At 51.5% G+C, this 117,197-nt stretch overlaps 6 protein-coding genes and 1 long non-coding RNA gene across 18 annotated transcripts in view; 5 read left to right on the top strand and 2 right to left on the bottom strand.

Moving 5' to 3' along the window:
• The first annotated feature begins 2,601 nt into the window (after window positions 1-2,601).
• On the top strand, window positions 2,602-10,576 carry POLD2 (DNA polymerase delta 2, accessory subunit). Of its 4 annotated transcripts, none has more exons than XM_049641161.1 (11): window positions 2,602-2,943; window positions 4,462-4,734; window positions 7,322-7,443; window positions 7,620-7,743; window positions 8,024-8,138; window positions 8,296-8,494; window positions 8,700-8,780; window positions 8,943-9,100; window positions 9,320-9,447; window positions 9,874-9,975; window positions 10,336-10,576. In XM_049641161.1, the coding sequence occupies exons 2-11, from the start codon at window positions 4,515-4,517 to the stop codon at window positions 10,494-10,496; spliced, it is 1,410 nt and encodes a 469-aa protein (XP_049497118.1). In that variant the 5' UTR covers window positions 2,602-2,943; window positions 4,462-4,514; the 3' UTR covers window positions 10,497-10,576. The 4 variants fall into 4 exon arrangements, with proteins under 4 accessions (XP_049497118.1, XP_049497120.1, XP_049497117.1 ...); XM_049641160.1 differs by lacking the exon at window positions 2,602-2,943 and adding an exon at window positions 3,291-3,486; XM_049641162.1 differs by lacking the exon at window positions 2,602-2,943 and adding an exon at window positions 3,318-3,360.
• Window positions 10,577-10,649: 73 nt separating this feature from the next.
• On the bottom strand, window positions 10,650-20,358 carry AEBP1 (AE binding protein 1). The gene is made up of 21 exons (XM_049641159.1): window positions 19,946-20,358; window positions 18,015-18,359; window positions 17,446-17,505; window positions 17,248-17,319; window positions 16,949-17,083; window positions 16,783-16,860; window positions 16,086-16,163; window positions 15,750-15,833; window positions 15,587-15,640; window positions 14,824-14,933; window positions 14,605-14,744; window positions 14,289-14,373; window positions 14,047-14,191; window positions 13,858-13,943; window positions 13,453-13,576; window positions 13,014-13,210; window positions 12,713-12,892; window positions 12,192-12,543; window positions 11,969-12,108; window positions 11,735-11,834; window positions 10,650-11,516 (listed from the first exon to the last, which is right to left on the bottom strand). Exons 1-21 carry the CDS (start codon window positions 20,196-20,198, stop codon window positions 10,876-10,878), a joined length of 3,459 nt encoding a protein of 1,152 aa, XP_049497116.1. The 5' UTR covers window positions 20,199-20,358; the 3' UTR covers window positions 10,650-10,875.
• Window positions 20,359-38,059: 17,701 nt separating this feature from the next.
• On the top strand, window positions 38,060-54,106 carry POLM (DNA polymerase mu). The gene is made up of 11 exons (XM_049641158.1): window positions 38,060-38,517; window positions 39,856-40,042; window positions 40,651-40,749; window positions 40,899-41,069; window positions 42,119-42,190; window positions 43,843-43,963; window positions 47,128-47,260; window positions 47,409-47,511; window positions 47,623-47,850; window positions 47,922-48,005; window positions 48,098-54,106. Exons 1-11 carry the CDS (start codon window positions 38,342-38,344, stop codon window positions 48,182-48,184), a joined length of 1,461 nt encoding a protein of 486 aa, XP_049497115.1. The 5' UTR covers window positions 38,060-38,341; the 3' UTR covers window positions 48,185-54,106.
• A 5,639-nt stretch (window positions 54,107-59,745) lies between these two features.
• On the top strand, window positions 59,746-62,259 carry PGAM2 (phosphoglycerate mutase 2). The gene is made up of 3 exons (XM_049641156.1): window positions 59,746-60,247; window positions 60,360-60,540; window positions 62,057-62,259. Exons 1-3 carry the CDS (start codon window positions 59,834-59,836, stop codon window positions 62,221-62,223), a joined length of 762 nt encoding a protein of 253 aa, XP_049497113.1. The 5' UTR covers window positions 59,746-59,833; the 3' UTR covers window positions 62,224-62,259.
• A 776-nt stretch (window positions 62,260-63,035) lies between these two features.
• DBNL (drebrin like) lies at window positions 63,036-75,171 on the bottom strand. Of its 6 annotated transcripts, XM_049641152.1 has the most exons (14): window positions 74,974-75,057; window positions 74,409-74,558; window positions 70,430-70,485; window positions 69,075-69,187; window positions 68,451-68,525; window positions 67,325-67,471; window positions 66,509-66,586; window positions 66,062-66,216; window positions 65,935-65,983; window positions 65,615-65,708; window positions 64,984-65,079; window positions 64,761-64,876; window positions 64,369-64,465; window positions 63,036-64,017 (listed from the first exon to the last, which is right to left on the bottom strand). In XM_049641152.1, the coding sequence occupies exons 2-14, from the start codon at window positions 74,525-74,527 to the stop codon at window positions 63,878-63,880; spliced, it is 1,335 nt and encodes a 444-aa protein (XP_049497109.1). In that variant the 5' UTR covers window positions 74,528-74,558; window positions 74,974-75,057; the 3' UTR covers window positions 63,036-63,877. The 6 variants fall into 6 exon arrangements, with proteins under 6 accessions (XP_049497109.1, XP_049497107.1, XP_049497108.1 ...); XM_049641150.1 differs by lacking the exon at window positions 74,409-74,558 and having other exon boundaries at window positions 74,974-75,171; XM_049641151.1 differs by lacking the exon at window positions 74,409-74,558 and having other exon boundaries at window positions 65,935-65,980; window positions 74,974-75,171.
• Window positions 75,172-85,435: 10,264 nt separating this feature from the next.
• LOC125929725 (uncharacterized) lies at window positions 85,436-99,314 on the top strand. Of its 2 annotated transcripts, none has more exons than XR_007459946.1 (3): window positions 85,436-85,651; window positions 91,445-91,828; window positions 98,632-99,314. It is a non-coding gene; the product is annotated as an uncharacterized LOC125929725 (long non-coding RNA). The 2 variants fall into 2 exon arrangements; XR_007459947.1 differs by having other exon boundaries at window positions 85,439-85,651; window positions 91,445-91,671; window positions 98,636-99,312.
• Window positions 99,315-116,792: 17,478 nt separating this feature from the next.
• URGCP (upregulator of cell proliferation) overlaps window positions 116,793-117,197 on the top strand; it is a 27,301-nt gene continuing 26,896 nt past the window's right edge. For 2 of the 3 annotated variants that reach the window (XM_049641147.1, XM_049641146.1), the window contains exon 1: window positions 116,793-117,063. In XM_049641147.1, coding sequence (XP_049497104.1) covers window positions 117,050-117,063 — 14 coding nt within the window. In that variant the 5' untranslated portion in view covers window positions 116,793-117,049. The remainder of the gene's footprint in view (window positions 117,064-117,197) is intronic. The other variant, XM_049641148.1, reaches the window with a different exon arrangement.

Raw genomic sequence — 117,197 nt, 5'->3', positions numbered from 1 at the left:
AAAGAAAGAAAGAAAGAAAGAAAGAAAGAAAGAAAGAAAGAAAGAAACATGAGGCAGAGGTCCAAGTAAACCACTAGTTTGTGCACCCACAGAAGCCGCAGGAGCAGAAACAAGGAAAGCCAGAGGCCAGGGATGCTGGTACGATTGGACTGCATGCCTACTTTCTAGAAATTGATTCAATGGCTCTAGAACATCCATCATCATCTGATTGCAATGACACAGCACAAGCCTTGCTCATACCAAAACAGTCCCTTTTAGTCCTTTGCCCTGGACCTGTGACTTTCAGGACTAACTCTGTTTCCACTTGTGGCTGAATGTAACATGTGTACAACAAATCATCTCTTCTGCTGTCTTAGCTGAAGAAAAACAAGACAAACTAAAGACATAACTGGAAAGACATTCCATGTTCATGTATTAGAAGATTTCGTATTGTTAAGGTGTATTACTCAAAGTGATCTACAGATTAAATGCAATCTCTATCAAAACCCCAATGATATTTTTTGCAGAAATGGAAAAACCCTTTCTGAGATCCATATGGAATCTCAAGGGACCCCAAATAGCCAAACAATCCTGAAAAAGAACACAGTGGGAGGACTCACACTCTGATTTCAAAGCCTACAACAAAGCTACAATAATCAAAACAGTGTGGTACTGGCATAAAGACAGACGGATAGACCAGTGAAACAGCCCAGAAATAAACCTTTGCATGCGTGGTCAAATGATTTCTGACAAGGATGCCAAGGCCATTCAATGAGAAAAGGACAGTGTTTTCAACACATGGCATTGGGGAAACTGGATATGTACATGCAAAAAGTGAAGTTGAACCCTTACCTAAAATCATATATAAAAATTAATCCTACACAGATCAAATACATAAGCCTAAGAGCTACAACTATAAAACTCTTAGAAGAAACCATAGGGGGAAAGCTTCATGACACTGGATTTGGCAATGACTTCTTGGCTATGACACCAAAGGCACAGGTGATGAAAAAAATAACAGAGTGCATACACTCAGTGTCACTAATCATTAGGGAAATGCAAATAAAAACTACACTGAGATGCAACCTCACACCGATTAGGATGGCTACCATCAAAAAACCAGAGGGGCATCTGTGTGGCTCAGCTGGTTAGGCGTCCAACTTCAGCTCAGGTCATGAATTCGCAGTTCATGGCTTCAAGCCCCGCATTGGGCTCTGTGCTGACAGCTCAGAGCCTGGAGCCTGCTTCCAATTCTGTGTCTCCCTCTCTCTCTGCCTCTAAAAAAGGCTCGTGCTCTGTCTCTGTCTCTAAAAAAAGATAAACATTTAAAAATTTTTAAAAAAAAGGAGTTCGCGTTAAAAAACCAGAAAAGAACAAGTGTTGGCCAGGATGTGGAGAAACTGAAAAACCTTGTGTACTGTAGGTGGGAATGCACAGTGGTGCAACAGCTGTGGAAAACTGTGTGTGTGTGTAGGGGGAGGTCCTCAAAAAACTAAACATGGAAGGGGCGCCTGGGTGGTTCAGTTGGTTAAGCGACCGACTTCAGCTCAGGTCATGATCTCACAGCTTGTGAGTTTGGGCCCCGTGTCGGGCTCTGTGCTGACAGCTTGGAGCCTGAAACCTGCTTTAAGATTCTTTGTCTCCCTCTCTCTCTGCCCCTCCCTCACTGATGCTTTGTTTCTCTCTTAAAAAAAAAGAAAATTAAACATGGAATTACCATTTGATCCAGCAATTGCACTTGTAGATAAGCAGCATTATTCATGGTAGTCACAATATGAAAACGAGCCAAATGTCAATTGACGAACTGAATGGATGCACAAAAGGTGGTTTGTACCCACAAAGTATTATTGGCCCATAAAAAAGAAAGAAATTCTGACACGTTACAATACGGAGGTATCTTAAAGATGTACCCCTTAAATACATGATAAGCCAGATACAAAGAGACAAATACTTATGATTCCACTTGTATGAGGTACCCTAGAAGAGGCTCATTCATAGAGACAGACAGCAAATTGGAATTAATGGAGATGGGGGGGGGGAGGGAGTGGGGGATTACTGTGTTAAGGGGACAGAGATTCAGTTTGGGATAATGAAACGGATCCAGAGATGGGTGGTGGTGATGGCTGCACAACACTGTGAATATATTTAATGCCCCTGAACTAGACACTTCACAGCGGGTGAAACGGTATTTTTCCAGAATAAAAAACTGCACATAAAAACACGCGAGTGCACATCACAGAAGACCCCTTCCCTGCACCGCAGGCGCAACCACCCAGCCCCGGCTTTCCGGGGACACTCTATCAGGCTCTGAGGGGCCCACTCCCAAAGGCGCAGCTTCTGTCGAGCCTTCCGCTCCCTGAGCCCTTTTATGTATCTACACATTTAAGAACATCTTTGGTTTCACGTCCAAAGAGCCCTAAGTGGAGAGAACAAACCGGGGTTCGCTTTCTGTTGCAAAGTAAGAACTTAGCAATTGCCAGCCGTGGTCCAGCTGCTACGTGGCATCGGTGGGCCGCAGGTCTGCGCCCGAGCTCGGGGCAGCAAGGAGCACAATTCTCTAAACGTTTCACGGATGCTGCACAAACACGTCCCCACCGTCGGGAGCCCGCCCCACCCCCCACGACCGACGGCACCGGCCCTGGGCCCCCGCCGCCTTCCCCGGGCTGTGACAGCATGCGATGCAGCAGCAAGTGTGAGGGACCTCCTGCAGCCGGAGCTCTGGGGTGTCACCCGCCCTCACGACCCCCGTTGTCCTGGAGACCGGACCGGCACCGGAAGCGGCGCGCAGGGAATGACGCTCAGTGCGTGCGACCGGCCCCGTGGCTGCGCGTGCGAAGGAGGGAGCGAGCTCCGCGGCCAGGGCGCCCTGGCTCCGGGCATCGGTGCCGTGTAGGGGAGAGCACCCCGCAGCGTGCGCGGCGCCGGGACAGCCGAGGGCGGGTGCAGGATGAAGGAGAGTTCAGTGTACGCTGGGCCACGGCCTGTCCGCTTCCCTAACACTAACCCTAGCCCGAAGCGCTCCTCCTCTGTTCCGGACCGCAATCCCCAGCTCTGCTCTCCGCCCGCGGACCTCAGGCACAGGCCTCGAGACACGCGAACACTCGGGTCTGACAGCACCCATGGCCCGCGTAGTCCGGGAAACGCGGGGCGCGACCAGAGGCGGGGCGCTCGCGGATTGGCGGGCCCCACGGTGATGGACGGAACGGGCGGGTTGGTGATTGGTAGAGGCGTCAGGGGCGGGGCGCGCGAGCCCAGGGAGGTGGGCGGGCCCCGAGGTGATAGACGGAGCGGGCAGCTTGGTGATTGGCTGGAGGCAGCACGTGGAGAGGGGCGGGGTGGTGCGCGCGGATTGGCGGGAGGTGGCCGGCAGCGCGCCGCTTGGTGAGTGAGGTCCCGCGTCCCCCGGCCCGCGTGGCGGCGGCGGCGGCGGGGCCGGGGTTCCGAGTCCGCGCGTGGCGGAGGCTGGGCGGCTTCTCTCAGGGTCCCTGCTGCATTCGACAAGCTGAGGTTAGAGCGCAGGCCAGGACTCCTTCCAGGGCTGCGGCCCCGCTCAGCTCGTTTGGGCCGGAAGTCAGTCCGATTCCGCCCCGGCCCACATCCGTGCGGTACAAGCAGGGTACGGGCACCTAGCGGCTGCCCTGAAACCATGCACGAAAAAGGAGGGACCGAAGGCCGTCCCATGTGCACTGTCCGACGGTTTGCACCGGGCTCGTGGTTCAGAGCGCGGCTCGGTGCAGCCCGGGCTGCTGCCGGGAGGCGGGGTCGGGGCTCCGTGCGGTTTGGGCGTCCACGGGAGGCGGGGTCGGGGCTCCGTTCGGTTTGGGCGGCCGCCGGGAGGCGGGGTCGGGGCTCAGTAAACAGTAAAATGGGAGAAATAGAAGTGCCAAGGGACGGTTGCAGTTGGAGAGGGTGAGCGTTAGCAAAGACAGGGAGAGCAGGGTATGGGGAGCCAGCGAGTCTGCACCTGTAGGCAGTGGAGGGAGAAGAGCTGGGGCAGATGTCAGTAGAGACTTGGGGTTTTAGTCACTGAAACGGAGGGCCTTTTGAGCAAAGGAATGACCGATTAATATTTTGTTTTGTTTAAAATAGGCTTATTATTTTATGGTAGACTTATATGATAATGAGACTGCCCTCATGCCCTGAGATGGGGCAGGTGCGGGGGAGCAAGATGGGGGCGGATGGCAGGTAGAATTGGGACGCCGCTAGTTGTCTAGGTGGAGGTGCGAGGCCAGCAGTGGATACCTGGGGCAGGTTTGGAGAGCTCTGGGTGGGAGAAGCATTTCCGAGCTCTCCTTTCTGGATGAGGATTCCAAGGCACACTTTGGTATCCAGCACAGCTGACTTCCAGGTGCCATCCTGAACCATGTGTGGGGAGAGCCGCAGCTCTCCCCTCCTCTCCTAGTGCCCATGGGTGCAATGGAGACACACCAGGAAAGCCATGGAGTGGGCAGGGGTTGCAGGGACACGTCTGTGTGTTCACAGTGACTGCCTCCTCCTTGGCGTGAGCACCAGGTCTGGACGCATCCAGCGCGGCCATGTTCTCTGAGCAGGCTGCCCAGAGGGCCCATACTCTGCTCTCCCCACCGTCAGCCAGCAATGCCACCTTCGCCCGCGTGCCTGTGTCCACATACACCAACTCCTCGCAGCCCTTCCGGCTGGGGGAGCGCAGCTTCAGCCGGCAGTATGCCCACATTTATGCCACCCGCCTCATCCAAATGAGGCCCTTCCTGGTGAGCCGGGCCAAACAGCACTGGGGTAAGTGATGAATTCAGGGAAGTGCTTCCTCCCCACCAGCCCAGAGGGTCCCTGGAGTTTTCAGAAATGTCTTATGAGGGACCTGGTAGAGCTGGAACCTTCTTCAGTTTATCCCACTTCTCAGTTATCTTGGGAGTGTAAACCTCTTTGTGCCTCAGTTTCTTCTTCAGGTAGTCATGAGGATTAGCTTAGGAATTGCTAGGTTTAGAGTGAGGTTTAGTTCCAAGGCTGGGTGAGATGGGGCTGAGCTCTGGTGTAGCTGTGATGATTTCACTGGTGTAAGCGTACGTTTTTCCTTTTCTTGAGCTCAGATTGTGTGTCCATGCTGTGGCTAGCAAGGGGCTCAGTGTGGCAGGCCAGCCACCAGGCACTGGGAGCCAGGGTGTCCGTGAAGACACCCACCGCCTCTCTAGGGGGCTTCCTGTGTGCTCGCTGATGTCTGTCTGTCTGTTTCTCCTCTGCACCTTCCGTGTTGGTTGGGCATGAGTCTCCTGGCCCTGGGGCTCTCCTGTCTTTCCTAATCAAAGGGCCTGGGCAAGGCACATCTTTTCTTTTTTCCCCACTTCTTCTGTGTTCTCTCCTGCAGGACCCCCACCTTTGACTTTTGCTGCCTCACTCCATTCTTCTGTTTATAAGAGTGGCTTTCCATATAGTTTTCAACTCCTCTGTTACGTTTTTAAACTGGAATGTTCATAGGTGGGACTGTGTCTTACTCATTTTCCTTGCCCCCAGCACTGGACTCGGTGGTCCCAGCTCTGGCTGCACACTGGAAGCAGCAGGAAGGCTGTGGGGGACAGAGGCACCTGTCCCGTCCCACCCCACTGAGCCGACGGCATCGCCTCTGGTTTCATTATAGGCACGAGAACTAGACCATCACACCTGCCAAGGATGTTTTCTGTTGTCTCTGTTGCAGGCACGAGTGCTGTCACCTTTCCTCTCTTCACATGATGAGGGGCTCCTTCCTCTGGCTCCCAGTGGCCTTTTCCTCGCTTCCCTTGCAGCTTCCTCCATTCTCCTCGGTTTCTGTGTCACTGCTATCATTCTGGTACCACACCTGTCTTGCAGTCACCATTCCTGCTAACAAAGCTGCCCAGTGACAGAAAACAGCTGTCTTACTCTGCCCACAGATGGGTCAGTAGTTCAGACAGCGGCCATGGTGAATGGGGCCTTGGCTGGGGTTGAAGCTGGCTTCTCCCAGAATGTGTCCCTGCGCGTGGATTCCGCGTGTTGCCAGGCTTTCCGACCAGACTTCAGCCTGTCCCGGGACTTGTCTGTCTCTCTTGAGTTTCCTGACCACGCTGAACCCCTTCTCAGTGTTGGCATCGCCTCTGCCTGGCACGCTCTTTCCCCATCTTTCCTCGTGACCTCAGCTTACTGTCCTGTGCTTTGAGAGGCCACAGCAGCCCTCAGGGCTTTCTTGTTCCCTTTGCCTTGGCTCCCGCTGGTTTGGAAGCTTGCGGAGGGTGAGGACAGGCCTTGGTGTTCACTCTTGGTGCTGGTGCCTGGCCCAATGCCCACATGCTGTCCAGCTGGACAGCTGTCCTGCCCTCGACACAGGGCTGTGTGGCTCTACCAGGTGCTCAGCTGCGCACGTTGGACCCCAGCTGTGTACCCTTGGACGTGTCACTCAATCTCCCTGTGCCTCCGTTTCCTCAGCTATGTGTTGGGGCAGTAACATCTACTCCGGCGTGTTGTCAGCGTGGAGAAGTTCCACTCGCTGCTCGGCACGGCCCCCCCCAGGGCTGAGTGAGGGCCCCGCAGACAGGCTTTGGGGGTACGTTTCCATGCCATTTCTGTCTGGTGCTGGTGCTCTCCTCTTGTTTTGAACTACCCACCTCCACTCCCTGGGATGTAGATCTGTGGAATGTTCTTGGTTACTCCAGGGCAGAAGGGGCTCAGGAAGAGGTTGGTCCAGCATACACAGGACCCCATCTGGTCCGGACACCACTTCCCCAGGCTCAGGGTCTCTCCTGACAAACCCACAGGCCTCCTGGAACTTGCATTCCCTCTCTCCTGCCCGCGAGTCTGGCCGACTGTGCCTCTCTGATGTTTTTAGGGCAGGGCTGCGCAGAGAGTTGGCATGCTTCCTCCTCAGAGCCAGTGTCACAGTTAGGTATAAATGATGTAAGACTGTTGGTTCCCTATTGCATTTTGCTGCAGCAGATGACAAAGCCACAAACTGAGCAGCTTAGGACAACAGAAATGTGATCTCAGTTCTGGAGGCCAGGAGTGTGACATCAGGTGTTGGCAGGGTCACGCCCTCCAGAGGCTCTTAGGGAGGACCCTTCCTTGCCTCTTCCAGTCCCTCGTGGCTGCCTGGGCCTCCCAGTCTCTGCCTCCGTCTTCATGGTGCCTCCTTGGCACGTCTGCCTTTCTTATAAGGACACGGGATCCAGGGACCTAACCATATCCCGGATCCTTCTGTCCCGGGACCGAGTCTACTAGTTTTGGGGGTCCTTGCCCTCGAAGGTCTCTTTCTTCTCCAGAGCCCAGGCCCGTGGGCTGCACGGCTCCGTGAGGCCTGTTGCAGTGCCCCAGGGTGGGCTGGGAGGGCTGCGTGGTCTGAGCTCATGCCCGTCACACTCAGGTGCTGGAGTCCAAATAAAGAAGCTGTGTGAGCTACAGCCCGGGGAGAAGTGCTGTGTGGTGGGGACCCTGTTCAAGGCCATGCCGCTCCAGCCATCCATCCTGCGGGAGATCAGCGAAGAGGTGAGCCAGCTGGCTGATGCATGCCTCCCCTGGGACACGTCCTGTGGGCGCCCGGGGGACCTCCTGCCATGGTCCCAGGGAATCGGGGGTCGGGGTCTCCGTGCCATCTCACTTGTGGGGCGCAGGAGCCTTGGTGGCCTCCAGCCCCAAAACTACTTCCCGTCTCCGAATTCCAGCACAACCTGCTCCCCCAGCCCCCACGGAGCAAATACATCCATCCGGACGACGAGCTGGTCTTGGAAGATGAACTGCAGCGCATCAAACTGGAAGGCACCATTGATGTGTGCAAGCTGGTCACAGGTAGGGGCGGGAGGGGTGGCCTGTGCACACAGGTGCTGGCGCGTTCCTGCCTCCCTGGAGCGCTGGGTTCAGGGTCAGACAGTGGGTGAGGCCTGAGGGGGGCGCCAGTGTTCCTGCCTCCACCCAGAGGCTGTGACCCTGGGAAGCACACTCGGTCCCAAGTCCTAGGTGATCATTTGCCAGCGCGGCACAGGAGAACTGGCCAGTTTTGCATTGTGAGTGACTGGAAGGAAGCGGTTCTTGGGCTTCCCTCCTGGAGGCTGACAGCACTGCTCTGCAGGGACGGTCCTGGCCGTGCTCGGCTCTGTGAGAGACACTGGGAAGTTTCTGGTGGAGGACCACTGCTTTGCAGAGCTTGCTCCTCAGGAGCCCGCACCCTGCCTTGACACAGACAGGTGAGGAGCAGGTGCACAGGGGCCCGGCCGGTGGTCCCGGGAAATCACAGGTGCCGGGCTGCATGTCCCCCGCTCACCGGTGATGGCGGCCAGGGTGGGTGCAGAGTGGGGACACCTGCCATCTGGGCACCCACGAGGACCCCAACTTCTCCCGCAGGTTTGTGCTGCTGGTGTCTGGCCTGGGCCTGGGTGGAGGTGGGGGTGAGAGCCTGCTGGGCACCCAGCTGCTGGTGGATGTGGTGACCGGGCAGCTGGGGGACGAGGGGGAGCAGTGCAGTGCCGCGCACGTGTCCCGGGTCATCCTGGCTGGGAACCTCCTGAGCCACAACACCCAGAGCAGAGACTCCATCAACAAGGTACAGTGCCTGCCTGCCTGCATTCAAGCTCCTCCTTCCCCCGGGAGAGTTGGGGTCCAGGGCCTCACATGTCTGGTGGGACGTGCCCTGCGGTGATGCCAGGACCTCTGCTCAGGCCCCACTCTGAGGCCATGGGAGCCCGTGGTGCAGACCCTAACCACACCCGGCAGCAGGGGCCTCACAGCCTATTGACTCGTATCCCCAGGCCAAGTACTTAACCAAGAAAACCCAGGCAGCCAGCGTGGAGGCCGTCAAGATGCTGGATGAGATCCTCCTGCAACTGAGTGTGAGTGAGCTGGGGGCCAGCTGGGTGATGACATTGGGGTCTCTGAGGCTGCAGCTGGGCACCGGAAGGCGGGCCGGGGGAGGGGTGGGTGAGATCTGGAGGGGCCACATATGGAGGGCGCCAGGCCTTACAAAGCTCCTCTGACCCTCCCTATGCCTTCAGGCCTCGGTACCCGTGGATGTGATGCCGGGAGAATTTGACCCAACCAACTACACACTCCCCCAGCAGCCCCTGCACCCCTGCATGTTCCCGCTGGCCACTGCCTACTCCACCCTCCAGCTGGTCACCAACCCCTACCAGGCCACCATTGATGGAGTCAGGTAGCCACTTGCGGCCACACCCCGGCTGAGCACTGGCCTCTTGCCTCGGTGGCACTGGGAGGGGAGGGTTGGGTCCAGGGCTGCAGTGGGCCGGGACCTAGTGTCTTTGTCAAAGTTGGCCTGGGACAGCAGCCATGAGAATGCAGGGGGAGCTCTGGGCCCTGTGGGGGTATAGCTGCTGGCCCCCAGGGTGGGGATCAGCTGAGCCTTGCCTTGCAGATTCCTAGGGACATCGGGACAGAATGTGAGCGACATTTTCCGGTACAGCAGCATGGAGGACCACCTGGAGATACTGGAGTGGACACTGCGTATCCGTCACATCAGCCCCACGGCCCCTGACACGCTAGGTAATGGGGTCAAGGGCCAAGAGGGTCCCAATGGGGGGGCCTGTGTGCTTGGAGGGTGGGCATCATTTGTACCCAGCAATCCTGCCTTGACCTATCTAAGGAAAAGTCCAGATGCTTGGCCCTCGTTCCGGAAGGTACTCTGGAGCTTTCCCTCAGGGCTGAAGGCCACTGGGAGCATATCAGGAGTTTGGGCTGGTCAGAGCCTCGCACGCTGCCACAGGGCCGCCCAGGAGGGCAAAGGTGGCAGGCACGTTCACCTGTCCCCAGGCTCATGTGGCAATGTCTGGACCCTAGCAGGCAGGGCTGCTACTAGCATAGCCTGAGTGTGTGTGAGCGGGTGGGCTGTGGTGCTCGGTGAGGAGGACCCCACCCTGGCCGTGTGTGGTGCCGAGCCCAGAAGCCGCAACCACTGTGGGCCTTCCCCAGGTTGCTACCCCTTCTACAAGACAGACCCATTCATCTTTCCCGAGTGTCCTCATGTCTACTTTTGTGGGAACACCCCCAGCTTTGGCTCTAAAATCTTCCGAGGTAAGTCCTTTCTTCTGGGGGCCTCAGGCCTGGGCTGTCATGAGAGGGCAGGGCTCGCAGAAAAGGCCGCACTGGAGTCCCCAGGCCCCGTGGGGTTAGGCAGCCTGCCCGGTGGCCCGCTGGCTGAGTGGGGGCTGAAACGGCCCACACGTGTGCAGTGGTGTTCACGCTCACCCCGGTCAGCATGGCTTTAGCCTCTGACCGTCCTGCTGTCTTGGGCCCTTGCATCTGGCCAGAAGGAGCTTCTGTGGCCAGCACTCCCATGGTGCTGATGGGGAATTCCTATTTGCTTCTGGTGACTTCCCTTGGAGGCCAGGCCCACCCAGAACCTGAGGGGGCGCCTGTGTGGCTTCTCTGCAGGCCCAGAGGACCAGAGGGTGCTGCTGGTGGCTGTCCCTGACTTCAGCAGCACGCAGACCGCCTGTCTCGTGAATCTGCGCAGCCTGGCCTGCCAGCCCATCAGCTTCTCAGGCTTCGGAGCTGAGGAGGAGGACCTGGGGGGCCTGGGTCTGGACCCCTGACTCACAGAGACCCTGGCCACCCTTTCCCCACAGTGTTGGCACCACAGCAGGGGGTGCTTTGTAATAAAAGCCTGACCTTGTGCTGGCGTTGAGCTCCTGCAGACCTGGCCCCTGGCCAACATACCCCCCTCCTCCCCTCCCCAGCAACACGTGTGCTGTGAGCTTGCTTTATTGGTGTGGTCGGGCAGGTGGCTGACAAGTGTGCCCCACCCCCCGCCCCGCCGTGCCTGTTGTGTCTGAGGCTGGCAGGCCGGGCAGGAGCACCTCCCAGACCCGGGCTCTGAGATCTCGCGCCCGACTGGGCCCCCTCCTGGCCAAGCCCACGCCGATGGCTGGGGCTCCTGTGGTGGCGAGGGCTTGGATGTGGGCCGACCTGTGCTCAGAAGTCCCCAAAGTTCACTGTGTAGGTCTCGGCTGTGGTGAATGGGAAATCTGGACCCATGACTGTCTCCTCCTCCTCCTCCAACTCGTCCACTTCCATCTCCTCCTCCTCCTGGGGCCCCAGCTCTGTCCCAAACTCCGTCACCACCTCCGTGTAGGTCTCCGTCTCCGTTTCCGACTCCTCCCAGCCCGCTGTGGTGGTCTCGGGTGGAAAGTGCCAGGGCCCCGGGCTGGAGCTGGGGGCAGGTGAAGGGCTGAAGGTGGGGGAGGGGGTGGGGGGCAGCGTGGTGACTGGTGTCGGCGCCGCGAGGGTGGTGGGGCCCGCGGTGGCGTTGAGGCGCCGGAGCCGCATCTGTTCGCGCATGCGCAGCCGGTACTGCAAGCGGCGGCGCTGCAGACGCCGCTGCTGGGGTGTCATGGGGCGCGACGGATCAATGTGCGGGATGGGCCGGTTCCCGTTCATGGCCATGATCTCCCGGATGCGCTTCCAGTTGGAGCGGGCCAGGATGAAGTTGCACTGGGTGGCCCCAATATCATAGTCCACGTTGCAGGTCTTGGCGCTCGGGGTGTAGCCCTCCGCGTGAGCCGTCACACGGTACTCACCCGGATTCAGGATGCGCCAGTAATCGCCACCGCCCGCTGCACAGGGAGGACGGGTTCTGCTGCCCTGGACTCTCCCGTACCCCCAGCCTCCAGCCCTCCTCTCTGAGATGCCCCCCCCCCCCCCAAACTCCTGGCCCTCCCTGTGCCCAGGGTAGACCCTCCGGTGGGGACGCGGGGGATCAGGGCTCTGCCGGGCGTTGCCTCGCCACTACCACGTGGATCTGCTTGCCCGTACCCACATGCAGACAAGGTACCTGTCTTCACACCGTGGTTGATGCCACTCACGGAGATGGTGGCATTGGCGATGGGGATGCCCTGCTCGTCCGTCACAACCCCCTTAATGCCACGGTGAACCTGCAGGAGGAGGCAAGCGTGGACATGCATGCCAAGGCCCCACACATTCCAGCGGCTCCCCTGTCCGGTCCCTGCCCCTCTGGACAGGGCTCCCCCGCGACCCCCACCCAGCCCACATGCTGCCGCGCCCCCACCTGCTCCATGAAGGTGAGCAGGGCCTCTTTGTTGTTCTCCCACTCCCGGGGCAGCTCACTCTCGTGAGGGAACTTGTCACAGCCCAGGTAGATGGAGAGCTCCAGGCAGTTGGTGTGCAGGTAGCTGAAGTCATTGATAGCTGCGCCAGGGGCAGACATGGAACCGCAGTCAGCCCCGCGCCCTGCCACGTCCCCCGCCTCTGCCCCTCCCAGGCTAACTTACTCCCAGACCGGGGGTTCCACTTGGCCCCGTTGACGATGCCCATGCCACTGGTGTAGTCCTGTGCCTGACAGCCTCCCCGGTAGGGCTCGGTCATGGTGAGGTGGGCAGAGGCATAGGAGATGGCCAGCCAGCGGAAGATGGCGTGGTCTGGGGTCTCCTGGGCCTCCGACACCTCATCCTCATCTTCTCCCCGGGCGGCTGCCATGGCCGCGGCCAGCAGCTGCTCTTGAGTGGGTGTTCGGGCCATGTCGTAGGGGTAGGACACAAGCCGCTCCCCGCCGTTCAAGTTCGCCCCCAGCACGAAGGGGTTCTTCTCCATCCACGCAATGATGGCCCGGACCTCTGTGGACACCTGGGGGTGGCCAGGGCGTGCATCTGAGCTGTAGCCTCTATTACCCTCCCTGCCAGTACTCATGCCCCCTCTGTCCCCCCAGGCTTGTGCTGGCTCGGTCACCCACCAGCCCACCCCTCAAGTCCACAGCTCAGGACCCCAGGGTCCGGGCTGCTCCCCCAGGCCTTACCGTGGCGTCTGGGGAGAGGTAGCGTTCAGGAATGGGCAGGTTATTGTTGGGGACCCGGTAGGGGACCCATTTCCTCTCCTCTGCTCCCCAGAGCACAGAGTTGAGATCTGGGAAGTCTTCGTAGATGTCAAAGCCCTCCTCAGTCCACAGCCCCATCGCCCAGTTCCCAAACTCAGAGCCCTGGAGGAACCGGTGGGTGTGGTGTCATCCGGCCCCGCCCAGCTCTCCCACCCCGCCCCGCCCCGCTGCCCCACCCGCCCACACAGCTTCTGGCCCCCACCGCCCCGCCCCACCCACCTACCATCTGTGCTGCCACCTCGTAGCCATCAGGGTTCAGTGAGGGCACCAGGTGGATGCGTGTGTCCTGCACCAGACTGCGCACGCGGGGATTCCCGTCTCGGTACTCGCGGCAGAGGTACTGCATGAGGAGCAGCAGCAGCTCACGGCCCAGCACCTCGTTGCCATGGATCCCGGCCGTGTATCGGAACTCGGGCTCCCCTGCAAGGGCAGGAGCCTCAGCAACCACCGGGCCTCCTGACGCCCCGGGGAATCTGAGGAAGGACCCAGACTGGCTCACTCCCAGTAGGATGGGGGCAGATGATGCTTGTTGGCCCTGGCAAGGCACACTGGGACCCCAGAGAGGCTCCAAAGACAGGCAGAGGCCCAGCTGCAGTGCCAGAGCCTCGCCTCGAATCCCTGCCAGGGAGGGCCAGGCCTCCAGGGGTCCACAGGGCCCTCACCCAGCTCGTGATCCCCAGGGTTGTCCGAGATCTCCATGGCATAGATCTTGAGCCCGCGTGAGCTCTTCCCCAAGCTGTATGTGCGGGTGATAGTGGGGCACTCCTCGTTCACCACCTTCATCAGCTGGGCTCGGGAGAGAACACGGAGTTACGAAGCCCCTCACCCACCTCCCGTGGAAGCGGTCCAGGCTGTGGGAGGGCCAGGCCTCTCCACCATCCTGGTCTGCACGGTGGGGAAAGCCTCTGTGGTAGGAGTGGCCCCTGAAGGCAACCCCAGCCCCTCTCTGGTCCTAGTGCCAGAGGGAGGGGCCCCCAGCTGAGCACCGGCTGGCGGCCCTCTCAGGGGGGCGTGTCTGGGATGGGAGCACTGGACACAAGCTCTGAGCCAGGGAACAAGCACCCCACCTGCCGCATGTCCTTGTAGCTGTGGTGCCGGAAGTCCAGGTTGTCAGTGGTCACGACCTCATTCTGTGTATAGTAGCTGTGGACAGCTGTGGGGGAGGTGGGGGGGACAGGCAGGGTCCTGAGCTGTGCCAGCCAGCCCCCAGGTGGCCCCAGCCGCCCCTCTGAGCCCTGCCGGCCCCCTGCACTCACGGGACATAGGACACCCCAGCACCTCCAGGCGCATGCACAGGCTGCCATTCCAGGTGAGTGGGTAGACGCGGATGAAGCGGGCCACCACCGGCTCTGGGAGCTCGCTCAGCACAGGTGTGTCCTTGTCCACGTTCCCATGGAAGGTCTGGGGAGAGGCTGACCTCAGAGTAGCCCCCCACCCCTGCCAAGAGCCCACCCTCAGCCCAGATGGTGGGCGCAGAGCTGACAGCTTGGGTGCGCACCATTTCTTCATAGCCGTTGGTGTACATCGTCCACGTCTGGCTGTCGTTGCTGAAGCCCACGAAGAAGGACGTCACAAAGTCGTCACTGGGGAGCAGATGGCGGTCAGAGCAAGGCTGCCTTCCCTGCCCCAGGTCCCGGGCACTCAGGAGCCGAAGCCCCTTCTTCCGGACCTGAGAACTTAAGAGCTAGCAGGACTGTATGGTGCTGGAGCTGGCCCTGGGAGTGGCTCCCCTGCCCACTACGTGCCACGGAGGGGTGATTGGGGACAGGGCCCCTAAATGGCCCCCTGGAATGTCCCATCCACCCCTCACGTACTGGATGCTGGAGTCACGGCCCTGGGTGATGACACCTGTGAACTTGGTGGTCCTTCTGGTGTCCACCTCGATCCACTGGGTCTGAGCGTCATCCTCAGCACACCACGCCCCGTCATAGTAATCGTCCTCGGTGGCACCGGCCTGTTGGGGGCAGTGGGGAGAATGAGCGGTTGCAAGAGCCCCGCGCCCAGCCGCAAGATGGGCCCATCCCAACACCCACCTGAATGTTGAGCCGGCCGCGCTGGGCCCCCAGGCCGTGGCGCAGCATGGAGGAGGCCCGGATCTGGTTGTCCTCAATGCGGTGGGACTCCATCCCGATGGGGGGACACTCTGGGGACATAGCACCCGAAGAATGGTGGCCCACTGGCTTGGTCACTCCCTCCACCAAACCCAGAACAAGGAGCCCAGAGCCCACCCCCCCTTACATCAGGAGACGCCAGTCAGGGCGGCTCCACCTCAACATGTGCTTCCCCTGCTGGGACTCGGCTTCCTCATCTGGAGCGTGGGCAGATGATGCCAGCTCCAAAGGGCCATGGGCTCACATGAAACCACAGGCAACAGCCACCCCAGAGCTCAGCCACTCACAGGCATCATCCATATCAGGACCTTGTGGTGTGAGTTCTGTCCCCTAGGCTTCATCCCAGGGCAGAGACACTCCAGCACCTCTCCCTCCCTTCTGGGTCCCAAGAATTTAAGAGCAAGAAAGAGTTCTGGAGACCTGAAGCACCATCAGGAAATCCAGGTTTGCGACCCACATGTGGCTTTGGGTCTTTTGCCCCCACCTCCTTTACCCTGCTGCCGCTGTGGGGACCCCAGCCCCCATACCCACCTCTCAGCACCCTCACACAGCCCCAGCCACCCCACATACCCTCCAGTTCACACACCCATCTGCAGCCCCCTCCACACCCCAGCCCCCAACCCCCAACCCCCACTCATTCCCCAGCCCCCCACATCCATCTGCAGCCTCCGGGCCCCTCACTCACTGACTCTTTCTGTTGGAGCCCACTCTTCCTCCAGCTCCTCACCCTTCCGGGGTCCTGGAGGCAACAAAGGGAGGAAGTGGGGCAGAGGATCCTGGAGCCTCAGGAATCCACTTGCTCTCCCACAGGGATCCCAGCTGTATGGGTCCAGCCCCCGGGCACACACCTTTGTGGTCCTTGCCCTTCTCCATGGCCCATTTGTCATCTGTCTCCTCCTCCTTGGGGCCACCTCCCTCCTTTTTGGGTTTCTCTGAATGGTGGAAGGTGGAAGAAGCCTGTCATCTTAGCCCCGGGCTTCAGGGAGCATGGATGTGGGGGTGAGGGCAGGGGGCTGGGGTCAGACCTGCACTGGGGGCAGGGAGCTGGGGTGGGGGGCAGGCCTGCACCGGGGGCAGGGGGCTGGGGTGGGGGGCAGGCCTGCACCGGGGGCAGGGGGCAGGCGTGGGGGGCAGGCCTGCACTGGGCGTTGGGCTGGCGGTGGGAACAGCTTGTTTCCACTCACTCAGCTTCTCTTTCTCTTCATCTGTGTCCAGCTCAGTGTCGGGTTTCCTGGGTCTGGGAGGCCCGAAGTAATAGTCCACTGTGGGGAGGGAGAGCCTTGCTGAGGTGGCCCAGATGCTGCCCCAGGGCCCCCACTGTGAGCCAGAGACTGGACAGGATGGAGGGCGAGGAAGTGGGATCGGGGTGGGCCTTTAGACAGAGATGAGGAGGGAGGGGCTCCTGAGGGGAGGCCAGCTAGTCACAGACAGAATGGGCAAGACCCTGGGAAGTCACCAGCCTGGCCTGGGAGGGCCTGGCCTGGGGAAAGGCAGGCCAGGCTGGGCAGGGGGTGGGACACACGCAGGACGGGCCTCAAGTAACACCTGACACCTGTGGCCAGGAGGGGGCAGACTTGAGTGAGAGCTGAGCTGGGGCCAAGAGATTGTTGGGGACCCTGGGGGCAGGTCAAGGGTGGGGACAGACTCAGGCCCCCATAGAAGGGGATGCAGGAGGGAGAGAAAGGTGCTGGCCTCAGCCCACAGGATAGGAGCACAGGACAGAGAGGGAAACCCCGGGGGGCCTGGAGGCACCAGCCCAAGGGAGGAGAGCAGACTGGGCTGCGAGCCCAAGTGGGCATGGAGGGGAGGGGTGGCAGGGCATTGGGGATGCATCTCCCACTGAGCTACTGGAACCAGGGGTGTGGCAGGCAGGGCACTCACTGTCGTCATAGTGGGGGATCACGTAACCATCCCCATAGTCAGGAGGCAGCGGGGGCGGCAGAGGCTTCAGAGGAGGCTCTGTGGAGGTGGGAGGCAGGGGTGGGTCCGGAGCCCTCTCCCTCTGTGCCTGGCACCCTTCCCTCCCCCCCAGCTGCCCCCATCCTACCGATCCTCTCCGTGGGGGCCTCGAGCCCCAGCCCAGCTGGCTCAGCCTTCTCCTCAGGGCGCTCAGGCCAGAGCCGCTCGGGCCTCCTCCTGCTTGGGGGTGGCCGGGGCTGCTTCTGGCGCCGGATGTACTCAACTGAGGGGGAGGGTGGGCTCTGAGCCAGTCCAACTCCTCCCCCCCCCACCGCCCCAGACAGCAGTGGGGCCGGGAGGGCAGGGCCCCAGGTGAACCGACCACCGGTGGTGGGTCCCCAGGCCAGGGGTCACAGTCCAGATGGGGGCAGAGGGGGGCCTACTCACAATCCTCATAGTCCTCCCTCTCTATCTGGTCATTGTAGTCCAATGTGGGCGGCTCGGTCTCCTCCTCCAGCTCTGTGGGAAATGCTCATGGGTGCCTTGTTGAAGACACTCACAGATGCCCCTGCCCGGGCCCATCCTGGAAACCCAGCCGGCCAAGGCAATTGGTTCCCCAGAGCCAAGTGAGTATCTCCCACTCACCAGACTGGCGATCCAAATCCGTTTCTCCCGGACCTGGCCAAGGACTTGGGAGGGCCCCTTCTGCAACAGAAACCCCAGAGGCAGGTGGATGGGAAGCCTGCCCTGAGCCCTCGCTGTGCATGGAGCCAGACCTGGGTCCTGCCGACAGTGCCCGACGCCTGACATGGCTCCCAGGAGGCCTGGGCCGCTCTGGATTTGGCCACCCTGATGGCGCCCCCACAGTCAGAGAGCTGGAGGGCTTTCCAGGAAGCCCAGGCCCTGCTGTCTGGTCTAACAACATGCAGGAGGATGGCTCCGGTGGGGCTCAGGGGACATATACCAGGACAGTAGATGGCAAAGCCCGGCCATGAGGCTGCCAAGCACCCCCTACTGGGCCGGGGTGAGGGGTGACCGCTGCACCGAGGGGGCTCCCACCCAATTGCTACGTTCATGACAATGACGAGGCTCCAGAGCCCACCCTGTCCAAGCGGCCCTTGGGATCTGCAGGAAGCCGAGCCCAGGGAACCCCCCCACCTCCCAGTAGCCTGGGAGGTCAAAGCCCCACAACCCCAGGAGGGGCCCGCACACACCTCCCTCCTGGGGCAGCATCTCAGGGCTGGAGCTGGGAGGCAGGGGCAATGGCCACCATGGGGTTTCTTCTGAGGGGATCGGGGTGGGGGGCCTCTTCCCGGCCAAGGGCTTCTTGGTGGCCTTGGGTGGCTTCTCCTTGGGCTTTTTGGTGGCCTTGGGTGGCTTCTCCTTGGGCTTCTTGGTGGCCTTGGGTGGCTTCTCCTTGGGCTTCTTGGTGGCCTTGGGTGGCTTCTCCTTGGGCTTCTTGGGTGGCCTGAGGGGCCCCTCCAGGGGCTGCTTGGCCGACTTGGGGCCTTTGGCTTTTTTCCCTTTCTTCCCTTTGTCTTTGGCCTTTTCCAGAGGTGCTGTCGTAAATGCAGATTGAGGTCAAATCAACGGAGTCCTCACTCTATGCCCCACATGGCTGCCCCAAGGTGCCCACAACCTACGCACATGGCCTCCTTTGGTCCTGGTTCTTGGACTGGGAAACTGAGAGATTAAGTCACTTGGCCTCATGGAGGAGCTGGGATTGGAACCCATGCCTAACGTCTGCAAGTCTCTGCTGCCAACACCGTATCTTGGCCCAGGACACAGGCCCTCACCCTCCCACCTGCCAAACTCAACAGAGGACCCTCATCATCCTCTTCTCCCCCACATGTCCAGTCAGCTGGCCAGGGAGCGTTACACTGTGCCGGGCACGGAAGGGGCAGAGACATGACTCAGCCACCCAGGCCTGGGGGGTGGCCCGGCCTAAAGGGGGAGGAGGTCTTATCCCCGCCAGCTGTCACATGCACTGGAAGACATGGGTCTGGAGCCTCCCTGAAGCTCCCTGCAGGGGCAAGAAAAGCTTCAGAGAAAAGGGCCACTCATGTCCCTTCAAGAAGTAAGGGGTCTGGGGTAGGTAGGGGGTCCTGGGGCCACACAGAGGACGGACGGACTGGCAGGCACTGTAGCTGCTCACCCATCTCAGAGTCTGTGGAGGAAGTGAGAGCAGGGCAGGGGGCTGTCTGTGGGAATCCCCCAGCCCCCCAGTAAATGCTGTGCAGGACTTAATGGGGGACAGTGGCCACAAGGCCTAAACACAGAAACATTTACAAAATGCACACAGTCAGGAGAAACGGGGCCGCCACAGTGGCATCCCAGAGGCCAGGACAGCGAGTCTGGAATGTGAAGTAGAGGTGGGGGGAGGCCATGTCCTAGGACCCGCCCCCCAAGGGGAGGGGAAGGAGCCAGGAAAGATCTAGAAGGAGACCCAGGGGAGGGGCAGCTGACCTCGGGAATGATGGACGGTACCCTCGAGTCTTCTGGGAGAGGGAGATCAACAGGACCCTTGCCCCCCCAAGAAAGCCACCATAAACAGCTGAGATTTATTGACAGTGGATTATGTAAGAGGCCCCTGGGCTGGCCGCCCCGGTAATACACCACCTCGTCTAAGTCACACGGCCACGGAAACCACTCTGCCCGCTGCTCCCGGCTGCCTTGTGCGGAGGGGTCTTCACAGCCCCTCACCTGCCTCTGTGTTCCCGGAAGGGGAGGCCTCCCAAGGAAAGTCTGAGGCTGGGACTCTGGTGGAGGCGTGGGCATGGCCAGGGTGTGCCACAAACAGGCCTGCCTAGGGCATTAGGGCAGTTCACAGGACAGGTCTGGGGAGGGGGCAGCAATGTCCCCAGGGGGCTCAATCCTCGCCCCTCTGGGGGCTGGCGGTGTGAGACCCTGACGACCCAAACCACTGGGCAGCAGAGCTGCGGGAGGTGCCTCCATGCGCAAAGGGCCACAAGCCAGCACTGACCTCTGCCTGGCACCGGGTCCCGCCAGACATCTGGGCTCTCTCCTGCCTTCCAGAGCCCTTGCTCACGCCGGGCAGGCTGGACAGCTGCCAAAGCCCTGCCATTCTCACCTGAGGTGCAGGGCGCCCCAAGGCCTCCCCCAGGCGCGCCCCCGGGGGTCTTACCCTCTTTGGCCGCCCCCGGGGGCTCCCCCGGCTTGCCCCCCGACTGGGCTTTGCGGACGCGCGGGGTGGGCTCCGGGGGCGGTGGGGCCTCCATGTCGTCCTCCCGGGTCTCGGCCTCCAGCTCCGACAGGAAGCCCTCGAGGAACTCCTCGATCTCGTCGTCGGTCAGCACCGTCTGCGGGCGCCCCCCGGGGCACAGCGCCAGCAGCGCCAGGAGGCAGCCGAGCAGGGGCGCCCCGCGCACGGCCGCCATGGCCGGGGCTCGCGTGGGGGCCGGGGGCGCGGGGGACTCCGGGGTGGTCGGGGGCCTCCAAGGAACTGCCGGCGGCTGGGAGCTCCGGCCCCGCGTGGCGCGCTCCCGCGCGGACCGCCTCTCCAAAGCTCCAGTGGCGGCCGGGGCGGGGGCGCCGGGGCTTCCGGAGCCGGCTCCCCCCACCCCTGGGGAAGGAGGAGGAGGAGGAGGAGGAGGAGCCGGGCGTGGACTGAGGGGCTGCGGAGGAGGGCGGGGGGGGGGGGGGGGGGGGGGTTGGCGGCGAGCTGTCCCGGCGCCGCGCGCCTGGCACTTTCCGAAGCGGTAACTGGGGCCGCCTCCGTCAGGGGCCTGAGGCCTGCGCCTAGGAAGGAGGGCCTGGGGTGGGGGTGGGGGGCGGTGGAGGGAGGTCCCGAGGGCGCAGGTCCGAGGGGTCCGATGCCCGCCCCTCACCCCCGCCCTCGCCAGAACCGGCTGGGACCTGGAGGCGAGAAACCGGCACCCGGCCTGCCTGCCCGGAGGGGTCCGGAGCCCTGACGGCAGAGCCCAGCCGCGGCGTCTGGCCTCCGAGATCGTCCCCTCCCCCGTCCCCCGCCCCAATCTCAGGGCGAGCCCACCCTTCCCTCTCTCTGGAGGCTTGGCCCGCAGCTCTGCCAACTGTCACAGCTTTCTTTCAGACGGCTAACTTCCCGGGTGCATGGGCCCTGTGCTGGTTCGCGGGGAGGGATGGCGCTTCAGGGCCTCACTCTGGTGGGAGGCAGGTGCAGAAGTGCCCTGGGTGCCCTCCAACTGCTTTGCTGGAGTAGGGGGTCTCCAGGCAACGCCCCTCCCCCAGCTCCTGGCCCAGGAGGGGAAGTTTGAGAGGGGGCAGTCCTTTCCATTTTATTAAAGTGTGTGTATAATTCCCAGGAATGGGGCTCAGAAGTCCCACAGTGATTTCCGTACAAGGTCAAGGGTTTCTTGCCCACGCCTACCTCCTGGTGGCCTGGGGATCACTTAGGTCCCAGCAGTCCACTTATCTGGCCTCTCCTGAAAATGGTGCAGCTGCAGGTTAAGCCAGATCAGATTGAGGGATGATTTTAGGGGCAGTGCCTGTGAACCCAGCTCCATGTGGAAGATGTGGGGGCCACGAAGGCAAAGTGAACCAGATTCCACCCCTGAAGAGCCAGCTGGGGGAGAGGACGTGTGCCTTCAACCCAATCCAACCCAACCAAGCTGTGTGCTGGGATATGCCGTGGGAACAGTCCCTCGGCACTGATGGGGGGGCACTAATGGCCCTGGTTGGGTCCCCCCCCCACCAACCACTTTTACTGTTTCTTGCAGTGAGCACTGCCTCACCTCTGGACACACACTGCTTCCCCAGCAGCTCAGATCCCAGCGAGGACAAACAGCCTTTCCCTCGCTCCTCCTACCAGAACTGCTTTTTAAACTCTATCCAGTGGCTCCAGCCACCGCATGGACCTGGGGGCACATATACTGGGCAGAGAATGTCAGGACCAGCCCAGGTCATCTGCATGGTTGCCAGCAAAGTTCAGAGAATCCCACAGTAGATCGTGTCTGTCATGGGTGCAGGCACAGGAAATCATCACATGGCAGGCCCGGTGTTTCCATAGGCTTCTAGAAGGGCAGATGTTGGCTGGCGCCAAACGGGCATCGCACCTGCGGCCAGAGCTCCCAGGGCAGAAGACATGCAGAAGCCAGAAGATGCACGCCTGGACTCCACGGTCAAGCCTAGCAGCAGAGCCCTGAGCCACGGTGGTCTGTGAGGGTTTGACCTGGTGAGGTCGTTGGGAAAACCCAGCGCCCCCCCCCCCCCCCCACCAGGTGGTCGACGGGCAGAGTGCAGAGCTTGGACCAAAGGGAAAGAGGACGAGCCCGTCAGGAAGCCCTGGGTCGGCACGCAGCTGTGGCCAGCCTGAGGGACACTGCAGGGGCTTCTGGCTCAGCCTGGGGACCAGGCAGGACTCAGGGAGGGGCTGCGTGTCTCCTGCTCAAGGCCCTTCCTTCACTTCTCACCGGCTCATCCTCGTTCATGCTTAAAAGGGCAGTGGGACCATGTCAAGAACTGGTCGCTCAGGTGGGGTCCCAGCTCTGCCCTCCCGGCCATCTGATGGCACCAAGTGACCTCACAACTCCACAGCCCCAAGGTGCAGACAGAGCAGGACTGTGCCCGTGCCGCACCTGGCACCACATCAGCACCGACGACACGCCAGCTCCCAGCTCCTGCCATGTCCCTTCAGAGAGCAAGCCCGCCCACCTGAGCCCCCAGCCTGGCCCCCTGTGCCTCCTGTCCCTGCACAGACTTGCCGTGTCACGTGTCCCCAGGCTGGTCCTGGTGGCAGAAGGGATGAAGCAAGCAAGCTCTTACCCGCAAATGTCCTCTGTGAGCCTCTGAATCATCATTCTTGAAACTTTGTCTTGGAATTTGCTCTGTTGGCCCCCAGTTGAGTGTGTCCAGCAGGGAGGCTCAGGCCGGGATTGGGGGGGGCGGGTGGTCTGAGGAACGTCACTTCCCTGGGAATGTTCCTGAGTTCAGCTGGCTCACACATGGATCAGATTTGGGCCCAACATCCTCTGCCAGGGAAAATAGAAACCATGAAAAAAATGAGAAAGGAATAGAGAGAAGCTTTTCCTCAGCCACAGTGAGTCACCAACAGGAACATGAGCAAAAAGCCTCGTGGGGAGCTGGGCAGGGTGGGGCAGGGAGTTGGGGGCCCTCGGCCCCCAAGTGTCTGGCCAGGTGGAGAGGAGGGGGTGAGTGCCTCCCATGCCAGGCCAGTACCCTCCAACCCTGCTCAGTGGGCAGGGCTGGGACCCCACTTAACTCTAAGACTCACACCCAGGAAGTCCCTAAACCCGGTCCCAGGTTCCACCTGGAGGGCAGGGAGGCAGCACAAGGCCTGCAGTGGCTGCCACTCACCCTTCCAGGGTCCAGCGCCCCTGCTCCTGGGCAGGGCATTCATATCTGTGTCCGGGGGCTCTCGTGAGCTAGTCTGGGGGTCTGCTGGGCACCCTGGCTTCTGAACCTCCATGTCCAGCTTCCTACGAGAGGCCCTGGCCTTCCCCCTCACTCCCAGGGAGGGTCTGCCCAAGGGGCCACAGCAGGACTGGGCTCGACAGGGAAGAGGGTGACATCTCCCTGGAGGGGGCCTACCCTCGCTGCCTCCGGAGAGAGAAAGGAGAGCTCTTAGGGATCCTGTGGGCTGGAGGGGGGGGGGGGTCCATGGAGCTCCCCTGCAGCCACGTGAGGGTGAGGCTGGGCATGGCCAGGCTGGGGTCGGTCCTGTGTGGCCCTGGGAGCCGAAGTGTACTGCTGAAGGCTACTGAGAACCATGCCTCAAGGGCTGCCAGCCAGGGTAGGTTCTCTGGAGAGACAGCCCGAGGGGTGCCCCAGCCAGGGTCAGGAACAGGGGCCCTCAGGGCAGCAGTGAGGCCCACCTGGGAGGAGTGGGTGGGTGGGGCAGACACCCTGCAGGCTGCAGTGGAGGGGGGGGAGACGTGTGGGCAGAGCTGTCCCCTATGGGGGATGCCACGGCCACTTTGCCCCATTCAGTAGTGCCCTGTCCCCCCAGCAGCGTGCGGTGTGAGCCACAAGCTCCCACATTGGAGGAGGCGAGGAGGTGGAGAAGAACAGGAAAGAAAGAATGGAACCCTCTTTCCCATCTGGTGAGGTCAGCCCCACAGGGGTGGGGAGGGAAATGGAAGCTTTGATCTGGGTCCGAAGGGATTGGCCTGGGACAGGAGGGAGAGGAGATTTCCTAGGAGTCAGTCTTAGGCCTGTGACCTTGAACACTTGGGTTGACTAGTCTGCACGAGGAGGGTGGCTCCAGGACCACCAGGGCCCCTTCCCCCAACAGGAAGGGAGTCCCATTGGGTACGGTCCCCAAGTAGCAGGGTTAGCATCTGTGTTTGCAGCTCGGACAGCTAGGGCCTTGAGGCAGGGCTGGCCTGGGCCTTGAGAAGCATGAGGGTCAGTCCCATCCTGGGGTGCCCCGGGTGACCTTGGCTCGGTCCCCCCCCACACATACCTCAGGGTTCCTTCTTTTCAAATGTGGGTCATCCACATAAGCACTAATTTTGCACATCTAGGTAATGGGGGGGGCATGGTGTGGGGGTCAGGGGACCTGGGGGGACAGGAAGGAGGCCCTCTACTGGCCCTTCTGGGGAAGAGCCAACCTCTGGGCCAAAAGACAACCTCAGGCCAGGCAGCCACCTCAGCAGGGGACTGCCTCCCCCATTTTGCTGCGGCTGGAAAGTGCACCATCTCATTGCCCTCCAACCCCCAGTCTCCAGACCACAGCTGCCACCCCCCTGGTTCCAGCACCCTCACTTTTGGGTCCCCAGGCCTCTGTGGCATGGGTCCCTGACTGTGGCTCACTGGTTCCCTAAACAGGCCCTTATGGAGCACTCAGCCTCAGTGTGGCCCAGAGAGCCATGGGGTAGCCTTTCTCTGAGACAGTCTGGAGGGAAGGGCAAGTCAGTGACCGAACCCCCAGAGGACAGAGGGCAGAGGAGGGCAGTGACCTGCCGGGAAGTAGCGTCCTGCTCTGTGGAAGAAAAGGCGGGTCGGGGGGAAGACTCTAACCCCACCCTGGGACTCCCCCACCAGTCACCCACGACTCAGGTGCTGGCGTGTGGACAGCAGATGGGGCAGCGGTTTATGCTCTCTCTATGTGGGCTCTGGGGCCTCTGGCACGAGGCTATGGGGCCAGGGCGGCCCTGGCTCCTCTGCTGAGGCCCAAGTGTCACCAATAGACACCTAGTGACCCAGCCTGGGCAGAGGTGGGAAATTCACCACCAGCAGCACCAGCGTGCCCAGGGTGTAGATGGGGCAGCACAGAACACAGGGGCCAGGGCAAGCAGGAGGGCTGAGCCTGGGAGGCTCCTGGGTCCTCTGAGGAAGCAGCTCAGATATGGAAGGCTGGGCCTCGGGGGGAACAGAGCCAGAGTTCAGATATGGCTGAGTGGGGCCTTCTGAGGGGCCTTCCTCCATGGCCCCGTTGGCCAGCCTACCTCAGATGGCAGGAAGGCTGGGCTCTGGACGGCAGGCCGGGGCATCAGTCTCCAGCTCCTCTCTGTCTCCTAGAGCCCTGGGTCTGTCTCCAGGGACTGAAGGAGGAGGACCCAGGCCCACCAGGTCCTTCCGCTCCTCTCTCTCTGGAGAGGCCCCCAGAAGTGCCCCCTTGTCTGCAGTCTGGATGTCACCAGGGGGGCTAGGCTGGTTGGACCCGCAAGAAGGGTGGTTTCCAGAGCCATGGGGCCTGGGGTCTCGCAGACGGAGCCTAGCCATCCACACAACTGGAAGAACAATCTCCTGGGTTTCTGACAACTTGAAAACCACATGTGATTTTCCACCGTCCGGTGTCCCTGCCCAGTTTGCTGGGCCAGCACTGCTGAGTGAGCAGAGTTCACCCGGATTCCTTCCACTCACCGCAGGGCCCAGCCCCTGGGGAAACGGGGGTCACCACAGCCGCGGGGGCGCTGCTGGCCAGCTGGGGGCAGGCTTCCAGTGCCCTGAGTCTCTTCCACACTGGGAGGACAGGGTGTAGCCAAACAGGGTCACAACTGGCCAGTGTCGTTCCCAGGGGAACAGGGGTTGTTCAGTTCCAAACTCCTTTTTTAAAATATTTATTTATGTTTGAGACAGAGAGTGTGAGCGGGGGAGGGGTATAGAGAGGGTGGGGGACAGAGGATCCGAAGCAGGCTCCAGGCTTTGTGCTGAGAGCGGACAGCCCGACACAAGACTCGAACTCACGAGCCACAAGATTATGACCTGAGCTGAAGTCTGACACTTAACCGACTGAGCCACCCAGGAGCCTCCAAATGAACTCCTAATGGACTGAAGATATAGATGTCACAGTATTCAAGGAAAACACAGGAATCTGTGTTTATATCCCTCTTGGGAGAAACCTCTCAGGAAAAACAGTAGAAGGAAATCTCAAGAATGTCGGCTGGATAGAAGTTTTAGCTTTCTGTTCGAAACATACTGAAAATTAAATCAAAAGACAGAACGCTGGGGAAGGACCTACATCCCCAGACAGCATTTTAGGGGCCCATTGTGACCCCAGAGGTGCTCTCTGAGCCTCAGTTTCTCTGTTCTGGACAATGGGGTGATGACGGTATGGCTGCCTCATGACAAGGGCACACGGACTCCCGCAGGTGACTCTAGAAAGCTCTGCCCGAAAAACAGTGTCTTTGATAAAACAAAGCTGTTAAAGAAAATTATTTACATTTTAAACCAGTTTGACTTTGTCTCCACTTTTTAAAGTCAGCGATGAGACACAATCAGGCACTTCACTAAAGTAGAAACGTAAGTGGCCAGTGAATAGACACAAAAATGTTGACCTCATGAAAAATCATGAAAATGCCGACTAAAATGTGCTCACTGCTGTCTTTCCCATTATAAAATTCTCATTGACTTAACACCTCCTAGGAAGACTCGGGGCGCTGTCACTCAGAATCCTGTGGCTGCAAAGAGCAGAAAGCCATGGTGACTGCTAGCCATGTGTCACTGGTGGGGCCGGGGGTGCCCAGGGAGCTGGTCAGATGTCCTCTGGTCAGACGTGCCTGCATCTGGATCAGTGTGCCGAGAAAAGCAGACGGTGCTCCCCCAAGCAGGTGGACCCCTGTGTCTGCTTGAGCCGAGATGGAATCTTCTCCTGCCTGTCCTGGTACATCATCTCCCCAGCTTCTCAGGCCTTCGGGTGTGGACCGAACTGCAGTCCCCACTTCCTGGGCCTCCAGCTGTCAGACGGCAATATTCTCAGCCTCCATAACTCCATGTGCCAAACCTGAGTGATAGATCCGTCTCGCTATGTATATTATATGTCTACACAGGTATATTTTACCTATCTATCTACCCATATATTTATACATACACACAAATGTATCCTATGGGTTCTGTTTCCCTGGAGAACCCTGGCTGATGCACCCTCTACAGCAGCTGAGCCCTGACAGGCCACCCCAGAGACACCTGTGTCATCAGCTTTCACTGTCCCCCCAGGCCCCTCCACACCCCAGAACTTGAGCTCACTAGGTGTCCCAGAAAGGGCTGGGACCCCGTGACCGGACTCTAACATACCCCTTGTTCCAATGAGACACAACCAGAGGGTCAGCCGTGTGCACACCACACATGACTGCACCTGTCCACCTGTGCAAGGGCAGGGTTGGGCAGGCCCCCAGATTGTCTTCTCAGGAAATTGGATGCCGGCCTCACAAATGAGCGTGTGCCCCTGCATCCTGCCCAGAACGTTTCCTGCCCTGACATGCGCTGTGGCTGTGAAAGAAGTGTCCTGTGGCCCTGAAGTTGACAGGCCTGACAGGCCCAGCCTGTCCACAGGGACTTCAGGGAGCAAGGTATTGCATTAGCCCCTGAGACACCCTCCCCTGACCCCACAGTCTAATTCAACATGTCCCTGATTTTAGTAGGAGAAAATGCTACCAGCATGGGGCCTGTTCTATCCTGGGGATGTATTTGCTGTTCCTTCTATTTGCACACCTTTTCCTCAAACATCACTACTTTTACAAAGACCCCTGCTCACTGCGGCTTCCCCCACTGCCCTGCGTAGAGCTTCAGCCCCCTACATCTGCCGAAACAACCCACCTGACGACCCCCCCCCCCACTTCATGTCTGACGTATGGACCCATTGGGCTATCCCGACAGCATTGATGGCTCTGACTGAGTGGTCTTCCTGTGCTGATGCCCTTTGCCCTGTAACTTTGTAGGACACTCACAGGCTTGGCCACATGGCTATTCTGCCCAGTGGCACAGGGACAGACCCGGTTCAAGGAGAGGCTTGAAGAAGTACTTGCAATGTCCCCCGCCCCCTCCCCCCAACCTCCCAGAACTGTGGGGGCCCACCTGGGCCAGCTGGCTGGAGGACAGGCCACTGGACCAAGCTGAGCCCCTATGAGGCCAACACCCTGCCAGGGGTACCATGAGGGCAACCAGGGGACCACCAAGCCGGGCTCAGACAGGAGTGTGAGCTAATACATGTGATTGTTTCTATCTGCTGAGCTGGGTGGTTGGTCGCTGGGCGAGAGCTGACACTTACCTTGTGTGTTTATTTTCTGTCCCCGACTATCTGTCCCCGACCAGCAATGCTGGCTTCACAAGGCCAGGGTTTGGAGCTGTGACACTTATTTCTGCATCTTCCTGTTTAGAGGAACGCCTGGCACATGAGGCCATGAGTGAATATCTGCTAAAGGTCTGAATACACCACAAACACCTTCACAGGATCCTGTGGGCCGGGCAGCAGAGTGCGCGGGAACCGTGTGAGAACGGCCGTGTGGCTGTGGCTGGTGCCCCCCACGAGCACTGGGGTCCAGAGAACCACCGTAGGTCCTGTCTGTGAGCGTCACGATGAAGAATAGCCAAGAGTCCCCTTCGTCTTCTGGAAGGGTAACAAACTCCGACTAATCATAACTGAGCACTCTAATTAAAGTGACACCCACGTGCTGGAGCACTCTGATGGCTTAGGCCAACGTCCCGGAGAAGACAGTGCATCAGGCACTGACTGCATCATTTCTGGAAAAGATACAAAGTCTCCAAAATGTAAAATCTGCTTGAACAATAGGATTTAAGAGCTCCATAACATACCAAGTAAAACTTTAATAAAAACAAAACAAAACAAAACAAAACCACTCAGTCTAATACTTAGGTTTGAATATTCTCAGGAAGCACAGAGGGCCCTTGTGTCCCAGTGGAGTGACACAGGGACGATTGATCGACCCTTTGTAACCTGCAACTTCCACTTATCCAAAACGGGCTTTTCCATCAAGACAGGGTCATATACGAGTGATGGAAAACCCAATGATGGCTAACATAAGATGAAGTTATTTTCCCACATACACAAATCAGAGGTAAGCAGTCCAGAGCTGGCATAGCAGCCTGACAACAATCAGAGATTCCAGCTCCTCTCCTCTCATTATTCCCCCATTCTCAACTTATGGCTTCCATATCTTGGTGCAAAATAGCTGCTTGAGATCCAACCATCATTACATCATCCCAGGCAGTAGAAAGGAAGAAAGAAATAGTAGAGCGCCACTTTTTCCTTTAAGAACATTTTCTACAAGCTCACACAAAGCTCCAAGTTGATTCCATTGACCTTGGCCTGAACTCAGTCACAGGCCGTAGCTACAAGGGAAGCTGAGAAGTGTAGTCTTTTTCCGATGGCCTTGTACCAGCGAAATTTCAGGAGTCCTATTACTGAACAAGAAGGAGATAATAGATGTTGAGGAATTAGTAACAGTCTTTGCTGCAGATGATATTCTGAGTCTGGAGAGATTACCAAACTCTTACGAAGGTATGAAAACACTCAGTCTGGTGGAGGAAGATGTCAAAGCTGAAATCTGTGGGGCACCTGGGTGGCTCAGTCGGTTGAGTGTCCAACTTCGGCTCAGGTCATGCACGGTTCATGGGTTCAACCCCGCGTTGGGCTCTGTGCTGACAGCTCAGAGCCTGGAGCCTGCTTTGGATTCTGTGTCTCCCTCTCTCTCTGCCCCTCACCTGCTTGTGCTCTGTCTCTCTCTCTCAAAAATAAGTAAATGCTTAAAAAAAAAAAGTTGAAATCCCAGGACAATATAAGAAACACACTATGGCATTAGCAATTTTGTAATCAGCTTGTGGTTAAGGTATTCATATTCTTGCCTGTGTGTCTACAGATCTGTGCCAAAGCCCAGCCAATGAAAACCAGAAGTGCAAACCAGCTCTGATGGAGGAGGGGGGCCCTCAGCAGGCGTGCACCCCAGTTCCACAGCTCCAGCTGTCTGAGGGGTTCCGGAATGCTCCCAGGGCCTCTGTGGCACCCTGAGTCCTGAGGGCTAACACCAGCACCTGCTCTGTCTCTAGCCCCTCCTGCAGCCAAGCTTCTCAGCCTCTTTTTCCTCCTTCCTCGGTCCCAGGCTGCTGCACCTAGGCCTGGCACTCTTACCAAACCCCAGGGACTGCCCAGGGCCATCACACTCCTTTTGGGAACTTCTTCTCCTGGACAGGATTGCCCTGTCCAGTCTGTTAGGGTCACCCAGACTTCTGGGCTGGCTCCTTCTGCCCCTCCCCCACTTCTGCACTGGGGCCTTTACAAAAATGTCCCCCACCCAGTCCACACCACGTAGGCCCAGGACTTCCTCCTCTCAAATCACCTACCCCCAGTCCTGTGCTGGAGTTCAGCTCCAGCAGGGTCAGGGGTTCCAGAAGGATGAACAGCATTGGGGAAAATAACAAATGGACACAGACAACAACAGTGTGTTAGACTGGCCGCTTTATTGTGGCAAATGTGGCATTATATTTGTTAGCAGTTTCCTTGTAGCATGCGTCATCTACATCTATGCTTCTCGGCATTACCTAATCTAAAAACGTTCCTTTGTGTAATCACCCATTAAGAAACAATATAGTTATTTTCTTGTAAACGTTCCCTCCTACCCTTTTGCTTATTGATTAATTTCTTCATATTATTTTCATTATGTATCTACGTTTGTAACTGGTAGGTGGAGGTCTGAGAGAGGCCCACAGGAAGAGTCTGTAGAGGGGAGTGGAGGGGTAGGCCAGGGTTGGGGCCACGCCCTGTGGACAGCTGGTCACACAGGCCTGAGCACAGGGGCATGAATGAGGCTCTGTGGATTTGGGGGTGACTAATGGGGGAGGAGAAGGTCAGACGCACCCAGTGAGGGTGTGGAGAGAAGTAACCCTACCCCATCCAGGTTGATGTGGGGGTCAGATGTGATGCGGAGGTGGTCACTTGACCCTGTTCCCCCTTGAGATGTCACTTCCCGGAACGAGTGCTCTTGAGGGGGCAGGACTCCCAGTGCTAGTGCTGAGCTGGACATCAGGAGGTCCCGTCAACCTTGCTGCTGGGTCTGCAATTCTGCCAGCTTGGAGTCATCAGAAACGGGGGTGGGGATGGTGGTGTCTCAGAGTGTCTGGTGCCCCTGCCCACCCGACCCCTGCCCCACCCCTGCACCCCAGCGGGCTCGGCATCCCCACTTGGCAAAGTTGCAACTCCTCACGGCCGCTGGCTGCGGATGTACTGAACTCCCTTCTTATTTCCAAGTTCCTTATCATGCAAGTGGTGGGTGCTCATTGTAGAAAAATCAGAAAATACAAATAGGCAGATAGAGCAAAGTGAGTATGGTAGGTCTTACTGAATGTAACCCACTTCCCAGAGAGAACCAGTAACAGTTTGTTACATAACCATCCGGGCTTCTAGGAAGCACACAGCCTGGAGGTGTCCGTGATGGAGACAGGCTTCTTGGGTCACATCTGTGAAATAATGGAAAATACGCATATGGGTGTCTGCCCCCACTTCCTGATACAGAGCTCCCAAAGCCGTTGTAATTTCCTAAGTGACGAGAGCACTGGGCACATGTTTTGTCCCAATATTCGGTCTCTGATCCCATCCCAGACACAGAGTTCCTAAATCTCTTGGAATTTCCTGGGTGAAGGGAATGTCTTTTGTTCTAAGAGGAGAGTGTGGTTGGCTTCAGGGGGGTGGTCACCAGAAAGATTCAGCCATGATTAGGAGCCTAGAGCATTCCGCCTCACTCCCATCCTCCAGGGAAGGGAGAGGGGCTGGTGGTTTGGTCAATGATGGACCCTGCCCCCGAGAGGAGACCCCCATAAAATCCCTGAAGTACAGGGTTCAGAGACCTTGCCATGGCACACTCCATCTCCCTGGGGCAGGAATCACCTGTGCCCCGCACCCTTCTGGATCTTGTCCTGTGTGACTCTTCATCTAGCCGCTCATTCCTATCCCTTAATATCCTCTGTAAAAAGCACTCTAGGAGGCAAACTGTTTTCCTGAGTCCTGTGAGCCGCTCTAACACATGATTGAATCAAGGAGGGCTTCCAGGGAACCCCGATTTGCAGCCAGTCAGTCAAAGGCACAGAAGCACCGGGACTGCAGGTTGGCAGAAGTGGAGCAGTGGCCGAGCCCTTGACCCACAGGATCTGCGCCAACTGCAGTCGGTGTCAGAACCGAACTGGACCTCAGGACAGCAGCTGGTGTCAGAGAACTGCTCAGTGTGGGTTCAGAAGTTGTGCGACAGTAAAGGAGACACAGGAGTGTTTTTCCAACACAACATCTCAACACTGCCATTCACTAGCTGTGCAAATGCAGGCAAGTTACTTGGCCTCTCTGTGTCTCTATTTCCTCCATAGCAAGATGGGAACATGAAGGTCATCCACTCGCAGGAATGTCCTGGGCGTCGACGAGCTGACATGTGTAAAGAGCTTAGGATGTGGGCGCCTCCGTGTCTCAGTCGTTTGGACGTCTGATTCTTCATCTCAGCTCAGGTCATGATCTCATGATTTGTGAGATCAAGCCCCATGTTGGGCTCTGTGCAGACAGTGTGGATTGGGATTCTCTCTCTCTCTCTCTCTCTCCCCCTGTCTCTCTGCCCTTCCCCTGCTCATGTGCTCTCTCTCAAAATAAACTTAAAAAAAAAAAAGAGCTTAAGACAGTGCCTGGAAGAGACTGTATGTGCATATGCTTAAAAAACATTTTATTATTAAAATTTCAAACATATGCACCAGTGGAGAGTCGATGAGCTGAACTTCCTTCCATCACTGGCATCTAAGTTATCAGTTCATGGCGCCGTCTTGTTTCACAGTGTCCCACGCTTTCCTCTACCCCAGCATCATTTGAAGCAAATCCCAGACATCACGTGATTTCAGCAGGAAACATTTTATTGTGCATTTCTAAATGAAAGGGCTCCCTCTGCCTCTCTCTGTTCAATATCACCGGGGTCACTGTTGACCACAATTCTGTTAGCACTCAGAGCTAGGATCAGTCAGCGCGCACTTCCCCAGCTGCTTCCCGCATTCTGCTGTCTATGCTGGTTTATTTGAACTGGGATCCCGATAAGGCCCACATGCTGTGATTGATTGAACACGTCAGCTCTCACTGAGTCTGCACATCACCTGATGCAGAAGGGCGCTTCATCGCTGATGTGTACAAACCAGGAAACAGGCTGGTAAAGCCGCCCAAATACCTGGCAACAAAGCCAAGCACGAGCTTGAAGTGGGTGGAAGACAGAGGACAGCTGGGGGAGGTGAGGGTAGGCCTAGCCCCACTCCCCACGGGAGCTGCTGGGTCAGGCCTGCAGCAAACTGTGACACCCCCGATTCTCGCCTCAGGTGAACTTGCTCAACACCTGGCCTTCTCTCCGTGCCCTGGGGACAGGCTCCCCCCTCCACTGTGGAGGCCCCTCCCCGCCGCCGCACCCCCTAGCCGCTAGACAATCCGGCCAGACTGGCCAGCCCAGGGCTCTCCTTGAAGCCAGTACTCTGGAAACCCCCATCTTCATATCTTTGTTTTACTGCAATGATAACAATAGTAAATGGGAAAATATCTAAATAAAGGACATTGGTTCTGTTAACCTCAGTGATACACACTGACAGTTATTGGGGCGCCTGGGTGGCTCAGTCGGTTGGGAATCCGACTTCGGCTCAGGTCATGATCTTGAGGTGGGTGGGTTTGAGCCCCATGTCAGGCTCTGTGCTGACAGCTCAGAGCCTGGAGCCTGCTCCGGATTCTGTGTCTGCCTTTCTCCCTGCCCCTCTCCAGCTCACGGTCTGTTATCTCTGTCTCTCAAAAATAAATAAATGTTAAAAACAACAACAACAACAACAAAAACCCCACTGATAGTTATTTCTTTTACCAGGAACAGAGGGGTTTACTCAGGAGTAAAGGAGGATTACAACCCGGGACAAACAGGTTGTGGCTAAACCGGGGCAAGTGGGGGGAACAGGGGAGAAAAGGAGAAAGTTGGGAGGGGCTGTTCCAAGGAACAGTGTGTGGAGGAGACTTCCAGTGGCCAGTGTGGTGGCTTCTTGCTGACGGAGCTGCTGGCAGGAGGTGGGGGCAGTGTCCACTGCAGGGGTAGTGGGAGCACGACCACGTGCAAGGTCACATCCAGGTAAGGTCAAGGTCAGCTCTTCCTGGCGGTCTGCAGTCGACCTCAGGCCGCGAGCTCCCCCTGCCTGAACCTCCCCCCACCCCGCACCCCAGCGAGGTTTCCCGTTACTGACTTTCAGTCACATCCATTCAAGAATGTAATAACGTCATATTCTGTCCTAATATAAATGGAATAGTCTGTAGTGGGAAGAGATGATTTGTTAACTTATGATGGAGTTTGGGTCAGCAAACACCCCTCTTCTCATAAGCCTTGGGACCCCCTAGCTCCCCACTGTTGGCAACCAAGTGGAGCCAGGACTGGTTGGCCAGCTGAACCCAAAGAACTTCACTTAAGGACATGCCTCTTCTCTGTCATTCTTAGGCCACGTTCCCGTGGTGAGGGGAGTCAGGGGCTGTCCTCCTCCCTCTGGCCGTGTCTTTCTGCTCCAGATCCTGACCTTCCAGTCTCCCCACCTCTTTCTTATACCAAGCGTGTCTAGGTCCCCCCCACCCCCAAATTCACATGTTGGAACCCTGGTTTTAGGAGGTGGGCCTTGAGAGGTAATTAGGTCATGAGGGTACAGCCTCCTGGATGGGATCAGGGCCCTTGTGAAAGAGCTGCCGTGTGTGACCCCTTCCACCCTGTGAGACCACAGCAAGAAGTCCGCAACCCTCCGCAGCCTCCCGAACCGTGAGAAGTAAGTATCTGTTGTTTATAAGCCTCCAGTGCGTGGATTCACTATAGTTGTCCAAACGGGCTAAGATGCCATCTAATCAGCAACCCACCTCCTCCTGAAAAGGCAGTATGGTTCCTCAAAAATAAAGTGTCTTTATTATACAAACTTCCAGGCCCTTGGGAAGCCACAGCACCTAACACTAGCACATCTATTCCTATCAGAAACCAAATCCCGTAGCTCTGATAGATCTCTGCAGCTCAGCAAGGTTGATCACGGAGCCCCAGCAGCAGAGTCCAGAGCTGACCTAGGTCAGAGCTGTGGACTCAGGCAGCAGGGTAAATGGTGGCCATCCCCCCTCCACCACCCCCCCCATTCACATCCACCTGGAACCTCAGAATGTGACCTTATTTGGAATAAGGGTCTTTGCAGATGTAATTAAGATAAGACATTTCGAGACAAGGTCATCCTGAGTTAGGGTGGGCTTTAAGTTCAATGACTGGGGCCTTTTTAAGAAAAGAGGAGAGGACTGTTGGGGTGGTGGGGAGTGGAGGGGGGGAGGGCAGGCAGCCACTGGAGGGACCAGCCACGGGCCCAGACCTGCCCAGACCCTCTCTGTGAGGCAGGAAGCACCCTCCCCTAGAGCCTGCAGGGGAAGCACGGCCGTGGACCTCAGAACTCTGGCCTCCGGAGCTGGGAGAGAAGAAATTTCTGGTGTTTGAAGCCACTCAGTTTGTTGTGGTTTATTACAGCAGTGCCAGGATGGAAAAACACAGGGTGCTATGAACTGAATTGTCTCCCTCGCCTCCCTCAAATTTCTATGTGGCAATCCAAACCGTCAACGTAGTATCTCCAATATTTGGAGATAACAGGGCTTTTAGGAGGTAATAATGTCAAATGGGGTCATGAGGGTAGGGTCCTGTTTTGATGGGATTAGTGGCAAAGGGCGAGGCAGAGAACTCTCTCTTACCGTCTCTCCATAGCACACGAAGAGGCCACATGAGCCAAGAGAGGATGCCTCAGGACGGAGTCTACCTGCCTGCACTTTGACTTGGACTTCGGGTCTCCAGACTGTGAGGAGTAAGTTGCTGTTATTCAAGCCTCCAGTGTGGTGTTCCATTGTGTCAGCCTGAGCTGACTGCCACACGAGGTACCCCAAGCCCACGGTGGTGTGGAGGGAGCGAAGGAAGGCCCCTGGCTAGCACTAGCGGCTGGAGTGTCAGCAGCCTGACCACATGCTCTCTGGAATGCTGCTGGCAGGCAGCCCCCAAAACACAGGAACCCGAAGGAGGGGTGGCCCCCTGAGCCAGGGCAGAGTCCTGGCCCCAGAGGCCAAGGACAGGTGCAAATAGCACCAAGGTGAACTTTTGAAAAGGTCCACAGGGAGGTTTGGAAGATCCTCCCAGGGACCTCTCTGAGCTGGAGGTGGAAACCGGAAATAGCTAGATGAGATTCATCTTAGAAAAATGCAAGCTCACATATCTGGGCAAAACTAATCCACATCACAGCATGAGATAGCCGCAGTATAGAGCGGGTGGGAGCATCGGTCCCCAGGGCAGCTGCAAGGGCCCAGGCAAGAGGTCATCTGTCCAGCCTGACTTTTTGAGGGGTGGTCTCAGCATGGGGAAAGTCCCTGAGGCTAGGGACTTAGGGGTCTGGCAACCCCAAGGCACGTTTATTGGAAGTAGAGGGCTGAAGCTTCCATTTCCCAGCCGGCCAGATGGCGACCTGATGGTCCACAGTGTTGCGGAGAGGAGCACCCCACCCAGCAGTGTTGTGGCCTCGCCCACTGGTGCCCAACCTCCACTCAGTGGGCACAGAGGGTTCCCCTCCCTGATCCTCCCTGGGTGTGGGAAGGCCATGTTCCTCCGTTTTGCAAGTTGCCCCGTGTTTTAAGCATTCAGGTGTGATGGGTCATTAGAAGTTAGAGACACAGGACACAAGAGGAAAGGAAATCGTTCTAGGGGAGATATGGCTGCTCCCTGAGGAGAGGCAGGGCCCGCATGTGGGGAACGAGGCTCTGACCCCTTACACAGGTCCTGGGAGCTACTCCTTCCCTGCTGGCCAGAGAAACGGGCACAGGGAAATGAGAGAGGGGCCAAAGCCCAGGCCTCCTGGCTGAGGAGTAAGCATCCTGTGGCCCAGGAGGGCAGGTGGAGGCAGAAGAGGCCTCTCTCAGCCCTGTGCCTAATGCCCTTGACAGGAGGCCCCAGGGAGAGGAGATCAAGGAGAGGGGCAGGAACAGGTTACACCTGGTCTGTCCCACCTGTTAGTCTGAGCATAGGCTAAACCTGCTTCAACAAAAAGATTCCAACATGTGGCCCTGAAAATAAGAGAGGAGCAGCTCCCTACTGTCAGGATGTCAGCTGTCCCAGCCTGATCTAGACAATCAAAAGAATCCCTATGTTGGAAAAGGCATTGCTGGGTGTGATTTTTGTTTTCATTTTGTTGGATATGGTTGCCAAATAGGCTTCCAAGAAGTCCTTTCTACAAAGTGCCAGTCCCCTCACATCTGACAAGTGCCCAGGTCAGGCAATCCGGTGGGAGTTTACTGAGTAGTGTTTCTTCTGTGGCATTCCTCCCAGTGTTCCTGCCGATTTTTCCATTAGATCACTGTCTTTTTCTTATTTATCTGTGGATAGTTTCACAATTACAGGAATTAGACAATTTCAAAATACATCGCAAATATTTTCCCCGGGGTTTGCCTTTTGATTATAATTTTTAACACATTTAAAATGCGAATGTGGTCAAGCTTATCACTCTTTTTCTTCCGTGTCTCCAGGTTTATCGTGACAGACTATGAAAACATTCGTGGACTTTTCAAGACGTTTTTCTGGTTTCTTTTTTAGGTTTGGATGTTTGATCCATCTGGATTGCATTTCGGTGTTAAGGACGGAGGGAGCCAACTTCTATTTTTCCGAATGGCCGGTCAGTGGTACCAACGCCGCTGGACTGGAAAACCTTCCCGGGTTTGAAGCCCTCCACCCTCACCTTCCACCCGGCTCCTCGTCGCCAGGTGCAGGAGGACCCCCGCCTGGCCCTGCCCACTGCGGTCGCCGGCTCCGCCCACCCCCGTCGACCCCCGCGGGTCCCGCCCCTAGCTCCGCTTCCACATTCCATGGCTCCGCCCCAAGCCAGTTTCTGCCCTTTATAGCCCCGCCCCCACATCACTGGACCCGCCCCACGCCCCGCCTCCGAGCTCTCCAGCCCCGCCCCACCCAGCCCTGGCCTTCCCTCTCCCCGGCCCCGCCCCTAGCCCCGCCCCCTCCGCGCTTCTCGGCCCCGCCCCAACGCCGGCGCTCTTCCGGGTCGTCCCCGGGCGGCTCTAGGCGCTCCTCGAGTCATTTAAGTAAAAGGCGTGTCCTCTGGTGCTAATGGCATGGAGGAGGGGCGTCGCGCGCGCGGAACTCGTTGGGAGCCTGGGGGCCTACACAGCGCTTCTAGGGGCCTAAGTTGCCTGCGGCTGGACCGGCTCGCACGAGACCGCTAGGTGCCGCTTCCCCTTCCAGCCAGCCTCCGCCGCCTTCCTTACGACTTCCGCGTGCCTTCTTTCCGGCGCCCGCCCGCGGCCAGAGCCAGGATGCTTCCGAAGCGGCGGCGAGCGTGGGTCGGGTCCCCTGGCGGTCCTGTCCCCTCCACGGCGCGCTTCCCCGGCATTGCCATCTACCTGGCCGAGCCGCGCATGGGTCGCAGCCGCCGGGCCTTCCTCACGCGCCTGGCCCTCTCCAAGGGCTTCCGGGTCCTGGATGCCTACAGGTGCGCGGTCGTGGACGAGCTTGTGGCCCAGAGCAGCACCTGCCCGAGGGCTCCTGCCCGGGGCGCCTTCGGGGACGCTGACCCGGGTATTCCTCGGGGGCCCAGCTTCTGGAGGCTCCTGCTTTGGGATGCCTGGGGGATGGCACCTGCCCGGGGCGCCTTAGTGGGGGGCGTCGCAGGAGGAGCGCGGGGAGGGTGTGGCGCTTACAGCGGACAGTGTCGCCTGTGTGGGTATTGCCATACTGTCGCGCCCAGAGGACACTGCTGCGTGGTGTGAGGGCCTAAGCACAAATTGCTAGTGCTCAGAACTTTGCACGTGACCAGTCACTTTCACAAAAGGTGTTTCTTTACAGCTGAGGATATTGAGATCTAAAACGACTCACCTGGCAGCTGACCCCCCAGGGCAGAGGGGCACCTGAGGTTTTTGGATTCCAAGTTAACCCTGGAACTTCATGCTCACGTGGCTTTTCTCTCAATATCCTCTTCTGTGAAAGGGTGCTGTAGTTAGGGCCAGGAGTGTTCTGTAGGACAAGAAGAGAACGTCTACTAGAGAGAGGCCTTGTAAAGAGCCATAGGGGTGCGTGGGGTTAAGGGTATCAGTGGCTAACAGCCTTCTGCTCTACGTGAGTTCATCTTGCCCCCTTAGCCAAAGTGACGTCACTCCTCGGGGCTGAGAAAGTGACTTGAGGGAGGTCCAAGAGCAGCGATAATGACAGGCTGAGATTAAAGAACTGCGGTTCCCATAGGTTTGAAGTGGAAAGATCCAGTCCTCCTGCAGCTTTTTTTTTTTTAAGTGAATTAACCATTTTCAGTGGTTAGACCCACTCTGGAGGCGTGTTTAATGTACTGGATGCTAAGACCTTTTGCTTATTAGCTTGTCTAATCTTTGTAACAACCCTACCCAGTGGATATGTTGTTATCTTCTTTAAAGAGGAGGAAATCAGGGCAGGGAAAAGGGATGTGCTCAGGGGCATGCAGCATGTATGTGGCAGAGCTGGGGTTCAAACCCCAGCAGTCTGGGTCCCAAGCACTTAGATGGAGACCCACTGGTCCTGCCCACTAGAGAAGAACTTTCTCAGGGGTCAGAGGAGAGGCAGACAGACGAGTGGACACGACCCTGGACTGGGCTTACAGTCACAGGTGGAGCAGACAGGCACGGCTCTGTGGGGTCCTGGAGCGCCAGAGGGGTTCACGTGCCAGAAGAGGTTCTCTGAGGACGTGACATTTGAGGAATGAGTGGGTGCACACCAGGCAGAGGGGAGAGGGGCAAAGGCCAGGAGGTGTAGAGCGAAGCAGGAAGGACCTCTGGGCATCACCCCCTCCCCTCTCTCTGCCCAGCTCTGAGGTGACACATGTGGTGATGGAACAGACCTCAGCGGAGGAGGCCAGCACCTGGAAGGAGCACAGGGCGGTGGCAGGCTCTCCGCAGGGCCGCACCAGCCCAGTGCTGCTGGACATAAGCTGGTTCACGGAAAGCATGGCAGCTGGGGAGCCCGTGCCTGTGGAGCCCTGGCACTGCCTGGAGGTGAGCTGGGGGGAGGGCCGCAGGGGCAGGCCTCGCCCGGCGGGTCAGGTGAAGTGTCATCACCGGCTGCCATTAGACGAAATGGGCAGGAGGGCTCAGCGCAGGCCACCGGGGACCCTGGGAGGCCAGGCCATCCTGGCTTCTGCTGTCACCTGGCATAAGCTCTTGGGATACACCTGTTTTTAGCATATTCAGGCCTTTCTTGCTCAAGTAGTGAGATGGTACCTCCTCGTGAGACAGCGGGACGCCGTCCTCAGGTGCTGTGTGTCTGTGGCTTCTGTCTGCCTTGGTGCTTCCTGGTGAGCAGAGCTGGGGTGAGGGGATGGACTCAGAGCCAGGCTCTCCATGTTTGAGCCCCACGTCCCTGTCTATGAGGTGGAGTGACCAGCACTCTGAGCCACGTGACAGAGAGGGCTGGGGAAGTGGAGCACAGGCTGCATGTGCAACGACAGGAAATGTCCTCCGTCCTCCACGGGAGCTGCTACTCTGGCCTGAGGAGCCCTCCTCGGCCTGCTCTGCAGGGCAGGGCTGCTCTACGCCTTCTGTCCTGGGAGCCGGCCCCGCAAGCCCCGCAGCCTCCAAGTGGCCTCTGTATTGCCCATCTGCAGGTGGCCGTGCCCGGGAAAGGGCTGCCAGGCTCAGTATGGATGCCACAGTATGCCTGCCAGCGCCCCACACCCCTCACACACCACAACAGCAGCCTCACGGTGAGCCCCGGGCTCCCAGCCTCCCTGGGATGGGCCCAGGCCTGTTCCTGTGAGCACTGCCACTCTGCCCTGCCCCAGCCTGGGGACGGATGGTGGAAGGGAGGGTGGGGTGGGGTACCCTTCCCCTCACCCAGGCCCCCTCCTCGCAGGAGCCTCTGGAGATGCTGGCGGAGGCGGCTGGCTTTGAGGGCAGTGAAGGCCGCTTCCTCTCCTTCTACAGAGCAGCCTCGGTGCTCAAGGCCCTTCCGAGCCGGGTCACAGCCGTGAGCCAGCTGCAGGGGCTGCCCCACTTTGGAGAACATTCCTGCAGGGTCATCCAGGTAGGTGTTCACCACCCTTAGCAGGGTGGTTGAGGAGAGGAGGGAGCGCAGACAGTTGGTGGTTAAGTCCAGCCATGGAGATTTCCAGGCTGAGGCAGGTCACCCTCTGCTCAGATTCCTCATCTGTAAATTGGGGCCACATGATGTGGCTGAGAGGGACCGGACAGGACTGGTAGCTGGCACTGTTGGCATTGGCCCAGCTGTCCAGGACGGTAGAAGAGAACCCATGACTATAAGCACCACTTCTTAAAACACAAAGTATTTGGGGCACCTGGGGGGCTCAGTTGGTTAAGTGTCCGACTTTGGCTCAGGTCATGATCTCATGGTTCGTGGGCTCAACGAACTCTGTGCTGACAGCCCAGAGCCTGGAGCCTGCTTCAAATTCTGTGTCTCCCTCTCTCTCTGCCCCTCCCCTGCTAACATGTTTTCTCCCTCTCTCTCTCAAAAATAAACATTAAAAAAAATTTAAAACAACAACAACAAAGTAAGGACCCAAAATGTTAAAATGTCTTTTTGTACACTTATCACTGAGAGAATATATTGTGACAAAAAGACTTTTGAATTCAGTTAAACTTTTAAAGGAAGTCTCATTGAATGCACCGCCTGTGTTTTGAAAAGCAGTGTTTGGGGCGCCTGGGTGGCTAAGTTGGTTGAGCGTCTGACTCTTGGTTTCAGCTCAGGTCATGACCTCATGGTTTGTGGGTTTGAGCCCTGCGGACAGTGCAGAGCCTGTTGGGGACCCTCTCTCTCTGACCCTCTCCTGCTCACACTGTCTCTCAAAATAAGTAAATAAACTTTAAAAAAAAAGAGAGAGAAAAGTGATGGTTTCCCTGTCCTGGGACTTGTAACTCATTTGAGAGCTGGCCTGTCCCTGGGCCGAGGGGCTTTGAGGCCAGGAGATTTGGTGGCTTCCTGGGCACAGTCTCTCCTCCAAGTCCCCCTGCATCCTGACTGGATGAAACTGCCCTGTGGAGTGTTGGGGTTCCGCCTGCTGCCTGGGCCCCAGCTCTTGTCTCCAGTCAGGCTGACTGTTCTGCTTTGTTCCCCAGGAAGTGCTGGCACGGGGAGTATGTGAGGAGGTGGAGAGAATCCGATGCTCAGAGAGGTACCAGACCATGAAGGTACGTGTGGGGCAGACCCTGGTGGGCACATGGAACCCGTGGCCCTCCCTCAGGTGACAGCACAGCTCCAGCCACGGACGGGAGGCCAGCAGGGGCACCCAGGGGTCAGAGAAGGTCTCACTGAGGAAGTGGCAGCTAAGTTGACACCTGATACGCACGAGGCAGCCAAACAGAGTGGGGCCTGGAGAAGCTTGTTTTTAGCACAGGGAATTTTCTAGATCACTCAGTACCATCTGCTCTGATTGGACCATCCGTGGGGTGTTCTCAAGCATGTTGTATGCTCTGGCATCTTAAACAGAGCAAACTGGACAAAATGTAACCACCTCCTGGGTGTCGCAGGGCCACTCACCCTTGCACGGTCTCCTCGTGTCCACAGTGCATCTTCCGCTATTCCCATCTGACCTGCTGACACCTGTCGCATCAGCACCCTGTTGGGGGAGTGGGTCACGATGCTCCGGGAAGTGGCCCAGAATGTTGTGAGGGGCAGTGGGGGCTTCAGAGAGGGACCAGAGCCACATGTGACACACGGAAGGCCCCAGGTAGGCAGAGGACGGGAGTGTATGGGCCACATGGGAGTTAGTGGATGAGCACTGATGGAAGGCAGGGCCCTCACCTCTCCCTGGGCACCCAGAGGTCACCCAGGCCAGCAGAGAGGTGGGTTAACGATTAGAAGTTTGTAGTCATAAAGCAATAGGTTAGGTTGTTCTGAGCATTTTTTTTCTGGCAGGACCCAGCTGGTGCTCTTGGTTCAGGGGATCAAGGGAAGAGTGGGCAGCATAGCCCAAGAAGGGCAGGGCTGCAGCCGTCCTGCAGGAAGCAGGGCCTAAGGATCCACTTGCTGCCGGGTACTTCCCCTATTCTGCATGCTGGCTGCTCTGCTGGTTGAGACCTGGCCTCAGAAGGTTCCCTTTCCATGGGTTACAGACTCCACCACTGCCCAGGCCGGACCTTCTGTTTCAGTTCCAGAAATCCCCAGGGAGGGGATTGGCTGGCACAGGGCAGGTGCCCACCTCTGACTGACAAGCTGTGGTTGGGGAGGAAAGAGGTGATGGGCTGGGGCTGGGGTCCGGGCCGCCCTGTGTGGGAGCCCCGTGTGGCAGGCAGTCCCTGGCAGGAGGTGGGCTCCCATGTCTGTCTTCCAGCCCCAGGCTTGCATTTCCTCCAGCTCCTGCTACAATGACCCTCTGGTTGTTAACTGCCTGTTGTTTTGGTGTTTGCTGAGGAGCAGAACGAGGGGAGGCTCCGATTGCTCTTAGGTGGGAGCGGCCACTGGATGGGAGCTGTGAGCTGTCTGTGTGGGATGCTGGAATCACAGGCTGGAGCTGCGGGTTCTAGGGAGACCGAGGCCCTCTGGGGGAGGTACACACGGGGTCTCTTTGTGCTGTGCACCGTGAGGCTGGGCTGCATAGCTGGGCTCGGGGATTGGATCCTGTCTGTACTGTCACTGTGTGGCCTCGGGCAGCTTGCTCACACTTGAGAACTGTGAGTAGGGACGGCACCTGCCAGGCCACGGGGTGGGGCTCAGTGAGGCCCTAGTGAGACACTGTGGCGGTGCTGGCCTGGGACAGCACCCCCTTCACAGACTGCTGCTGCTGTCTGCATCTTCTGAAAGGGCTCTGCTCCTGACCATGCTGCGCTCATGCCCCAAACAGCTTTTCACCGGGATCTTCGGGGTTGGGGTAAAGACTGCTGACCGGTGGTACCGAGAAGGGCTGCGGACCCTCGACAGCCTCCAAGAGCAGCCCCAGAGGCTGACCCAGCAGCAGAAAGCAGGTGAGCCCTGTGAGAAAGGACAGGACCCTGGGCTCCCACACCATGGCACCCTCAGCATGGACACAGGGCATGTGCGGATGACTGCCTGGATGGCAGGGAATGGGGTCAGTGCAAAGGGCCATGGTGGCAGGCAGGCCTCTCTGGTGGCCTCCCTGGGTCTCCACCCAGTGGAGTCTGGATCCACTGCAGCCCTTTTGCAGTGAACAGTGATGGTCACAGTAGCTGCTGTGACATTGAGGCCTCCTAGTGGAACTCAGATCTGGACCAGGCCCCTTACTACTTCTTACTGCTTCTCCTTTTTTTTTTTTTTTTTAATTTAAATCCAAGTTAGTTAATATATAGTGTAATAATGATTTCAGGAATAGAATGTAGTGATTAATCACTTACTTATAACACCCAGTGCTCTTCCCTATAGGCACCCTCTCCTTAATGACCATCCCCTTCTAGCCCATCTACCACCTCCCCTCCAGCAACTCTCAGTTTGTTCTCTGTATTTAAAAGTCTCTTACTATTTGTCTCCTTCTCTGTTTTTATCTTACTTTCCCTTCCCTTCTCCTATGTTCATCTGTTGTGTTTCTCAAATTCAACCTATGAGTGAAATTGTGATATTTGTCTTTTTCTGACTTATTTCACTTAGCAAAATACACTCTAGTTCCATCCATGTTGTTGTAAATGGTAAGATCTCATTCTTTTTGATAGCTGAGTAATACTCCATCGTATATATAAATCACATCTTCTTTATCCATTCATCCATTGTTGGACATTCAGGCTCTTTCCATACTTTGGCTATTAAAAGTGCTGCTATAGGGGCGCCTGGGTGGCGCAGTCGGTTAAGCGTCCGACTTCAGCCAGGTCACGATCTCGCGGTCTGTGAGTTCGAGCCCTGCGTCAGGCTCTGGGCTGATGGCTCGGAGCCTGGAGCCTGTTTCCGATTCTGTGTCTCCCTCTCTCTCTGCCCCTCCCCCGTTCATGCTCTGTCTCTCTCTGTCCCAAAAATAAAAACAAAACAAAAAAACAAAAAAAAAAACAAAAAACAAATAAAAGTGCTGCTATAAACATTGGGGTGTGTGTGTCCCTTCAAAACAGCATTTTTGTATCCTTTGAATAAATTCCCAGTAGTGCACTTGCTGGGTTGTAGAGTAGTTCTATTTTTAATTATTTGAGGAACCTCCAAACTGTTTTCCAGAGTGGCTGCACCAGTTTGCATTCCCACCAACAATGCAAAAGAAATCCTCTTTCTCTGCATCTTCACCAACATCTGTTGTTGCCTGAGTTGTTAATGTTAGCCATTCTGACAGGTGTGAGGTGGTATCTCATTGTGGTTTTGATTTGTATTTCCTTGATGATGAGTGATGTTGAGCATCTTTTCGTGTGTCGGCCATCTGGATGTCTTCTTTGGAAAAGTGTCTATTCATGTCTTTTGGCCATTTCTTCACTGGATTATTTGTTTTTTGGGTGTTGAATTTGATAAGTTCTTTATAGATTTTTGGATCCTAATCCTTTATCTGATATGTCATTTGCAAATATCTTCTCATATTCAATTGATTGCCTTTTAGTTTTGCTGACTGTTTCCTTCGCTGTGCAGAAGGCTTTTATCTTGATGAGGTCCCAATAGTTCATTTTTGCTTTTGTTTCCCTTGCCTCCGGAGACGTGTTGAATAAGAAGTTGCTGCAGCCGAGGTTAAAGAGGTTGCTGCCTGTTTTCTCCTGTAGGAATTTAATGGTTTCCTTTCTCACATTTATTCACCCATTTTGAGTTTATTTTTGTGTATGATGTAAGAAAGTGGTACAGCTTCATTCTTCTGCATGTTGCTGTCCCGTCTTCCCAACACCTTTTGCTGAAGAGACTGTTTTTCCATTGGGTATTCTTTCCTGCTTCATTGAAGATGAGTTGACCATAGAGAATGTCCATTTCTGGGTTCTCTATTCTGTTCCATTGATCTGAGTGTCTGTTTTTGTGGCAGTACCATACTGTCTTAATGACTACAGCTTTGTAATACAGCTCCGAGTCCGAGATTGTGATGCCTCCAGCTTTGGTTTTCTTTTTCAAAATTACTTTGGCTATTCAGGGTCTTTCTGGTTACATACAAATTTTAGGAATGTTTGTTCTAGCTGTGTGAAGAATGCTGGTGTTATTTTGATGGGGATTGCAGACCCCTTACTTCTGATTCCAGGAAAAGGAGGCTGTGTCTGTGCCCTGTGCACACCTTGCTAGCATGGGGCCCTGGCCCACTAGGTGATGGCATGGGGACTTGTGTGGCAGGAGAGGCTCAGTATAGGGCTTGCATGGGAGGTGGCACCATGTGGTGGAATGAACATGAACTTGAGAGTTTGTCAGGCTTGGGTTTGAGTCCTGTCTCTGCAGCTTACTAGGTAGGTGACCATGGCCCTGAGACTTAACTTCTCTGAGCCTTGGTGACATTCTCCACAAATCATGGGGCTCTGTGAGCTCCTCTTTGTGAGGCCAGTGGGGAGTAGGTGTTAATCAGTGTCTCTGTCCTCTCCATGTGGCCCGGGATGGGGGCCCCATTCGAATTGTTCCGCAGCCCAGCACCCACCACTTCTTTGAACATCTTCCCTCGGGCTGGGGGTCGTGGGAGGGTTGCCTGGTCGGTCCACAGGAGGTGAGACCCATGGAGTCACGTGTCCAGTGGAACATTAAGTGATATCATCATTGACTGCACTCAGTCCCCTCTCCCCATGGTGCCGGAGAGATGGAACCGCCAGTAGCACTTAGCCCGGCCACATGCTGTTACTCCCCACTTAGACTTCTCATTGTGTAGAAAGGCCAGTGACACTCCCATGGCGGGGGGGTGCGGGGAGATAGGACTACAGTGAGGGGTTCCTGAGTGGCAGAGCCACCTTCTTCACGTGTTTATCGCTTTCTGGGCCATTTTATGGATGGGAAAACCAAGGCATTCAAAGAGGTAGACTGCGTCGTGAGTGCACTTACATCAGCCTCCTGATGGGATGGAGAAAGTTCTGCAAGACGCTCCCATTGGGGAGAACTGGGCAGGGGGCTCAGGGGCTTCTGTCATTTCTTCCAACTACATGTGAATCTGCAGTTTCCTCTGAATAAAAGTTTACTATTTAAAAGGGAGGAGGGGACAGTGGAGAGCAAGACAGTGGGGTTGAGAAGGTCAGGAGAGCCGCACTGCCCACAGGACTCCGGCACTACCAGGACCTGAGTGTGCCACTCCAGCGACCCCAAGTGGAGGCCCTGCAGCGGGTGGTGGAGGCAGCCGTGGGGCACATCCTTCCCGGGGCCACCGTCACGCTGGCCGGCGGCTTTCGGAGGTAAGGGGGTCTGACCTGCCCCTCCCACCCCAGTGAAGGCGCCTGAGGAGGGGGCCACAGAGGTGGGCCTTCCCGCACTAGTGGGACCGGGGACAACAGGAGGCCCACATATCCTGTGTTGGCCCGAACTCAGAGCAGGCCCCCTCAGGGGCAAGTTGCAGGGCCACGACGTGGATTTCCTCCTCACCCATCCCCAGGAGGGCCGGGAGGCAGGGCTGCTGTCCAGAGTGATGCACAGCCTGCAGAGTCAGGTGAGGAGCTGCCTGCTGCCTACCCTGGGGGCTCTGCCGGGACCCGGGCCCCCTCCCCCCCACACCCCCGCCCGGCACCGCGAACCCCCGCCACACCTGCTCCTCCCCCAGGGCCTTGTCCTGTACCACCAGCACCACCACGGCCACTGTGCAGATGCCGCCTGCCCGCCCCGGCAGAACCACGCCATGGACGGCTTTGAGAGGACCTTCTGTATCTTCTGCCTGCCTTCACCCCCAGGGGCTGCTGTGGGGGGCGCCCGGAGGGCCGTGCGGGTGGACCTGGTGGTGGTCCCTGCCAGCCAGTTCCCCTACGCCCTGCTGGGCTGGACAGGCTCGAAGGTAGGGGGCTTGCTACTGGGGCTGGGCGGGGCCTCCCGTCAGGGGCCCCCATACAGCCTCGCTTTCTGCAGCATTTCCAGCGGGAGCTGCGCCGCTTCAGCCGGAAGGAGAGAGGGCTGTGGCTGAACAGCCATGGGCTGTTTGACCCCCAGCAGGTGTGTTGCTGGGAGGGAACGGCCTGGCCCCGCCCCTGGCCCCGCCCCCCTCCCCACCCCCACTGGCACTAAGGCTCCGGCTCCTGTTGCAGAAGAAACATTTCCATGCGGCTTCGGAGGAAGACATCTTCAGACACCTGGGCCTGGAGTACCTTACCCCAGAGCAGAGAAATGCCTGACCCAGCCGCTGGCCCAGTCTGCTCTCTGGAGAGGCAGGCCCTGTGGATGACCTCGGCCGCTGGAGGTCTCCAGGGCAAAGATGCACTGTGGCCCCAAGTCCTCACCCCACACCCAGGCCCGGATATAATGAAATGAGCACACGTAACAAACCAAGCTCTGTTTTTTTTGTACTGCTGGCTGCCCAGGGGGCGTGGTGCTGATTCTGTGCAGAGGCCCATCCTGCTGGGTGTTGGTCGGGGGCAGGGCTGTGTGACCCTGGGTCAGTGAGGACCTGAAGGCACCTTCTCTGTGGGCTGGTTGTGGAACTTGAGGTGGCGGATGGCAAGTGCTTTGTGTGGTGGGGGTGGGGGGGTTGTCCACCTGCTGTGTGGCCAGCCACTGGGGAGGACAGGGCCCAGAGGTAGGAGCTGGGGGCAGGGGGAGAATTTCCAGGGCCCGTCCACCACCTTCCAGCCAGGCTTCCTGTCTCTGCCTCTGCTCTTCTAAGGTCTGTTCTCAGAAGGCCTTTGTCAGCAGGTCCTGTCGCACCCCTCGTTGCTCCAGGCGCACACTCGTGCTCAGCGATTCCAGAGCCTCACAGTGGCCCCCAGAGCCCTGGCCACCCCTGACCACTGGCCTCGTCTGCTCTCCCACTGCTTTGAGCCAGGTGCCTTCCTGCCCCGGTGCCCATGTGAACTGCCCCAGACACCCGCGAGGCCAGGGCAGGTCTCAGCCTTTCCTGGAGGGGCCTTGGCCATGCAGTGTTCTCTGCTCCTCAAATCCCCAGGCCTGTGCCTTTGCCACAGGACCTTCCACTAGAAGTCCTCTCCTGACTCAGGTCTCTGTCAGTTGAGGACTTTCCTGACCACTCGCTGCGTTAAAAAATATTTTTTTAAATAACATGCAGACAAATTGATTCTTTTTGGTGTCCCTGTGTACACCCATTCCCCTCCACCTTGCGAGCCCTGGAAATAAAACAGCCAGTTATTGTGCCAGCAAAACAGGTTTGTTTACTTGGGAATGACTGAGGGACAGTAACCTAGGACAAGTAACCTGATAAAACCAAAAGATGGGAACAGGAGGAGGAACAGGAGGAACAGCCTTCCCTTTGGGAAGGGCTGTCATGTATGAAAGTCCGATGGAAATTCGGAGTTCGGGGTGGTGGTTTCTCACGGGCTGGGCTGGTGCCAGGACAAGGACCCTCCTCCTGTGGGCAGTAGGACAGGCTTCCCTGCCTTCCCTTCCTCTGTGCTGTCAGCACAGAGCCTGACCCAGGGCTCAAACTCACAACCCAGGGATCATGACCTCAGCCAAAATCAAGAGTCGGACAGGGGCGCCTGGGTGGCTCAGTTGGTTAAGCATCCAACTCAGTTTCGGCTCAGGTCATGATCTCATGGTTTGTGAGTTCGAGCCCTGCATCGGGCTCTGTGCTGAAGGTGCCGAGCCTGCTTAGGATTCTCTCCTTCCCTCTCTGTGCTCCTCTCCCACTCTGTCTGTCTCAAAAATTCTCCCTCTCTCTGCTCCTCTCCCACTCTGTCTCTCTCTCAAAAAAAAAAAAAAAAGGTCGGACACAACTGAACCACCTAGGCACCCCTAATTTTCATTTTAAGTAAGCTCCGTGCCCAGTGTGGGGCTTGAACTCACAACCCTGAGATCAAGAGTTGCACACTTGGGGCGCCTGGGTGGCTCAGTCGGTTAAGTGTCCAACTTTGGTTCAGGTCATGATCTTGTGGTTTGTGGTTTTGAGCCCCGCGTTGGGCTCTGTGCTAACAGTTCAGAGCCTGGAGCCTACTTTGGGTTCTGTGTCTCCTCTCCCATGCTCATGCTCTGTCTCTTAAATAATAAATAAAACGTTAAAAAAAAAAAAAAAAAGAGTTGCATGCTCTACTGTCTGAGCCAGCAGGGAACCCTTATCTTTTGTCTTTTCGATAATAGCCATTCTAACAAGTGTGAGATGATACCTCCTTGTTTTGATTTGCATTTCCCTGATGATTGGTGAGTTAGAGCATCTTTCCATGTGTCTGTTGGCCATTTGTGTGTCTTCTCTGGGAAAATGTCTATTTGGTTCTTCTGTCCATTTTTTATTAAAATTTTTTTTTAACGTTTATTCATTTTTTGAGAGAGACAGAGTGTGAGTGGGGGAGGGGCAGAGAGAGAGAGGGAGACACAGAATCCAAAGCAGGCTCCAGGCTCTGAGCTGTCAGCACAGAGCCCATCTCGGGGCTCAAACTCCTGGACCGTGAAATCATGACCTGAGCCGAAGTCGGACACTTCGGCACCCAGGTGCCTCTGTCCATTTTTTAATCAAATTGTTTGGCTTTTGCCATTGAATATATGAGTTCTTTATATAACTTCTATATTAACCCCTTGTCAGATACAGGATTTGCAAATATTTCCTCCCATTCCATAGGTTGGTTGCCTTTCCATTTTGTTGGTTGCTTCCTTTGCTGTGCAGAAGAATTTCAGTGTGATGTCCCACTTACTTATTTTTGCTTTTGTTACATTTTGATTTGACATCCAAAAAATCATTGCTAAGATATCCTTCCCTGAAGTCAGAACCGAGGTTTGCTGCCAGATACACGTGATGGTAGCACCTTACAACTTCTAGGCCCTTGACTATGATATCCTTGGCATTTCCCAGGCCCACGCTGATCAGGCCCCAAGTTCAGGTCCAAAATAGTGATATAGAACGCTCCTGAACTCACTTTCTTCTCTGGATACACCAAATCTGCAACAAAGAAGCAATTTCCTCTAAAAAGAAATCCAGAAACTAGCTGAACAATTCCTACCTACTGGACAAACTGAGAATATCCACATCAAGATGGGTCACCAGTGTCTCCCTGGAAGGAGCTCATGCACATACCTGGTGCATCCAGAGGACATACCCCTTGATCACCTGGTTCTGGTGGCCGGTGGGGTTTGCATTTGCAGGGCCCCACAGACCTGTTCAAAGAAACCATTCTTAACCAGCTATCCTTCCAGGGTTCAGCACAGAGTATGCAGACCGAAATCCTATCTCCCAGGCCTTCCACAAAAGAGGCCTGTTTGTCTACGAAAGCTGCAGCCTGGGGGTCAGGCTTCTAATTTAGCACACATCTATGGCTGAGCCTCCCCTCTGGGACACTGACAGGCCTTGGCACACTTTCAACCACTGGAACGATTATGAACAAAGAAGGTGCTCGGGCAATCATGAAAGTTTGAGAGAATCGAGAGCTTGGGCTGGGCTGAAGGATAAGGTCCATAAGGTCCATCCCCTTCATGAGACCCCCCCCCCCATCAAACCTTGGAGAGGTTGCTGTTTTGTCTAATACACAGAAATCAACACAGAGTCAAGGAAAAGGAACAGAGGAATATGTTCCGAACCAAAGAACAAGATAAAACTCCAGAAATAGACCTTCATGATATGGAGATTAGTGACTTAGCTGATAAAAAGTTCAAAATAATGGTCATAAAGATGCCCACTGAGCTCAGGAGAATAATGCATGGACAAATGAGAATTTCAACAAAGACATGAAAATTATAAGAAAATACCCAACAAACCACAGAGCTGAAGAATACAGTAATGGAACTGAGATTCAACAGAGGGGTTCGGCAACAGACTATATAAAGCTGACTCAGATGAATCACTGGATTCTACTCCTGAAACCAATATTGCATTGTATGTTAACTATCTAGAATTTAAATTAAAAAAAAAAAATTAAAGCTGACTTGGGCGTGCCTGGGTGGTTCAATCAGTTGAGCATCTGACTCTTGATTTCAGCTCAGGGTTGTGTGATTGAACCCCATGTTGGGTTCTGCACTGAGTGTGGAGACTGCTTAGGATTCTCTCTCTCCCTCTGTCCCCTCCTCATCTTGTGCACTCTCTCACTCAAGAAAAAAACAAAAAGTTTACTTGAAGACAGTACAGTGGGATTCATCCAATTAGAGGAGCTAAAAGAAAGAAGTGAAAAAGAAGATAGCTTAAGGGGCTTATGGGACACTACTCAAGTAGGCCAAAATGTACATTATGGGGTCCCAGAAGGAGGAGAGAGAAAGAAGGCTTATTGGAGAAATCATGGCTGAAAACTTCACTAACCTGGGAAAGAACTAACTATCCCGATCCAGGAAGCCCAGAGAGTTCCCAATAAGATGAATTCAAGGAAACCCACACCAAGACACATTTTAATTAAGCTGTCACAATTTAAAGACAATGAGAGAATATTAAAAGCAGTAAGAGAAAAACAACTGGTTACATAGAAGGGAACCCCCACCTCCCATAAGACCATCAGATTTCTCAGCAGAAACTTTTCAGGCCATAAGGGAATGTCATGGTATTTTCAAAGTGCTGAAAGAAACAAAACAAAACAACCCAAAAAAAGCCCTTCTGGTCAAGAATACCATACCTGGCAAAATCATCCTTCAGAATTGAAGGAGAGATCAAGAATTTTCCAGAAAAGCTTGAAGGAGTTCATCACCATTAGATCAACCTTACAAGAAATATTAAAGGGACTTCAAGCTGAAACAGAAGATGTTAATAACAGGAAAGCATATGGAAGTATAATTATCACTGGTAAAGGTTAATACCTAGTTAAGTTCAGAATACTCTGATATTGTAATGGTGATGAGTAAATCACTTACCAATCTATAATTCACTTAAAGGTTAAAAGACAAAGGTATTTATAGTAATTTGTCAATGGATATAACATGTAAGGAGATGTAAATTGTGATATCAAAACCAAAATGGGGGGGGGGGTAAAAATACAGAACTTTAGTATGTGTTCAAAGCTAAGGTATTATCAACCTAAAATAGACTGTTAAAACTATGTAACCCTCATGGTAACCACAAAGTCAAACTCTCTAGTAGATACACAAAAGATTAATCTAAGCATATCACTGCAGCAAATTATCAAATCACAGAGTGAAAGAGGAAGAAAGGAATGAAGGAATTACAAACCAACCAGAAACAATGAACAAAATAGCCATAGTAAGACTGTATCTATAAGTAATTATTTAACAAAAATTTTTAACGTTTATTTTTGAGAGAGACAGAGTGTGAACGGAGGAGGGGCAGAGAGAGAGGGAGACAGAATCTGAAGCAGGCTCCAGGCTCCCAGGTGTAAGCACAGAGCCCAATGCAGGGTTTGAACTCACAGACTGTGAGATCATGACCTGTGCCGAAGCTGGACGCCCAACTGACTGAGCCACCCAGGCACCCCAATATAAGTAATTAAATGTAAATGGACTAAATTCTCCAATGAAAAGATATAGAGCAGCTGAATGGATTATAAAAAAGACCAACTATAAGCTGCCTTTAAGTTTTAAGGAAGCAGACTGAAACTGAAGAGATGGAAAAAGATATTTCATGCAAACGAAAACCAAACGAAAACAGGGGTATATTAGACAAAATAGACTTTAGACCAAAGACAGTAAGAAGAGACAAAGAAGGTCATAATATAATGATAAAGGGGTCAATCCAACAAGAGGATAAAATAAAAATTTAAAATTATTGTTGTACCCAACATAGGAGCACCTAAATATATAAAGCAAACAGTAACAGACCTGATGAGAGAAATAGACAGGAATACAGTAACAGCAAACTTCAAGACTCCGTTTTCAGTAATGGACAGAAAATAAGAAGACTTAACTATGCATTAGACCAGATAGACCTGACAGACATCTACACAATAGTTCATCCAGCAGCAGAATACACATGGGACATTCTCCAGGTTACAGAATATCCACAAAACAGGCCTTAATAAATTCAAGAAGATTGAAGTCCTATCAAACATCTTTTCTGATCATAATGATATGAAACTAGAAATCAATTACAAGAAGAAACTTGGAAAGTTCACAACATGTAGAGATTAAACAACACACTTCTAAACAATCAGTTGTCAAAAAAGAAAAACACAAAATATATCTTGAAACAAATAAAATGGAAATACAACATACCAAAACCTATCAGATGCAGTAAAAGCAGTTTAAAAAAAAATTTTTTTTAACATTTATTTATTTTTGAGACAGGGAGAGACAGAACATGAACAGAGGAGGGTCAGAGAGAGAGGGAGACACAGAATCTGAAACAGGCTCCAGGCTCTGAGCTGTCAGCACAGAGCCCGACACGGGGCTTGAACTCAGGGACTATGGGATCATGACCTGAGCCGAAGTTGGATGCTCAACCAACTGAGCCACCCAGGCACCCCTGTAAAAGCAGTTTTAAGAGGGAAGCTTATAGCAGTAAACGCCTACATTAAGAAAAAGCTCAAATAAACGACCTATCTTTACACCTCAAGGAACTAGAAAAAAAGCCCCAAATTAGTAGAAGGACAGGAATAAAAAGATCAGAGTAGAAATAGAGTCTAAAGAGAATAGAAAAGATCAACAAAACTAAGAGATTTTTTAAAAAAAAGATAAAATAGACAAATTAGCTACTTTTACTAATAAAAAAAAGAGGACTCAAAATTATAAATGAAAGAAATGACGTTACAACTAATACCATGCAAATACAAAGGATCACAAAGGATGACTAACACCAGCAAACTGGGTCAGCTAGAAGAAATGAGTAAATTCTTAGAAACATACAACCTACCAAGACTGAGTCATGAAGAAACAGAAAATCTGGACAGACCAATTACTAATAAACAGATTGGTAATCAAAAACCTCCTAACAAGGATTTCAGGACCAGACCGTCCTGGTGCTTCTACCAAACAGTTAAAGAAAAATTAACACCAATTCTTCTCCAACTATCCCAAAAACTACAACAGGAAGGAACAATTTCAAACTTATTTTATAAGGTCAGCTTTACCCTGATGCTAAAACCAGACAAAGACACTCTAAGGAAAGAAAAATTACACTTAACTATCCTTGATGACATGGATGTGAAAATCCTCAACAAAATATTAGCAAACTGAATTTAACAATGCATTAAAAGGGTCATACACCAGAGTCAAGTGGGAGTTAACCCAGGGATGCAAGGATAACTCAGCACCCACAAATTAGCCAGTGTGATCCACCACATGAATACAATGAAGGACAAAAATTATGATCATCTCAATAAATGAAGGAAAAGGATTTGACAAAACTTAACATTGATTTAGGATTTAAAAAACCCTCAACAAAATGCATATAGAGGGAACATATCTCAGTACAGTGAAGGCCATATATGATAAGCTCACAGCTAATTACTCCTAACAGAGAAAAGCTTTTCCTGTTAAGATCAGGAATAAGACAAGAATACCCACTCTCACCACTTTTGTTCAATGTAGTACTAGAGGTCATAGCCACAGCAATCAGGCAAGAAAAAGAAATGAAAGGCATCCAATTGGTAAAAGAAGAAGTAAAACTTCCTCTATTTGGAGATGATATGATCTTATATATGGAAAACATTAAAGGGATGACAAAAAACCCCTCCAAACTGTTAGAACTAATAAATGGATTCAGTAAAGTTGCAGGAGGCAAAATCAATACACAGAGATCAGTTGTATTTCTATGCACTAACAATCAACTATCAGAGAAATTAACAATCCCATGTGTAATTGCATCAAAAAATAATAAACGACCTAGGAGTAAATCTAACCGAGGAAGTGAGAGATCTGTACACTAAAAGATACTGATGAAAGAAATTGAAGACACACAAATGGAAGGATATTCCATGCTCATGGGCTGGAAGAATTAATATTGTTAAAATATCCACATCATCTAAAGCAATCTACAGGAGCTCCTGGGTGGTTCAGTTGGTTAAGCATCTGACTCTTGATAACAGTCAAGTCATGATCTCTCGGTCATGAGATCAAGCCCTGTGTTGAGCCTGCTTGGGATTCTCTCTCCCTGCCTCTCCCCCATTTGCTCGAGGGTGCTCTTATTTTTGAGAGACACACAGAGAAGAGAGAGAGAGAGAGAGAGGGAGAGAGAGACAGAGACAGAGACAGCATAAGCAGAGGAGGGGCAGAGAGAGAGGGAGACACAGAATCTGGAGGAGGCTCCAGGCTCTGAGCTGTCAGCACAGAATCCAACACAGGGCTCAAACCCATAAACTGCGAGTTCATGACATGAGCCAAAGCTGGATGCTTAACTAACTGAGCCACCCAAGGTGCCCCAATAAACATTTTTTAAAAAGGCAACCTACAGATTCAATGAAGCCCCTATCAAAGTTCCAAAGGCATTTTTCTCAAAATAGAAAAAATAGTTCTAAAATTTATATAGAATCACAAAAGACCATGGATAGCAAAGCAATCCTGAGAAAAAAGAACAAAGCTGGAGGCATCATGCTCCCTGATTTCAAACTATACTACAGAGCCATAAGTAATCAAAAACACTATTATTGGCATAAAAACAGACACATAGACCAATGGAACAGAATAGAGAACCCAGAGATAAACCCACACATCATGGCCAACTCGTTTATGATGAAGGACCAAGAATATACCATGCGGGCAGTATTTTCTCTGCAATAAATGGTGTTGGGAAAACTGGACAACCATGTGCAAAGGTGTCCTAGATATTTTGAACAGTACCACGAGAGTCTAGGTCTTATTTAAATCACAGGGAGAACGCTGAGTGTATTGCTCTGGCAGGTGTTAGACTACCTGCCTTCTGCCCCTGTCTTCTTGCATCCATTGGCTGTGTGCAGTGTTACTAGTCGGGTCGGAGCTGCGTCTGTGCAGACAGTGGTTGGCGTAGGACCTGTGGTGGTGCGTGTCTGCAGTCAGACCCCACAGGTGCACTCATCAGACAGCCAGGAACTACACTGGACCACTCACCTGATCTCCTTCCTCTGCAAGCCTGCCCTGCCACTTCACAGCTCCCTGGGGCCTCAGTTTCCCCACCCTGCTGCACAGGGCCGAGTAGCTGCGCACACGCCTCTGGTTGGAGGGCAGCCTGCCTGGAGGGGCGCTGCCATAAATATACCACCTGCACATTATTACTCAGGAGCTGGGGTGGGGAGGAAGGGGACAAGGGAGGGATCGCCCCACCCCTGACCCTCAGGGGCTTCATTTCAGCTACTCAGACCAGAGGGATTCTCCGGAGCGCTTTCCTTGCATACTGGGGCGCACTGCCAGCTGGGCAATCCTGGAAATGAAACTGGTGAAGTCACTGCTGTTTCGTGGAACTTCCCATCCCAACTCCTTGCATCACCTGCCTGCTCCTTCTACCCCCGGCCCGCCCCCAAGTTTGCTCTCTGCGTCTGTCTGCCGAGGACTCACAGCTGTGCTCAGGATGCTCCCTCCACCTCCCCAGGACCACCCTGTGGAGACAGCAGCCCCCTCGCTCCCTTGTCTGAGGCCTCGTCACCACCCAACCGCAAGGCCAGACGTGATGCCTCCAGTGTCCGCTCACTGAGCTGCAGGCCCCTCGGGCCGTGCCTCGCTTGCCCCCTGCAGCACCCCCAGCGCTTGAGCCGCCCGGGCACCGCAGACGGATGGACTTGTGCTTGTGGAGTGGGTCCGAATCGGGCGGCACCGGCGCACAGAGGCCTGGACCCTCTGGTCCGAGCTCATCGGGGCACAAGCCCCGCCCCTCTCTGTGCTCCTCCCTCGGGGGGGCCAGGCGGGGGTGGGGGGTGGGGGGGGAGGGGCAGCGAGACCCAGCGCCTGCCCAGTCCCACAGCCTCTCAGCGCCCATCTGCGCCCAGGTCAGGCCGGCTCCTCTACCAGGGCCCCCGCTGGGCTGTCTCCAAACAGCTTCTTCTTACCGCTGCAGTGACGTTAAAATACGACCATGCTTCAAACTCTCCAGTGGCCTGTGTCAGGACGCAGGACCCAACCCCTCATACCCCCCTGCCACACACCTGTGTGCTCTCCGGTGGGGACCGGTTCCTTGCTGGCCCCTCTGCCTGGAACACTGTCCCCCAGAACTGGGTCATGGCTGAGCCCTTTGCCTCCTGCTGCACCTGCAAGGGGCTGTCTCTACCCCTCCTCTATCCCCTCCCTCCCCTGGCCCCCCCATCTCTCCCTATGCCCTTTTTACTCATTCCTAGACTAGGACAAACTAGAACAGCTGCTTGCACCATTCTGCCTGGGCCCTGCTGGGGCATCCCAGGGCCTGGTCAGTGGTCAAGGGGACAAAGAGTAGACCATGCATAGGAGAGGTGGCTTTAAGGGGGGTAGAGCTGGAGTGGCAGAGCCTGTGTGTGGCACCGTCAGGAGGGGGAGGTCATCGGTGGGGTGGGTGTGCGGCCTCCATGTTAGGAACCCAGAGCTGGGAGGCTCTCCCTTGAGCGGACAGCAGGGCTGGAGGGAAGCATGTCAGGGCCAAGTCTCAGTGTAGTAGCTGACCCTCTGCTGGCCTCCTGCTCACCCTTTTCCATTTTCAGAAGCATGATAGGGTGAGGGTGTGGTCACTGCAGCAGTTGGGGGGAGGAAGGGGACCCTGGACAGCCTCCCTCATGACGGTGCAACCCCCGCCCCAGTGGCCTTCGTCTCCCGAAATCAGAATGCAGAAGTCTCGGGCAGACCCCCCAGCACCAACCTCAGCCCATTTCTGGGCGCTCTTGCTTAGCTGGGCGTGAACCCGGCAACCAGTGTCTCTGGTTCTGGGATCCCTGGGGAGCATGACTCTTGGATTTCTTTCTCCTTAAAGGTGGTTTCAGTGGGGAGGGGTAAGCCTGGCTTTGGTGATGGCAGCGGGTGGGAGGGGTGGCAGGTGTGCACCAGAGCTTGACAGAGGGGCCCAAGAGGAAACAAAGGCACCCTCTTCTTCCTTCTGGCCTCCCCTCCCCTGGGGTTGTCTTGGAAACAGCTCTGCCTGCTTGGCCTCAGCCTGTTGCCCACACTGCTGCCTGCTGCTCTCCCTGCAGGGCCAGACCTCTCTCCCCAGGGCTTCGGTCCCCACCGGTTCCCTGGCTCTGCCCACAGCGACCTGACCTTTCACTACCTCTCCCCCCTCCCTTGAGGGGACTTGTGGAGATTATGTCACAGCCCCTCCCAGTCCAGCCATCAGCCACAGGCTCCTGCAGGCCTTCCTCTGAGGGCAGGGCCTGTCAGAGCAGCAGGACCTGAGGAGGGGGTCCAGCACCCCTAAGGAAAGACTGTATGTGGCCCCCACTTCCGGGTGAGCAGAGTTGAGCCACTAGGGGAAGGGATTTCTGGCACTTTACACGCACATACACGTACACGCAACAAGCACCAGATACAAGCACATGTGTGTACATGCAACGCACAGCAGGCATGCGCATGTGCCCACACACGTGTGTACACACTCAGGCGCATGTGTGCACACAGCTCCTGGCTCCCCTTTACATGGGTCAGTTTCTCACTGAGATGCAGGCATGTCCCCACTTGTGTTAACAAGGAACAGGAGAAAGCAGGTGGGGATTCACTGTGCCTCGGCCTGAGTGTCGGCCCCATTGGGACAGAGAAGTCTTGCTCTGGGGACCCCCTCTACTCCTGCCAGCCCTCTTCCCCCTCCTCAGGCTTGTCAAGGGCCTTGACTTGTGCCCTGCATGCTGGGTCCTGCTCAACAGCCCCACCCAGCCCAGGGGCCAGGGTTGGTAGGGCTATTTTAAGTCCGGCTCTGTGCCTGCCCTCCCCCCAGGCTTTGCTACTGGCCACCTGCCGCTGCCCGTCAGGCCTGGAATGCTGACTGGCAGTTGGCCAGGGTGGGGGCTGGGGACAGACTGTTATAAAACTGGGTGCACCTGGGAGGCGGCTGTCCCTGTCCGGAGCCTGCCACGCTCCCCAACACCACCGCCATGTCCACCCACCGCCTCGTGATGGTTCGGCACGGTGAGAGCACCTGGAACCAGGAGAACCGCTTCTGTGGCTGGTTCGATGCAGAGCTGAGTGAGAAGGGGGCCCAGGAGGCCAAGAAGGGTGCCGAGGCCATCAGGGACGCCAAGATGGAGTTTGACATCTGCTACACGTCGGTGCTGAAGCGAGCCATCCGCACCCTCTGGACCATCCTGGACGGCACAGACCAGATGTGGCTGCCCGTGGTGCGCACCTGGCGCCTCAACGAGAGGCACTACGGGGGCCTCACGGGCCTCAACAAGGCAGAGACAGCCGCCAAGCACGGCGAGGAGCAGGTGAAGATCTGGAGGCGCTCCTTCGACATCCCGCCGCCCCCCATGGACGAGAAGCACCCCTACTACAGCTCCATCAGCAAGGTGGGCTGCTTGCAGCACCAGGGGCAGGTCTAGGGCAGGGGCCCCCGGGGATGGCAGCTGGGGTCTGGGGTCTGGCTTTCTGGGGACAAAACAGCAGTGTGGATGCCCCCAGGAGCGGCGTTATGCAGGCCTGAAGCCCGGGGAGCTGCCCACGTGTGAGAGCCTGAAGGACACCATCGCCCGGGCCCTCCCCTTCTGGAACGAGGAGATCGCCCCCCAGATCAAGGCTGGCAAGAGAGTGCTCATCGCCGCCCACGGGAACAGCCTGCGGGGCATCGTCAAACATCTGGAAGGTGAGGACTACCTTGTGGGATGTGCATGGAGGTGGGGTGGTTACGTACCTTTGAACCATTCGGGCCCCAACTTCTCACGTTAGCCAAGTACCCCCTGCATGATGGAGGCAGCTGTGCAGACAGGAGCCTGCAGGGTGGGGGTTTCAAACTGAGTTGAACTGAGGTTGAGAAACCACTTACAAAAAACCCACTTTGTAAAATGTTTCACTTGCTTGTGTACAGTGAGTTTCCTTCTGAAGATTGTGGGTGAAAACATCTGCCACCACTGACCCAGGCCCAAGCCCTGCACAGGGGTCACAGGCCTGGGGCGGGGCTGGCTTCCTAGCTAGACACAAGCCTGGGCTAGAGACAAGGCCATGCCCAAGGACACCCAGCTGGGCAAAGGCAGGGCCGTCTGGCTGCACATTTATTGTGACCCTGGTCAAGTCACTTCACTTGTTGGGTCTCAACCACCCTCTCTGGGGTTTGGCGGGGGGCTCTTGGGGCTCCTCCCAGTACTGCCTGCAGTTGGACATGAAGCCCAGTGCAGAGCCCCAGCTCACACCCATGCCAGGCAAAGGTAAAACCAGTCAAAAGAAGGGTGCAGGGTGTGCAGCAGTCCTAGCCGCCTGGCACATAGCTGGGTTCCCCCACCCCTGCACGCATGTGTCTCCACCGAGCCCCCCTGATACTACCTTAGACAGTTGCACAGATCCTCAGGAGAGTTTAAATTAGCATTCAAATGGACTTCACGCTTGTGGGGATTGTGGAAAGGGGAAGAAGGCAGGCAGGGTGTGGGGTTCCAAACCTCCTGCTTTGGGGGTCAGGTGGGCAGCTGGCCAGAGCAGAGAGAGGCCCCTGAGGCCTGGCCAGCCCCAGCCCCCCCTCCCCAGGATGCTGGGTCCTCACATGGTGGGAAGACCCTCCTGTCCCCTCCCTTTCAAGGGCCCCATCTGGGAGGGCAGGATGGAGGCCTCAGCTTCCCATTGCCTGGAGAACATTTTCTTCAGTCACACTGAGGGGGCAGGGTGTCAGGAATCGCAAAGGTCGAGCTGCTATTCCAGGCCAGGGGCTGTGGAGGCAGGCAGGGTCAGGTTTCCTTGGGAACCCTTGCCCTTTCCACCCAGCAGGGCCTCCCTCCACCTTGGCCATGGGAGGCCCTTCTCACTGTCTCTCCAAGCACATGTGTCAGGAGCACCCCTGCTCCTGACATGTAGAATTTAGAATGTCCTAGAAGCCAAACATCCATCGATCTGGCTGGAGGAGCCCAATGGCACTGTCCCAGGTCAACAGCAACTCCAGGCTGGGGGTGCAAGGTCCCGGCTCACCACAGCTACTCTGTAGGGCACTCCGTCCCTGCCTTCTGGCTTGACCTTCCCCAAGCCCTTTTCTGTGGCTTACTGTGGGGGCATGAGGGTTGACGCCTGGCTGACCCAGCTCTGTGGCCCATAAAGGTCATGGGGCCAGCTGAATGTGAGAGCAGGCAGCTGCCTGGCACAGGCCAGCAGGGAATAAGGACCCTGTTCCCCCGGTCCAGGGATGTCAGACCAGGCCATCATGGAGCTGAACCTGCCCACGGGGATCCCCATCGTGTACGAGCTGGACCAGGCACTGAAGCCCACCAAGCCCATGCGGTTCCTGGGTGATGAGGAAACTGTGCGGAAAGCCATGGAGGCTGTGGCTGCCCAGGGCAAGGCCAAGTGAGGGGTGGGCTTTTGGCAATAAAGGCACCTCCTCCCACCACCTGAGTCCAGTGTGGCTCCGGACGCCTGGCTCCTAAGGCCTCCAGCTGGGGGTTCCACAAGCCCTGCCCCAGGGCACTTGGCCTCGGCCAGGCCCCTGCCACCTGCCCTGCCCACCCCCATTTAGGTGCAAGGGCCCCAGGAGCCAGGGGCAGGAGTCTGCTCCCCAATCTGGGCTATCAGGTAACTTCTAACAAGCCCCCTATGGTGACCCTAAAAAGCAAAACAGCCACTTGGTGACTTTGCTTTAGGATCTGGGTGCCTGGGGTGAACAAGCTGTGCCCAGGATGAGCAGGGACTGCAGCCAGGACAGCATCACTTCATGGCCACCTTCCTGCAGACGGGGTGTCCTCTGCTGTCCCTGCAGCCCCAGGGACCAAGCCCCACCTCCAAGGCATCCCAGTGTCTTAGGACAAGCCCACAGCTGGCCTCAGAGCCGTGTGACCCTGACTCATGGAGCCTCCGAAGCTGGTTGGGCCCTGCTGGCTTCATGGTGGAGAAATTGGGATGTGGTAAGGCCTGCCTGAAGCTCAGCCTGAGACAGACGAGATGGGACAGCGATCCCCTTAGTTTGGCCTGTGCCCCAAGCTGCTTCCACCCAGCACCTGCCAGAGCATGAGGAACTGTAATCTGTGACATTCGGGGGGTGCCAGGCACCTCATTCCGTGCACACGTGCACACAGGCTTGGCCCTGCATGGGCAGAGGGTCCCCAGGGTAGGGAGGGAGGCCCTCAGCCCCTCCCAGAGAACTGAAATCCAAGAGGCTGACTGTGGTCACAGCTTCATGTTTATGCCTCTCCCAGGTGGCTGTCTGGCCTGAGGTCTGAGGGTGCACGTGCACACACACACACCTGCACACGCGTCCCACAGACACCCAGGAAGGGGTCTGTTTCCACACGGGGGCATTCAGGCCACAGCAGGGCGGGTCACAACTGGGGCCTGCATGGGGCAATTCTCTGAAAGCAGACAGGCCTGGGGCACCTGGGGCGGGACAGCAGGCACAGGCTGGGGCCATTGTGGGGGGTGTGGTACACAGAAGGACGCTCCCATCCCTTCCTTCATACACTCGGGGGGGGGGGGGGGGGGGCGTGCTCAGCCCCGGCAGAGGGACAGAACTGGGGACACAGGGCAGGGTCCGGAAGGGTGATCTGACGCTGCCCAAACTGTCACGACCCGAGACTTTGGTCATAAACTCTTAAGTTCACTGTTCCCGAGGGTCACTAACAGCTGTAACCACCACTCTTCAGAGCCAAGAGGAAGAGGAGATAAGGAAATGCCCCTGCTCAGACCCCCCGGCTCAGCAGTGCCACTCTCCTCAGGCAGAGGTCACTGAGGGGCTGGCCATGGGCAGGGCTTGGCTCAGTGTCCTCCGTGGGGGTCAAAGGCAAGGCTGGTGGGGCGGGGGCGGGCCAGGAGCTGCCAGAAGCAGGTGTTGGGAATCAGCTGCATTGAGGTGTCTGCAGGAGCCCGAGGGCTCATCTTCTCTGGGGGTCCCATTCTTGGAGGACTGCTGAGCGGCTCTCGAGCCACACACGCCACGTCCCCCGGTAAGAAGGAAAGCACGCCTGGGTGGGGAAGGGAAGGACAGCCTCGGAGCGGCCAGCGGTGGGGGGTCCTCACTCAATGAGCTCCACGTAGTTGGCGGGAAACATGCCAAAGTGGCCGTCAGGCCCGTAGCCGCGCCACCAGCCCTCGTCAATCACCTCGATGCCCGTGATGAGATTTTCGGGGTCGAAGGAGATCTCTGTGTCGTCGGCTGTGGGAAGGTGAGCCAGAGGGTGAGCCGGAGGCCGCACTGGAGCTGGGGGCCTGGCAGCCAGGCCCTCACCTGTCCCGACACCACACGGCAGCACGCCTCCCAAGGCCTCCACCCAGACTCGCCAGGGGCCCAGCGTCCAGGGTGTACCCAGCCCTCTGGTCACACCTTCAGGCTCAGCGCGGCGCTGGCAGCAGGGATTCACAACAACAGACGTTGGGCAGCTGCCCAGAGGGCACGTGAAGGCCCGGGCTGTGTGGGGCATCCACCCCATCCTCACCCTTCTGGCCCCCCAAGGGAGCCCCCAAAGCCTGTCTCCTGACGTGGGGCCCTGTGGTCTGAGCACATTACCTGCCTGGTAGTCGTACAGGGCCCGGGCACAGAGCCCCTTCCCGCTCAGCCCTGGGTAGTGGTCCACGTGCTCAGAGCCGGCATCTTGCTGCTGCACCTGCCCGCAGATGGAGAGAAGAGGAACCTGGGGTCCTAGTTACCGGCTCGCACACAGAGGACGGGGGCTGCCGCCGCCCCACCACCCCACCACCCCAACGATGCTCCCCAACGCAGGGCCTCCCACACAGCAAAGTGTGCCAGACAATTCCTCACACAGGGCTGCTCCGAGACGAAACAAGATAATCCGCACGTAGTGAACCGTCACAAAGTTAGGCGTCCCACGAGTGATATGGCTGAGGAGGGTGTTTCTAGGCCCTCTCACAGCCCTGCCCCGCCCCACTCAAGGGACCCACCATCGGGGGCTCCTCATAGAGGGTCTCCTGCTCTGGGGGCTCCTCGTACACAGCTTCCTCCTCTTCTACCTGCACCGGGCACAGCGGCGTGCTGGGCGCCGGCTCCTCACAGAGACCTGCACAGGAGGGCGCAGCCCGCTCTGAGCCCAGGGAGCGGAGGACACCTCCTTGTCCCTACCGTGCCCACATGCCCAGCCTCCCACGGGGTGGCTAAGCGCCTTGCCTGGCCTGGGCCCTGAGGTGGCCTGGGCGGGCTCTCTGCTGAGGTGGGTCTCTGGCTGGGTAAGCTGCTTCTGCAGGAAGGGGCTCCGCAGTTTGCCTGCAGACCAAAGGCACACGCATGAGAGCTGACAAATGGGAAGAACAGGCAGTCTCCACCGTTTCTGGGCCCTGTGCTGGCGGACCTGTCCTGGAACAGTGGCTGTCACACGGAGTGAATGGGGACATAGAGCAGCTACAGAAACACCACGGTGCGCACACACACATGCACACGCACAGAGCAGTCCTGTTTCCCTGGGGGCCAGAGAGCAGGTGACAGAGGCTCCTGGGGCCAGCTCTGAGCCAATGTGCGAGCTGCACTACAAGTTTACAGGGCCAGGCTGGAGGGTCTCCCCTCTGAAGCCACACGTGGCCCTGCCCTTCCAGGTCTCTGCGGGACGAGGCTGAGGGCAGGGAAGGGACCCCTGAGGCCCAGGTTCCCCTCTCAGAAGCCACTCTCATGAGCACGGGCTCTCCCTGCTCATGTGTGTCTGTCATACTCTGACACATCTGTCACCTCAGGGAACCCTGTACTGGGACCCCAGGACCCCTCGGCCGGCCTCTACCTCAGGGCTAGGCCCAGAGGGTAGGCTTACCTGGCTGGGGGCTGGAGATGGATGTGGTAGACAGGGCCCTCTCCTTCTGTCTGAAAATGTCCCGTGGATGTGCTGGCTGTGGACTGCCAGGGTCCTGGGGGGTGGGGGGAGGGGGGAAGGGTGCGAGCACCTGGCAGTGAGCGTGGGCCCAGGTGCTTTGGGAGGGGCTCCCAGGCCTCGTCTTGGACAACAACTTCTGCCTTTTGAGCTCATTTCCACCACCACCGAGACACACCCACACGCGCTCCAGGCTCCACTCTGCCCAGCCGGCCACGGGACCCTCCCGGAGACCCCCGCATCACTGGACAGACAAGTCTCACCTGCTCCTGTCTGCTCCCCAAAACCACTTCTGGCTGCTCACATGTCCTGCTGGGAGGGGCACAGGGAGGAGCTGCAGCCCGGCTGCCTGCTTAGGACCCTCCCTCTGCCCGCCCTCTGGGCCCTCACCTCTGGGGCGCAGCCTCGCTGCCCTGCTCCTCCCGATAGCGCTGTTCCCTGCGGGCGGCCTCACGCAGCTCCCGTTCCCGGCGCTCCTGCTCCAGCTGCTGCCGCTCCTCCTCTGCCCGCCGCTTCTCCTCTCGCTTGCGGTTCTCCTCCTCCTTCTGCGGGGAGAACAGTGCCCGTGGCCCACTCAGCCCCCGCGCCGCAGGGGGACCTGCCCCCTATCCGAGTCCACCCTGGCGTTCTTGCGAGTGCCGCCTGGGGCGTCGGGGGCCTGTGGCCTGCGTGCAGGGGTGCAGGTGAGTGCCCTCGGGCCCTGTCACTTAACTCCCTCAGCCCAGTCTGACAGCCTATGAACGGGCGCGAACAGGAACATGTGTCCCAGGGGTTCACTGTGAGAAAAACCAAGGGACAGAGAGGAAGGCACACTTAATCTCTGCGAAGGGCACTCACCTCTGCTTTGGCCCAGAAGCTGTCTTTGCCAACCTTTTTGATCTCAGACATGGCATTGGTCTTCTGGTACACGGAGCCCTGCAGAGGACAGAGGGTTCCCCACTGGACCGCCCACAGAACATGAGCAACAACCTTCAGGATGGTGCCTGGCAGGGCAGGGGCGCCGGCCCTGGCCCTCTCAAGGAGACCAGAACCAAGACAGCCCAATGGCCCTAGGAAACCACCAGGCAAGGAAGCTCTCAACTCCAGGCAACACTGAGGAGGTCTCTGGCTGCACCAGACCCCGTGGATGGAGGCCAAGGAGGTTCTGAGACCGGCCTCTGGCCATTTCTAGGAGGCTGGTCCACCAGACACAGATAGCTGACTGCACTGGGTGGTGCCCGGGAATCTCCACAGACTCTGGCTGTGCATCAGGGGACTGGATCCCCCCCACCTGGCATCAGGACTACAGGCCAGCAGGTGTCTGCCCATCCACTGCCTTACATTCCTCCACAGTGCCCCCCACCCAGGGCTGTGCAGGACACACCGGTGCTGTGGCCTCGAGGGTGTCCCTGCAGAGGCTCCAAACAGCTGGTGGGACCAGACAGGGTGGAGGGCTGCTCCTCATGCCCACTAGCACCTGCCCCACCAGGGGGGGCAGCTCCCACTTCTGTCGGCCATCTGCACCTTCATCTGGCTCCGGGGCTGGAAGCCAGGTAGCCAGGAGCCCAGCCCTGTGAGGGATAAACCACCCAGGGCGGGTGCAGCCAGGTGGGACAGGGTAACTGCACACTCCTGACCTGCCCCTGCCCTGCTGCCCGCCCAGGCAGCACTCACCACGGGGGCCTGGGGGCCCGTGTCCTGGAAACGGCCGCTCTCCCTGTGGAAGGTATAGTTGGCACCGGAGGCTCTGGCCACCTTCTGCATGATGCACTCAGGCTCCACGTCCTCCTCGGCCCTAGCATTGATGGTCACATGGGCCCCCTGCAGCAGGAGAGCAGTCAGGAGGTGCAGCTCCAGGAGAGGACAGGACGCACACCGCAGTCTGCACAGCTCAGACAACTGCCACCCAGGCTCAAGGACAGGGGACCCTGCTGGGCACCTAGGCACACTCTGCTCATGTCCCACAAACCACCTTGAGGCAAACTTGTACTTGTCCAGTGCGGGCACGAGGTCTTTGCCCTCTGCGGCACTGCCTACGGCTTGTTATGTGTGCGGCATGCTCTCTGCTGCAGGCCCAGGTGTTAAAGAGCTCCTTTCTCATGAGCAAAAACAAACTTTAAAAAGAATCTGGAAACTCATTTTCTACAAAAAGCAAGCCACCGACTTCTTGAGAAGTCAGATCCATGACCTCACTCACTGTTAGTAAACACCTAATAAGCTTGGGATCCTCTCTTTCTGTCAGCTCCTAGAAAAGAAAGCGAGGCATATCTGGAGAAGCACTGGCAGAACCAGAAATCAAAGTCCTGAGTCTCTTTGCCGGTAACCAAGAAATGCAAAAAGTTACCCGACAAGCAAACAACAAATGCTTCTGGCACTGAAGGAGGTTCCGCTACAAGGATGGACATAAATACGTGCGGGGACAGGCTGGAGAGGAGCCATCAAAGGGAATGTGCGTGCTGAGGCGGTTGGGCATACACAACTGTTCTCCTCCAGATCCTGACCACACTGACAAACTAGGGGAACCCAAGGCCCTGCCCTGCCCCAGGACCAGCTCCAGCCTGTTCCTCCTGAGCTCAGAAAGGACAGTCATTCACCCTTCCTCCCCACTAAAGCCAGGCAGTGTGGCCTCCCACGCACCTGCTGAGCAAGAGCACGGCAGCCTCGGGTCACACCCTCAAGTCCAGACAGAGTACTGGGGCGTGGGACACACTTCCAGCTCTGGCTGCAACTCCTGCTCATGCACACCCAGGAGCCTGGGGGCCTGGCAAACTCTGTGAGGCCCTCAGGGAGCAGCCCTCACCTTCAGAAAGCTGGCCATAGTGCTGACGTGGTTGGCGCATGCTCCCTTCCGGACGTCGTTCACACCCTCGCCTGTCTGCAACACAACACACCCAGCATGACTCACCAATCCCTCCCTGAGGGCTCAGCAGCATCCCTGTGTGTCCCAGCAAAGACAGAGCTGGGACCCTAAAGCAGAGGATAAGGCAAGGCCCATACCTCCAAATCAAGGAGGTTCTTGTGGCAGGATGACCACCAGCTTCCATGGGCAGGGGGTTGGCTCAGAATTTTCTAGTCCCACCCACCAGTCCTGTGTTCTCAGAGCCTTCTCCAGGCCCCCTGCTCCCTCAGGATGACTACTCTGAAGGGGACACAGGCAAGGGGGTCCTGCTATTGTTTGTACTCCATTTTGTAGGAATAATCCTGGGCTTGGGGGGGAGGCACTGGGAATTCTACGCTAGCCAGGCCCCCATTATCCTTTGGGCCACAATGACTTAATCTACTAGTGTGTTCCTTCACCACCTCCAAGCTGCCCTGAAGTCAAATCCTTCTCTGCTCCAATCATGAATAGCAGAGGAGGAGAAGGAAAGGGAGTTCTTCCGGGTCGCACCTGGATGAGAACCGAAAGCCCGCCAGTTCCACATACCCAGTTGATGAGGACAAATTTGGGCAGGCCGGAGTTGGGGTCTTTCACCCTGCAGAAGCCGTACATCACCTTCCCGCTGTTGAGTTCCTCCACCATCTCCTCCAGGCCTCCCTCTGCAGCAGGTCACAGGGAAGTGAGGGGCCCCACACCTGCTGCCCGCCCTGGCACACTGTCCGCCAGGAGACCAAACCCAAAATGGCTCTAAACCAGGGGTTCTCAGTGTCGCCTACATCAGAATTGGATTCCTGTGCCTGTCCTCACTGAGCTAACTCACAGGAGCTGGGTGGGACCCAGGATCTGCATTTGTGACAAGGACCCCAGGTGATTTTTTTTTTTTTTTTTTTTTTTTAAGATTTATTTTTGAGAGAGAGAGTGGAAGTAGGGAAGCAGCTTAGAGGGGGACAGAAGATCCCGGGCAGGCTCTGCGCCGACAGTGGCGAGCTCATGCAGGGCTTAAACCCACGAGCTGTGAGATCATGACCTGAGCTGAAGTTGGACACTCAACCAACTGAGCCACCCAGGTGCCCCGAGGACCCCAGGTGAGTTTTAACATACGCCAGTCTAAAAACCATTCCTATAAAACCCATGGGTAATTCTGTAAGTAAAATCGTCATTTTTGTTACAAACTGGGCATCAGGCTTCCAAATGGAGGGTCTCTGCAACAATTTTACTGTTGCCTGGACCTACTGAGGGCCCTGGAATAGGCCTGCTGGGAGTCACCTGCCCTACCCATGAGTCTGCTCAGACCCCCAGGCCACCAAGAGGGTCCCAAGCAGGTGGGAACGTCCTGCAGTCACGCTCAGGCTCAGTTCTTAGATCCTCCAAGTGAAGGTAAGGGGATGGGTGATGAGGGCACAGGAGTGAGCCATCCTCAGCCATTCTCCTGACACTGAGGCTGTGGTCCTTATCAGCTAGTGAGGAGCTGGGTCGGGTACTTTAGCTATAGGGCCACAGAGACCTGGGACAGCCCTGAGCCCCTACTTGGAGTGCGCACAGCAGAGCCCTGTGAGTACCAGTGGGGGCGGTGGTAGGAAATGCAGGCTACTGAACCCTGCACTTCTCCACCACCTGAGGCATCACAGTGCACGTGACAGCACGGCCAGCAGCGGTCCTTCTAAAGGTCAGGGAGCAGCCCTCACAAGGGAGGGGCTTTCTAGAACAGGTCACCAGAAGCACTTGTATGGCAAGTGGAGAATGCACTGGTGAACATTTGCTGAGTAACAAAGCTGTGTCCAGCTCCCCAACGGTGATGCTACTGTGGTGTGGGCTGGGGACCCTGATGGCTACCACTCTCTCCCCTCCTCCCACCCTCCTCCCCCACCAGCCTCCTCACCCCCTCACTTGGTTATACTCACCTCCAGTGCCAGCCACACGGATGTCATTGCTGTTACCCTCATAGGTAAAGAGAGCCCTGAAACAAAACACAGGTGAGCTCTGTAGCCAGTGCGCTGGGTGCCATCTGCCCTTGCCACACCCACCAGAGCTCAGCATGATGGTAACACAGGACCCAGGCTGGCCCAGAGCCATGGCCTTCTTAGTTCTCACCCACAGGGGCTTATCCTGAGAGACAAACTTATGAAGGGGAGCCTATGTCTACTGTGAGGGAAACTAAGCTGTAAAGTTTGTTTGTCTGACTTGATTTTAAGGAAGCTCTATGCCCAATGTGGGACTTGAACTCATGACCCAGAGATCAAGAGTCACACACTCTACCGACTAAGCCAGCCAAGTGTCCCTATGCTGGAAAATTTGTTTGACTTTTTAAAAATTTTTATTTATTTTGAGATTGAGAGAGATGTGGGGTGGAGGGGCAGAGAGAGAGGAAGAGAGAGAATCCCAACCAGGCTCTGCACTGTCAGCACAGGGCTGGACGTGGTGCTCAAACCCATGAACCGTGAAATCATGACCTGAGCTGAAACCAAGAGTCGGATGTTTAACTGACTGAGCCACCTAGGCACCGTCTGATTAGATTTTAAGGAAGCTCTATGCCCAACGTGGGGGTGGAATTCACAACCCAGAGATCAAGAGTTTTACACTCTGCCAACTAAGCCATTGGAGATGCCCCTAAACTGGAAAGTTTTATGGCAACTGTCCACACATTCATGTGTGAAATACTCACTTGTCTATCAGGTTTGTGAATTTGAGAAGATAAAAGATACCTGCATATTCCTCAACCCAAAGCCCCCCAAGGAGAAGCACATGAGGCATTTCGGAATGCCGCCCAACACCTTGTGCTTATCTGCTCCGCCTTCTGAAAGCCTGGAGTTTCTGGAGCAGATCTCTCTGGGCTTTGGACTCTTCTGGAAAACCCAGAAACCACATGGGCCATGACTCACCATGAAGTCAAGCAAATTCTTTTTTCGGAGGAGCCTTAACTCTCCACAGGTGACCATAGACCACACCTATCTTTTTCTGTAAGACTAATTATTCACAAGAACTGTGGGAAAAATTTGTTTTTATAAACGAGCCCCAGAGGCGTTGAGAAAATATAGCAGATTTTATTATATGTGGGGCATAAAAAGTCCCATGACCAGAACAAAGGTTACCCAAGGAGAACGTTCTGGAACAGGTGGCTTCTCCACAGTCCGCACGGAGCTCAACCATCAACACCAACTCTGCAGGAGCTCAGCTCCAGGTTGGTGGAACCTGGGGTAGGAATGCTGACCCAGCAGACAGCAAGTCAGAGGCAAAATCTGGTCTTGTGCACTATCTCCCCCGCTCTGAGCACAGCTCTGCTGTGGCTGGCCAGACAGGGACTTTGGGGTAAAGAGTCCACAAGGAAGCAAATCAGCCTCCACTCAGCTTCCCCAAGGCCTTGCTAAGGCACCAGGCAGAGCTGCCCAGCCTGAGGAAGTCAGAAGAAAGAAACCCAGACCCAGAAGGTCTGGCTGGCGTGGGGGACACCCCTCCTAGGAGAGAGACACTAAATGGAACACACAGACAAATGGAAAGGATGTGGGAGGAGGGGGACATCCAGATTCTGGTGACCGGAGTCCTGGCCAGCCCTCTTCCTGGAAGAAGCTTGGATGTTTGAAGCCACCAAGCCCTGACTGCAAAAGACAGGGACACCGGACACACTGCGGGGAGCAGAGACTTCTGCTCAGTGCAGCTCTCCCAAGAAGTGACCCAGCAGCTAGTAAGAGCCAAGCTCCATGCCTGCTGCCTGCCCTCCAACTTGACCCCCCCTATACCCTGGGCTCCAGCCCAAGCCACCTTCTTGAATGTTCCCATCAGAGGCTCATTCCCACATTCAACTGACTTCCATCCTTTTTTCAAATCACCACGGAAAAGCGGTATGCTGGTCTGTGCACAGCACAAGGACTGTGGTGTGCTGAGCACCTTGTAACTCAAACCATCCCTTCTGACACATGTACTGAGAACCTGCTGCTTGTGGTGATGGGCACAAAGCTTCGGATACATCCAAAGAGGCCCTTCCATGAGCATGGAAGTCACCTTCTAATGGGAGACAAGAAAGAAACACACTGTCAAGAATGTACTGTCAGGCAGTGATATGGGTACAAGAGGTCAACAAACATGACTCCATCTAGGAGAACAACCTGGGGAAGCAAGAAAAAGATCCAAGATTGGGAGCTGACATGCCTGCCCCCTACCCCACCCAGCTTCAGGTCCCAGCCCAATGCCACCCACTCTGCATGTGAAACCTTTCGTGACCTGCCTCTTCTTGCTGATACCCTCCACAGCACTCTGTGCCCTTCCCAGTCCAGTCTCACCCAAGCACTGAGCACACATGGTAGCCCTGCACCAGGGACAGACAGGCCCTATTCCTCCTGGTGAAGAGAAAGGTGACAAGAAAAACCATGTGTCTGGAGACAGTCACCCAAGAGACAGAAAATGTGAGTGCATCAGGGACTGGGGAGTTGAGGAAGGTCTCTCCATGCTGAGAAGTCTGGGGAGACCCCCAGGGATGATGAGGGTGGTAGAAAGGAGAAGCGGCAAGAGCGAGGGCTCTAAGGAGGAACCAGCTCACATGTTTGAGGAAGAGAAAGAAGACCAGAGCGGTGGCAAACAGGTGTGGCCCCAGTATGGTAAGGGGGAGGGGTGGCAGGAGGGCTCAGGAGCTAGCTGCACAGGGCCTGCTGGCCGAGGTAAGGGGTCTGGGCTTTATTTCACATGAAACAGGAAGCCGCTCAAGTTTATACACAGAAGTAACACAATCTAGGTATTTTTTCAGCTGAGTGGGGTCTACCACATGTACCTGTTGAGATACTTAATGGCTGTGGCAGTGGGAGCAGAGGCTGGCTGGTCACATGGTGAGGGGAAAGAGGCTTAGCACCCTCCTCAGGGACAGAGAGGTGGGGAGGGGAAGTTTCAGAGCAGGGTGGTGGCAGACAGCTCTGAGAAGCCTAAGGAAAAGCTGGGAGCGTAGGAGGCCTGAACTGCCAACTGGGCTGTGGGACATCATCCCCAAACCGGTGTAAACTGAGAATGAAGAGAGACCTGGAAGGAAGCCAGAGGGAGGCCCAGGAGTTCCTTAGGTAAGTCATCAAGGGCTATAGCACGTCCTTAAGAGCACACAAGATAGCAAGACCCTAGCTGAGCAGGACTGGAGAGGGGCAAAGATGGTTCCGGGGTCTAGAGTCAGGTGGCCTCATGTAGATGTCAAAGGGGACACTTGGCAATACTGTCAGCAGGGTCTGGAGTCACAGCAGAGGGCTAAGGGCTCTCTGGGAGTAGGAGAGAGGTGGGGTGGGGGCTGACATCTAGAAACTCTTAGGCTTAAAAAGAAGTACATGATTTGCGGGTGAACTTCCTAAGCATAATGAAGCCGCGAAGGCAGAGAAATCCCACGGTTAGCAGACACCCTTCCTCACTAATTAGATGTGCTGCAAACAGAGGAGCTGCTTGGCTCCCCTGCAAAAGTGTGCACGAGCCCCGGGCAGGGAGCCCACGTCAACTCTGCCCGAGAGCCTCTTCTGACCCAGGCAGCTTGTGTTCCCAAGCTCTCCCCGACAAGGCTGAGGGCTGGAGGAAAGATTAGAATGTTCCCCGTGCCACAACAGCCCACGGTAGGAAAGCGCTCTGTGTTGGGCACCAGGAAGAGCAGAGATGGGGAAGCAGCACCGGGGCGGCGCAGAGAGACCAGCCTGTCGCTGCAGCCTGTCCCAGGGGGCCCTGCCCCCGCCAGGAGCAAAGGCTCCCCAAAGCCGGTCACCTTAGTTCATCACACTCAGCATATTTCCTTAGTACCGGAAGTGCTCAAAACTGGTCAGCGAAAACGGTTCAGGCAAAGGGGAAAGTGATGGAGAATGACCGCGCGGTACTCCCGGTCTGCCGCCCAAGGCTGCCCCAGAGCCCTCGGACAAAGGCTGCCGGTACCGTAAAACCCCAGCAACTGCATGAGGGGTACTGGACACTGACGGCCCACTGGAAGCTGTCACGAGGAGGTGGACGGATGAGGAGGGGTCTCCTTCCAGACTGGTGGCCGGCAGTTTCATTCGTGTCCGCGCGGCTCAAGCACGGGAAGGACTATTCTCGGAGAAAGGGAGGTTCTGAAATCCACACTCACAGAGCCCGGGGGACCCGAACGCCTGACCTCCTGGGATGGCTCCCATTCCCAGACGGGCTTCCGGCCGCCCAGGGCCTCGTCCCTGCAGTGGGAGCTGGGGAGACGCTCCCTCCGACGGCTGCGGAGATCCCCTTTGTGTGGGGACGGCCGTCCGCCGCAGCCCGGCGCCGAAGCCAACATGGAGGCCGGCGGAGGGGGGGAGCTGGGGCGGCGCGGGCCCCCCACGCACGGCGGGGCTGGCGGGACGGCGGGTGACGACCGTGCGGACGGCACCTCACAGGGAGCGGCGCAGGTGTGGCTGAACCGGGAGCCCCAGCGCACCCGTGGCCCCTGGCCTCCTGCCCCCCGCCCGGCCCGCTCCCTCCCGGCGCCCACCAGTCAGTCGGGGACTTCTCGGTGACCACCCGCACGTAGGCGTCTTGCAGCGCCGGCCCGTTCCGGCTCAGGTTCGCAGCCATGGCCGGCCCTTTCGGTCCCCGCGCCGCCGCCGCCGCCGCCGCCGCCGCCGCCGCCGCTTCCGGGCCCCGCCCACTCCGGCGGCCTGGAAGCGACAGCGTCTTCGCGGCCGGAAGCCCCGCCCCCACCGCAGGAAGCCCCGCCCCTATGCCGGAAGCGGAAGCACTGCGGGCGGGCCCGACGGGAGAAGGTGTGGCTGGCAGAGAAGATAGAGGGCGTGTCCTTTGTGTGGCAGAGTGGCGGAGGAGCCCATGCCGGGCCCCCATAGCTGCGCTCACGGAGGACCGTGCATTTCTCTCCTCTCTTGTTGCAGTCAGTGCCCTGTTTTCAGAATCTTGGGCTCACCTTTCCCGTGGGCTCGGTCTGTGAATGGGTGAAGCGTGAACGCATCGATGCGTGCACGAGTAAACTCGAGGTGCTGCTGAGCCGCCTCCACCTCGCCTGCACTTTGTCCTCTTGTTGGTTAAGGACCGGGTACAGAGAGAACCCCGCTGGCCTCCCTGCACAGACGGGCCCCGGGGCCACCCCACGGCCCTGCGCAGGTGCATGGCAGCCTCTCAGGTTTCGGAGCAGCAGCACCACGCGTGTCCTGTGCGCTCGGGAAGCCCTCCCGCAGGGTCCTGAGCAGTATCCCAGCGCGCTCCTATTCCGCACCCATTCTGTGAAACGTCACCCAAGCCGGCCAGCGAAAGACTAAATAGCTTCGTGGCAGTTCGGGTCAGGACTTGCTGCCGAATCAGCTACTGAAATCTTAAGGTGTTGGGGTCTGATTGTGTAGATAAAGGCTCGTGAACTTTATTTGGACACAAACCTTGTTCATCGGTTATGTCCGCTTTTACTTCCGTACATTCTGTCATTGCTGCTTGCCTTACAGGCAGAAGTTCTGGCATCTCATGGGCAGAGAGGCAACCTCCCCCCCCCCCCCAGTCTTTCCTGGGTCTTCTCTGATGCAAGGTGCAGCTTTCCCCATTTCTCCACTTTGACTTCATTGCTGTGTTTGCATCAGAAAACCGAGCTCTAGCAACGGGGAGGCCTCGGGGGTCTCCCAACTCTCTCAATTTCTAAGTCTTCTTTTCTTCAGTAAGGTCTCCACTGCCCTTGTTTTTCCGTCACACACCCTCAGGTGACTTTCTGCTCCATCCCAGGCTGTCGCCCTCCATGTTCAGGGAAGTTCAGCCCTCAGTCTGACTATCCTGCCTTCTTTCTTTTGGCCCCAATGCATCTTTTTTCTTCTTTCTCTGGGAATATTCTCTATTTAAACATGTCCTAGTTCCCAGTTTCTTCACTCACCTAGCTGGTAAGCCCCACATAGGGTCCTTGGACCCTTAAGAGGTCTGGGAGCACTTTTCAACATTTTGGTCAACTTGGAGAGAACCTACCAGCCTGAAAAGAGGCAGGTCTCTTTGTTCTGGAAGATCCGCTCAGTGTGCTAACCAGGTGCATCTACACTGAACGGAAAAGCAGGAAGACATGGGCTCCACGAGAGAAGGTTATTAAGGAGTGTTCCCTGGTGTGGAAAGTTGGGGGCACCAGGATTCTGTTTTTCTGCTCTAGGGTATGGGAGCCTATTTCCACTTGACAAGCCAGGAAAGGCCTGGATATGGGATGGGGAGCACAGCTGTGGCAAGTCTGGGAAGAAGTGCTCCAGGCAGAGGGAGCAAGATGTGTTGGAGCTGCGAGGCGGGATCCAGCCTAATGATGGGCTGAGGATGGAGCATGAGGGTGGAAACTGGGACCCGGAGGACCCTGTGGGTCAGGGAAGGGCTTGGCACTTTATTCTAGGTGTAATGGAACCCCTGGCAGGCTTTATGGAGAGCAGTGTGATCTTGTGTGATCGGGTGATTTTTTTTTGAACAAAATTTTAATGTTTACTATTTATTTTGAGAGAGAGAGACAGCCCGACACGGGGCTCCATCTCACAAACCGTGAGGTCATGACCTGAGCTGAAACCAAGAGTCAGATACTTAACCGACTGAACCATCCAGGTGCCCCAGAAGGAGACATTTTTTAAAGAAATCAAGAAGCTGCTATTTGGTCTGATAGAGGATTTTTACAGATTCTCCATAGCTGTCTGGTTTTGTTAGTAATAAAATCTGTCAACAGGGAAAAACCAGAGTGGGGGCTGATGAGGCCAGCGGACTGGCCAGGGGGAACAGTAGGTATTTCCTCCTTCACCAGCAGCCACCACACAGCTCTGGGCTGCTGTTGTGGGGAATGGCAGTCACATCCTCCATTTGTCAGAGGACCATCTAATCCAGGTCCAACCCTCACCCAGCGCTGCTGGGGAGGAAGCAGGTGGCACAATGAAGGGCCAGTGGAAGAACAGAGGCACAGGATGGGGGTGGGTGGGTGAGAGTCCATGGTGACCTCCAGGCTCTTTCTCAGCACCACCTCCCACTGGGTACCCACTACAGACCTCAAGCAGAGAGCTCTGCAGAGCAGTTCCCCAACTGCCTTTCTGGCCCTTAAAGACACTTGCTCTCTAATTGCAGAAATCTGCCCAACCCTGAGCACTTGAAGTGAGGTGGCGTCGCGTCCCACGAGTTGATGTAGTGCTCAGGGTCAGCGGCTAGGCCTGTTGGACATTTGTGTCCCAGCGTTTTAATCCCCTGTCAGAAAATCTGGACTTGTGCCATAGTCTTAGAACTGCTGGGTCTTCCTGGAGCTTGACAAAGGGCCAGGATCTCGGCACCACCCCCTAAACGCAGACGCTTCTGGCCAGAGTTAATAGACTTCCATTCGTGGTAGATTGGTTGCTTAAGATCATGCAGCTTCCTGATCTGTCTGGTCCACAGGGAAGAACAGCACATCCCCCCAAAGGTGGGTTTTTGGATCTGTTCCCCAGTTGCTGGCCTGGGACTCACCTTGGAAACATAGCATTTGGACAACAGTGCACCATGGTGAGTCTTAAAATAAGGTTTTGGCCTAAGAAGCCTGTTCTTGAGGCTGACTGGAGCCCTGGAAGGCATGATAAGCAGACAAGTTCCCCAGGGGGAGAGAGTCCAGGGGACGTGCCAGAGAGACTGTGGGCCCCTGTCCAAGCAGCCTGGCAGGTATAGAGCACAACTCAGGCTTGCAAAGGGTGAATGATAACTTACACTGTGGACCTGAGAGCGTTGCCTTCACTCTCTCTGCTCCATTTCTTCAGCAGAGAGAGCAGGCTCGGGAAACTGACTGGACTCAGAAAGGTCACCAGTTTCCTGGGTCTTAAGCTGTTGTGCTTGAACATGGCACCCGTGGTCTCAACACCAACCTGAACCTAGATTCTCCCTCTCTGAGCTTCTGATTGGTCTCTGAAATGTGAACTTACTGCGAGGTACAAGGTGGCCACTGTCTGAAGTGGCAGAGCCATGCTGAGAAGCTTCCCAGGAGGTATGGTGACAATGGCATTCTTCTCCTCTATTAAGATTTGTCATTTGGCTTAAGCAGAGAACAAAGGGATAGCAAAGAGAAACATTTAAAAGACAATTCTCACCATGGTGAGGCAGGAAATAGGGCCATGGAATCCAAAAGGTAGCCTTGTGGTAACAGAGGGACCCCCCCCCCCTGGGGACCCCTACAACGACTCCGACCAGGCTCCAACTGCTGCCTGCTTTGCTCAGGAAGTGGTGGTGTGGCTAAACTCAGTAATCTCACTGGAGTGCTTCAGCAGTGAAACTGTGCTATAACTTGGGAGCTGCTGGAGCAAAGTAGCCCCCTGTGGTCACCTTGATCTCCAGGTCCAAGGTCTGGAGGCTTCCTTCCCAACTCCGTGGGTCTGCAAAGCCCCGTTCTGGCCTTTGATCGCAGAACTTGACTGCTTCTCTGCCCACCACCCTCTCTCGTGAGAGGCGAGGCCGAGGCTCCTGTGTGGCTCATGGTGATGAAAAGGCAGAAGGGGTGACAGCCTCACCCACGGTGCTCACCTCCTTCCAGTGCAGAGCGGAGAGCAGACCTGATGCAGAGGGGATGCTGCCACTTCTCAAACACTTGTGGCTGATACGAGTGAGGGGAACAGACCGCCTTGAGCAAAGACGGTCACACAGAGGAGGTGAGTGCTGGGCTGGGGGTTCCTGGCGGCTCCATATAACCGTCTGCCATGGGAGATGAAAATGCCACAGGCCTCCTCCCTCGCTCTCTCCTGTTCTACCGCGTGGGTGCATGGGGATGGGGGAGATGCACAGAGATCACTTGGCATGGTTCCAGGCTTTCTGGCACATGGACTCCAGGGCACAGCTTTGGAGCCCGGCCACTGGCGTGAGTCAGTGCCACCGTCGGCAGCCATGGAGCAGGCATGGCTGCCTCCTGGGGGTCAGGTAAATGTGGGCATTTGTCCTTATGACTGTAAGGAGATCTGGTGCCATGACACTAAGATTTGTAGTCAAAGGAGGCAATGAACAAAATAATTTTTGGTATGTCTAAAAATCTCATAGTAAGTGTTAAATAAATACACTTTATGTATTTATTTTTAAATGTTTATTTATTTACTTTTGAGAGAGAGAGAATCCCAAGCAGGCTCTGTGAACAACCTGAGTTGTACTGTGTGACGTCCCAGTAGTCACGGAAGGGTTCACTCTGCCCACCTACTGGCCTAGCAGCGCCAGACTTCACCGCTCTAGGGCCTTTTTGCCCTGCTCTGCTGAACACCACGCTCCATGCACCTCAGCTGCTCAGTCTCAGGAGCCCTGCTCAGTCGTAAGGAAAGGGAACTTGGAACATTCCAGTAACTTGTCCAAGGTTACAGAGAGTCTTAACCTAAGGGCAGGGCTCCTGCGTGCCACCTCTCTACCTCCCCTACTGCCCTCCCCACCACAAGGGTGTGGCACATCCTGGGGCTCTGGGGGTGACTAAGGACACGGGGGTCATTCTCAGGGTATGGTAAACCCAGGGTGCAGGGCTCATGCACGTACATGGCTGACATTCTTCCTGACCCGAATTCAGCCTGAAACAGCTCATCCTCAAAGACCCTCCTGATGCCACCTAACGTGTCTGAGCATGCTGAGCATTGTAGTGACCCCCCACCTCCCTAGCTATCCTGTACTTCTCCCAGTCCCCACCAAATATGGTTGGCCACGGTGAGATTATTTGCACCGTGGAAGCCAGCACGCATGACAACTTGGGGCCACGTCTCACACCAGAGGGCTGGTTTTCAAACACCCACCAGAATTCCACTGGCCAGTTGTAATAAGTAACGTGTCTAAACGGGGTACCTGTGCTCAGTAAGCAGAGTTGTCACGGCAGCAGTGAACGTGGGGAACTAAGGTCATGCAAGGGGACCCGTGGACACACTCAGAAGTGCAGTGTGGCCTCAGACACTTTTCACAGGGCAGTTTCTTTCCTGCTCACTTGTGCTCCCAGGGGCAGGTTGGCTCCTTGATGGAAGGTCTGTTAGGGCAAGTCCTGGGGAGACCATGAGAGCCGTGGGGGCAGGGAAAGCTGGCGGTCCCGGCTGTTTCCCCCTGACTCCAGGGGTTTCTGAACAGCATGGGCTGTTCCCTGTCCAGAGAATGCACCTCCCTCTTTGGCGTTGTGGAGAGTGGATACTAAGACTTAACCATTCCTGAAAGGCCAGGAGTGGTCTCCATTGATAGACTCCAACCAATACTGAGGAGTTTCGAATGCTAACTGACATTTCAAAGAACGGTGTGATTTGAAAGAAACTAGTCCCCATGTGTCGCATTTCTGTGCTTATCTAATGCGGTTGGAAGACCCAGGTCTGAGTCCCAGCTCTACCACTGGGAAGATCACTGTGACCTCCTTGGGCCTCGGTATAATTATCTGTTAAGTTGTAATTCTAACACTGGCTGGCCAAGTGGCCAGCACTTTCGGATGGCTATACGTTTTGTAGTGTGTATAGCATGCACAAGTGTCCCCAGCATGGAATCCGGGAAGACAGCGCGTACAGGACGCACTGTGAACACAGGTGAGGAGTGTGTAGAAGGTATCTGGTACCAGAGGAAGAAACCGGTAGCACTGGTGGCCCCAGCGAGAAGTGGAAGGCTGGGGGCAGGAGCAGATGTGAGGCTTTCTCTGCAGATCTTTTTGTACCTTTTGAGTTTTGAACCATGGGAACTTACTACTTATTCAATACATATGTAAATAAAACATTTGATTAATTGTAAAGGACTCCACAGGTTATGACTGTATAGTAATGATTGTTATACATAACAAAGATGATAAACATGAGTCCTGAAACCAGGAAAGGCTAAAAGCACAAGAGTATCACCCGGGAAAAATAGTCGGGCAAACATTTGGACGCACTCAATTCTTTTACTGTTTCATCGAACCCAAGATGCCATCCAATTAAGATAGAATTTTATTTTGTGTATAACTAAGAAAGAAGGCACATGGCAATTAAGATTGAGCGCTCTCTTTATACATGAGACATTTAATTTAATTTAATTTGGGGCGCCTGGGTGACTCCCTTAAGCGTCCGACTTCGGCTGAGGTCACAATCTCGCAGGTCATGAGTTGGAGCCCCACGTCGGACTCTGTGCTGACAGTTCACAACCTGGAGCCCACCTCAGATCCTGTGTCTCCCCCTCTCTCTGCCCCTCTCCCGCTCGTGCTGTCTCTCTCTCTCAAAAAATTATATATATATATATATATATATATGTATATATATTTTTTTTAGGGTGAGCAGGGTAGGGGCAGAGGGAGAGAGAATCTTAGCAGGCTCCACACCCAGCATGGGGCTTGATCTCACCACCGTGAGATCATGACCTGAGCTGAAATCAACAGTTGGAAGCTTAACCAATTGAGCTACCTGGGCGCCCTACTTTTAATTTTATTTTAAAATTATTTTTTGAAAGAACAACTTTTAAGCTCTTGGGCATAGGTTGTTAATATTATTTTTAAGATCAAGTATCACTTTGCATATGCAGAAAAAGAAAAAAAAAAGGAACAAGAAGGGAAATAAATAAATCGGTTGTATCCATTGAGTCTAAAGCTCACCCTGGGTCATGGATGTTCTGTCAATCATCCTCTGTGCCTTCCAGGCAATGCCATGTGGAAATTTTTACAGAGTCCTTCATTATTCTTTCCCAAGTTTCCTTCCATGCCATCGAGACCCATTCTGCAAAGCCCTGTGATACACAACCTCTCTGTGCAAACCTCAGCAAACACAGAGGACCCAGCCTCCCTGACCTGAGGGTTGGTGATACCTTTCTTTCTGGGGCCTGTGGAGCATTTGGTTGGCATAGAAACAGGTGATTGCAATCCTTCCTCCAACAACAAATATCTGTTCCACTAACACAAAATGTATTCCCTACTCGTCTGTTTCTGTGCCTATGTTTACAAAAGCTTTTCTTTCTAGTACTAAATCACAGTATCTTTTTGAAGACATTTTTAAAGCAATTAAACTCAATACACCAACCATGAATTTGCCTCAGTAGTCACTGCCATGACCAGCTCACGCATACAGATGGTGACAATTAAGTCACTACTGCTGCCTGGCTGACAGCAGTTTTAAAAAGCATCGCAATTTCAGGGATGTGAAAGTGTGAAAAAACACTCACTGTAGAAGAGATGAAATATGGTGTTATCTATACTTCCCTGATTGTGCAAGTTCTCCAAAGAACAATTCAATCAGAAAAAAGTTAACGAAACTTTTTGGAAAAGATAAATCAAGTATTATGCAGTCATTGAAAATTACAGTTTCTAAATACTACAGAGTAACAGGAGAAAAGGTCATGACATTAAGGAAAAAAGAGAGGAATGGGCAGAATATAAAATTCGGTGTACCATGTGACTACAACAATCAGAAACGTGCATGGCAAAGAGACTCGAATGGAATCCATCAAAATGTTAATCACAGATACCTCATGGGGCTATAGATGACTTTTTAAAAAACTGCATTTTGGGGAATTTTCTAAATTTTCTCTAAAGGACATGTATCGCTTTAGAAAGCAAAAAATATTGTCATTAACTATCAATTGTCCTATAAACATAAACCTAATTCTGCCACATAAATCACTGTCCCTATTAAAGACATTTAGAAATATTACATGGACACATACTCAGATTTTTAAAATGGGCGTTCTTGTTTGCACATAAAATAACTGAAGTAATATTTTTCCAATAAAGTGAAACATCATCTACAAATATTTAGAAGTTTCTAAAAAAGGGATGACGTTGGTTGGCAAAGGCTGTGGGTTGGGAGGTGAGGGGGCAGCCAGTAGAGGCCCCTCTCTTGACCCTGGCTTCATAGTGCTGCTGGTGTCCACTCCCCTTCTTCCTGAAGAGCTCCTGTTCAGTTTGGTCCCTCACGAGAGGTAAATTCACCCTTTTCAAGTTAGTCTTTCCCACAGCTGTGTTGTTTCTCCCATGACTTGCTACGTAATATGTGAAATGAAAACGCAGGGTCTCTTGTTCAATAATTATTAAGAATTTCAAGCTGGTGACTGCAGACCATTAAACCAAGGGCAGGACCCTTCATCATAAGGGCCCTGTGACCCCTGTACGGGTCACATCCCTATAAGGCCAGGTCTGGTTCCTTCTTTCAGTGATTCCTTTCAAGGAAGTTCTCCCTCACCTTATGACTTCAGTCACCTGTGTCTGTGGTTGCCACCTCATCCTCATGCCCCAAACTTGTTCCTACCGGTTCCCCTCTTACAGATCATATCAGCCTCCAAGTTCCAACCTGTAGGGTCAGATCACACTGCTCATCTCGCCCATCCTGTTCCCTGCCCTCAAGATTTCTATCTTCACACTTAGGCAAGGACACACCATCCACCCAGGGGCCCATCTGGGGCCTCCCTCTCTTCCATCACACTCGTCCTCAAGTCCAGTCCACTCCATCTCTGCCATGCCATCCAAGCCCTGCCCTGGCCTTGGTGTCTGCTCCCTACTCAGTAACTGGAGCCAAGTCTTTGGGGGGCTTTCACTCTAAGCCCCTCTTACTCCAGCCCACAATGCAACCACCAGTGTTTTTTTATCACACAGATCTCAGCATATCATTCACCTGCCTCCAAGTCAGTCCTAGGAAGGCAGATGACCCCTTTTAGAGAATAATTTGCCAAAAACATTCCTTTTTGGAGAACTATTTACAAAAAATGAGTCATACCCTTAGAGACTGTGTAATTACATATCTAGCAATGAAACCTAAGGTCAGTGCACAAGATGCCTGTCAAAGCATTATTTAGTTTATGAAGAATTCAGAATATCAGTGGCAGTTAAGTCACTTTGAGTGCTTGGTGTGTGCCAAGTACTTGCTAAAAGTGTATCATCTCATTTAACTTTCTATATAAACGTGGGACACAGAGGCTGGGAATGATTGGTGCCTTGCCTGAGGTCCCACTGGAAGTGACCTCATGCCCTATCCCACCCCCGGGGGTGGGTTACTATAGGTAACCCACCCATTACTATAGGTAATGGTAAAATAAGTTACTGGAATGTTAACCTTTAAAATTGGTCATGAATACTATTTCACAACATGGAAAATGGTCACTTTAAAGGCTATGAGTAAAAGTGGAATACAAAATATGCTACAATGACTTATTTTTTAAAAAGCTTATTTTTGAGAGAGCCAGAGAGAGAGAGAGAAAGAGAGAGAGAGAGAGAGAACAAATCAGTGGGGAGAGGCAGAGAGAGAGGAAGACAGAATCTGCAGCAAATTCCAGGCTCTGAGCTGTGAACACAGAGGCCAGTGCGGGGCTTGAGCCCACTAACCGGAGATCATGCCCCGAGCAGAAGTCGGACCCTTAATGGACTGGGCCACCCAAGTGCCCCTACAGTTATTTTTTTAAAAAGTATGGTAAAGACTGGTAGCAGATGTGCTAGACTGTCAACAAATGGTAAGGTAGCGAAATCGGAAATACTTTTTCTTTCTATTGTTGTACACGTTCCAGATTCTAATCTACTGAATGCCTACAGGGACTCCCAGTTACCTGCAGGAGAAAAAAGTTATCCCAGCACTGCCTCTAAGGCCAGTCCCGCCAAGCCACTCCCTTCCCGCTTCAAGCCACGCCGTGCGGGCTCCCGGTGGCCGAGGGCGTCTGTGTCCCTTTTCTCCACCTGCAGAATCCCTACTTATCCTACGGATCCGGCTCCAATCTCGACTCCTCGGCCAGCCCCCCAGACACCCCTACAAGGGCAAGCCCTCCTTGCTCAGGGGACTCGCCACCAGGCGACCTGAGGACAGCGATGCAGGTTCCGCAAGGTCGCAGCAAGGGCCGCGGGCGAGAGGCCCCTTCCTCAGGCCCCGCCCCGCCCCGCCCCGCCCCGCCGCCCCTCAGGCCCCGCCCCGCCCCGCCGCCCCTCAGGCACCGCCCCACGCGACCCAAGCTCCACGTGATGCCGGCGCCGCTCGGTGCCCTTTTAAGGCCGCGCGGCTGCGATCCCGCCTGACGGCTTGGCGGGTGCTAGTCTCTTCGTTTTGGACGGCCTGCGCGTGCGCGCCGCGGTGCACTGTGGGGCCGGCACTGCCGAGCGGGACGCTCCTCGCCGCCTGGCGAGGTGGGGAGAGGCTATGAGGCCTGTGGCCACCCGTCCGCCGGGGTCCTGACACCCGGGACGGCCGGCGGCGAGAGGGGCGCTCGCCGGGGTGGCCGTGCTCTCTGTTCGCCTGCTGGGCTCGCCCCCGGGCCGTGGTTCTCAGCAGTGCTCTGGACTGCGGCCTGTAAGTACCGACGCCCGCGGACGCCCTGTGGGAGGCACCTGCCACGGAGATGCGCGCAGCCCTCTCTTCCATCACACACTTCAAGTCCAGACCCTAGGTTTTCATAATACTTATGTATTTGTGTACGAATAGAAACCTCAGTGACAATGATGGTTATCTCTGGATGGTGCGTTTGCTAATGTTAATTCTGAAATTTCCATAGAGGATTTGCATCAGTTGTATAACAGGAAAGAAGAAAAGAAACAGAATTGTGTTGAATAGCAAATAAAAAAAAAAATTCTTTTGCAGCTCCTGTTAGGAATTTAGTGCAGAGTATTTTAAACGTTTTACATAAATTTTTATATGTAGTTTTTTATTTTTTATTTTTTTATTGTTTTTTTAAAAAATGATTATTTATTTTTGAGAGAGACGGAGCATGAGCAGAGGGGCAGAGAGAGAGAGAGGCACAGAATCTGAAGCAGGCACCAGGCTCTGAGCTGTCAGCACAGACTCCCACTCAGGGATGGAACTCATGAGCTGTGAGATCATAACCTGAGCCGAGGTTTGTTGCTTAACCGACTGAGCCACCCATGTGCCCCTATGTAGTTTTTTATTTTGATCATTGTGTATTTTGTACACCATCTTCCATATAATTTTATATGTACAGAAGTGTTGTGAATGTAGTAAAAGATATAAAATTGGTAAATTGGACTTTATAAAAACTTAAAACTTTTGTGTTGTGAATAGCACCATCAGGAAGCAAAAAGACAACCCACAGAATGGGAGAAAATACTTGCAGATCGTATATTTGATAAGGGCCTGGTATTCAGAATATATAAGAACTCTCACAACTCAATAAAAAGGACAAACCAGGGGCACCTCGGTGCTCATTCGTTAACAGGCTGACTCTTGATTTGGGCTCAGGTTATGATATCATGGTTGCGTTTGTGAGTTCGAGCCCCACATTGTGCTCTGCACTGTCAGTCCCACGTTGTGCTCTGCACTGTCAGCGTGGAGCCTGCTTGGGATCCTCTTTCTCCCTCTCTCTGCCCCTCCCTTACGCACGCTCTCTCTCTCAAAATAAATAAATAAACTTAAAAGGCAAACTAATTAAAAACTGGGTAAAGGATTTGAATACACATTTCCTCAAAAAAGATGAAGGAATGGCCAATAAGCACGTAGAGCAGACAAACTCAGTATCCTGAGTCATTAGAGAAATGCAGATCGATGGCATGTTGGGGAGCGTGTGGAGAAGTTGGAACCCTCACCATGGCGGGAACATAAGCTGGTGCTGCTGCTTTGGAAACAGTTTGGCAGTTCCTTAAGGAGTTAAACATAGAATTATATGACCTAGCATTTCCATTCTTAGGTATATACCCAAGAGGAATTAAAGTGTGTCCACATAGAAATTTGTGTGTCAGTGTTTATAGTAGCACTACTCACACTAGCCAAAAGGCCAAAACAGCCCAAATGTTGAAGGGATAAACCAAATATGATATATCCACTCAGTGGAATATGTTTGGCAATAGAAAGGCATGAAGTACTGATATATGCTACAGTGTGGATATATTAGATTGCGGTAACAAAGTACTCCACACTGGGTGGCTGAACAGAAATTTATTGTCTCATGGTTTTGGAGGCTAGAAGTTTAATGTTTATTTTTGAGTTGGAGTGGGAGTGGGGAAGGGGCAAACAGAGAGAGAGAGGGAGACACAGAATCTGAAGCCTCTCCAGGCTCTGAGCTGTCAGCACAGAACCCAACACAGGGCTTAAACCCACGAGCCATGAGATCATGACCTGTGTCAAAGTCAGACACTCAACCGACTGAGCCACCCAGGCACCCCTGGAGGCTACAAGTTTAAAATCCAGGTATTGGCAGGGTTGTTTCCTTCTTAGGGCTGCGAGGGAGAACCTCCACCCTGCCTCTCATCTAGCTTCTGGTAGCCTCAGGCATTCTTAGCCTGTAGATGGTGTTCTCCCTGTGTCTTCACATTGTCTTCCTTCTGTGTGGATTTCCGTCTGTGTCCAAATTTCTCCTTTTTATGTGGAGTCCATTCGTTTAGGGCCCAGCCTAATGACCTTATACCTTGACAACTGCAGAGACCCAGTTTTCAAATAAATCACATTCACAGGGACTGGGGGTTAGGACTTCAACATCTTTTGGAGGGGTCACAATTCAAGACATGACAATGGATGAACCTTGGAAACATGGTAAATGAAAGAGGCCATTCACAAGAGGCTACATACTGTGTGATGCCACTTATGTCAACTGTCCAGAATAGGCAGCTCTCTAGAGACAGAAAGTAGGTTAGTGATTGCCTAGGGTTGAGGGACGGGGGAATGTGTGTAAATTATATGTCTGTGAAGCTGTTGAAAGTATAATAAGAACCACAATACACAGTTCTTGTATGTCCATCCAGCTTCCTCTGGGTGAATAAAATAATAGCATATTATATAATTAATAAAGTTGGCTAGTCCAGAAGATTAACGTCTATACAATACTATTAGCTAATTTACAGATTTCATTCAAATTTCATTACTTGTCCAATTACTGTCTGTTTTCTGGTCCAGGACATGGTTTCGGATGCCATGTTGTATTTGTTTATCCTAGCTCTTAGCCTCCTGCAGAAATTCTAGTCTTTTTTTTTTTTTTTTTTTTTTGTCTTTGATGACCTTGTCATTTTTGAAGAGTATGGGAAAGTTATTTTGTAGAGTGTCCTTCAGTTTGGATTTTCTGTTTGATGAGATTAAGACTTTGCATTTTTGGCGAAACTATTACGGAAGTGATGTGTTCTTCTCAATGCATCATATCAGAGGGTACATGACATTGATACGTTTTATTACTAATTAAGTCTGATCACTTTGTTATGTACATATTTGTCAGATTTCTCTTTTAACTGTAAAGTTAAATTTCTTTTTAAATTAACAAGTAGCTTGTTGAGAAACGTAAAAGTTTATGTAGCACACTTTCATTCACTATCTTTAGGTTACGTTATTATCTATAGCAATTATTACTGTGGTGTTTACCTATTTCTAGTTCTCTTCCTACATTTATTAATTAGAATTCTACTGTAAGGAGGAGCTGTCTTTTCTCCCCCATTTTTATTTATTTATTTAACACTTTTTTTTTTTTTAAAGTAATTTCTACGTCCAATGTGGGGCTTGAACTCACGACCCTGAGATCTAGAGTCATGTGTTCCACTGACTGAGACAGCCAGGTACCCCTTTTCTCCCCAGTTTTTATTTATTTATTCAGTTACTTTGTTGATATGCACGGACTCATGGCTATTTATTGTATAGTTTTTAATCGATTAGTGTCATTATCTATTATGTTGCTAAGATTGTCCTCGATATGGCCATTGAGAGCTTGTTGTAGGGAGCCTCTAAGATGTCCCCCAGCAAGTCCCACTTCCTGGTATTCAGGCCCTTACATAATCTCCTCTCCTTGAGTGTGGGCTATATTTAGTGATGTTTCTAATTAATAGAAAATGTGATGGGATGTCATTTCTGAGATTAAGGTAAGAAAAAGACTGGCTTCCATCTTGGGCAACCTCTCTTGCTTCCTTACTCTGTCACTCCCTTGCTCTGATGGAGGTCAGCTGCCATATTGTGAGCTGCTCTATGGACAGGCCCCTATGCCGAGGAACTAAGGGAGGCCTTCCAGCCACACCTAGTGAAATACTAAGGCCCTGAGGCCAGTACCCCACCAGATCACCCCATAACCTTACTACTATCTAGCGTACTGGATTTTCTAGCTGTTATTATAAGGCAAGGAAAAGAAATAATGACAAGGGAAGAAGTAAAAATGTTTTTATTCACAGATGACATGCTTGTGTACACAGAAAATCTGAGGGAGATGACAGAAAGCTTCTGGAACTATTAATACTTTAGCTGTTACAGATGCAAGATCATCAATTGTATTTCTATGTGCTAACAATCAGAAATTGAGAAAACATTTTAATGCCACATACAGTACTATGAAAAATATGGAATGCTTCTGAATAAACTTGAGAAAATATTTGGAAGACCTTTACACTGAAAACTACCAAACGTTGCTCAGAGCAATTAAAGATCAAAGTAATGGCAAGACATAGTGTTCATGGATTGGAAGAGTCAATGTTGTTAAGATATCAGTTCTTCCTGAATTCATATATTTGGTGCAATCCAAATCAAAATCCCAGCAGGCTTTTTTGTTTTGGTAGAAATTTACAAACGGATTCTGACATTTATGTGGATATGCTGAGGATTCAGAATGGGCAGTACTCAGGCTATATGATTACAAGATATAAAGTTATGTAATGAAAAGGTGTGTTGGCATAAAGATAGCCAAGTTGTCTTGAAACAAAGAATGGAAAATGAAATATGAAAATGAAAGAGTACATAAATAAACCCACATATTGATTTTCAAAAAGGTGCAGCTATAGACTGAATGTGTCCCCCTAAATGTCATATGTTAAATCCTAACCTTGTATTAGAAGGTGGGGCACTTTCCAAATGATTAGCTCATGAGAGCAGAACCCTCATGAATGGCATTAATACCCTTGTAAAAAAGAGACCCTAGAGAGTTCCCTAGTCCCTTCTGTCATGTGAGGACACAGCAGACAGCCATCTATAAACTAGAAAGAGGACCCTATCAGATACTGAATCTGCTCGTGCCTTGATTTTGGAATTCTCAGCTTCTAGAACTGTGAGAAATATATTTCTGTTGTTTATAAAAAGCCCCCCAGTCTATGTTTTTCTGTTACAGCGACCCCAATGGACTAAGACAGGTGCCAAAGCAATTCAGTGGAGAATGGCTTTGGAACAATTAGACAGCCATATAAAAAAATAACCGCAACTTTACCTCATGTTATATGCTACAAGTAAATAAAAATGAGTCATAGACCTAATTGTTAAATTAAGTTAGAACTATAAAACTTCTAGAAAAAAAACATGAAAAAATCTTTGTGACCTGGGATTCAACAAAGATATTTTAACTATAACATAAGCATGAGTTATAAAAGAAAAAAAATCAATAAATTGGGCTTTATCAAAACATAAGCAAACTCTGAAGTGTGGAGAGAAGATGGCAGACTTGGGAAGGGATCTTAAGATCTGAAAATGACATGACAGTGAGTTCTCTTTTTGCTTAATATATCCTGGATTGGGTGCTGGAGAAGCCAGCAACCAGGGAATACCAATGGGAGTGGTGAGGGGGGGAATCCCCAAAAGTAGCCTCCTCTCTTTCACCAAAGGACCAGGAAAGGGGCAATTTAGCAAGACAGAAAACCTATAGGCAATGACTGCTTTACTAAAGTCAAACACCGTGGAACAAAATGGCGCCCCATCCCTATCAGCCTAGAGTTTGATGATAGCCATGTTGTAAAGGGGCAGTCCTCCTCCCTTGCTGGGGTGGTGTCAGAGAAGGCCCAGAGGAACTGGGATTATCATGCCCACCCAGTGATGAGACCTTTTCTCTCTCACAGTGTCTTTGAAGGCGACATGGAGAACAGTTACAAGGCATTCCTCACCCTCTGTATTAGTGTTCTCTAGAGAAACGGGGGCGGGGTGGTGAGGAAAGGGAGATAGATTTATTATAAGATATTAGCTCATGGGATTATGGAAATCCCATGATTGGCTCTGTACAAACCGGACACTCAGGGAAGCTGTTGGTGCAGTTTGAAGGTCTGAGACCTGGAGAACTGATGGTGTGGATTCCATCTGTGTCCGAAGGCCTGAGAACCAGGAGCACTAAGTACAGAAGATTGATTTCTTAGTTCAAACATTTAGGCAGAGAGCCAATTTAACTTTCCTCCACTTTTTTGTTCTGTTCAGGCCCTCAACAGATTGGATATAACCATCCACATTGGAGAGGACCATCTGCTTTATTCAGCCTACCAATTCAAAGACTAATCTCTTCTGGGAACACCCTGACAGATGAATTCAGAAATAATTTTTAACCAGCTACCTGGGCATTTTGTAGCCTAGTCAAGTTGACACATAAAATTAACCACCTTTGCAGCCAGGGTGGTGGACTTTCATCTTCACGTGGCTGTAATAAGGTGGGGTCTTCATTCTTGTGTTTGTGTGATGTCACAGGAGGCCTGAAAAAAAAAAAAAAGATTTAAATAAGATCCAGAGTCTCATAACACGATACTCAAAATGTCCAGGGTACATTTGAGAATCATTCATCAGACCAAGACTGTCTCAATGAGTAAGGTAAGACAGTTATCAGATTCCAAACCAGAAATGACACAGAGATGAGAATTATCTGACAGATTAAAAAAAATTTTTTTTAATGTTTATTTATTATTGAGAGAGACAGAGCATGAGCATGGGAAGGGCACAGAGAGGGGGAGACACAGAATCCACAGAACCCAAAGCAGACTCCAGGCTCTGAGCTGTCAGCACAGAGCCTGACACGGGGCTCAAGCTCACAAACCATGAGATCATGACCTGAGCTGAAGTTGGACGCTTAACCAACTGAGCCACCCAGGTGCCCCTCAGATTTTAAAGAAGGCATCATAAAAATGCTTTGATGAACAATTAGGAAAATGCTTGAAGCAAAAAACCAGAAAGTCTTAGCAAAGAAATACAAAATATAAAGAGGAAGCAAATGGAAATTTTAGAACTGAAAAATACAATAAAGGAAATAATAAACTCACTAGATGAACTCAACAGCAGAGTGGAGATGATAGAGGAAAGGATCAGTGAAATTAAAGATAAAACAATAGAAATTAATCCAACAGGGAGCAACAGTGAAAAAAAAAGATTGGGAAAAAAAGTAAATAGAGCCTCAAGGACGTGTGGTAGTATAACAAATGATCTAACATTTCATTGCATCTGAGTCCCCAAGGAAGATGAGAAAGAATTTGGAGCTGAAAAAGTATTTGGATAAATAATGGCTGAAAAACTCCCAAAGTTTGCAAAAGACGTAAACTTACAGATTCAAGAAACTGAGTTAAGCCCAATGGGATACACCCCAAGAAAGACCATGCCAAAATATGTCCAGTCAAAATTCTGAAAATTAAAGACAAAGTATCTTGAAAAAAAGAAATAGTATGTGAAAACCAATCGAAATTACAGCGGAATTCTTACCACAAACCAGAGGCCAGAAGGAAATGGCATGGCATTGGCAAGTGCTAAAAACAAAGAACTGTAACTCAGAATTGTCTCTCTAGTGAAAATATCCTTCTGGAATAAAGTGGAAATCAAGACATTCTCTGATGAGAGAAAAGTAAGGATTTGTCACCAGGGGAATCTATCTATAAAAAAAAAAAAAGGCTAAAGGAGTTTCTTGAGTTGGAAAGGAAATGATAAATGAAGGAATCTTGAAACATCAAGAAGGGATATAGAACAATAGAATGAGTAAATATGTAAGTTAATACAATGGAATTTTTCTTTTGTTGAGTTTTATAAAATATATTTGATAGTTGAAGCAAAAATGGTAATGTCTGATATGGATCTCAAAGCTTGCAGGGGGAGTCTTTAGGACAACTGTATTATAAATGACAGAGGGTAAAGGAACTTAAAGGATTATAATGTTTTTACATTTCACTTGAACTGGTAAAATGTTGACACCAGAGTGCTGTGAAAAGTTATGTATGTGTAACATAAAACCTAGAGCAACTGCTAAGGGTCTGTTCAAAGAGGTAAGTTCAAAAGCAGTATTGATGAAATGGAATTCTAACAAAAGGCACAAGTAAGCTGGAAAAAGAAAACAGACAAATGAACAGGAAAGAAACGAAACAAAATGAAAAAAAAAAACCCACTGAAGTCCTAGCATATCAATAATTGCCTTAAATGTAAATGTCAGGATACACCAATTAAAAGAAAGGGGCAGAGTGGTTAAAAATATATACTCCCCATAAGAAAACTCAGTTCAAAAGTAATGATATAGGTAGGTTGAAATTAAAAAGATGGAAGAAGGTATGCAATACAGACTGTAATCAAAAGAAGGCAGTAGTATTAACATCAGGTAGACTCTAGAGCTAAGAAAATTACAGGGACAGAGAGGAGTTTTTCATATGATGAAAAGGGTCAGGCTATCAAGACATGGCAATCCTAAATTTGTATGCATTAAACAACAGAGCTACAAAATATGTAAAGCAAAAATAGACCTGAGAGGAGAAATAAACAAATCATGATTATATTGGAGACGTCAACACCCCTCTTCCAACAATTGATTAAAATACCCAGAAAATCAGCCAGGATATGTAATAACTCAATCAACAGGGTTAACCCCCCCCCCCCCACAGCAACAGCAACAGCAGAATAGGCATTCTTTTCAAGTTCTCATGGACAGTTTACCAAGATAAGCCATTTACCACAATAGGGTCATAAAACAAGCTTCACCGTATTAAAAACAATTGAAATCCTACTGTGTGTGTTCTTGCCACAATGGAATCAAACTAGAAATCAGTAACAAAGGTAACAGGAAAATCTTGGAACAGTTGGAAACTAAACAATTTTGCTAAATCTATGGGTTAAAGGAGAAGTCTCAAAGGATAATAAAAACAACATATTGAACTAAATGAAAATGAAAGTAAAACATACCAAAATATGTGGGATGTAGCTAACGTAGTGCTAACAGGAAATTTTATAGCACCGAATTCTTAACATTAGAAAAGAGGGAAAGTCTCAAGAAAATAATTTAACCTTTCAATTTATCCTATAAAAAGAAGAGCAAGATAAACGTAGAGGTGCAGAAGGAAGGAAACAATAAGAGGAGAAACCAAATTGAAAAGAGAAAAACAGTGGAGAAAATAAAAGATGGTTCTTAGAAAAAATTGACAAACCTTTGATAAGACAAAAAAGGATGACACGAATTACCAATATCAGGAATGAAATGGGCTAGCACTATAGGCCTTACAGACATCAAAAGTATAATAAGGGTATAGAACTATACATATATAGATTTGACAACTTAAATGGACTAATTTCTCAAAAGTCATCTAATATAAAAGATAATTTGTATAGTTCTGTAAATCTTAAATTGAATTTTTAATTTAAAAACATCCAACAAAAGAATCAGAGATTTTCAGTAAAGAATTCCACCAAACATCTACAGAACAAATTCTACACATTATTTTCCAGAAAACAATAAAGGGGAGATTTTCTAACATTTTATGAGGCCAGTATTATGCCCAAACCATACAAAGACCATCCAAAAAAGGAAAACTACGAGTTAACATATCTCAGGAATACAGATGCAGAAATCCTCAGTGAAACATTAATAAGTGGAATTCAATGTATAAAAAGAGTTATGGGATTTGGAAAGGATGACAGAGTAGAAAGCACCAGAAATCTGTCTTCCTACTTAGACAATTGTCCTGGCAGAATGTGCTTGACTTAATTATGTTTGAACTCTGTAGTTTATTCAAAGACTTGTAACTTCCTGAAGAAGGCTTGAATGGGAGAGTGCAGTTAATTTTGGTCAGTTTCACCAATGGATACCCACCACCCATCTTCCACTCAGTGACAGTCATGCATTTGTTCCAGGAGCAGCTTACATCTAGGTGAGCCAGGGTGGGCAATATGGGCCCTGTCCTTCAAATATCAGGATCTGTTTTGTGCTTGCTGCTTCTTATCATGGAAGTACAGACACAGGAGCGGGCAGCCATTGCTGCATGTTCCCTCCCATTGTTTCAAGCCCCTTGCCCTACAGCGGAAGTGACTTCCAGGAGATTTAAAGAGGTGGCACCTTTCCCCCCACCTTTATCTCTTTTCCTCATTTTGGGAGCCAGACATTTAAGGACGAGGTCCTTAAATGGCAAAAGTGACCACACATACAGGGGAATTTAGAAAGTCTTTGTGCATGCCTAGGGAAAAGTTCAGGCTCAGAAAGACCTGAGAAGACCTTAAGTTTACTCCTCAGGCTGATCTCAGGCACAGAGAGCCTACAACAATAAAACTAAAGCAAAAAACAACCCCCCAAAACCCCAAAGAAAATCCTGGGGAGATAGAAAAGGAAGAATCTGATTTCCAGGCTTCATACATTATTAGATTCAAGCATGAGGTTTTCAGGGAAAAAACAGTCACAAGACACACAAGGAAAGAGGAAAGTATGGCCCATTCAAAGAAAAAAACAATTACAGTAGAAAATGTCCAGTGAGAAAGGCTAGCTGGCAAATCTAGAGAAAGACTTTAAAACAACTGTGTTAAAGATGCTCGAAAAACTAAAGGAGGACAATGGAGAGAGTCGAGAAAATGATGTATGAGCAAAATGGAAATATTAGTAAAACCACAAAGAAATTCTGGCGCTAAGGAGAAGAACTGCAGATTTGAGCAGGCAGAAGAAAGAATCAGTGAACCAGAAGGTAAGATAATTGAAATGATCAAGTCTGAGGAAAGGAAAGAATAAAGATTGAAGAAAAATGAACAAAGCCAAAGGGACCTGTGGGACACCTAGAGGTTTACCATGCATTGTAGAAGTCCCAGAAGAGAGAGAGGGTCAGAGAGATTACTTGGAGAAATAATGCCCGAAAACTTACCAAATTTGAAGAAAGACATATAAACGTCCAAGAAAGAATATAAACATCCAAGAACTTAAACTTCAAATAAGACGAATTCAAGGAGACCCACACAGAGACACATAACATGTTGGCAACTAAAACAGAATCTTGAAATCAGCAAGAGAGAAGCAAATCATCACATAAGAAGGATCTTCAATAAGACTATCACCAGATTCCTCATTTGAAACTTTGTAGGCCAGAAGTCAGTGGGCTAGCATATTCAAAGTAGTGAAAGGGAAAAAAAGATGTCAGCCAAGAATACCGTGTCTGCCAAACTGTCCTTCAGAAGTGGTGAAGAAATTAAACCCAAAGCTAGCAGAAAGAAAGTAATGGAGATCAGAGATGAACAACACATGGAATAGAAAAAAACAAATAAGAAGGATTCTAGGAAGATGGGGTCAGAAGCCTCAGGAACCTGTTTCCCTCCTTCGACAATAATTGTACTTGCAGCATCATCTGATATAACTATTTTGGAACTCGAGTCTGTTGAAGGCTTGCAACTTTTAGGGAAAGGCTTGGATGGTACATTTTACTTTATTTCTGTTCTTAGCATGATAGTAGCTACACATCCCAACCCCCAGCCACTTGACAGACAGCCGTGTTGCTGGATCAGCTTGCACACAGCTTGTGGGAGCCAAGCAGGCAAGAAGGACTCTGTCCTCTGAATATCAGGGATCTTTCCTCTGATCACTGCTGCTTCTGATCATAGAGGTTCAGAGAGGCAGGGAGCCATTGCTATTGCACCTCCCCCATCTGGCTCAAGTGTGTTACAATATATTTAAAGGGCCAGTGCCCTTTCCCCCCTTTTGTCCCTTAATTTTTTCTTTTCTGTGTTGGGGGGAGATGGGGAGTCAGAACCAGATGTTAAAGGCTAAGGTATTCAAACACTCCTGCATATACAGGAAAAATTAGAAAGTAATTATGCATGTCCAAGGAAAAGAGATGAGAAGAGTTAAATCTACATCTCAGGCTGATTCTCAGCACAGAAATGCTATAACAATCAAAAAGACAAGTAACAACAGCAAACCCTGAGGGAAGGGGAAGAATCTAATTTTCAGAGTTATCACATTATTAGATTGAAATGTCTAGTGTTCAACAAAATATCACAAGTCAAAGAGACAGGAAAATATGTCTCATTCAAAGGAAAAAAATACAACAGAATCTGTCCCTGAAAAATACATTGGGAGATATATTAGGCAAAGACTTGGTGGTAAAGATACTAAAAGTCAATGGGGCGCCTGGGTGGTTCAGTTGGTTAAGTGTCTGACTTCAGCTCAGATCATGATCTCGCACTCCATGAGTTCGAGTCTCATGTTGGGCTCTGTGCTGACACCTCAGAGCCTGGAGCCTGCTTCAGATTCTGTGTTTCCATCTCTCTCTGCCCCTCCCCCACTCATACACTGTCTCTTTCAAAAATAAACATTTTTAAAAATTAAAAAAAGACACTAAAAGTCAAGAAAACAATGTGAGAACAAAATGCAAGTATTCATTAAGAGATGGAAAATCCAGAAAGAAACTAAAATGAAATTCTTTAGCTGAACGGTACAATAACTAAAGTAAATCACAAGGAGTCAAAGGCAGATTTGAGCTGGCAGAACATAAATCAGTACTTTAAGGTAGGACAATGGAAATTATTGAGGCTCAGGAACAGAAAAAGATGAAAAATAGCAAACACAGCCTGAATGTCTATGGGAAACCATCAAAAGCACCAACATAGGCATTGTGGGAGTCTCAAAGAAGAAGAGTGAGAAAGGGGCAGAGAGAATATTTGATGAAATGATGACTGAGAATTTCCCAAATTTGAAAAAGGACATGAATAGAAACATCCAAGAAGCTCAACAAACTTCAAGTAAGATGAGCTCAAAAAGATCCACTCCTTGGGTCCTCCCTCAACCTCCAGGAGCTTGTGGAGGGATGTGTAACCTCCCCCTCTTGTCCACCCTATTCCCAGGATGAGAGGAAGCCTCTCTCCTTCCCCATCAGACTGGATGTGCCTTTATCCTCCAATGCCCCGATCTCTCTGAACACCCCCATTCTCCACCTGGTGGTGCAGGGTGCTCCTTGACCCACCCAGATTCAACAGTTCAGGGGCTCCCCTGCTATATCTCCTCCCATCCTGTACCCTATTTCTGGGGCCTCATCACTGTGGAAGACAGGGACAGTAAGGGTATAAATGGATGGGAGGCATGGGTAAGGTTTTGGAGTAGAACCAGGGTGTGTGTGTATGAAGGGGGAGTGATAAAGTCCCCTAGGGGAGGGGGGGACTAACCTTGTCTGGTGGATGAGAAGGCATACTTATTTTTTGCCTTCTGTACAGTATTTGAAAAGAGAACTAAAAAACCCAAATGGCAAAAAAAAAAAACCCCACATTATAATCAAACTTTCAAAAGCCAAAGAAAAAGGGCAAATCTTGAAAGCAGCGAGAGAAGACAATTGTCTCATACAAGTGATCCTCAGAGATTTGCAGATCTTTTTTTTTTTTTTTTTTTTTTATAAAAACTTCGGAAGCTAGAAGACAGTGGGCAGATGCATTCTAAGTGCTCAAAGAAAAAGAATCTCTCAACCGACAACTCTATATCCAGCAAAACTGTCCTTCAGAAGTGAGGAAGAAATCAAGACATTACTTGATAAAAGCTGAGGGAGTTTGTGACCACTAGACCTGCTCTGCAAGAAATGCTTAAGGGAACCCTGCAAAATGAAAGGACACTGGACATTAGCCTGAAGCCATGAGGAGAAATAAAGATCTCAGTAAAAATAAACACATGAACAGTTATAAAAGCTAGGATTATTGTAATAGCTTGTAACTGTGCTTTTTCTTTTTTATGGAATTTATGATACTAATGCATTTAAATAAAAAATGCTAATGTAATTATTACTGTAACTTTGCTTTGTAACTCCAAATCTTATTTTGTACATAATTTAGGAGACTAATGCATTTAATATACTAACTTATGTTTTGGAGCATACAATGTATAAAGATGTGGTTTTGTGACATCAACAACCAAAAAGTTTAGGGACAGTGTGAAGGAGCAGCTTTTTTTTGTGTATTATTGAAGTTAAGGTGCTATAAATTCAAATTAGAGTTTGACAGCTTTAGGATATTAAGTGTGAGTCCCCATGGCAACCACAAAGAAACTAGCTATAGAATATATACAAAAGGAAAGTAAGAAGGAGCTTAAACATTTTGCTACAAAAAATCAACTAAATACAAAAGAAGACAGGGCTGTGGGAAATGAGGGACAAAAAAGCAATAGGGCATATAGAAAACAAATAGCACAATGATAGAAGTAAGTCCCTCCATATCAGTAATTATTTTTTTTTAATATTTATTTTTGAGAGAGACAGAGCATGAGTGGAGGAGGAGCAGAGAGAGAGAGAGGGAGACACAAAATTTGAAGCAGGCTCCAGACTCTTAGCTGTCAGCACAGAGCCCTATATAGGGCATGAACCCACGAACCGTGAGATCATGACCTGAGCTGAAGTCAGACACTTAACCAACTGAGGCACCCAGGCATCCCAGTAGTTACTTTAAATGTAAATGGATTCTGGGGTATCTGGGTGACTCAGTCATTTAAACATCTGACTCTTGATGTCTGTTCAGGTCATGATCTCATGGTTTGTGAGATCGAGCCCTCTGTTGGGCTCTGCACTGACAAGGGGGAGCTTGCTTAGGAGTCTCTCCCTCTCTCTCTCTGCCCCTTCCCTTCTTGTGTTCTCTCTCTCTCTCTCTCTGTCTTAAAATAAATATAAACAAACCTTTAAAAATGTGAATGGAGAGGCACCTGGGTGGCTCAGTCGGTTAAGCATACGACTTTGGCTCAGGTCATGATCTCATGGTTTGTGAGTTCAAACCCTGTGTTGGGCTCTGTGCTGACAGCTCAGAGCCTGGAGCCTGCTTTGGATTCTGTGTTTCCCTCTCTGTCTGTTCTTCTCCTGCTCACACTCTCTTTCTCTCTCAGAAATAGTTTTAAAAAATGTAAATGGATTAAACTCTCCAATTAAAAAACAGATTGCAAGAATGGACGAGAACACATGATTCAACCATATGTCTGTCTACATGAGACTCACTTGAGATTGAAAGATACAGACTTCTTGAAAGTGAAATGATGGAGAAAGATATTCCAGGCAAATAAGTAACCGAAAGAGAGCACAAAACACTATACAAAATTCAGATGAAATAGACTTTAAGTCAAAGAAGCTTACGAGAGACAAAGATGTATGTTAACAAATGTTTTAACAGCAAGAAGGAATTGTAATTATAAACATTTATGCACCTAATGGCAGACCATAAAAATATATGAACCAAAAAGTGACAAAATTGAAGGAAGAAATAGTTTTGCAATAATAGTTGGAGACTTTAGTACCCCACTCAAAGTAGTAGAACAACCAGACAGAACTTAAGGAGATACGGACTTAAGCAATACAATAAATCAACTAGTTCTAGCAGACTCTATACATATAGGGTACTCTACCTACCCATAACAGCATACACATTCTTCTCAAGTGTACATGGGAGATTTTCCAGGATGGACCATATGGAGGGTCACAAATTAACTCAATAGATTTTAAAAGATAGTTATAATACAAAGTGTCTTCTCTGACCACAATGGGTAAAGTTAGAAGTCAGTAAAAAACTAAAATACACAAAATTTTGGACACTAAACAACACAATTGTAAACAACCAACAGATCAAAGAAGAAATCATAAGGGAAATTTGAAAATACTTAGAGACAAATGAAAAGAAAGACACAACAGAACTCATGAGATGCATTGGAAGTGGTGCTAAGGGGGAAATTCATTGGTATAAATGTCTACATTAGAAACAAGAAAGTTCTAAAACAACAACCAAACTTTACAACTTGAGGAAGTAGAAAAAGAATACACTGAAGCCACAGCTAGCAAAAGGAAAGAATAAAGATTATACCAGAGAACAATGAAATAGAAAGTAGAAAAAATGGTACAGAAAATCAAATGAGACCAAAAGACGGTTCTTTGAAAAGATCAACAAAAACTGACAAACCTTTAGCTAGATGACTTAGAGAAAAGTCTCCAATTACTAAAATCAGAAGTGAAAGTGGGGACATTACTATTAATTCTAGAGAACTAAAAAAAATGTTTATAAGGAAGTACCTTGAACAACTTATGCTGACACATTGGATAATCTAGATGAAATGGACAAATTTCTAGAAACAAAAACCTACCAAGACTAAGTCATGAAGAAATAGATAGTCTGAGTAGACCTATTATTTGTAAGGAGATGGAATCAGCAATTTAAAAAATCTCCCAACAAAGAAAAGCACTGGTCCTGAGAGCTTCACTGGTGAATTTTACCAAACATTTAAAGAAGAATGCCTTTTCAAACCTTTCCAAAATATTGAAGAGAACATTTTGTAGCTCATTCTATGAGGCTAGCATAACTCCTTGGCCAAAGCCAGACAAAGACTGCAAGCAAAGAAAACTACAGACTAATGTCCCTTATGAACATTGATGCAAAAATCGTCAACAAAATACTAGTGAATAATTCAGCAGCATTTTAAGAGGATTTTACATTATGACCAAGTGGGATTTATCCCTGGTATGCAAAGATGGTTCAAATTATGCAAATCAATCAATATCATGCACCACATCAATAAAATGAAGGGGAAAAACACATGATCATCTCATTTGGTGCAGAGAAATCATCTGTCAAATTCAACATCCTTTTATGATAAACACGACAAATTAGGAATAGAAGGAAACTACTTCCATGTAATAAAAGCCATAAATGAAAAACACAGCAGATTAACACTCAATGGGGAAAGACTGAAAACTTTTCCTTTAAGGTCAGTAATACGGCAAGGATGTTTTCACTACTTCTCTACAACATCGTACTAGAAGTTCTAGCCAGAGCAATTAAGCAAGAAAAAGAAATAAAAGGCATCCAAAGTGGCAGGAAAAAGTAAAATGATCTCTGTTGGCAGATGATAGCATCCTAACGATGCTACAAACTGTTAACTAATAAATGAATTCAGCAAAGTAGCAGGATGATGTATTTTTACTGATTGTTATTTATTTTCATTATTAGTGTTTGTTTTATATATTTTGAGACAATGCTATTAGTCACATGCAAATTAGAAATTGTTATATTTTCCTGGTGAAGTTAACATTTCATCTTTATGATTTTTTTATCACTACCTAAAAATAAGTATTCTGAATGAAAGAAGCCAGACCCAAAGGGATATAAATTATATGAGTCCATATATATGACATACTGGAAAGGGCCAACCCAGAGGAATAGTATAAAGATCAGTGGTTGCCATGGGTTGGGGATTAGGAGAAGAGGCTGACTACAAACTGCAAAGGAAATTTTTGAGTGGACTGTGGTGAACATACAACTCTAATCTTTTTTCAGAACTCATAAAACTATATACCACAATGAACACATTTTAAAATGGGAACCTTTATGTTATTATATTTTGCTAACAATTAAAAAAATTTTTTTGAGAGAGACAGAGACACAGCATGAGCGGGGGAGGGACATAGAGAGAGGGAGACACAGAATCCAAAGCAGGGTTCAGGCTCTGAGCTGTCAGCACAGAGCCCGATGTGGGGCTCTGACCCACGAGCTGTGAGATCATGACCTTAGCTGAATTTGGATGCTTAACTGACAAGGTCACCCAGGTGACCCTACCAACAATTTTAAAATTGCATATAGAGTTCATACTGGTACGTCAGAATCTCATCTAGCACCACAGGGTAGCATTCTTCCTTTGTGTATCTGTAACTTCTTTCCCTGATGTTGGGAAACATACTCTCATTATCTATATTTTCATATTTGTTATACTCATAATTTCAGAATTGCTAACCCCATATCCTGTGGGTTACAGGATGTGTGAAACATTTACTAACCAGTCTGTTTATGTATCATTCTTTTTGTCATTAGCCTTATAGTATCCAGTGAAAAAACACTTTTCCAAAGTTATGTAGGTTTTAGTTCCTTCATTCCCACCCTTTCCAAATGTGGTATGCTATATATTTATAATACAATTAGGTTCATTTGTCACAATCTGCTTTCCACACTGGGTTTCCCCAATAGCATGGTACCATTTTTAAGTGTACAGTTCAGTGGGATTAAGTACATTCACACTGATATGCAACCAACATCGTTAACTATTTCCAGAACTTTTTTTGTCATCCTAAACTGAAACTCTGAACCCATTAAACAGTAACTCCCCATTCTTCCTCCCCACAGCCCTGGTAACCTCTGTTCTACTTTCTGTATTTTTATTCAAGTATCCTTATATAAGTGGACTCATACCATAGTTGTACACTAATACCAGACTTTTTTTGTTTGGCTTATTTCACTTAGCATAATGTCTTTAAGGAACATCCTTATTTTAGTATATTTCAGAATTACATTCCTTTTTTCAAGGGATTACATTCCTTTTTTCGATATTTTATCATATGTATATACCACTTTTATTTATCCATCAGTGGTCATTTGGGTTGTTTCCACCTTTTGGCTATTGTGAATAATGTTTTTATGAACACTGATGAACAGATATCTGTTGGAGTCCATCTTTTCAATTATTTTAGTTATATACCCAGAAAAGAAATTGCTGGATCAAATGTTAATTGTATGTTTAACTTTGAAAAAAAAATTTTTAATGTTTATTTTTGAGAGAGAGACAGAATGTGAGCAGGGGAGGGGCAGAGAGAGAGGGAGGCACAGAATCCAAAGCAGGCTCTAGACTCTGAGCTTCAGCACAGAGCCTGATGTGGTATTCAAACCCACAACCTGTGAGATCATGACCTGAACCGAAGTCGGACGCCTAACTGACTGAACCACCCAGGTGCCCCTTTATGTTTAACATTTTGAGGACCACCATACTTTTTCCACAATGACCACCATTTTACAATGCCACCACCAATGCACAAAGGTCCCAGTTTCTCCACATTCTTGCCAACATTTCTTATTTTCTGCTGAACACACACACATACATACACACACACACACACACATATACATACACACACACACACTCATATATTTGTAGGTAGATCAATAGATATGTGTAGATATGACTTGGTATATATACACAGGTTTTCCTGATCTGTCAGCTGAGGGCCTAAAAACAATGACACACTGATAGTGATGAGCACACCTAGCTCTCAGATCTTGGTTTCTAAATACAATTCTTGAGTCCAAGGGGCCAGGGCCACTTGGAGAAGTGCTTGGTTCCAGGGCTGAGGCAAGGAGAATACAAGCTAATTCTGGAGTTTCTTTGGTGGCAGACAGTAAGGAAGTGCTAGGTAAAAAGAGAAAATGATGGGGGCACAAAGAAAGACACAGAAGCCAACCTGAAAAAGTTCCCATTGGCCACAACCAGAACAATTTGGAAAACATTTCTGTAGTATAGTTCTCCAAAATCTATGACCCTAGTCTACTTATTATAGAAAGATACGGGTTTAGAGTCATTGTGATGTCTGTATGTTTTATTCTTGTAGTGATGTCTCTGGTACTTTGTCTCACAGGATCCCCCTTAGGATCTCTTGTAGGGCTGGTTTAGTGGTGACAAATTCCTTCAGTTTTTGTTTGTTTGGGAAGACCTTTATCTCTCCTTCTATTCTAATTTTTTTTTCAATGTTTTTTATTTATTTTTGGGACAGAGAGAGACAGAGCATGAATGGGGGAGGGGCAGAGAGAGAGGGAGACACAGAATCGGAAACAGGCTCCAGGCTCCGAGCCATCAGCCCAGAGCCCGACGCAGGGCTCGAACTCACGGACCGCGAGATCGTGACCTGGCTGAAGTCGGACGCTTAACCGACTGCGCCACCCAGGCGCCCCTCTCCTTCTATTCTAAATGACAGACTTGCTGGATAAAGGATTCTCGGCTGCATATTTTTTCTGTTTAGCACACTGAAGATATCGTGCCAATCCTTTCTGGCCTGCCAAGTTTCAAAAGAGAGATCAGTCACGAGTCTTATAGGTCTCCCTTTATATGTGAGGGCACGTTTATCCCTTGCTGCTTTCAGAATTTTCTCTTTATCCTTGTATTTTGCCAGTTTCACTATGATATGTCGTGCAGAAGATCGATTCAAGTTACGTCTGAAGGGAGTTCTCTGTGCCTCTTGGATTTCAATGCCTTTTTCCTTCCCCAGTTCAGGGAAGTTCTCAGCTATAATTTCTTCAAGTACCCCTTCAGCACCTTGCCCTCTCTCTTCCTCCTCTGGGATACCAATTATGCGTATATTATTTCTTTTTAGTGTATCACTTAGTTCTCTAATTTTTCCCTCATACTCCTGGATTTTTTTTATCTCTCTTTCTCTCAGCTTCCTCTTTTTCCATAACTTTATCTTCTAGTTCACCTATTCTCTCCTCTGCCTCTTCAATCCGAGCTGTCGTCATTTCCATTTTGTTTTGCATTTCGTTTAAAGCGCTTTTCAGCTCCTCGTGACTGTTCTTTAGTCCCTTGATCTCTGTAGCAAGAGATTCTCTGCTGTCCTCTATACTGTTTTCAAGCCCAGTGATTAATTTTATGACTATTATTCTAAATTCACTTTCTGTTATATTATTTAAATCCTTTTTGATCAGTTCATTAGCTGTTGTTATTTCCTGGAGATTCTTCTGAGGGAAATTCTTACGTTTGGTCATTTTGGATAGTCCCTGGAGTGGTGAGGACCTGCAGGGCACTTCCCCTGTGCTGTGGTGTATAACTGGAGTTGGTGGGCGGGGCCGCAGTCCGACCTGATGTCTGCCCCCAGCCCACCGCTGGGGCCACAGTCAGACTGGTGTGTGCCTTCTCTTCCCCTCTCCTAGGGGTGGGATTCACTGTGGGGTGGCGTGGCCCGTCTGGGCTACTTGCACACTGCCAGGCTTGTGGTGCTGGGGATCTGGTGTATTAGCTGGGGTGGGTAGGCGAGGTGCACGGGGGCAGGAGGGGCAGGCTTAGCTCGTGTCTCCTTAGGTGATCCACTTCAGGAGGGGCCCTGTGGCAGCGGGAGGGAGTCAGATCCGCTGCCGGAGGTTTGGCTCCGCAGAAGCACAGAGTTGGGTCTTTGCTTGGAGCGAGCAAGTTCCCTGGCAGGAACTGGTTCCCTTTGGGATTTTGGCTGGGGGATGGGCGGGGGAGATGGCGCTGGCGAGCGCCTTTGTTCCTCACCAAACTGAGCTCTGTCGTCTGGGGGCTCAGCAGCTCTCCCTCCCTTTGTCCTCCAGCCTTCCCGCTTTCTGAGCAGAGCTGTTAACTTATGACCTCCCAGACGCTAAGTCGCCCTTGCTGTCGGAACACAGTCCGTCAGGCCCCTCCGCTTTTGCCAGCCAGACTCGGGGGCTCTGCTTGGCCGGCGAGCCGCCCCTCCGCCCCGGCTCCCTCCCGCCAGTCCGTGGAGCGCGTACCGCCTCGCCGCCCTTCCTACCCTCTTCCGTGGGCCTCTTGTCTGCGCTTGGCTCCGGAGACTCCGTTCTGCTAATCCTCTAGCGGTTTTCTGGGTTATATAGGCAGGTGTAGGTGGAATCTAAGTGATCAGCAGGATGTGCGGTGAGGCCAGCGTCCTCCTACGCCGCCATCTCGACCCTAGTCTACTTATGAGATAACATCAAACAAACCCAAAATGAAGGACCTGACCTTCAAATACCTTCAAAATACCTGACCTGTACTCTTCAAAAGTGTCAAGGTCATAAAAGACAAGGAAAGACAGGATCTGTCACAAATTAGGAGAGAATAAGGAAACATGACAGCTAAATTGGAGTGGAGCCCTGGATTGGATTTTGGGACCAAAAAAACCATTAGTGGGATAGCTGGTGAAATCTGAGTGAGGTCTGTAGTTTATTTGGTGACATTGCAATAATGTTAATTTCTTACTTTTGATAATTGAACTGTGGTTATATAAGATGTTAACATTTGGCTATAGTGGGTGTAGAGGATAGGGGAATTTTGTACAATCATTGTGACTTTTCCATACATCAAAAATGTCCCTTAAGTCAGATTTATGTTTGTATATCCCATGTGCTTAATTGATTGTGTGTGTGTTTCTGAATGATGCTAAAATCTCCCATCATGATGTTAAATTAGTCTATTTCCTTTGTTAAAAACAAGACAACAGGCCCAAAATGGAGTCACTTGTGCTAAACTCCACATCACCAGATTGAGACTTAGACTCGTCAATCAGGAACCACCTGGTCAGCACTAGTGAGGTCATCTGCCTGCTACACCCTTGCCATCCCCTAAAGGGCAGTGACCTTGCTAGAACCAGTCCACTTCCTTGTCCTTGCTCCTTCTGCCTGTCAAAGTCTTTCATTGTGTCCAGCTCTTCAGAGTTTCTTTCCATCTGCTGCATGGGATGCTGCCCAATTCACGAATCACTGAGTAAAACAATAAGACCTTTAAAATGTACTCAGTTGAATTTCTTTAAATACTCTTCGTCATTTTATCAATGTTTATGTTTTATGTATTTAAGGTTATATTATGAGGCACATGCAAATGTAAAATTGCTTTATCTGCCAGGTGAAATAACATTTAATCTTTATGAAGTTTTCCTCTTTATCCTTTGTAGTGATTTTTGCCTTGAAATCTCTTTTGTCTGGTATTAGTGTAGGTATAGAAACTTTCTTTTGGTTAGAATTTACCTAAATATCTTTTGTATCCTTTGACTTTCAACCTCTCAGTATACTTATGCTTGAGAAGTGTCTCCTTAATACCAGCATGACAAACTGTCTTTTAACTTGAACATTTAGCATATTTACATGATTGTAATTACTGATATGTTTCAATTTATAACTATCCTCTTGTTTTGTACTTTTTCTTGAACTACCAGTTTCATGTTTCTTCTTATCCTCTTTTGTATATATTTGGTGTTTTTTTCTCCTCTCCCACTGTTAACCCCTCTCCCCAAATACTTTGGAAGCCAAGTTAGGGTATAGTACTTTCATTGTTACTCCAAGAATTCCAAATGCTCTTTCTCTTAAAAAGTAACACATTTAGTAAATAAAAGTTCAATTTGTAACACTTGCCTATTTCTGTTATGTAAATACTTCCATCTGATTTCAGGCTACCTTCAGTGAATGTGCACTTGGAAAGAGAGGTGCAGAAGTGGCTTGTAAGAAGCTGCTTCCAGCTAGTTTCACACCACTTACACCCTCGATAAAGACTCTTAAAATACTTTAACTCTATTTTCCAACTCTGAAGCTATTGTGGACATGTATTGTAACTCTCTATTAGTTTTCTATTGCTATGTAACAAATTATCACCAGCTTAGTGGCTTGGTATAGCACCAATTCATCATCTTACAGTTCTGTAGCTTAGAGGTGCTGACAAGGCTGTGTTCCTTGCCAGAGGCCCCTGGTGAGAACTCTGTTTCCTTTCCTTTCCCAGTGCCTGTCGATCTTGTCTCGTGACCCCTTGCTCATTCTTCAGATCCAGCGACAGCCGACCAAGCAGTCCTTGCATCTCCTCATCGACCTTCCTGGACCCTGGTAATGGCATTGTCCCTTCCCCCAATCCAGATAGGTGCTCCACATTAAAGTCAGTTGATGACCATCCTTAATTCCATCTGCACTCTTAATTTTCCTTTGCCATGTGACACGAAATATTCCTAGGGTATGGGGATCAGTATGTGAGAGACCATTACTTTGCCTCCAACTCTTGCTTTAAACATTTTAAAATTTAACCCACAATACATTATTATTGTTTTTAAGGCCAATGTTTGTTTTAATTACTATTTTCTGTGCTCTTTATTACTTCTTGAAGCCCAGATCCATCTGCTAATTTCCTCTCACCTAAAGTACAGTCTCTTGTCTTACGCATTTCATTCTTATAGAACCTGGTGTGGATTTCTTTTTATTTGTCCCACTTGAGATTTGTCTAGCCCTTTGAAGCTGTGAGGCAGTATCTTTCATCAGTTCTGGAAAATTCTTAGTAACTGTCTTTTCAGATATTGCTTCTCCATTTTCTCTGTTCTCCTGTCTGGGTCCATAATTATACATATGTTAGACCTTCTGACATTATCTTGTGTGTTTCTTAGCCCTTTTTCATCTTTTCCTTCACTTTGACTGGTTCTCCATTACTGATAACCTTTTCAGTACTATTTTCCATTTCACTAATTTCAGTGTGTCTAATTTGCTATTAAACCCATCTGTTACACTTGTAATTTCAATTCTATTGTATTTAAATTTTGATTGTTTTTCAAATCTCATCCTTTTTGGATATATTTCAAGGTTATCTTTTGTCTATTTCAAAATGTTAAACATAGTTATTGTAAAGTCTGTTTCTAATAATTCCATTTATCTGAAATTCTTAAAGGTCTGTTTGACTTTGTTTTTTGTTTTTGTTTTCTCATTCATGGTGCCATGTTTCTGTTTGTGTTATTTTTGACTACCAAAATTTTATTTGGAATTTTTCTTTGGAATTTGATTTTTCTTGGAATCTTATTTCATAAATTCTCTGATGCCCCGAATAAATGTGGATTCTTTCAGAGGGGATTTGTGTTGGCATCTGCCAGGCTCTAGAAGCACTCCCAACCCAGGATCACTCTAAAGTTCCTTCTAATTTTCAGGTTACCCAGGTGGTAGGAGTTCAGGCTGCACAGCCATGAAAGGGCTACTCATGGTTTTCATATCCTCAGAGGGAATCCTCTTCCAAACCAAATTGGAGACACTCTCCTCAGGGGTGGAGGCCAGTTATTTCTCTTTCAATGGGTACGACCCTTTGGAATCCTAGCCTTAGAGACAGAGGCTACTCTTTTACAGCCCCTACCTTGGATGGGTCCTGAGGGCTGGTTTCTGTTCCTCAAATGCTGGAAGCTGTGAAATCTCGAATGCAGGTTCTCTGGTGTGGTGAAGGTCCCCAGAAGGAAGCTGCTGTCATTCTCTAGGCTCACCTCTTTGCTTCTGGGACCTGACCAGAGAATGCCCAGCTTTCTTACCAACTCATTAGATAATTCTGATATTAAAATAAATTTTCAGTGCTTTTAACTGGTTTTAGGATTAGCTCTGATTAGGTATATAGCTTGCATTTTCTGATAATTAAAATCCACTCTTTCAGACCTTTTATTTCAACAATATACTTTTTAAATTTCTGAGATGTCTAAATAGATTCTCTTCAATTTTTTTTGTTTTGGCAAAATATATACAACATAAAATTTACCATTGTAATAATTCTAAGTGTACAGTTCTGTGGCATTCATTACATTCCCAATGTTGTACAACCATGACATCAGTTTTTCTAAAACTATCATTCCACAGAGACTCTGTAACTACTAAGCAGTAACTCCCCATTCTCCCACCTCTGGACCCTGGTAACTGCTAATTCACTTTCTGTGTCTGTTAGTTTGCCTGCTCTGGGTTCCTCACATAAGTGGAGTCCCACAATATCCTTTTGTGTCTGGCTTATTTCACATAGTGTGTTTTCAAGTTTCATCCGTGTTGTAGTATGAATCAAAATTCCACCATTTCTTGTGAATGAATAATACTCCATTTTATGTTTATACCATATTTTGTTTATCCATTTAGTTGTTGATGGGCATTTGGGTTGTTTCCACCTTCTCGCTATGGTGAATACCTGCTACTTTGAACCTTGGTGTACAAGTATCTGTTTGAGTTCCTGCTTTCACTTCTTTGGGACATATACCCCAGAAGCATAATTGTTGGATCACATGGTATTTCTGTGTTTCGCATTTTTAGCAACTGCCAAACTGTTTTCTACAGTGATCAAACCATCTTACATTCCCACCAACACTGTACTAGGGTCCCAGTTTCTCCACATCCTATTGACACTTGATATTTTCTTTTGATTGGTGGTAGTCATTTTAGTATGTGGGAAGTGGTATCACACATACTTTAATGCATTTCTTTAATGACTAATGATGTTGAGCATATTTTCATGTGCTCATTTGCTGTGAGTATATCTTCCTTGGAGAAATGTCTATTCAAGCCCTTTGCCCATTTTCTAATTGGGTTGTTTGGGTTGTTTTTTTTTTTTTTTTTTTTTGTGGTTGAGTTGTAGGGTTTCTTATGTATTTTAGATATGAGTCCATTATCAAATATATGATTTGCAAATATCTTCTCCCATTCTGTGGGTAGTCTTCACTCTTTTGGTAATGTCCTTTGATACACAAAAATTTTTAAACTTTGAAGAAGTCTAATTGATCAAGTTTTTTCTTTTGTTGCCTATGCTTTTGGTGTCAGATCCAAAAGAATCAGTGTCATGAAGCTTTTCTCCTATGGTTTTTCCAAGAGTTTTATTGTTTTAACTTGCATGTTTGGGTCTTTGACCAATTTTGAGTAATTTTTGTGTATGATGTAAGCTGTGGGTCCAACTTCATTCTTGTTGAAAAACTGTCCTTTCCACATTGAATGGTCTTAGCACTTGAGTCAAAAATATGTTGGACCATGTATGTGAGAATTTATTTCTGGGCTCATTTTTCTATTCCATTGGCCTATATGTCTGTGTTTATGTACTACACTATTTTGATTACTAAGTTTTATAGCTAGTTTTGAAATTTGGATGTATGAGTCCTCCAACTTTGTTCTTCATTTTTAAGAGTGTTTTTGTTATTCAGTGTTCTTGAGAGTCTGTATAAATTTTAGGATGACTTCTTCTATTCTGTAAACAAATGTTTTGAGATTTTGATTGGAACTCCATTGAATCTGTAAATTGCTTTGGGTAACATTGACATCTTAACAGTATTAAGATTTCCAATCTGTGAACATGGGATATCTTTCCACTTATTTATATCTGCATTAGTATTTTCAACATTGTTTTGTAGTTTCCAGTGTCACATTTTTTGTCATTTTGAGTAAATGTATTTCTTTTTTTTTTTTTAATTTTTTCAATGTTTATTTATTTATTTTGAGAGAGTGACAGAGAGCTTGAGTAGAGGAGGGACAGAGAGAGAGACACAGAACGCAAAGCAGGCTCCAGGCTCTGAGCTGTCAGCACAGAGCCCGACGCGGGACTCAAACCCACCAACGGTGGGATCATGACCTGAGCCGAAGTCAGACACTCAACCGACTTAGCCACCCAGGCACCCCTGAGTAAATGTATTTCTAAAGATTTTTTCTTTTTGATGCTAATGAAAATAGAATTGATTCCTTAATTTCTTTTTCATATTGCTCATTGTTAGTGAGTGGAAGTGCAATGGACTTTTCTCAATCTCTTTATCGAGTATGACTGAAATTCAAAAAGCTGTACATACATAATGTATACACTTTGATAAGCTTGGAGATCATAATATCCCTGTGAAAACATCACAATGAAGGCCATAAACCTATCCATCACCTCCAAAAGCTTTCCTCTCATTCCCTATATGTATTGTTATTATTTATGTTTATTTATTTATTTATTTTACATATATATATATATATATATATATATATATATATATGCTTGTGTGTATGTGGTTAATGGCACTTAACAGAAGATCTACCTTCTTAGCATATTTTAAGTATACCATTGAGTGTTAATATAGACCCTATATTGTACATTAGATCTCTAAAACTTACTCATTTTACGTAACTTTGACTAACCAACACCTCTCCGTTTTTCCCTCCTCCCAGCCCTGGCAACCACTATACTATGTTGTGGTTTTAAATTTACTATTTTAGATTCCTCTTAAAAGTGGGATCATGCAGTATTTGTCCTTTGGTCTATTTCACTTCGTGTAATGTTCTTCAGGTACATCCATGTCATTGCAAATGTCAGGATTTTCTATGTTTTAAAGGCTCACTGATATTCTATTGTATTTATACACCACATTTTTCTTTATCCATTGATTCCTTGATAGACAATTAGGTTGTTTCCATATCTTGATTATTATGAATAATGCTGCAGTGAATATTGGAGTATAGATATCTCTTTGAGATCTTCAGTACTTTTGGATATATACTCAGATGTGTGATTTTGGATCATATGGTATTGTTTTCTTTTAATTTTTCTTTTCTTTTTTATTTTTATTTGAGAGAGAGAGCCTGTGATTGGGGGAGAGGGGTGGGGAAGGGAGAGAGAGGGAGAGAGAGAGAGAGAGAGAGAGAGAGAGGGAATGAGAATCCTAATCAACTCCATGCTCAGTGCAGAGCCTAACACGGGGCTTGATCCCACAACTCTGGAGTCATCACCTGAGCCAAAATCAAGAGTTGGATGCCCAACCACTAAGCCACCTGGGTGCCCCGGATCATATGGTATTTCTATGTTTAGGTTTTTGAGGAACCTCTATACTGTTTTCCACAGTGGCTGCACCAGTTTGCATTCCCACCAACAGTGTACAAGGTACCCTGTTTCTCAACATCCTTACCAACACATGTTTTGTTTTTTTGACAATGGCCATTCTAACAGGTGTGAGGTGATATCTTATTGTGGTTTTCATTTGCATTTCCCTGATGAGGTTATGTTGAACACCTTTTATATACCTGTTGGCCATTTGTACGTCTTCTTTTGAGAAATGTCTAGAGGTCCTTTGCCCATTTTAAAATCAGTCTTCCTTAAGTTTATTCATTTATTTCTGAGGGTGGGGGGACAAAGGATCTGAAGCAAGCGCTGTGCTGACAGCAGAGAGCCCAATGCGGGGCTTGAACCCATGAACCCTGAGATCATGACCTGAGCCAAAGTCAGAAGATTAACCGACTGAGCCACCCAGGCACTCCTAAATCAGTTTTTAAAAAATTATTATTGAGTTGTAGGAGTTCTTCTATATTTTGAATATTAACCTCATATGGGATTTGTGGTTTGCAAATAATTTCTTCCATTCCATAGGTTGCCTTTTCGTTTTGCTGATTGTTTCCTTTGCTGTGCATTTGTTTTTCAGTTTGATATAATCTCATTTGTCTATTTTTTGCTATTGTTGCCTGTGCTTTTGGTGTTTTATCCAAGAATTCATTGCAGAGTGCAGTATTTAGCTTTTTCCCTAGGTTTTCTTCCAAGAGTTTTATAGTTTCAGGCTTTAGGGTTGTCTCTTGCCCATAGTGCCCTGCCATTTCAGTCGGAAGGACTCCCTTTACCGTTTGTTCTAAGGTAGTTTGCGAATAAGGCCTGTTGAAGGCAATGAATCTGTGGGGACTGGGAAACTGGATACTACCTGTTGAAGGCCAAGGCCACTGCTACTGTGGGGGAAGGGTGAGACAACGCAATTAAAAATGCCACTGAATTTTCCTGCAATTTTAAATATGGCCTTTTCTTGCTTGAGTGTTTGCTTGGTTGCTGTAAATCTTGGGTGTTCAGAGCCTCTACACAATTAGTTCAGAGAGTTTCAGGTGGTTTTCTTCACGTTTCTGTGGGGATATGAGAACCGGGAACTTCCTAGTGAGCCATTTTGCCAAAATACTGTTTTTTTAACCTATCACACTGGCAATAAAAGAAATTGTGAAATTTACAGAGTGAGTTTTGGGAAACTGGCACTATTACCGGTGTTGGTGACTATGCTGGGAGAGTAATCTGTAGGTTTGTGTGTAGGTATGTTTAAATATGTAAGTGTATGTATATGTGTTGTCCATATGTATATATGTATGTGTATATATGTAAGTGCATATATACATGTTATCGGCACGTATATGTGTTTTCATGTGTGTATATATTTGTGAGTGTATATACATGTGTATTGGTATATATGTATGTGTTTGCTTGTATGTATATATGTATATTATATATTTATCTGAAAAGACTTAAAATACTAATATCATCTGACCTAGAAATACAGCTCCTAGAAACTTGGCTTAAGGAAATAATCATGGATGATTACTGTATGAAATAATCATGGTTGGGGAGTTTTGGCTATGAGGATATTTATTGTCCATATTCCTTATAATAATGAATACTGCAGCAGTATTTATGTCCAACAGTATGGGCTGGTTAGAACAGAATCATCCACCAGGCAGTGAAATGGCACACACACTAAAACTTATGTTAAGGATGAATAATATATCAGAGACCTTGTATATAGTTATTACTTTAAAGTATTATTTATGTATTTATGTATTTATGTATTTATTTTTGAGGTGAGGGAGGGGTAGAGAGAGAGAGGGAGAGAGAGAATCTTAAGCAAGCTCCATACCCAGCACAGAGCCCAATGAGATGTGGGCTCTGTCTCACTACCATGAGATCATGGCCTGGGCCAAAATCCAGAGTTGGATGCTTAACTGACTGAGCCACCCTGGTGCCCCATAAAATATATTTTATTTATTTTTTATTTTTTAAAAATATATTTTAAATTTAACTAAGTTTATTTAAAAAAATTATCTGACCTCCCTCACTCTAGTAGCAATCATTACTGCCTTGAACTACGCCATTTAACAGTTGCTTGCTCCCAAACTCTTCCTAACCCCGGTCCTCTGAGATTTCTTCCAATTTGGGGTCTCGAAGCCCCTGTGGATTTACTTAACTCCCTTTACAGAGCACTAATTACCTTCTGAACTTAGGGCAGCAATTCTGTGAGCTTCCATTTTACCGAAGGGAACACGGATCCTCACAACGGTATACGGATTTTCAGGAAGGGGAAGAGACCATGCACCAGCCAATGTATTAGTCACTGTACAAATATTAACTCATTCAACCCTCAGAGAAAGGCACCTATTTCTACCCGATTTTTCAAATGAGTAAACTATGGCCCTGAGAAGATTCTATCTTGCCCATGTTTCCAGAGTTGGTAATTGGTGGCTCTCAGATTTCAACCCAGATATTCTGGCTCCAGAGGCAAGGTTTTCAGTCATTGCTTTGCTATCTCTCATTCTTATTAGCAGTAAAAACAAAATATTGATTATCAATAATACCTAATATAACACAGAAATGTGATCAACAGTGGTTTATATTTTCCAGAGCTTTTTGTCAGGTGTTTTCACTTACAAGAGCTCATTTATTTTTGAAAACTCATTTTGCTGAAACAGCAACTGAGGCCCAAGCACTCACAGATGGTGCCTGTGAAACGCACTGTGGGAACCCCAGACTCATTATCGCTTAATAACACAACGTAAAGAATAATAAAAGTGTCCACGGTCCTTAGAGATGAACAGTGTACTTTTATACACATTTTACACGGGATAACTGGCTCAGAGAGGCCAGCAACTCATGCAAGACAGCACTTAATCAAGTAAGAAATAGCAAAGTTACCACTTGTTTAATAGTAGTAACAACGCCTTGCTCTCCTGGGCTAAAGAAACGCTTTCCTTACAGAAACTAAACTCAGATCGCAGGGAGGTGTCCACTTCACCCAGTCCCGCTGCAGCTTCATGGCCCCGGGACAGGTGTTCGGTTGGTTTGGCGACCTAGGCACCCGTCTGAGAGTCCTGTCCCGCGGGCACCCGGGCAGGTGGGCCGCCGCGGTCGCCCCCTGCTCCGGGTCCAAGCCGGTGCTGTGTCGCCCCCACCCCCGCCCAAGGCCGCTGGGAGACGATACTGGGCTCTCTCCCAACACCTCCAAAAGCTCGGCGAACCACACCGCTCCCAGGCGCCCTTCCAACGACCCCCTGCGTTCCTTCCCAAGCGCCCCGATCCACTGTCCCGGGCCCCCTCCCCGAGCGCCTCCCTCTGCTGCCCCGCGCCTCCTCCCGGATCGCCCCCGCCGCCCCGGGACCGCTCCCCGAGCGCCCCCCATCGCCCCGGACCCCCTCCCCAAGCGCCCTGGGCTCCCTCCCCACCACCACCCCGGGCCCCCTCCCCGCCGCCCTGGGCTCCCTCCCGAGCGCCCCACCACCACCCCGGGCCCCCTCCCCGCCGCCCCGGGACCGCTCCCCGAGCGCCCCCCATCGCCCGGGACCCCCTCCCCGAGCGCCCTGGGCTCCCTTCCCGAGCGCCCCACCACCACCCCGGACCCGTCCCCGAGCGGCCCGGGCCCCCTCCCCGCACCCCTGCCGTCCGGAGCGGCCCGGGCGGGCGGCCGTGGCCGGCGCGAGGCCCCTCCCCGGCGGAGGCGCTCGGCGCGGAGGAAGCGGAGGCGGCGGCAGCGCCGAGACCTCGCCGCGCTGATGGCGTCGCCCGGGTGAGTGAGGCGCTCAGGCCGCGCCGGGGAGGGGGCTGCGGGCCGCGGGGTGGGGGCGTCCGGGTGCAGGTGCGGGCGCGGGCCGCCTTCACTGCCCCTGGCCCGCAGCCCCCAGCCCGGACCCCCGCCCGTCG

Source organism: Panthera uncia, chromosome A2 (genome assembly GCF_023721935.1).
Source record: "Panthera uncia isolate 11264 chromosome A2, Puncia_PCG_1.0, whole genome shotgun sequence".
Lineage (NCBI taxonomy): Eukaryota > Metazoa > Chordata > Mammalia > Carnivora > Felidae > Panthera > Panthera uncia.
Note: the sequence above shows the minus strand (reverse complement) of the source record. Positions and strands in the feature narration are given on the sequence as shown.

Bases quoted from the DNA above. Each gene is read 5' to 3' on its own strand.
- DBNL (XM_049641152.1), bottom strand. From the start codon at position 74,527: ATGAAACTGCCGGCCACCAGTCTGGAAGGAGACCCCTCCTCATCCGTC. The intron at 65,984-66,061 runs GTGAGGGCCCAG...TGCCCCTCCCAG, and splicing joins AGCGAGGCTGCGCCCCAGAG to CAGGACATGTGAGCAGCCAG. The intron at 65,709-65,934 runs GTGAGACTTGTC...CCCACCCCCCAG, and splicing joins TGGGGAGCAGACAGGAGCAG to GACCCTGGCAGTCCACAGCC.
- AEBP1 (XM_049641159.1), bottom strand. From the start codon at position 20,198: ATGGCGGCCGTGCGCGGGGCGCCCCTGCTCGGCTGCCTCCTGGCGCTG. The intron at 14,745-14,823 runs GTGGGTGTTGGG...TGCCCCCAACAG, and splicing joins GCGGCCGGCTCAACATTCAG to GCCGGTGCCACCGAGGACGA. The intron at 14,374-14,604 runs GTACGTGAGGGG...TCTGCTCCCCAG, and splicing joins GGCCGTGACTCCAGCATCCA to TGACGACTTTGTGACGTCCT.
- PGAM2 (XM_049641156.1), top strand. From the start codon at position 59,834: ATGTCCACCCACCGCCTCGTGATGGTTCGGCACGGTGAGAGCACCTGG. The intron at 60,248-60,359 runs GTGGGCTGCTTG...GGATGCCCCCAG, and splicing joins ACTACAGCTCCATCAGCAAG to GAGCGGCGTTATGCAGGCCT. The intron at 60,541-62,056 runs GTGAGGACTACC...CCCCCGGTCCAG, and splicing joins CATCGTCAAACATCTGGAAG to GGATGTCAGACCAGGCCATC.
- POLM (XM_049641158.1), top strand. From the start codon at position 38,342: ATGCTTCCGAAGCGGCGGCGAGCGTGGGTCGGGTCCCCTGGCGGTCCT. The intron at 40,750-40,898 runs GTGAGCCCCGGG...CCCTCCTCGCAG, and splicing joins ACCACAACAGCAGCCTCACG to GAGCCTCTGGAGATGCTGGC. The intron at 47,512-47,622 runs GTGAGGAGCTGC...CTCCTCCCCCAG, and splicing joins TGCACAGCCTGCAGAGTCAG to GGCCTTGTCCTGTACCACCA.
- POLD2 (XM_049641161.1), top strand. From the start codon at position 4,515: ATGTTCTCTGAGCAGGCTGCCCAGAGGGCCCATACTCTGCTCTCCCCA. The intron at 9,101-9,319 runs GTAGCCACTTGC...CTTGCCTTGCAG, and splicing joins GCCACCATTGATGGAGTCAG to ATTCCTAGGGACATCGGGAC. The intron at 9,448-9,873 runs GTAATGGGGTCA...GGCCTTCCCCAG, and splicing joins CACGGCCCCTGACACGCTAG to GTTGCTACCCCTTCTACAAG.